Source organism: Saccopteryx leptura, chromosome 8, assembly GCF_036850995.1.
Source record: "Saccopteryx leptura isolate mSacLep1 chromosome 8, mSacLep1_pri_phased_curated, whole genome shotgun sequence".
Classification (NCBI taxonomy): Eukaryota; Metazoa; Chordata; class Mammalia; order Chiroptera; family Emballonuridae; genus Saccopteryx; species Saccopteryx leptura.
Window position 1 is genome coordinate 70,641,260 of NC_089510.1, and position 144,179 is coordinate 70,785,438.

Genomic DNA, 144,179 nt, shown 5'->3' on the forward strand with positions numbered 1-144,179 from the left:
TCAGCATCCCATTGGTTGAACAGTGAGGTGGGACTTGTGCTAATGGTCTATTCAGGTGGGGATGCTGTAAGTGATGTATTTGACTATTAGGGGTTCTTGATCCCCTTTTATCAATGTTGATGGGTACACAAAGGGTTTTCATTTTGTCTTCAAGAATCTGGCACAGTAGATGTTTGTCATATTTTAAACCAAACTCCAAATAAAAGAAAATCAACTGGCAGAGAATGACCCTGTGGTTGTAGGAATCAAAGAAAAAGCAGACAGTATAAACTGATAATAGGTGGCATGTAATTTCCCTTGGCTTTGGGTTAAGTCTGAAACCTTGAAGCTCCCCACCCCTCCTCTGTCTCTACCTGATGCTATCCCCCGAGCTGAGGCTGAGGCTTCTCTAACCAATAGAGCTATTTAAGCTGCGCTCACTTGCTTGTTCTCTTTCTACTTATGGTAGATCTGAGGTCTAGGAAATTGACTTTTTTTTTAGTTTATTATTATTTTTTTAATTTTATTTATTTATTTTTAGAGAGAAGAGAGAGACAGGGAGAGAGAGGAGAGAGAGACAGAGAGAGAGAAGGGAGAGGGAGGAGCAGGAAGCATCAACTCCCATATGTGCCTTGACCAGGCAAGCCCAGGGTTTCGAACTGGTGACCTCAGCATTTCCAGGTCGACGCTTTATCCACTGCGCCACCACAGGTCAGGCAGAAATTGATGTTTAAAATGCCATTTGACCTCAATGAGAGAGGTTTACTGGAAAGGGGCAACCTAATTTATTATTACCATTGTTAACAATGCCAGGTAAATTTGAGTAAAGACTCTGCAATTTTTTTTACATGGAGTCCTTCATTTAACCCTCACATCAACCTAAGAGGTAAGTCCTGTTATTATGATCCCTGTTCTTCTACTTAGAAGTAAAGAAATTAAATTTGGAGGATGTTCACAAAGATTTGACAACTTAAACTAGGCTGCAAGGGAACAAAGAGATATTTTTGAAACAGTATTAAAAAAATTCTTTACAATACTTTATTCTCCCAAATAGGAGGTAAGCCGTTCTCTCTATTACATTTCATAACCAACAAACTTCTTTAGCAACCTTGTTCTTCATTGATGGTGAGGACCAGGAGTCCACAGACTATGGCCCCCAGATCAAATCCAGCCCACCACTAAAAGTTGTATGATCTACCAACTAAGAATGACTTTTACATTTTTAAATGATTGGAGGAAAAATAAGAAGAATATTATGTGACACGTGAAAATCATATGCAATTCAAATTCAAGGGTCCATAAATAGAGTTTTCTGGAGCATGACCACCCTTGTTTGTGTAGGTGTCGTCTATGGCTGCTTCAGTGCTACAAGGCAGTGGAGAGGTTGCTGCGAGAACCACAGAGCCTAAAATATTCACCATCTGGCTCTTTACAGGAAAAAAAAAGTTCGCCAGCTCCTCCCATAGAAGAAACTTCAGTTCTATTACCACTTAAATTATACCAAATTCTTAATTTCCAAGTATAAAAAATGCTTTGCTCTAGCTTAAGAGAAAATTTTATATCCTTTAAGAACCTCCTGGAAATCTGACCAGGTGGTGGTGCAGTGGATAGAGCTTCGGACTGGGATGCAGAGGACCCAGGTTTGAAACCTCAAGGTCGCCAGCTTGAGCGCAGGCTCATCTGGTTTGAGCAAGGCTCAGCAGCTTGAGCCCAAGGTCGCTGGCTTGAGCAAGGGGTCACTCGGTCTGCTGTAGCCTCCCCCCCAACCCCCGTCAAGGCACATATGAGAAAGCAATCAATGAACAGCTAAGGTGCCGCAATGAAAAATTGATGCTTCTCAACTCTCTCCCTTCTTGTCTGTCTGTCTGTCCCTCTATCTCTCTCTATCTCTTTCACACACAAAAAAAGAGCCCCCTGTAACATTACTATAACTCTACAGAAAAAGCGGGTACAACTGTCTAGATAAGACTCATTTGATACCTTCAGCATAAACTTCTGGGTGGAGCAAAAGTTGGTTTACAGTTGCGAGTATGTGAAACACAATTTATCCTTTTATTATTATGTATTGTATTATTTTCCATACAAACAGCTATAAACTGACTTTTGCCCCACCCTTATATAAAATATGAAATCTCAAGAAAACTAAACATCCTCTTCCCCTTTTGTTCACGAGTTCACCTAGCAAATGCTTGTGCTTTTATTTATTTATTTATTTATTTATTCATTTTTAGAGAGGAGAGACAGAGAGAGACAGAGAGAGACAGAGAGGAGAGAGAGACAGGCGGGAGGAGCTGGGAGCATCAACTCCCATATGTGCCTTGACCAGGCAAGCCCAGGGTTTCGAACCAGCGATCTCAGCATTTCCAGGTCGATGCTTTATCCACTGCGCCACCACAGGTCAGGCACAAATGCTTGTTCTTTATCATACAAACAGACATCAGCTCAGTCCCAGTCGATGTCTGGTTACTTGTGACTCAGTGAATATGAAAGGAAACCTGGCTCCAAGCTCCAGATCCGGTTCCGTTGCCTCATGAAGATGAGCGCACAGTGAGTGGGAGCATTCTGTCACGTGCTCCAGGAGGCCTCACTGTGGCCAAGCCTGAGAGTGCCGAAGGGGCAGCCCTTCCTATCAGGTCTGGCGTCCTGCGCACGGGACCCGTGCGGTCAGAAGGACCGGTGCTTGCTTTAGTGCTCTGCTGTCACCTTTTGACATTCTCAAATGATTTGTGAACAGGAGAGTCCACATTTTCATCCTGTGGTAGGCCCCACAAATTATGTAGCTGGTCTTGCTTCCAATACAAGGGTGTATATATGTACTGTTTACTTCTCACTGAAATTAGGGGATATTTCAAAATGAATAGGAAGCAATAAAAATATCCCCTAATTTTTGTGAGTAGTGTATATATAGGCAGCTGCATTTCAGGGCATGTGAAAGTTCTTGCACAATGAACTTTTGTCTAGACCCACATTCCAATGGAGGAAAACGCAGGGCAGGAACCTGTAGGCAAGATCTTGCTTTGACCTATAAGCAATGGGAACCAGAGGTAGATGCTTAATGTCTCTGAGCCTCTTTGTTCTCAGCTGTAATACAGGCTAGCAGTGTTTATTTTGTCTTGGGGGGTTGTTCCAAGGATCAAAGGAGGCAATGTAAGTGAAAGATTACACTTAGTAAACTGTGGAACCTTTCTAGAAATAAAAGCCTCCCTTCAGTGTGTGAGGATAGATCAGGGAGGGGCCCCGGGAAAGGGGAGACCCCAGGAGGATTCTCTGGGGCTCAGAGCTGGCCTCATCGCTCTCATCCTGCAGCCCAAGCAATCTCCAAAAACAAACTCCTGCTCACATCACTGTCCTGGTGGAACCTTTCAGTGGCTCCTCTCTGCTGTCAGGATGGATCAGGGGTCTTGTAAGAGTGACTTTGGGCACTGAAGTATGTACTGGTGTCTCTTGTGCTGAAAGGAAACCCAGTAAAAATCTGAATAAACAGTATGTGAGTGCAACCCAAGAAGGAACTGGATGGTCTAAGCACATTGTTCAACTAGCCTTTTTTTTTTTAAGTGAGAGGAGAGGGGAGATAGACAGACTCCCACATGCGCCCCAATCGGGATCCACCTGGCACACCCCATCTGGGGCCAATACTCAAATCAACTGAGCTATCCTCAGGGCCCGGGGTTGATGCTTGAACCAATCGAGCCACTGGCTGCAAGAGGGGAAGAGAGAGAGAAGGGAGAGTGGGAGGGAAGAAAAGCAGATAGTTGCTTCTCATGTGTGCCTTGACCAGGCGATGTGGACCAGGGATGTCCACATGCCAGGCTGACACTTTATCCACCGAGCCAACAGGCCAAGGCCCAACTAGCCTCTGAGACCTGAAACTGTCACCTCGAAGGAAGGAGCCAGGTCTTATTCTTCTCCCCAGATTTAGAGCAATGCCTGGTCTAGAGTAAATGTAAGAGATGTTGGAGTCAGGCAGCTTGTAGTCATATCTTTCTACCACCTATAAGGGCTATGATCTTAGGCAAGCCACTGAACCTTCATTTCCTCTCATAGATGTTGTGAGGATTAACTAAGGCATGGCATAGTAAGTGCCTGCTGCAGTCCCTGGCCCAAGGTAAGAAGTCAGCATGTGGTAGGTGAGTTCAATGAATTAACAGGTGTTGAGATCAATAGCAGTGACCCTCCTAAAACAGTTGTATTTCTGAAATTCTTATATTGCAAAAGGAATTATTTTATCCACAAATAATATATGGGCTAAATATGGTCAAGATTATTATTGTTAAATTTGCTTAATTCCTAGATTTGAAACTTCTAAAAGTAATTCAATTTGAGATTCTGGTTGCTCTGCCACTTTCTGTACCTCTGCTTGTGGGTAGTTTCCTAAAGAGTGTTTCAGAATAACAACACTTCCTGCTCCTCCTCTCTCTCTCTCTCCTCTCTGAAAAATTGAATAAAGTCTTTTAAAAAATTATTAAAAAAATAAACAAAAAATAAACACAATTATGGCTCCTTACCAACATACCCCAAACCCTCATATCAAGGATTTAATAGCAGGAATCCTGACTAAGCATAGTTTGTAGGCCAGAATCATAAACATAAAAAATAAAAACTACTTTAAAAAATAAAAAGTATTTCACCTAACACCTAACTTACCTTTTCATATCTCAGTTCAGTTCCCTTTAATGTTTTATACCCTCAATCTCCCCAGAGGTTATAGGGCTGCTTTGCAGTTTGTTTGTTTGTTTGTTTGTTTGCTTTCCAAAGGACGATCTCTGGGTGAAAGTGGAGCACTGCTTGATATTTCTGAGCACAGCCATGGGGGTCCTCTTGCAGAGAACGCCCAGTGATCTCAGGGTAAACCATTTCTTCCCAGAATCACCCATGTAAACATCTGGAAAACATGAACTCATTAATCTGTTTAAAGTATTTGATACTCTATCCATGAAAATGCAGGCAAAATTTTGCATGCACTATTTTTCCAGGGGGTTTATAGACCCATAAAGCCCACTCATGGTAGCCTCACAGATGAGGAGTCTCCGTTTGAATCCCTACCATGAGATGTTAGTTACAAAAGCTTAGTGTATATTCCTCCAACCCTCCACCTTCAGGATGTATTTACATTTTATAGGGGGAAACTTGGCCCAACTGAAAGAACTTGAATTGTATTGGTAGAATTTTAATTTTAGGCTCTAACAGCAAGTATGTAGTAGAGAAATTTGGGGCCAAGGGAAAGCTATTACTTATTATTTACATATCATGTAGTATATTTACTTTTTTTTTAATTTTAAACACAATTATGGCCTGACCTGTGGTGGCACAGTGGGATAAAGCGTCGATCTGGAACACTGAGGTCGCTGGTTCGAAACCCTGGGCTTGCCTGGTCAAGGCATATATGGGAGTTGATTATTAAAAAAAATAAACAAAAAATAAACACAATTGTGGCTCCATACCATATCAAGGATTTAATAGCTGGAATCCTGACTAAGCATAGTTTGTAGGCCAGAACATAAAAGCAGAGATTACCCAAAGACTAATATGCTGATGTTTTACAGGATGAAAATTCATATTATATCAATGAAGTGGGAGCCTATCTGACTGTCTCAAATCCAGGTAAGAAGCTAGAGAAGGCTGTTCTACCAGCAAGGACACTGCCTGGTTAGCTCATTTCTCGTTCCATTGAATTCTCGAATCTTTGATGCTGCTTTTGAAAAACAGGCTGAGAGAGTAGCCCACAGCATATAGAATTTGGGGGCAGAACTTAGTACATCTTTGTGAATATCAGTTTCTTATCTGCTCGTGAAGGAAGGAGATTGGACACATCACGTCAGAAGTCATTATCAGCAACAGTAAAGAGCGTAGTGACTTTGGACAGACTTGTTGATGGTACAGTTTATTCTATATTCTTGGAATCAAGCACTCGTTCTGTAAAAATGTAGTTAGTGCCTGCTAGGTATCAAACCCTGGAATACACTGGGAAATCCATTATTATCTAAACAGAGAGTCTCTGCTCTCTAGGAACTTACAGTCTAGAAAAAGGAGAGGACCATAAACAGACACATTAAATTATAACACACAGTTAAGCCGTGGTAAATTCTTTGAGCAACACACGAGCATGTTGGATAGTTACTTTAGGTAAGGCCTTAGGGAAGCACGCAGGGAAGGAAGGCCTCTCTGAAGAGGTGAGGTTTGAGCAGAGAGATATGGGGACTTCTGAGCCTGGGGAATGACAGGTGGCAGGAACAGATGCACAGGCCCTATAAGTGAACTTGCTGGTGTGTTCAGGGACCAGCAGGGGCCAGTGAGCAAAGCAGCAGAAGAGGTCTGAGGGACAGCTAGGCCAGAGCATCTAGGGCCTCTGGGCAAGGCAAGGTGAAGACTTTGGAATTTATTCTAAAGTGTAAAAGGATGCCATTGGAAGGTTTGGTGTAGAAAACTGATAAATCAGATTTGCATTTTTTTTTAAAAGAGAGACAAGAAAAGAGAGATGAGAAGCATCAACTCATAGTTGCAGCACTTTTTCTTTTTTAAGTGAGAGGAGAGGAGATAGAGAGACAGACTCCCACATGTGCCCCAACCAGGATCCACATGGCAACCACTGTCTGGGGCCAATGCTCAAATCAACTGAGCTATCCTCAGTGCCTGAAGCTGATGCTCCAATCAAGCCACTGGCTGTGAGAGGGGAACGGGGGAAGGAGGTGGAAAGTGAGGGGGAGAGAAACAGGTAGTCTTTTCTCCTGTGCCCTGACCAGGAATTGAACCTGGGACATCCATATCCAGGCCAACATTCTATCCACTGAGCCAACTAGCCAGTGCCTGCGATTTTTAGTTGTTCCTTAATTGCTTCTCATACATGTCTTGAGTGGGGGGGAACGAGGCTCCAGCCAAGCCAGTGACCTCTTGTTCAAGCCAGTGACCTCGGACTCAAGATAGCAACCATGGGATTATGTCAATGATCCAATGCTCAAGCTGGTGAGCCTGTGCTCAAGCAGTGACCTTGGAGTTTCAAACCTGGGACTTCAGCATTCCTCGTTGACACTCTCTATCCACTGTGCCACCAACAGGCCAGATTTATTTCTAAAGTTTCAGTTTGGTTGCTGTATAGACAGTTGCCCATATTGGGGCAAGTTTGGAGAACTTCTAGAATGTTTGCTTCTAGAAAAGTAAAGCTCCCAATCAAATTGGGGGGGGGGGGTCCCAGAGGTCTCAAATGTCTCTCTGGAAAGCTCAGCTTCTTTTTTTTTAGCAAGAGAGAGACAGACAGACAGATAGGGACAGACAGACAGGAAGGGAGAGAGATGAGAAGCATTAGTTCTTTACTGTGGCACTTTAGTTGTTCATTGATTGCTTTCTCATATGTGCCTTGACCAGGGGATCCACCCAAGCCAGTGACCCCTTGCTCAAGCCAGTAACCTTAGGCTCAAGCCAGCGACTATGAATGAGGTCATGTCTATGATCTCATGCTCAAGTCGGCGACCCATGTTAAACCTGGTGAGCCCGTGCTCAAGCCAGATGAACACTCACTCAAGCTGGAGACCTTGGGGTTTTGAACCTGGGTCCTCAGCATCCCAAGCCAATGTTCTATCCACTGCACCACCACCACCTGGTCAGACTGAAAAGCTCAGATTTAGATAACAACTTATTATTAATCATTTCCTCTGTGCCAGGCACTGCACTGAGATTTTTCATGTCTGTTTTTTCTTTTTCAAAATTCTATCTTTTGATTGGCTTAGACTTATTAAGGAACTTATATCTAAAACCATGCCAAGAAATGAAAAGGTAGAGATATGTCTATTTTAAATATTAGCTATATTGTATTGATACTGTTCAAAAGGACACTGTCAATGATTGTTGGTAAAATGTAAGTAGATGTTATAGTCAACGAATTCCATAGTCATTAACTCAGACAAATATACTCATAGACTGGGGATGAATGTTGTGAATGCTAACATAAATTAGCTAATGTTATCACTAGGCATGGACCAAATTTTAGCCAGGAATAAGGTAGTAATGTCTCAAGAGGCAGAAGAATGGAAAGTAAGGCCAGAAACTAATTTAGAGGCTAATGGAGAAGATACAACAACTCCAGGTTCCAATAACCAAGGTTCAGCAGTAGCAGCAGGAGCTGTACACAGTATGACATCACAGTAATGACAATTCTCATGCAGGTGGTGGTGCAGGTAGTAGTAAGAATAATTAGTTGTAATTACAACGATAATGACCATTGTAATGTTAGTAAGGGTGGTAATAGTAGATTACCCTGGGATATAACATGATTCAGTGGTGTACACAGATAATTTAGTACATCGTGTAAGATATTTGCATTTATAAAAGCAAGAGTCTACAGTAACTCCAAACAGAGCACCAGAAAAAAGTCCCCCAAAAGCAAGAGGTGATATTTCATGAAGAGAAGGCAGGACTCCCAAAAGTCACATGTAAGGGAAGGCCATATATATATATATATATATATATATATATACATATTATTCATTTTAGAGAGGAGAGAGAGAGAGAGAGAAAGGGAGGAGGAGCAGGAAGCATCAACTCCCATATGTGCCTTGACCAGACAAATGCAGGTTTCGAACCGGCGACCCCAGCATTCTATTGAATAGGTCGACACTTTATCCACTGCACCACCACAGGTCAAGCCAGGGAAGGCTATTTAACTTCACGAGGACCACCAAGCAGCAGCTGAAACTCAATAGAGATATGCCAAGATTCTTTTTTTTTTTTTTTGTAATTTTTTATGTGTTGATTTTAGAGAGCAAGTAGAGTGAGAAAGAGAGAAACATCGATTTGTTGTTCCACTTATTTATGCAATCATTGGTTGATTCTATTGCCAAGATTCTTATATGTCTACACTTACCTTTGTGTTTTCAGAAAAAATTTACCAAGGAAAGAAAAGTGCTGTGATGATGTTTGAGACTGTGATTGGGCATTCCTTCAAGTGTGTGAGTGAACAGAGCATCCAGCTGTCAGCCCACCTTCAACTGAAAACAATGAATGTCCAACTTCAAGCCTTTGATTTCGAAGATGACCACTTTGGAAATGGTAAGTTAAGGGTTCATCATGTCACAGACATAAACTTTAGAGATCCATGGGTAGTTTCAAGATTTTTTTTGTTTTGTTTTTTAATTATGTGAGAGGCAGGGAGGCAGAGAGACAGACTCCCACATGTGTCCCTATGGGGACCCACCTGGCAAGCCTACTAGGGGTTGATGCTCTTTCCCTCTGGGCCCGTTACTCCGTTGCTTGGCAACCAAGCTATTTTAGTGCCTGAGGCAAGGCCATAGTGCCATTCTCAGTGCCTGGGACCAACTTGCACGAACCATTCGAGCAATGGGTGTGGGAGGAGGAGAGAGAGAGAGAAGTGAGAGGGACAGAGGTGGAGAAGCAGATGTTGCTTCTCCTGTGTTTCCTGACTGGGAATCAAACCTGGGACTTCCACATGCCAGGCCAATGCTCTACCACTGAGCCAACCAGCCAGGGCCAGTTTCAAGGTTTGTTTTTTGTCTGAACCTGTCAAAGGAACAAGAATCACATGAGCTTCCTAGAACAATATAATTCTACAAAGCTCTTAAGCCCAAATTTCCCTGGCCAACCCTCCTATCATTTCTCTCTGAGTCAACACCAACCTCAAAACCAGACACCTTAACCCACTCACGTCTGCTGCACTCCCACAGCAGAAAACACTCTCCTTGTCTTACAAAAATATATATTCGGAATCATTTAAACACACACACAAACACACATACACACAATCAAAAAGTCAGAAAACACCATCTGCAACCTTTCCTCTTATAGCTGTTGAGTTCTAGTAAACTCAGGTAGATTTGGAGAACACTTTAAAGATCCTGAGTATTAGTGATGTCTAAAATTCAATAGATTCTTTCCCACTTACAGAGGGAAAAGAGAAAAGAATGCCATAATTCAAGATAGAAACGCATTCTGTTGGACTCCCTCTCCCCAAATTACAAACTGTTTCCTGAAAGTTAGTCTTAGTTCTGCTTTGGGTTTTAACCATCACAGAGGGAAATAGGTCCTAGAAGGAAGGCCAGAGGCAGACCCGGAAAACTTTCTGAGAAAACCCCTTTTTCCCTGCAAGGAAAATAGTGTCACAAGAATTTCTACATATGTCCAGAAATTGAACTTTTCTTTCTAAAACATCCCTCTCATAATAACTCAACTGTAAATGCTCAGTCTTGTCAAAGATAATGGTCATCCCAAACAGTAGGCTCCTGACTCCCACCTTCTCAACTCCTCCTCCCTAAAACTCTGGCAAAAGGTTTCTTGGTGTCAGGAGCCCCAGGCTGTCCCATAGTCCCCTTTAGAAGCACAGAGTTTGAATAGAAACTCTGGCCATGTGGTTTGGTGCAGGTCTCTGTTTCCAGAGTTGGGAACCATGGCTCAATGGCTTACCCTAGCTTGATGTCAAAACACAATTCTGCTCCTGACCTTTAGACCAAACTAATGTTTCCTCAAAGTTGGATCAGAATGACCTGGCTCCATCTCCGACCCACTGAACCATAATTTCTTGAGTGAGAGGCCTGGGTATCTATAATTCCATACACCCCTTAAGCTGCCACAGCACCACGCGTTCCACCTCATTGCGCTGACTCTCTCCCTCCTGGTCTGCGCCCATCAGGCATGTCTGAGGCTGCAGTTGGGAGGTGCAGCAGCTCCGTTTTTCCCTCGGTTTCCTTCTGCAAGGTGGAGGCAGGCGGGCAGGGGCAATTCCCAACATTGTGGCCAGCCTGTAACACCTGTTACTCTGACTTCAATTACAGCGGATGAATGCTTCAGTGACAAAAACAGGAGAGAAATCCCTGTGGCTGTGTGCCTGAGTATCGCAGGACTGCTTGTCATTTTGCTAACAGCATGTCTGGTGGCCAGAAAGAGGCCCAGTAGAGGATATGAACGGATGTAAAGCCCCAGCTTCTGCAGAATGTGCAAGGTTAAGGCCTTGGGAATTCTGTCTTCATATTCAGCCTGAAGTGAAGGGATCAACTTTTCTAATTTCCTGTCCTGCCTCCCAATCTGATTAGGAAACCCAGCTTTCACCCCAAGGCCATCCCAAGGCTGGCTGAAAGGTAGCCCTCCCACTTTCTCCTGTTAGTGTGAGGAGGCCTGCCACGTGAGCTTGAATTCTGTCCTCCACAGCCCATCGTACGGGGCTGGCTGTGAGCGTTAGAACAAGAGACAGGGACAACAGGAGGGTGCTTGTGAGGAGGCCCCCAAAGCAAACACCCAACGGCAGAATCGTGGGAAAGACATTTTCAAACTGAACTAATTTTTCTTATACATTGTTAAGAATCTCAATATCCAATATTTTTTATACATATAACAGAAAAACAGAACCCAATCCTTCGAAATACATTCTAAAGTGATTTTAAACTCCTAGATTATGCCCAAATTTTGATTTATTTAAATTACAGATAGTCTTAATAGACTGTTATTTTTAAAAAGACATCGCTTGCACTACTGTAATGTACTATTAATGAAAACTAGAAAACTTCGCAACATTTCATTTTTTTTTATGTAAGGCATGTGCCAAAGATCTTGACAAACAAGGAAGCTGAATAAACGTTAGCTTTCCAGTTCTTCACCTCCATTTGTTGTCTGCCTTCTTCTTTTTTTTTTTTTTAAGATTTTATTTATTCATTTTAGAGAGGGGAGAGAGAGAGAGAGAGAGGCAAGGAGGAGCAGGAAGCATCAACTCCCATATGTGCCTTGACCGGGAAGCCAGGGGCCCGAACTGGTGACCGAGCAGCCCTCCAGGTCTATGCTCCACCCACTGCACCCCCACAGGCCTGTCTGCCTTCTTAACACATTTCTCCTGCTTTGTCTCTATTTTTCTGATTCTAGTCTATCCTTGTAAATTTGTTAATTTGGGCCACAGTGGGAAGGCAGAACGCTAAGCCTCAAAACAATCATAACTGGCGGTGGAAGCGGTAGATCGACCCAGATTACTACCCACTTCCCTTTTTTTAAGGAAACATTTAACAAAAAACACTATTATAAACCAGAAAATCCCCGATTGGGAGTGATTGCTATGTGGAGGAAGAGTTCTATTAAAATAAGGCTCCAAATGTTATTCATGGTTTTCTAGTACACTCTCTGTTTAAATCAGAGAATTTGGATTTTTAGTTCAGAAAAAGGAGAATTATAGACTTCTGGATGTCAACCACTTTTACTAACAGAAACTCGCTTGTTTTTCTCAAATTTCCAAAGGTGCTATTCATTATTTTTTAACAGCAAGTGTATGAAAGTTGGCAACGCCTCTGCAGCCACTGTTTGTCTAGGGCATGTGCCACTTCCTCCCGTGTGCTCAGCTCTCCCACTTTCCAGAAGTGAGGTGGTGGGGAGAGCACGTGGAAGCTTCAAGAAGGTTTCAAGAGCCCCAGACAGTGTCTGGAGTGTCCTACAATTCCTGTTTCCTCTTCGGAACAGGAGCTGTTGTTGTGAAAGCGAGGATGTGAGAACACGGTGTTCCCCAAAGTGACTCAGTTCAGCAGAGAGGGGGTGGCTTTGGAGCGATGCCACCTCTCCCGGGTCCTCTCTGTTGGACTCCCATTTCCAGTTAGTCTTCTTGAGGCCTAACATGAGTTACAGAACACGAGCTGTTTATTCACTCTGCCACTAACCATCCCATAGAATGACTAAAGAAGGGTCATCTTCTGGTGTATTGAAATTTCTCCCACAGCTAGCTGATGGAAAAATAAATGGAATTCAGACCAAAAGGAGAGGGATGATATAGTTCACTTAAATTTAATTTTCTTTTCTACCATCTTCAGTGAGTTATCAACTTGCACCCCTCCCTACCAAAACCAATTATCTTTAAAATTATTTTGAAATAACATTCTAGTAACGAGAATGAACAAAAGTTTCTTTTGAATGACTGGCAGATAACTGCCTGGATGCCTCATTGTGCTGCAGTGCTGCTCGCTGTTGGCAGCGATGTCTGGGGAAGACCCTGGGGCTGAGTGCTGAGACTGAGACTGGGGAGGAACCGTGTCTCGAAGTGGCCTCCTCTGCCCCAGAGGTTCTGCCTGGTCCTCCTCTGCCCCAGAGGTCCTGCCTGGTCCTGGTGCTGCCCGTAGTCTGTCTCTTCTGGCTGCAGAAGCCCTGCTCTGCTCTCTGAGTTGGAGCTGGAAGCTGCTCTATGTGACTCTGGGGAGCTTTGCAGAGGCCTCTTTTGACCTCATCACTTGCCCCTTGCCTTTAGTTCTGCTGCTGGTCCATTCAGCTGTTTTAAACTCAGTTATTCCCTCCTGTTGCGAGTAAGATGTCTTAAATTTACCCTTCTCTCTACAATCCCCTTCAAGAGCATAGAAATCCCCCTAGAGATGATAGGAAGCTTCACTCATGCCTACCTGTTGATAAGCTATTGTATGGCCAGTAGTCGCCTCGGTGGTGGCCATTCACATGCAGGTTCTCATTAGATTCAGGCAGATGGTAAAGAAACAGTAGAACCAAAAAATGGTGAGCCATTCTTTTATTCAAGTCTTGTACCGGCCGATGAGCAAACACACAGGGAAAACACTTCCCTTTCATTCATTCAGAGATCACAAAGCCCTGACACATTCTTCGGCTCCACAACCAGGAGAATCTTCTCCAGTTCCTCCTAGAATCAAAGGCCTCACTAGTTCCAGCGAAGTTCACAAAAGTAGCTCTCCTCCCCATCTGCCAACATAGCTTCTTACTCTGCAAAACTGGCTTCTCTCTTTCCCTGCCATCTTGGCTTCTCTCGCTTTTTTTCTTCTTCTTTTTAAAATTTTTTGGCATGAAAACCCCTCTTCCAGAAAACATTAGCGTAACAATGGCCCTTCCCAAGCAGGAAGGTAATTTGCAATTTCCCAGATCACATACCTGGTGCTGCCCAGCGCCATTTTTAATAATAAAAGTGAGCAAACTCAAAAAACACAAATTTTACAAACTCATTTGCCCACCACCTATCCATTGTTAATTTTGATGTATTTTCATCTCATAAATATTGTTAACATACTGGCAGCATACAGAATACACAATTTGGTATTCTTTTCACCTGTGCATCATAAACTCCGTGCTATTAAAGGTGCAAGTATCATTATCATGACTGCTATCATGAATATGCTATCAACTTTATGCAATGATTTCCTTTACTAGTCTTGTTTTCATTGAGAATTTTTATTGTTTCTAGTTCTTCACAATTAGAATGTTGTGTTTAAAGAATTACATATGAATTGCATACAAAACAACTTTGATTAACAAATGTGCATAATTTATGCCTGAATTTTCTTTTGCCTCATAAAATAAATTAGTTATAACCCATCCCTCAGTACTAATTCTTAATGTTTAAGAAAAAAATAGAAACAAAAAGAATACATGTAGGTGATTTAAAAAATTTTAAAGCATCACAGAAATATGTGAAATAAAAAATTAGAGTTAAAATAGTGACTAGAATTATCCTTTCTCGCTATCTCATAGATTGAGGCATAAGAGGTTTTAAAAAATCACCAGTAGCAGTCGAAAGCTATAACCTAATGTAACACATTGAAAGTGGTGAACCAGCCTGGCCTGTGGTGGCGCAGTGGACAAAGCATCAACCTGGACTGCTGAGGTCACCAGTTCCAAACGCCAGGCTTGCCCGGTCAAGGCACATATGAGAAGCACCTACTATAAATTGATGCTTCCTGCTCTTCCCTTCTTCTATCTCTCCCCTCTCTCTAAAAATAAATAAATAAAATATTTTTTAAAAAAGGACATTATAAAAAACCGGTGACCCAGAAATAAACAAGAGTCAGAGGAGAAAGGAAAGGGGCAGCGGAGGTGCTCTCGCAACCCGCCTCCCCAAACGCGCTGTACGCTGGGAAGGAAATCCTGCGGACACTTCCTGCCGTTCCTGAAACTGGAGAGAAGAAGAGTGGTTAGTTTACCTCTTCAAGACGAGGGGAGTGAAAATGCTTACTTGGAGGACTAGGCAGAGTGAACACAGAAACCAAGGAAGGTGAACCCTGGAGCTGACTCCAAGCCAGAGGAAGCCCCAGGCTGCAGCCACTTCCCGAGGAAGGGCAACAAAAGTAGAACCCAAATCTGTAGCTCAGCAGGAAACATTAACTGACTTCAAACCCAATAAGAAGCCCTAATTTACTCAAATGATATCTTAAGAAATTCAGTGCCTGGATGAGATGCTCAAGCATGAGCAAGATGAAAACAAATTCGGTGATTACTATGCAAATTTACCACAGCACGATAACAACATGAATAATATAACGTTAAATTAAATTAGGTATACCAAGTTTTAATTTTATGATATGAAAAACCTTCTGGAGATGGATGGTGGTGATGTTTACACAACAATGAAAATTACTTAGTGTCACTGAAGTATACACTTAAAAACAGATAAAATGGGCCTTGTCAGTGGTATAGTGGATAGAGCGTGTCCTGGAGTGCAGGGGGTCACTAGCTAGGTCCCGGGGTTGTCACCTCGATCCGAGACCGCCAGTTGGAGTCCCAGTCAGGGCACATATGAAAAGCAATCAATGGTACAACTAAGTGGAACAATGAGTTAATGCTTCTCTCTTTTTCTCCCTTTTAAAAAAATGATTAAATGGTAAATTTTATATTATGTAAATTTTACCATAATTTGAAAAAAATTAAAGGATGGAAGGTTAGAAAAATATATTTTATAAAAATAAGAAAAAAACTTAAGGAACAAGGAGAAATCCCTGACAATTGGTTTATGCTGGGAATTACTTAATAAGAATGTGACCAAGGCCCTGGCCGGTTGGCTCAGTGGTAGAGCGTCGGCCTGGCGTGTAGGAGTTCCGGGTTTGATTCCCGGCCAGGGCACACAGGAGAAGCGCCCATCTGCTTCTCCACCCTTCCCCCTCTCCTTCCTCTCTTTCTCTCTCTTCCCCTCCCGCACCCAAGGCTCCACTGGAGCAAAGTTTGCCCGGGTGCTGAGGATGGCTCTGTGGCCTGTGCTTCAGGCGCTAGAATGGCTCTGATTGCAACAGAGCAACGCCCCAAGATGGGCAGAGCATCGCCCCCTGGTGGGCATGCCGGGTGGATCCCAGTTGGGCGCATGCAGGAGTCTGACTGCCTCCCCGTTACCAGCTTCGGAAAAATACAAAAAAAAAAGAATGTGACCAGAGCTCATAGATGAGACATTATAATAAAAACAAGGTGAGTAGAAGGTTTTACTCCTAAGAGAACAAATTGAGTATCAAAGCAACATACTTTTATAACTAACAGAAGTATTAAGAGGTAGAACACAGCTGAAAACTGAATAATCTTCACAGAAAATGACTGAGATAATCAGTTAATTCAGACAAAATTAAGATGATAACATTATAGAGAAGCTGCTAGGAATGGAAACTGTTCAGACCGTCCAACGTAAGGATAACTGTGCCCTTGAAGTAGAGCACTCAAAAATAGAGTGGAGATATATCTGACAGTTTAAGAGATTTTCCTTAAAATCAGCTGAAGTTGCTGATTGAAAGCACACAATGTATCATCCAAAAAACATTGAGATTTGCCACATTTTTAATGGCTATGTTATATTCTATTGTATGATTGTACCATTTAAAAATTTTTATGACTATTTAAATGTTCCATTTTGCTCTCATAAATGATGCAGATTATTGTAACATATCTTTCTGTACTTATGTGAATACTTTTTTTTTTTTTTTTAGTGAGAGAGAGACAGGAAGGGAGAGAGATGAGAAGCATCAACTCATAGTTGCAGCCCTTTAGTTGTTCATTGATTGCTTTCTCATATGTGCCTTGACTGGGGGGCTCCAGTCGAGCCAGTAACCCCTTGCTTAAGCCAGCGACCTTGGACTCAAGCCAGCAACCGTGGGGTCATGTCTATGACCCCACACTCAAGGCAGTGACCCCGCACTCAAGGTGGTGAGCCTGCACTCCAGCCAGCAACCTTGGTGTTTTGAACCCGAGTCCTCAGTGTCCCAGGCTGATGCTCTATCTGCTGTACCACAGCCTGGTCAGGCTATGTGAATATGTCTTTAGTATAAATTCCTACTGGTGGAATTCCTAGGTCAGTAGGTATGTACTTTATAGTGTGTTTTAACTTTTTTGTATTTTTTTCCAAATCATTTTAACTTCTTAACTGGTCAATGTATTTTTTGTAATCTAAGAAATATATATTTATTTAAAATATATATATATATACACATAACAAAAGTATGATGTACTACAAAAGGGTTTATGAAAAGCAACATTTTCCTGTTCTTCCTCTAAGAGATAAAGCACTTTTAATTTTAACAATTTCTTATGGTAAATATCTCCATAATTCTTTTAAAATATATTTAAAAGCTTCTTTTGCAATTTCTTAATTTATCAACTTTACACTACTTGCTGAGCAGATAAGGATTTAATTCTTTTATACCATCCCTTTTATGGTTATATCTCTATTATTCACACTACAAAGTGTGGCATGCTTACATAAAAGAAATTATGTCACTAGACATAAGTTTGGCAGAATAAATTTTTATAAAACAACTTACTATAGTTAAATCTATCCTTTTATTTATACTTTGGTTGCTCCGCTACCGCCCACCATGAAAGCTGGGATGCCCACTAGTGGGCAGTAGGGACCAAGTTGACTACCACTGACTTAAATGCTACCCAGCTAACAAGTGGCAGAGCCAGAATTAGACTTCCCATTGGTCTCTAAATATTATAATAGCTGGGTGATTCTGGCTTAGATTCTCTCACTGGGTGGTGGTTAAGCTGTTGGCCAGAGCTGCAGTTATCTGAAGGTTCAACTGGGACTGAAGAATCTGCTTCCAAGTTTACACCATGTGGTGTATCCACAGGGAGGTTCATAACATGACAGCTGACTTTTCCCAGAGCAAATGATCCATGAGAAAGACTGCCCATCTAATCACAGGAGTGACATACCATCATTTCTGTTGTATTCTATTGGTCACATAGACCACCCCTGCTACAGTGTTGGAGGGAACTACACAAAGGTGTGAATACCAGGAAAGGCAGAAATCGAGGGGAGCATCGTGGATGCTGACCACCCAGGGTCCATTGTCAAGATACACACTGTGGAATTACTGGCTTACATTTTTGGGAAACTCGGGTAAACAACTTCTAGTATGTACACTAAGACCAACGACTTAATAAGGATTGATGCCTAGAGTAATAAGAGCAGGGCCCTTTCTAGCTTGCTTCCAACTCTGCCCCAAGTGTAGCACCTCCCTGGGCGAGCAGCCTCACAGTCCCTGGTGGTGATAATCCACAGACCAGCCACTTCAGGCTGACTTGAGTTTTCACGAGGATCGTGGAAAAACCTCCCGCTCAGCCATATTATTAATTCAATAAGTTATATATTATAGTTATGTAAATATTTGTCCACTGCCAAATCAAATAGTATGTGACAAGCACAGTTCTTGTCTTGTACAGATTTGGATTTTTTCTGTAGTCTCTAATTACCATTCTCTCTCCCCTGGCCTCTCCTGATTCTTTTTTCTTGGACTTCAGGTGAGAATTGGGTTAATGGTGATCCTTGGTTCATTCCAATATTCGTTCATGCAAAAACCTCACGAATGTATCCAGTGATATATCCATGGATATATCCAGTGAATTCAAATCATTTAACAACCAGTTCTCTGCCCTAATGACCAATTTACGTATAAAAAATGATATATCAAAATGTAGTTTATTATTTCATGCATTTAATACTTAAATAAGAACAATAAAAGAGGTACACAAAACTAGAAAATGTTATAAGAATTGAATTTTTAAATATTAATAAAAAAATAATACCTGACAAAAAACAATAAAACTATTATTTAAGATAGTTTCATATTGCTTTTTGATTGGCATCCTCACTTGCAATTATTTTCTCCTATGAATGGAATGAACATTATTACTACAGGCGCTTAGAATACACTGTTGCACAGATGAACGTTAGAAATGAGTAAGGAATGTAAATTTGTGATTTCCATGTTGGGCAGCTGCCCAGGTGCCCACCATAGAGATAACCCTGATTACAAGTGCCATTTTAACAACCAGTTTACCAAAATCAACAGAAAATTAAGTATTGGTTCTGCTGAACTTGTACAAACCTGCTGAATTACATATACCACTGGATATATTCTCTTATCTATTCTTAAACAAGATATAGTTATTTGTATTCAATCAAGCTCTCTTTTATCCCCAGGGCCCTCCATCTTTCCCCATAGAGACTGATTACATTTTATTTATTTATTTATTTATTTATTTATTTATTTATTTATTTATTTATTTAATTTTTTTACAGAGACAGAGAGAGGGATGGATAGGGACGGAGAGAGATGAGAAGCATCAATCATCAGTTTTTCAATGGGACACCTTAGTTGTTCATTGATTGCTTTCTCATCGTGCCTTGATCGTGGGCCTTCAGCAGGCCAAGTAACCCCTTGCTCAAGCCAGCAACATTGGGTCCAAGCTGGTGAGCTTTGCTCAAACCAGGTGAACCCACGCTCAAGCTGGCGACCTCGGGGTCTTGAACCTGGATCCTCCGCATCCCAGTCCGATGCTCTATCCACTGCGCCACCACCTGGTCAGGCTGATTACATTTTAAATGAACAGAATAAGTACTCTCTAATGGAATAAAGAAAAGTGTTTTGACTAATTTACAAACTTTCACTTTTAAGCTCTAATAAATAACTAGGTCTACTTTCTAATATTTTTAGTTCACTAAAAGCAATAAAAAGGAACTTGAAGTGTGAGAAGAAATGTTTTATAAAGTGGATAAACATATGTTTTCAACAGATTATATGTAGTCTAGTGACATAATTTCTTTTATGTAAGTACTCCACACTTTGTAGAGAGTATACCTGGAAGAGAATGGAGCTAACCTTATTAAATATCTATTGCTGAGAAGATAAGGTTATCTTATTTAATTCTCCAAAAATATTATATGTTATTTGCTTACTTTATACAAAGGTTAAATGACCTGCCTCAGTTCACATGATTAGTTAGTGGTGGAATTAAGTCAAGCCTAAGTTTGATTTCAAAGTTCATATTCTTCGTACTCTAGCCTGCTTTCTGGTCTGTCCTCATCAAAGCTTACCTGCCATATTGTATTTGTTTTTTCTCTTAGTGGATGAATGTTCGTCTGACTACACAATTATGCTTCCGGTGATTGGGGCCATCGTGCTTGGTCTCTGTGCTGTGGGGTTGATTGTCTATGGAGTTCGCCTAAGGCGTGAATCATCCAGATACCAGAGAATCTAATTAGTGCACAGGAGAGAAGGAAATAATGGAGCTTAGAGAATTCTTTCATCATTTCCAGGATATTGGAGACATCTCCTAGAGTGTGGGTCCTTCCAACAATGTAAACCATCTTTCACAAAACCAAGTCATTTCTGATTTAAATTCAAGCAGCACATCAATTTCTGAATTATTTTCATTTTATGGAAGGGTAAATGAGCTGTTTAAGAGTATTTTCTAGTTTTCTTCAAAATATTTTAACCATTTAAAGCCAACATTTGAGATACATTAAATTAACATAATTTATGTAAAGTGGTATAAACCTCCAATTTATAAACCAAAGCATCAAATGTAATTAATACTACCTGTGTTCATATTGAAGATTTTATTTTATCTTTGACTTTTTTTTATTTTAAAGAATTCCCTGCTTTGTCTATAAAAATGAAATTACAATTTTTTACTATTCATGTTTTATATAAACATATGATGGGCAATTTAGTAACTCCTTTCTACATTAAATTCTTTTTAGATCATCATCAAAAAAATAACAGCATTTCACAGATAGCCTAGATTTTTAATCTGACACCAAGAAGAAGAACAAATCAGCTTCTATTTTTATCTGTATTACTCCTGCTCCAGAATCATTTGTTGGCTATGGACAACAGAATTAAATAATAAGCAAGAAACAATAATAATGACCTTTAATTATTGAACATATATGTGCCAGACACTAGGCTAAACAATTTATTTAATTTATGTCATTTACATCATTTAATTCTCAAAACTCATAGATAAGTCAACTCAGACTTAATAAAATTAATCACTTAAATCAAGTAGTCAACCTTTTTACACCTACCGCCCACTTTTGTATCTCTGTTAGTAGTAAAATTTTCTAACCGCCCACCAGTTCCACAGTAATGGTGATTTATAAAGTAGGGAAGTAACTTTACTTTATAAAATTTATAAAGCAGAGTTACAGCAAGTTAAAGCATATAATAATAATTACTTACCAAGTACTTTATGTCGGATTTTCACTAAGTTTGGCAGAATAAATCTTTATAAAACAACTTACTATAGTTAAATCTATCTTTTTATTTATACTTTGGCTGCTCTGCTACCGCCCACCATGAAAGCTGGAATACCCATTAGTGAGCGGTAGGGACCAGGTTGACTACCACTGACTTAAATGCTACCCAGCTAACAAGTGGCAGAGCCAGAATTAGACTTCCCATTGATCTGCCACCAATGTCTCTGCTCTTTGCACTGCAACAAGATGTCTACAAAAACATAGAATACTAAGTGCTTCCCAAAGCCTCGCACTGGCATATACTCCCTTTCTACATAGGAAATAAATTTACCCAAAACAATGACAGATGAGGGTAAAAAGGAGGACTTGACAGGTAATAGAGTAGTCTATCTTTAAGTTCACGCTCCCTTGAAGGAGACGGAGGGGCGCAGTAAAACATTAGTCAGTTTCTTATTTTAATAGGATTGTTTAGCTGTGGCTCTAAAGATGAAGAAATGGAGTAAACTTAAGGTATTTTTTATTTCTTTGGAAACAGCAATTTTCTAACCAGGATAACCAACTCCTCTTTCTTGAGTATAGATCGGCCTCTAGTGGTAAACTTTTTTCTGCACTTTTTTTTTTTTTTTAATATAGGGAGAGAGAGTCAGAGAGAGGGATAGACAAGGACAGACAGACGGGAATGGAGAGATGAGAAGCATCAATCATCAGTTTTTTGTTGCAAGACCTTAGTTGTTCATTGATTGCTTTCTCATATGTGCCTTGACCACGGGCCTTCAGCAGACCGAGTAACCCCTTGCTCGAGCCAGCAACCTTGAGTCCAAGCTGGTGAGCTTTTGCTCAAACCAGATGAGCCCGTGCTCAAACTGGCGACCTCGAGGTCTCGATCCTGGGTCCTCCGCATCCCAGTCCAATGCTCTATCCACTGCACCACCACCTAGTCGGGCTCTTCTGCACTTCTATGGCCACATTTTCTATTCTAGTTCACTTATTCTGTAAAGCAGCCTGCCAAACAATAATTTTCGTGCTTGTTTTTACTGATAAAGGAAGGAACTAAGTCAGGACATTAACGGAAAAGACCACAAGACCCTATCATTCTTTAGTAAAAGAATAATTCAAGTCACTTCAGAATACATACTGCCTTTCCTGACTTATTCTCTCAGGAATCTCTCAGGATTGGCAAGGTCCTGACTTTAGTCTTAATAGAATATTGAGATATATTAAAATTCTTGTAATGAAAACCTATTTTGGAGATCCATTTATTTCTTGTAATTCAGTGTTTCATTTATGTTGTATAAAATTTTCTGTTTACAATCTTAGTGGTCGGGCTTTAAAATGGAGGTTGTCACTTGAATCAATAGGTTAAACCAACTTTTTATAAATAATTTATTTTGTTCTATTTTTTATTGCCACATTATTACCAGGACAGAAGAGCTATTTAAGAGAAACTTAAGTTCTGAAAAGATAAGTCATATTAAAGTTACAAATTAAATTCTCCAACTCTGAGTCCTTACTAACTGATTGTATTATTAGTTTACTTAAGTGCTGTCATGATTCATTCATTCATTCAATCAACATTGATTAAGGACTTTCTATGTGCCAGGCACTCTAGTAGGGGCTGAGATAAATAAGAAGATATCCTGTATTAGCTATCAATAGCTGTGTAACAAATTACCCCAAACTTAGCAGTTTAAAACAGCAAACATTTACCATGTTTCCCCATGCATAAGACACATTTTGGGGAAAAATTTGCAGTCTAAAAACTGGATGCGTCTTATACAGTGGTTGTAGATTTTTTTTTACTTGCATTTACTGCTTTTTTTTTTTTTTTTTCTGTATTTTTCTGAAGCCGGAAATGGGGAGAGACAGTCAGACAGACTCCCGCATGCGCCCGACTGGGATCCACCCGGCACGCCCACCAGGGGGGGCCACTCTGCCCACCAGGGGGCGATGCTCTGCCCCTCCGGGGCGTCGCTCTGTTGCGACCAGAGCCACTCTAGCGCCTGGGGCAGAGGCCAAGGAGCCATCCCCAGCGCCCGGGCCATCTTTGCTCCAGTGGAGCCTCGGCTGCGGGAGGGGAAGAGAGAGACAGAGAGGAAGGAGAGGGGGAGGGGTGGAGAAGCAGATGGGCGCTTCTCCTATGTGCCCTGACCGGGAATCGAACCTGGGACTTCCGCACGCCAGGCCGACGCTCTACCACTGAGCCAACCGGCCAGGGCCTCATTTCCTGCTTTTTTGCATGAATGAGAAGTTGTGTGAATTTCATGATGAATAAAACTTGTGTTCAATAACTTTATGTAACGCATTTTTTTTCAAATTTCGGGCCCCAAAATTAAGGTACATCTTATACATGGGGGTGTCTTATACATGGGGAAATATGGTATTATCTCAGAGTTTCTGAGGGTCAGAAATCTGGAAGGAGCTTAGCTGGGTGATTCTGGCTTAGATTCTCTCACTGGGTGGCGTTAAGCTGTTGGCCGGAGCTGCAGTTATCTGGAGGCTCAACTGGGGCTGAAGAATCTGCTTCCAAGTTTACACCATATGGTGTATCCACAGGGAGGTTCATAACATGACAGCTGACTTCCCAGAGCAAATGATCCAAGAGAGAAAGACTGCCCATCTAATCACAGGAGTGACAGACCATCATTTCTGTTGTATTCTATTGGTCACATAGACCACCCCTGCTACAGTGTCGGAGGGAACTACACAAAGGTGTGAATACCAGGAAAGGCAGAAATCGAGGGGAGCATCGTGGATGCTGACCACCCAGGGTCCATTGTCAAGGTACACACTGGAATTACTGGCTTACATTTTTGGGAAACTCGGTAAACAACTTCTAGTATGTACACTAAGAACAACGACTTAACAAGGATTGATGCATAGAGTAATAAGAGCAGGGCCCTTTCTAGCCTGCTTCCAGCTCTGCCCCGAGTGTAGCACCTCCCTGGGCGAGCAGCCTCACAGTCCCTGGTGGGGATAATCCACAGACCAGCCACTTCAGGCGGACTTGACTTTCCACGAAGGCTGGTTGTTGTCCCATTGCTCTACAATATTCACTTATAGCTTTCCCTCAGGGATGTATTAATTCAGTCTCCCATCATAACATTAATCCAAAGAGCTGTGGACCACACAGACATCCCATGGATCATCACACTGAACAACTACATTGGCCACATCACGTATATTACACAGAATAAATATAAAGCAGTCAGTATACCGGAGACCTTGGTAAGACACATGTTCCGGGATGTAGAAGACAAACCCTGTGACTATTCGGAGATTGACTTCTTCAGGGAAGTTTTTAGTGACCCGGGGATTCTGGGGCATGCCAGAATGTCCTCTTCAAAATAAAATACAGGTGTTTTGCATCTTGCATCCTTTCTACAAAGAAGGCAGCACAGGGGCAGTTAGGCCTCTTTAGGTTCTGGAGGCAACACCTCACAGCTAGGATTCCTCTGGCCTGTTTACGTGGTGACAGAGAAAGCTCTCAGTTTTGAGTGGGGCCAGAGCGGGAAAGGGCAGTAAGCGACTCCAGACCTGCTGTTAGGTGTTGCAACCAGCCCTGCTGCTGGAGCCATCAGGCCGACCTATGGTGTTAGAGGAATCCATGTGGGAAGAGACACAGTATGAAATTTTGGACAAATTTCAGTGGGAGAATCATAACACAGACTCTGAGCATTCTGGAGCCAGACCAAGCCCATGCCATTTGCAGCAGAGAAATAGCTGTGAGCATGTTACTTGACCTCGGGACGCTTAGTGGCCAAATATTCAGAATAGTCTATTTTGAGCGGGATTCTGTCAAATCCACTCAGTAATAAAGTCAGACGGGTCTACCAGTAGTCAGGTATAAGATGGAAATGGTACATCCAGATTCTAGCCCAAGCAAGTCTAGAGGTCTGAATAGGCTTCATGGGCAGGTGGGCCAGATCCCCTTGTCACCCACCAGAGTAGCTCCAGTGCCCTTCCCCTGGCTTGCACCTGTGTGCGTGTGTGGGAGGGGGCTGTGGTTAGTGTCACCAATTGCAAGAGGAGGAAAGCCCAGATCAGTTAGCTTGCTATGTGGGCACAAACCGAATCCGGGCAGTGGCTGCACCCCAGGTGCATTCAGAAGCAAGCCTGGAAGACAGCAAGGAAGGAAAGTCTTCCCAATGGCACAGCCACAAGCAGGACACTAGTCACCTCATTTGTTAATAAGAATCTATGCATAGGGCAATAAGAGCAGGGCCTTTTCTAGGAAAGGTGGCCAAGGGTGAGAAAACACCTGGTTTGCTGGACAGCGCCAGGGTCTGATCATCTGGTTAGGGGCCTGGAGAGAAAACACCGGGCGATCAGAGACAAGGAGCTCGGGAGCTCGGGAGCTCGGGGACAGGGCCGTGTGGATGGGCACACTAGAGAAGGCATAGAGTGTGAAGCTTTTGCTTCCCAATGGCACAGCCACAAGCAGGGCACTGGTCACCTCATTTGTTAATAAGAATCTATGCATAGGGAGATAAGAGCAAGGAGCTCTGGGACAGGGCCGTGTGGATGGGCATACTAGAGAAGGCATAGAGTGTGAAGCTTTGCTTCCCATGTTAATGTCTACCAGGAAGCTTCCACCGTGAGTCACTGAACAACCAAGTTGACAAGATGACTCCGTCAGTGAGGTTAGCTAGCTCCTGTCACAGACCACACAGGATTTGCACAATGGGCACATGGATGAAGTGGGCCTAGTGGCAGAGGCAGAAGCTCTGTATGAACTCAACAGCACAGCTTCCCATTTACCAAGGCCGGTCTAGCTATTGCAAATTCAAACCACAATGAGATACCATTCCACAACCTCCAAATGGCTAAAATGAAAAGATTGGTAATACCAAGTGTTGAAGAGGAATTGCCATTCATTGCTGGTAGGACAATAAAATAATACAACTATTTTAGAAAAACTTTTTGACAATTTCTTATAAACATAACCATGTTACTATGCAGAGCTTGGCAAACTTTTTCTGTAAAAAGCAAGATAGTATTTTAGGTTTTGTGGGCCAGTTTCTATACAATCACACAACTCTGCTACTGTAGCATGATAGCAGCCACAGGCAATACTTGAACAAGTGGGCGTGGCTATATTCCCCTACACGTCCTTTACAAAAACAGGTGCAGGACCACAAGCCATAGTTTGCTATCTATAAATTTGACAATTAGGTGTATATGCATGAAAAATAAGTACACATGTTCGTAGAGAGAGGTGAGAAAAAATACCTATAACAGCTTCAATTAATCACTCAAAACTAGACACAATCTAAAAGTCCATCATTAGGAGACTGGATGAACAAATTGTGCTATTTTCATGTAAAAAAAAAAAGACAACAACATGAATTAAATTTAAAGACATTATGTTGAGGTAAGGAAGTCCACTGCAAAAGTGGACTTGTATCACATTCTGATACAAGTGCATCAGTTCTTACCTTTTGCTGTGTAACAAATTGCTCGAAAACTTAGTCGCTTAAAACAACAACTATTTATCTGGGTAATAATTCTGTAAATCAACAATATGATGTGGGCTTGATGGGACTGTTCTTCTAACCTTGGCCAGGCTCACTTAGGCACCTGTCGTCAACTGTTGAATCAGGTGGCACAGGCAGGTGTAACTATAAATTTACATGATATGCCAAGGGCAGATGGCCATGTTAAAGCATCAAGAGGATGCAATTATCAGAGTCCACTTCAGGAAACTATCGGACAGACAATTGGAATTCTTTTTTTTTAAAAAAGAGGGACAGACAAACAAGGAATTTAAAATTGAAATTGAGAAAATTTTAAGTTAGTGAAATCATCAGAAATGTATCAACCAACTCTAAAGTTTAGGCATTTTTTGGAAGCTGGTTCAAACTAACTACAAAAATTAAATTTTAAAAACTTTTTAAGAAGAAAGAAAATTATAAAACAATCTGGTAGGAAGAGGTGGTGGTGAGTGGCATATGGATAAAAAAAGATAAAACATGAGTTGACAGCTGTTGAAACCAGGTAATCAGAGTAGGGGTTTATTATATAATTATATGTACTTTTGAAAATGTTAAAAAAAATTATATTAAATATCTTTAACTCCTGGCCAGTTAGCTCAGCGGATAAAGCATCAACCCAGCGTGCGGACCGCTCCGGTTCGATCCCCAGTCAGGGCACATAGGAGAAGCGACCATCTATCTGTTTCTCTTCCCATCCTCTCTCCCTTCTCTCTCTTTCCCTCTCACAGCCAGTGGCTCAACTGGTTTGAGCATTAGCCCAGGGCACTGAGGATAGCTCAGTTGGTCTAAATGTCAGCCTCAGGTGCTGAGGATAGCTCAGTTGATTTAAGCATCAGCCCCAAACGGGGGGTTGCCAAATGCATGGGCTAAACATCCTTTCTTTCCTGCATGTGGAACCCGCTGTGATGGCAGGAACCACTGCAGCCTTTTTATGACACACATTGAGAATAGCAGAGCAAGATGGAAAGCACCTGCTGCATCCTTGAGGCTACCTGAGCTGCTGAGTTATCTAGTCTGGAAACAGCCTATATTCTACCTCATCACTGAGATAACAAGGTTTCCTTTGTAGCTGGGCATTCTGTGACTTACAGACAAAAACATCCTAACTAATATGAGGAATAGTAATAAATTTGTAAAACTGACATGATGATAGAGGTTAATTCAAAGTGTTGAGACTGGTGATGAGGAAAAAGTCTGAGTCTTTTTCAGGTGCTAGAAAAGAGGACTGGTATACAGTTGCTTTCATTACTGGGACTTGCTCTATTTCACTAAATGGGTTTCCAGAATACTGGAGACTTAGAGCACTTCTATTTTTAAGAAATATATATTTTTAACTTGGGTAAGCCAAAACAATGTTTCAAAAATTATAGTATATTTTAGCCTGACCTGTGGTGGCGCAATGGGATAAAGCATCAACCTGGAACACTGAGGTTGCTGGTTTGAAACCCTGGGCTTGCCTAGTCAAGGCACATATGGGAGTTGATGCTTTCTGCTTCTCCTTGTTCCCTCTCTCCCCCCCTTCCTCTCTGAAAATTGAATAAAGTGTTTATAAAAAAGTTCTGAGAAACTGTCTAATAGAGAATTTAAAAAAATTATAGTATATTTTAAATGTTTTTTTTTTTTTTTTTTAAACATACAGAGAGAGTCAGAGAGAGGGATAGATAGGGACAGACAGACAGGAACGGAGAGAGATGAGAAGCATCAATTATCAGTTTTTTGTTGCAACACCTTAGTTGTTCATTGATTGCTTTCTCATATGTGCCTTGACCTTGGGCCTTCAGTATTTTAAATGTTTTAAAAACACTTTTAAATAATACTTTTAATATAAAATAACAATGCAAAATTATTTAATTACAAAATATAAATAAAAAATTAATTCCTGGCCCTGGCCGGTTGGCTCAGCGGTAGAGCGTCAGCCTGGCATGTGGGGGACCCAGGTTCGATTCCCGGCCAGGGCACATAGGAGAAGCACCCATTTGCTTCTCCATCCCCCCCCCCCCTTCCTCTCTGTCTCTCTCTTCCCCTCCCGCAGCCAAGGCTCCATTGGAGCAAAGATGGCCCGGGCGCTGGGGATGGCTCCTTGGCCTCTGCCCCAGGCGCTAGAGTGGCTCTGGTTGCAACAGAGCGACACCCCGGAGGGGCAGAGCATTGCCCCCTGGTGGGCAGAGCGTCGCCCCCTGGTGGGCGTGCCGGGTGGATCCCGGTCGGGCGCATGCGGGAGTCTGTCTGACTGTCTCTCCCCGTTTCCAGCTTCAGAAAAATACAAAAAAAAAAAAAAAATTAATTCCTGGTGAACTGTAGGGAATGTGGTCCAGCAGGTTCAGCACTGGGTCACAGATTCAAATTTTTGTCGGTCTGATCACTGTATTGTGTGCCTACATGGATAACTTTATTTAGAGAGGGTCTGAGTTTAAGACCTTTTTTGAATGAGAAGTCTATGTGGACAGCCCTCCTGGATCACCTGTTTTTTCCTGTGGCAAGCCCGAGAGTAACTCACATGTATGAAGCACTTTATAGTTTGCAGAGCTCATTTGACATAACTTATTTAATCTACAACTCCATGAGATAACATACACACAGGGCTGCTGCCTATGCTTCTGCTGGCTGTGCACTGCACTAGGGTTCTTGTCTGAGGGGGTCTGTGGTGGTTGAAATCCAGCAAGCCCCGTATTCCATTCACCATGCTGTGTGTCCTGCCCTGGGACTGCCTCTAACAAGCGGAAGAGGAAACTTCTTCTAATTTTCCCAAACATACGTGGGCGAACAATAGTCTTGACAATAAAAAACATATTAAATCCTTTTTAATGCCATTAAAATATTTCAAAACTTTATAATGCTGTATGGGTCATCAGTTTGTGACCCACTAGTTTCATCCTAGATATACCTAATGAACACCCGAAAGGCTACCCAGCTGCTCTCCCCTTCTACTGGAGCAAAGGAGAGACCAATGAGTCCGTATAATGATTGCCTTCACCCAAGAAATTGGATAATCATGCGTGCTCTAGTACCAATAGGTGGAGTTACAGATAGCACAGCTCACCAACTTCCATCCCTGCACCTCCACTTCTGCTTTCTTTTCTCATATTTGTTTCAGTCAGGTTTGAACATTATTTAAAGTCATGTCTGTTCCCTGTACAATTTTGCAAAGTACAGCCTGACCTGTGGTGGCACAGTGGATAGAGCATCAACCTGGAATGCTGAGGTCACTAGTTCAAAACCCTAGGCTTGCCCAGTCAAGCACATACAACAAGCAAGTAATGAACACTAAAGTGAAGCAACTGAGTTGATACTGCTTGCTTCCCCCACCTCTTCTCTCTGTAAAATCAATAAATAAAATCTTTAAAGTGTGCAATGTGATGATTTGATATATTATATAATCAGGTTAATTAACACATCATCACTTCACAAAGTTACCTTTTTTTTTGTATGTGGTGAGAATACTTATGATCTTCTCTCAGCAAATTTCAAGTGTACATACAACACAGTATTATAAACTATAGCTACCATGCTGTACATTAGATATTTACATTGATGTTCATAAGTAAAATGGGACTACACAGGTATGTGGGGGGGGGATGTACATCCTTTTTTAGATTTTGGTATCAGTGTTATGCTTATTTCATAAAAAGAATTAGGAAGACTGTTTTTTCCTTGTGCTCTGGGACAGAATAAAAGCACTGGACTCAACTGTTCTTTACTTGTGGTGGAATTTCCTTGTGGGACCAGGTGGGCCACTTGCTTTAGGAAAGATGGTTCTTTGATAATAATATGCTCTAGTTCTTCCATGGTAATTGTTTAATTAGATTTTCTGTCTCTTTCCAGGATTTGTTTTGGTAAATTGTATTTTCTTGTAAAATCATCCATTTCATTCAGGTTTTCAAGTTTCTTTTCTTTTCTTTTTTTTTTTAAATTTTATTTATTCATGTTAGAGAGGAGAGACAGAGAGAGAGTGAAAGAGAGAGAGGAAGGGAGGTGCAGAAAACATCAACTCTCATATGTGCCTTGACCAGGCAAGCCCAGGGTTTTAAACCAGTGACCTCAGCATTCCACGTCCACACTTTATCCACTGCACCACCACTAGTTAGGTTCAGGTTTATTTTCTTAAAGTTGAGCAAAGTCTCTGACAAATCTGTAGTTTTCCTAGACCTGAGATTTTCCCCATACTATGTTTAATTGTGGCAAGTGTTCATCCACAGCCCCAACCCCCAGCCTCGGCTTTCTTCTTATTAGTTAACCATTTATTTTATCAGTTTTTCCCCCCAAATCCTTGGCCTTATGATTCCTTTGACATTAGTTTTCTTAATTAATTTATTTCTTCTTTTATTTTTATTAACTTCTCTATTCTTTATGTTTATTTTTGTATTTTTAACCCTTGAATTGGATGTTTCATTTACTTTCACTATAAATTTTCTTTTCTTTCTTTTCTTTTTTATTTTTGAGAGAGAGTGAGAGACAGGAAGGGAAAGAGAGGGTAAGACGCATCAACTCGTAGTTGCATCATTTTAGTTATATATTGATTGCCTCTCATATATGCCTTGACCGGGCAAGCCAGTGTCCGCTTGCTCAAGCCAGCGGCCTTTGGGCTCATGCTGATGAGCTTTAGGGCGGTGTGGACAATTCCCCCACTCAAGCCACCAACTCTATGCTGAGGAGCCTGTGTTCAGAGCCAGCTACCTCCGGGTTTAGAATCAGCAACCTCAGCCTTCAGGGTCAATACTTGATCCACTGCCTCACCCAGGCCACTGTGAGTTTTCTCATGACCCTTGCTTTCGCTATAGGTATATCAAGTAAGCATCTACATGTAGTGTTTCTAGTACAGTACCTTTATTTTCTAGATATTCTGCAATTTTTGTTTTGACTTTCTCTTTTCCCCAATAACCAATCAAAACGTCTTCTTTTTAAATTTTTCCATTGAGACAGAAAGAGAGATGAAGGTAGAGGGAGGAAGAGAGAGAACGTCAACTCATTGTTCCACTAAGTCATTCCAATGTGCACTCATTGATCGTTTCTACACGCCTGGGTTGAACCACCACTTCCGGTACGTCTGCTCCACGCTGTATCCTCTCAGCCACTCGGCCAGCTCCTAAGACATGTTTGCAAAAGCTCAGTAGGTTTTACATTTTTATTTTAGTTATTTATTTTATTTTAGTTTTATTCTTCATTTTTTTTTAGAACACTTGAGAATTTTGAATCCTGTTCTCCACCCCATTTGGCCCATGACTCCGTCTCTGCTACTTCCCCGGGTTTTAATGATAAAGGCCACAAGGAAGGCTCTTCTCCTTCAAGCCCAGCCTAAGAGAAGAACACCCGCGGGCAGTGGGAAGAAGCCGAGAGCCCAAGCTGTGGGTGCCGAGGAGCGGAGAGCAGGTCGACTCCTCCGCCTCCCCGAGCCGCGCCCAACTCAAGGGGCGGGGTGGGCAGGGACCAAACCTCCGAGGGCGCAACCTGATTGGCCAATCGCCGCACTGATTTTTGATTGGTTTTAAGGGAGACGCCCACCACTCTGGAATCCGGCTATTGCTCTGTTTTGCCAGGGACGGTGGCCCGCGGAGGACAAAGGGCTTGTGGAGCGGAGCTAAGGTTCTGTAGTGTGTGGGAGCCATCCTCGGTGCGCCCGGGAGTCGGGGAGCTGCAGGCACATGGCAGCGGCATCTTCCTTGTCGCTACTGCCGGTGGCGGCGAAGAGGAACCGATGGCAGCGTCTCCCGAGCCTGTTGCTGCCTTCGAGGTAACAGCCCCTTTCGGGGGATTCTGCTGTCACTTTGGGTATCGAGAGGGAGAGGTCCCACACCCAGTCCTTCCTTTTCCTTCCGCTCCCTCTAATCATCCACCTTCCAGCGCTCCGTTTGCCCCTATTTTTCCATTTATGAGGAGTGGGGGTGGGGTGGAGCTGGGCCTACCATCTCCTGCTTAATTAGCCCTAGGGCTAGAATAACCCGTCCAGCTCCTCACCGCTTACCCTGTGCTTTCCCTGCATTACCTGTGTGTGGGTGTGTGGCGGGGGGCGGGGGCTAGTAATCCCGGTTTTAGTGAACCCAGAGGACTCTAGGACTTGCCCAAGGTGACACAAGTAATGAGTGGTGGAACCAGGATGCCCTCAAAGCCCCTTTTGGTTCAGCTGTCCCCCAGCAGGTGTCCCGTTCAAAGAGTGCTAGAGTTCTTTCTCGTGTTTGGAACTAATCAAGTTAACAAAAACCAGTTTACCTGAAACAATCTGGAAAGTTGTTTTATCAAAAGTTCAGTATGCGAGTTTAAACAGAGCTATCAGTGATTCACTCAAGCTAAGCTGGCTCCAGATCATTTTCAAACTTTGAGCTTAAGCTTCGGTGACAATAACTTTTGCAGTGAAGACACCTTTGTGGTAAGGTACCAAAGAATTGCAAAAATTTATATTAATATTTTAGGAGGAAAAGTCAGGCTTCTTGCCCGTCCTTTCTTTAGAGAATAGAGGGAGAAGAATGCAGAAGCTTTCTGGCTTGCAAGGACAACTGGGTCATTTAGTTTAACTATAGAATAAATGTTATCTGAAGAACTTCCTTTCCCTTTCAATAAGAGACAAAATTTACATACCCTACACTGATTTTTTTTTTCCCTACACTGATTTTAACTCTCCCTCCCTTCCTGTAATCCTGAGAGTAACATATACCTCTAGACCAGTGGTCCCCAACCTTTTTTGGGTCACAGACCGGTTTAATGTCAGAAAATATTTTCACGGACTGGCCTTTAGGGTGGGACGGATAAATGTATCACATGACCAAGACAAGCGTCAAAAGTGAGTCTTAGACGGATGTAACAGAGGGAATCTGGTCACTTTTTAAAAATAAAACATCGGCCCTGGCCGGTTGGCTCAGCAGTAGAGCGTCGGCCTGGCGTGTGGGGCACCCGAGTTCGATTCCAGCCAGGGCACATAGGAGAAGCGCCCATTTGCTTCTCCACCCCCCCCCTCCTTCCTCTCTGTCTCTCTCTTCCCCTCCTGCAGCCAAGGCTCCATTGGAGCAAGGATGGCCCGGGCGCTGGGGATGGCTCCTTGGCCTCTGCCCCAGGCGCTGGGGTGGCTCTGGTCAAGGCGGAGGGGCAGAGCATCGCCCCTGGTGGGCGTGCCGGGTGGATCCCGGTCAGGCGCATGCGGAAGTTTGACTATCTCTCCCCGTTTCTAGCTTCAGAAAAATACAAAAAAAATAAAATAAAATAAAACATCATTCAGACTTAAATATAAATAAAATGAAAATAATGTAAATTATTTATTTTTTCTCTGCAGACTGGTACCAAATAGCCCACAGACCGGTACCGGTCAGCGGCCCCGGGGGTTGGGGACCACTGCTCTAGACAAAGGAATGGAAGGTAGACACGAAAAGATTTGTGAATGTCTTTGATATGTAAAGCGACATCACTAGTGTGTTACCTTGTAAGTCTTAATATATAGGAATGTTTTTTATAGATCCTATAGACAAATGTTATAAGCTTGTTAATGATTGATTTTTGTGTCATGTTCCCCTAACTTTTTCCCCAACCTGTATGTGATCATGTTTATATAAACGAGCTGCAAGGCTATTTCACGCACGCACGATTTGGGTCAGCTATACCCAGTGTCAGTCATATGCAGCCAGCTTAATAAATCTCCTAAAAATTCTCCTGTATCCTGCCTTGGTGTCTCTACCCACGGAACACTACTTTACAACACCTTCATGCTTCCAGGTAGCAGACTTCTTTATCTTCCTTTGTTCCATTGTCAACATCATCCTCCATCATTCTGGAAAGATAGTATGGCATAGTGCTAAAGGGCACAGACTCAGGAGTCAGGGTCTCGACTTTGCTTCTTATTAGGTGTGTGAACAACCTTAGGCAAGTTACTTAGTATCTCTGTGTTACCCGTGAAATGATGAGACTGATTCTTATCTTGCTAAAGGAAAGAATTCAATCAAGAGACAAAGTGCTGCAAGCAAAGCAAACATTTATTGGCCTTGGAGAATTACAGTCAGAAAGTCTGAGGAGGCAACTCATTTGTGAGAATGAGTGTCTGGATCAGTTACAGAATTTAGGTATTTATGGGCTTTTACTCGGTAAAGCCAGTAGCCACGGCCACCATCTCAGCCACCTGGCCCATGCAGATTCGCATTAAATTCGGACAGACAGTAATGAAACAATGGAGCCAAGAACTGGTGGGCCATTATCTTTAGTTCTAGCTTGCACCTAGTGGGCAAGTAAAAACACACACTGGGCTCCAAAACCCATTCATTCAGTGCTCACAAAGCTACTGACTTATCTGAGTTTCCTAGAATCAAAGGTTTCTAGCTCACCAGCCTTATTCACCTCTGTTTTCCATCTCCTTCTCCCTGCACAAACTCTGCACAAACTGGTTTCTCCTTCAGCACTCTGCTATCTTGGCTGCTTCTTCTGACCTCCTCCACGTGGCCTCTCTCTGCTCTCCTCTCTGCTCTCTCCTCTAATGCTAATCTCAGGAACTGCACGAGCAATCTCCCGGTCTGCCCTACTTTATAGTGCAGAAATCACAACCTTTAATCCAATATACAAAATAGGGAAGTCTCTGATACAAAGTCACTTACCTAAGGCATGATGGGATTGCACCACCCCACATCAAAAAGGGTGGGAAAGGCTTAGTCCTAAAACCAAACCCCAGGCTACAAGGATCCTGCCTGCCCACAGCCCGCCCCCAACACACATTAATATCACCTGGGCAACAGGCTTCCACGTGGGCAGTGTCATCTTTAACAAAGTGAGCATAATATATTTTATCTGCTCAACAATCCACCCCTATGCTCACTTTACTACCCACAATCTACACCACCGGCATCCCTGTGCAAGGAAGTTAGGCACATTACACAAATTACAACAACATGACAAATCATACAATTTCAACAATTACAAAGGTACATTTCACCAGTCTCTGAGCACTTTGCCAAAAGTGCAAAATGTCCTCGGCCTTCTTTCTAGCCGTGGGAAAAGCTTCCCGGGACAAGGGAGTGCTTCCAGCAAAGCCGTCCCCCATTCCCATCAGGGTATTTCACATTGTCCAAAATCCGTAAGTCCATCCAACAAAGGAGCCAGTGCTCACTCCGGTCGTAGTCCAGAAAATCAGTCCACGCACATGGGTTGTCAGCCACCCCCCTCATTCCTGCCGTCCTGGCAGGTCTTACACTGTCCCAAGGAGGAGCACATGGCAATGGCAGTCAGAATTTCCATCTCTGCTCCGGAGAGCATGATGGCATTCACCCCTATGTCCCCAAATTGCAGACTTACCAGGGCCATAGTAAGAACTCCTTGCTGCTGGGCTCTCACCCTCTGGAGACTGCGGATCGCAACTCCAACCTGATTCTCCTCATCCTCCAAAGAGGAACTGAAAACACCAGCTCCCTCTGCTGGGCTCGAGCCCCAGGCCGCAGCGCTTGAGCCCAGGGCCACTACTGCCTTCTGCTCAGCAGGTCTTGCAGCTCCGGCCTCGGCCTCCTGCCGCTGCTGGCTCTTCATGATGTCCAGGGCAAGCTGCAACTCATGAACCTGTGATTCCTTCTCCAGTGGCTGCTCCATTTCCAGGTGAATCTCGTGAACCTGGTCGGCCTCCTCCGGTGCTTGCTCCAGCTCCAGGGTCGGCGTCTCTTTCTCCCACGTTTGCTCCAGCTCCTTCCACTGCTTGGTTTGCAGGTCCCGGGCAGCCTCTTCCACAGAGCTCTTAGTTTCCTCACGCATGGCTGTAAAAGTCAACCAGCCTACGGCCCCCAAAAGGACAGCCATGAGGAACCATAACAGCAGCCAGTCCTCTACTCCACCACTCAAAGGTGGTGGTGGCTCCTTGCCAATCTGTATGGAATCCTGCCACAGACTAGCCAAATGTAGGGCCAGTAGCCATGGCCACCATCTCAGCCGCCTGGCCCATGCAGGTTCGCATTAGATTCAGACAGTCGGTAAAGAAACAACGGAGCCAGGAACTGGTGGACCATTATTAGCTTTAATCCTAGCTTGCACCCGGCAGGCAAGTAAAAACACACACTGGGCTCCTGTTGGTCAAATAAGTTTGTAAATATGATATATGTTTGCTTGCTTATAGTTTGCAATGGATGTGGGGGGACAGGCTGTAAGCAGGCATGATCCTTATAGCTTATGGCTTAGTTTTAAGACTAAGCCTTTCCCACCCTTTTTGATATAGGATTGTGCACTCTTTTGTTTTGTTTTGTTTTGTTTTTTACAGGGACAGAGAGAGAGTCAGAGAGAGGGATAGATAGGAACAGACAGACAGGAATGAAGAGAGATGAGAAACATCAATCATCAGTTTTTCGTTGCGACACCTTAGTTGTTCATTGATTGCTTTCTCATATGTGCCTTGACTGCGGGCCTTCAGCAGACCGAGTAACCCCTTGCTGGAGCCAGCGACCTTGGGTCCAAGCTGGTGAGCTTTTTGCTCAAGCCAGATGAGCCCACGCTCAAGCTGGTGACCTCGGGGTCTCGAACATGGGTCCTTCCACATCCCAGTCCGACACTCTATCCACTGTGCCACTGCCTGGTCAGGCAGGTTGTGCACTCTTATGAGGAATCCCATCATGCCTCAAGTAAGTGACTTTGTATCAGAGACTTCCCTATTTGTATATTGGATTAAAGGTTTTCGTTGCTACACTATAAAGTGGGGCAGACCAGGAGCTTGCTCTCTCTTGGTTCCTGAGATTAGCATTAGAAAGTAGAGAAAGGCCACATGGAGGAGGCCAGAAGAAGCGGCAAAGATGGTGGAGTGTTGAAGGTGAAGCCAGTTTCTACAGAGTTTGTGCAGAGAGAAGATGAGGAACAGAGGTGAATGAGACTGGTGAGGTTAGAAACCTTTGATTCTAGGAAACTCGGATAAGTCAGTGGCTTTGTGAACACTGAATAAGTGGGTTTTGGAGCCTAGTGTGTGTTTTTACTTGCCCACCGAGTCCAAGCTAGGATTAAAGCTAATGACCCACCAGTTCTTGGCTCCATTGTTTCATTACCATCTGTCTGAATCCAATGTGAACCTGCACTGGCCAGGCGGCTGTGATGGTGGCCTTGGATACTGGCTTTACAGCTCCAAAACCCACTCATTCAGTGCTCACAAAGCTACTGACTTATCTGAGTTTCCTAGAATCAAAGGTTTCTAGCTCACCAGCCTTATTCACCTCTGTTCCTCATCTTCTCTCTGCACAAACTGGCTTCTTCTTCAACACTCTGCCATCTTGTCTGCTTCTCCTGACCTCCTCCACGTGGCCTCTCTCTGCTCTCCTCTCCGCTCTTTCCTCTAATGCCAGTCTCAGGAACCGTGCGAGCAAGCTCCCGATCTGCCCCACTTTATAGTGCAGAAATCAAAACCTTTAATCCAATATGCAAAATAGGGAAGTCTCTGATACAAAGTCACTTATCTGAGGCATGATGGGATTGCACCACCCCACATCAAAAAGGGTGGGAAAAGCTTAGTCCTAAAACTAAGCCCCAGGCTATAAGGATCCTGCCTGCCCACAGCCCACCCCCAACACACATTAATATCATCTGGGTATGGGTTCCACGTGGGTAGCTCCATCTTTAACAAAGTGAGCATAATATATTTTATCTGCCCAACATACTCCCTGGACTTCCCCCACACACACACACACATACATACACTTCCAGCTTCTCTCTCTCTATTGTTTTCATTATACTGCTATATGGCTGATACCTTTTGAGGGAACTCTCGATCACTAGTCTGGGTGTGATGAAGACTGTTCTGGCTTAAAGATTCATCAGACCCTGCAGAGGTGCAGGAAATCATGGGGGCAGTTTATCCCTTTCCCCCTTTGGCTGTTCTGGCTCACGTCTACCTAGCTCCCTAACTGAATATCTGTGCTTCAATTTTCTGACCTAGGAGGAGGTGATAAAACTAGTACCTACAGGAGATAATACTAGTACCTTGGATTTTGCGAAATAAATGAATTAATACATGGAAAGAGGCTTACATGGAATCTAGTGCATATGAATTGTTGGAATCCATGCGAGTCCGAAAGACCAGAGTAACAGGCTTTATTGAAAGGAAGAAAGGAACCCTGCCAGGCACTTCTCCTGGGGGAGAAGAGCGCCAGTTACAGAGGTTACAGACTAGGGGCGAGTTATATTAGTGTTTGGGAGAGCCTGAGGGGATACTGAGGCAAAAGTCCTGGTATGTCCGGAGCCTCTCCTTGGGGTGGCTTGTCAGCTTCTTGGAATGCCTCTGTCTCAGGGGCGATAGTCCTGTAAGGGTGACGTCTGACAGATAAGCGGAACATCAAGAGGGCAGTTTGGAATTTACATATCTATCATGAATCAATCAAAATATGTAGCTTTTGCAGACTTAACCATTTAGGTCAAGTTTCTTGTTTGCTTTTATTTTCCTCAAGTTACTGGAGATGCCTTGGATTTGGATTTTCAGTTATTTAATTGTAGGACTCCTCCCAGAGCAAAATAAGACAGTTAGTAAAAACACTGTTAGTGCTCTTTTCTTTTTCCTGAGTTTTATTTTCTTAGATTTCCAGGGCTCTTCATGATACTATACAATTACATATTCTCTCTTCCCTCTCCCTCTTAAACTTCAGCTATTGTGTATAGAATTATTCTCAAGTAGCCGTCACCTGGAAAGTACTAGAGTTGTAACAGCATATAGAATTAAAAACCTTATCAGTATAGAGCAGGGGTGTCAGGAACCTTTTTGGCTGAGAGAGCCATGAACGCCACATATTTTAAAATGTAATTCTGTGAGAGCCATACAACGACCCGTGTACGTTATGCATTATCCAATAAAAATTTCTTGGTGTCCCGGAGGACAGCTGTGATTGGCTCCAGCCACCTGCAACCATGAACATGAGTGGTAGGAAATGAATGGATTGTAATACATGAGAATGTTTTATATTTTTAACATTTTTTTTATTAAAGATTTGTCTGCAAGCCAGATGCAGCCATCAAAAGAGCCACATCTGGCTCGCGAGCCATGGGTTCTTGACCCCTGGGATAGAGGATATTTACATATCATTTTATATCATGATTCTCTAGTAACTCAGAAAAAATATATAGTGGTAGAATTTTAGAAATGAGAATAGAAGTTATCTTGATAGGGTGGAATTATCTCATGGAAACAATTTTTTAAAATTTATTGGGGTGACATTGGTTAATAGGATCATAGAGGTTTTAAGTGTACTTCTCTATGATAAATGATTTCTATATTGCATTGTGTGCCCACCACCCAAAGTCGTATCATCTTCCTTCACCCTATATTTGACCCCCTTTACCCTTTACTACCCCCTCAGCATCCTTCTTTTGGTAACTACCAGACTGTTTGCTGTGTCTATGAGTTTGTTTTATATCCCACACTTCACATGAGTGAAACCATATGGTTCTTAGCTTTTTCTGACTGATTTATTTTACTTAGCATAAGATTCTCAAAGTCTATCCATGTTTTTGCAAATGGCAGTATTTCATCTTTTCTTATGGCTGAGTAGTGTTCTGTTGTATATGTGTACATATTTTTTTTATCCAATCTTCTATTGAAGGACACTTGTGTTGGTCAAATAAGTTTGTAAATATGATATATATGTTTTCTTGCTTATAGTTTACGTTGAGTGTGGGGGACAGGCTGTAAGCAGTCAGGATCCTTACAGCCTAAGGCTTAGTTTTAAAACTACAGATATTGATCAACTTACGACCTATGCAATTTACGACCATTTGACTTTACAACCACAGTTGCTAGCCACGACTGCTTCGCGTCTGGCAGTGCAAGTGTTGCCCAGCTGGGTGTACGACAGTGCAGACCAGCTTCCAGCAGCACTACCATCTCCGCGTGCACCATTTCAACTGTTATACCAGGCTCGGTACAGCAATTTGTGTTTTGTGTCTTGGATATTTTTCATCAAACCCCTCCCAAGATGTCTACCAAGAGGAAATTGTCTTTGTCTACGCCTCAGCTTGCCAAGAAGGAAAGAAAGGCCATCGATCTCGACACGAAAATGAGCGTGGGCTCTTCTGACTTGAGCATGGGTTCACCAGCTTGAGTGCAGGGGCGCTGGCTTGAGCATGGGATCATAGACATGACCCCATGGTCGCTGGTTTGAGCCCAAGGTCACTGGCTTGAGCAAGGGGCCACTCGCTCTGCTGTAACCCCCTGGTCAAGGCACATATGAGAAAGCAATCAATGAACAAGTACAAAGTAGGAAAGAAAGTGAGTGTAATCGCACATGTTTATGAAAAAACCAACTCTGGTAATCCCAACTGCTGCCTCAGATAACAACATCAATGATCTGCAGCCAAGCACCAGTGGCCAATAAAATGTTTCGTACATGTTTATATATTTTGATATGTTTTACAATTGGGAAAATGTTTCTATGATATTTTTTATACCTGTATTTTTGTATGCACCTGTATTTTGTAATTATGTATGTTTTGCAAGTATTAAACCAGTTGTACTGGTAATGCAGTGTTTTACTTAAACCTGACGAATGTAAAAATAAGAAACAAAATGATGTAGAGATGATAAAAATGGCATAAAATGAACAAAGAAAATTATAATATATAACAATAATGAAGGAAAATTATGATAAAATATGACTTAAAGATTTTTATAACATCATTTCACAGTACTGTACATATAGCCTACTCAACTTATGACCAAATCATGTTACAACCGGTCTATCATAACCAATCGTGGTCGTAAGTCGAGCACTAGCTGTAAGCTTTTCCCCACACCCTTGACTGTTGCATGGTGGGGTGGTGCACTCTCATGAGGAATCCCATATGCCTCAGATAAGTGACTTTGTATCAGAGATTTCCTTGTTTATATATTGGATTAAAGGTTTTGACTTCTACACTATAAAATGGGGCAGACCGGGAGCTTGCTCTCTCTCAGTTCCTGAGATTAGCATTAGAGAGGGGAGCAGAGAAAGGCCACATGGAGGAGGCCAGGAGAAGCAGCCAAGATGGCGGAGTGCTGAAAGAGAAGCCAGTTTGTGCAGAGTTTGTGCAGGGAGAAGGAGATGGGGAACAGAGGTGAATAAGGCTGGTGAGCTAGAAACCTTTTATTCTAGGAAACTCGGGTAAGTCAGTGGTTTTGGGAGCCCTGAATGGAAAGGGAAGTGTTTTCCTACTGTGTGTATTTCTTGCCCGCCGGGTGCAAGCTAGAATTAAAGATGATGGCCCATCAGTTCTTGGCTCCGTTGTTCATTACTGTCTGTCTGAATCAAATATGAACCTGCACGGGCCTGGTGGCTGTGATGGTGGCCGCAGCTACTGGCTTTACAACTTGGTTGTCTCCATTTTTTAACCACTGTGAATAGTGCTACAATGAACATAGGGGTGCATATATCTTTGTGAGTTAATGTTTTCATCTTTTTCAGGTAGATACTCAGAAAAGGGATTGCTGGGTTATATGGTCACACTATTGTTAATTTTTTGAGGAGACACCATACTGGTTTCCGTACTGGCTCTACCAGTTTACATTGCCACGAATGTCACTGGTCATATGCCAGTGAATGAGGGTTCTTTTTTCTTCACAGTCTCTCCTACACTTGATATTACCTGATAATGGCCATTCTAACAGGTGTGAGGTGGTATCTCATTGGAGTTTTGATTTACTTTTCACTAATATCTAGTGCAGTTGAGCATCTTTTCATATATCTTAGTTTTGCTTCATACTGTAAACTAAGAAATGGAAATGTTTAATCCCTTAATTTGTGCATAATAGAATTAGTTCTCATGTACTTTTGAAGTTTGGGATTTTTATGATAGTTATTGTAGTGATTATTGAGTCATGATTTTTATTTCTTTTATGTCAAATATCTTGCTATTGAGTCTAAAATATGTAGGGATATATGAAGAACATTTTATATTTATGTTATTTCTGTCCGACTCTCATAGTTGTAAAAAAATGTTCTTGAGAGAGTGAAAAAAATCTTAGGTGTGTTAAAATACAAAATTCCATCTAGCAACCAGAAGCGGCTTCTAGCGACTACACAAAGTGGAAGTTTTTTATAGGAAGAAGGGTTGGGCAACAGAGCTATTAAAGAAAAGAAAGGACTGTTTTTAGACCAGGGCATCTTATTTTGAGGGGAAGGAAACAGCAAGGTTTTTGTTTGTTTGTTTGTTTGTTTGTTTTCCAGAGACAGAGAGAGGGTCAGAGAGAGGGATAGACAGGGACAGACAGACAGGAACGGAGAGATGAGAAGCATCAATCATTAGTTTTTTATTGCGCGTTGCAACACCTTATTTGTTCATTGATTGCTTTCTCATATGTGCCTTGACCGTGGGCCTTCAGCAGACCGAGTAACCCCTTGCTCGAGCGAGAGACCTTGGGCTCAAGCTGGTGAGCTTTTTTGCTCAAACCAGATGAGCCTGCACTCAAGCTGACGACCTCAGGGTCTCGAACCTGGGTCCTCCGCATCCCAGTCTGCCGCTCTATCCACTGCGCCACCGCCTGGTCAGGCAACAGTAAGGTTTTTATTGTGTAGATCGCCTCTTCTTTCTATGGAAGAATGGAGTGGGACTGATGCTGATTGGAAAATTCCAAACTGGTTGATTAAGACTGTATTTCTGGGAGAGGCTGAAGCAGCCGTTAGACCAGGTATTTAAATCTAGGTTTGGTATCATGGGCTTTAGTACAAATGAAGCCATCTTGGAGTGGTGTTTTCTTTTTAACAGATATTACCATGATTTGCAGCAGCCCTTCAAAGCTCAGCCTCACCTACAAAAATCTGTTTTTAGTATTTAAATTTTCTAGAGGGCAATAATGAAAACAAAAGATTGAGAAACACTGATGTAAAGCAACTTACCTGGAATCCCAGTGGCTGGTCAGTGGTGGCTCCCTCAGCAGGTCCCACACTCCTTCTGCTTCCCTTTTTCAGCTCCTTCCTTTTACTTCTCTGGGCCTAATTGTTCAAGCCTGTCTTATCAGAGGGTTGAGTTAGATTGGTATTCTTCAAACTGTATTTTGACCAGTGTATTTTATTTAATAAAATGGAATAGAACAGAATAGAATAGAAACAAAATGCAGGGAAAATCTTCTTTTATGCAACTTCTGTTTTGTATGTGTAACTGGTTGGGAAGCCAAATACATTTTTTACTTTGGGTTCTAGTAAAAAAAAAAAGTTTGAAAAATCTGAACTAGATGATGTTGAAGTACTTTGGCTTTCCAGTCAATTCTCGTTGACTCCGTAGTCATACGCCAGTCTTAGGAGCAAGCAGGTTAAGTGTTTGATTCAAGGACACATACTGCCAGGGAGAATAGCCAGAACTGTACCCCTGTTTTCTAGATTAGTTTTCTTTCCACAAAAAAATGTCTTAGTAAGTCACTTTGTAGGTTTAAGGTTTAACTAAGGTCATATCTGGACTTGGTTTCAAGTATTGAAAAATGTAGATTATTTTGAGAGGACATTGATTGATCTCGCATATCCTGTTTAATTATCACTCCATTTGGACTCATTTTATAGGAGGTGGTCTTGGAAGCAAAGAGCCATGAAGTATTCAACAACCACAGGTATTAACAGTTTTTATTGTACTATTTGGCTTTGCTTCAAACTAAGAAATGGAAATGTTTAATCCCTTAATTTGTGTATAATAGAATTAGTTCTCATATATTTTTCAAGTTTTGGATTTTCATGATAATTTATTAGAAAGTATTGAGTCATGGTTTTTATCTCTTTTATGTCAAATATCTTGCTGTTAAACTTAAAATATGTGGGGAAATATGGAGAACATTTTATATACTGCTCACAAAACTTAGGGAATATTTCAAAATGAATATGAAGCAATAAAAAAAGAAGCATTTGATTTTTTAAAATTAAATAAGAACATCAGAAAAGCAAATGACAAGTCAAAGAGAGTTGTTCACTTATGCAGATGAGATGCAAAACCAACTTTTATTTCATTGGTGAAAATGCACTATAGAAAAGACTGAAAGTACTGGGGTATCTGCACTTTCCCTGATCCCCTAATTTTTGTGAGCAGTATATTTATGTTATTTCTGTCTGACTCTCATAATGTATTGAACTAGAAAAACATAATTGTGATTATTTAAATCAATGCTTTATAACATTCATTTTAAGTAGCAAGACCTTTTTTCTTCTTTTCAAAAAAATGTTTATATGGAATTCCCAACTATAAAAACACTTAAAGCCTAACCAGGCAATGGTGCAGTGGATAGGGTGTCTCAGACTGGAATGTGGAGAACCCAGGTTCGAGACCCCGAGCTCTCCAACTTGAGCATGGGCTCATCTGGTTTGAGCAAGGCTCACCAGCTTGAGCCCAAGGTCATTGGCTCGAGCAAGGGGTCACTTGGTCTGCTGTAGCCCTTGCCCCCGGTCAAGGCATGTATGAGAAATCAATCAATGAACAACTAAGGAACCGCAATGAAGAATTGATGTTTCTCATCTTTCTCACTTCCTGTCTGTCTGTCCCTGTCTGTCCCTCTCTCTAACTCTCCCTGTCTCTGCCACAAAAAAAAAAAATAATTAAATTAAAAAAAAACACCACATTTAAATATCACTTCTGGTTGGTTGGTGTACCTCCTCCCACGTCCACATGCACAGTTCATCCCAGCAGCCCCTGTGAACTGTGACAACTCTTGGGCTCTATCTATCCTTATTGGAAAACATTGTTTTCAATTATATAAAACCTTATTTTTTGAAAAAAATAACTATTATGAACTGTCAGAGAACATTTATTTAATATGTAATAGCAAAAGTAGATTTTGTGTATTACTAAAATATCATGTCATTATAGCACTGAGGACAGTGAACTGGTGCAATATTCATTTATATTGCAAGAGAAACACACATGCCTATGCTCAGAGTGATAGAGGTAGTGGAGCAGAGTGTCTAAGAGCTCAAATTTTATTATGAAGCTAACCTGGGTTTATGTCTTAGACCCACCATTTCTTTAGCTGTATAATTTCCGAAAAGTACAGTGGTACCTTGAGATATGCATTTTTAAAATATGAGCTGCGACTCAGTCTGTATTTTTGTTCGAGATCCGAGCAAAATTCCGAGATACAAGTCGTGATTCGGGAAGCTGCCTCTAGTTGGCGCATTGGCACATGGGTTCAGTATTGGCAGTTTGATATACGAGTTGACTGACTTACAAGCTTGGTTACAGAACGAATTAAATTTGTATCTCAAGGTACCACTGTAATATCTTTTTCAATCTTAATTTCTTCATTTTAAAAATTGAGATAATAACAGTATCTACATATGATTATTGTGAGGGTTTACGTCCAGATAGAGTCTTTTCAGCGCAGGACCTGGAGTACAGAAAGTACTTATTTAAAGATAAGTTATTACAATAACTGAAATGAAGAATACACTGGAAGTACTCAATAGCAGATTATAAAGCAGAGGATCAGATCAGCAATTTAGAAGACAGAAAACATCAATCAAAGCAACAAAAAGAAAAAAAGAATTTAAAAAATGAGAATAGTTTAAGGGACCTCTGTGACAATACCAGTGTAAGAATAGCTATATTATAGGCGCACAAGAAGGATACAGAGAGAGAAAGGGATTGAGAACCTGTTTTAAGAAATAGTGACTGAAAATTTCCCTAACATGGTGAAGGAAAATGACACACAAGTCCAGAAAGCACAAAGAATCCCAAACAAGATGAACCCAAAGAGGATCACACCAAGACACATCATAATTACAATGGCAAAGGTTAACAAGAAAGAGAGAATCTTAAAAACAGCAAAGAAAGACAGTTACCAACAAGGGAGCTCCCGTAAGATTGTCAGCTGACTTCTCAACAGAAATATTTCAGGTCAGAAGGGATTGGCATGAAATATTCAGTCATAAAAAGCAAGGACCTACAACGAAGACTACTCTACACTGCAAGGCTATCATTTAAAATTAAAAGAGATATGAAGAGCTTCCCAGACAAGAAAAAGCTAAAGGAATTTGTTGCCACCAAACCAGTATTATGAGAAATGTTGAAGGGCCTTCTTTAAGGAGGGGGAAAAAAAAGAAGGAACATAAATATGGATAATAAAATGTCAATAATTTTGTACCTATAAATAATCACCAAAACTGTAAATGGATTAACTGCTCCAATCAAAATATATAGAGTAGTTGAATGGATAAGAAAACAAGACCTATATATATGCTATCTAAAGACAAAAGACATACAGATTGAAAGTAAAAGGTTGTAAAAAGATATACCACGCAAATAGAAATAAACAAAAACAAAAAAGCTGGGATAACAATACTTATATCAGGTTACTTATATCAGACCTTAAAACAAAGTCTATAATAAGAGACAAAGAAGGACAAAATAATAAAGGGAGTAATTCAACAAGAAGATATAACCCTTGCAAAACTTTATTTACTGAACATAGGAACACCTAAATATATAAAACAAATAATGATGGACATAAAGGGAGAGATCAATACCAATACAGTCTTAATTAGGGGTCTTTAGCACTCCATTGAAATCAATGGATAGATCCTCCAGACCAAATCAACAAGGAAACAGCAGCCTTAAATGACACATTAGACCAGGTGGATTTAATTGATATCTTCAGAGCATTTCCCTCCAAGGCCACAAAATATATAGTCTTTTCAAGCGCTCATGGAACATTTTCCAGGATAGACCACATGTTGGGCCACAAAAAAGTCTCAATAGATTTAAGAAGATTGAAATCATACCAAATCTCTTCTCTGACCACATTGGTATGGAACTAGAAATCAATTACAAGAAAAAAAGCCCTGAATAACAAACACATGGAGGCTACTAAATAATGAATGGTTACTAAACAATGAGATCAAGGAAGAAATCACAAGATACCTTGAGATAAATGAAAGTGAAAGTACAACAACAAAATGTGTGGAATACTGTGAAATACATAGCAATACTGGTTTACCTCAAAAAACAAGAATAATCTCAAACAATCTAACCTTACACCTAAAGTAACTAGAAAAAGAACAACAAAGCTAATAGTAGAAGGAAAGAAATAATAAAGACCAGAGTAGAAATAAACAAAATAGAGTGCGAAAACAATATAGAAGATCAATGAAACCTAGAGCTGGTTCTTTGAAAAGATAAAGAAGATTGACAAAACTTTAACCAAACTCAAAAAAAAGGGGCCCAAGGACCCAAATAAATAAAATCAGAAATTAAAGAGAACTAACTCCACAGAAATATAAAGTATTTTAAGAAAATATTACAAATAGCTATATGCTAACAAATTGGACAATGTATTGTAGAAGAAATAAATTCCTAGAAGCACACAATTTTTCAAAACTGAATCAATATAAAAAGGTAAACAAGTAATTACTATCAGTGAAATCAAATAAGTAATGAAAAAACTCTCAACAAACAAAAATCCTGGACCAGGTGACTTTACAGTGAATTTTATCAAACATTCAAAAACACTTAACACCTATTCTCAAATTATTACTAAAAATTTAAGAGGAGGGAAGGCTCACAAACTCATTTTACAAGATCAGCATTATCCTGATTCCAAAACCAGATAAGGACATCAACATAAAGAAAACTAGCCCTGGCCTGACCAGGCGGTAGCGCAGTGGATAGAGCGTTGGACTGGGGATGCGGAGGACTGGGATGCGGAGGACCCAGGTTCGAGACCCCAAGGTTGCCAGCTTGAGCGTGGGCTCATCTGGTTTGAGCAAAGCTCACCAGCTTGGGCCCAAGGTTGCTGGCTCGAGCAAGGGGTTACTCGGTCTGCTGAAGGCCCGTGGTCAAGACACATATGAGAAAGCAATCAATGAACAACTAAGGTGTTGCAATGCACAACAAAAAACTAATAATTGATGCTTCTCATCTCTCTGTCTCTGACTCTCTCTCTGACTCTGTAAAAAATAAAAAAGTTCTTGAAGGAAAAAAAAAAAGAAAACTAGCCTTGGCCGGATAGTTCAGTTGGTTAGAGCATTGACCCAAAGCACAGAGTTTGCTGGTTCGATCCTTGGTCATGGCACATACAGGGGCAGATCAGTGTTCCTGTCTCTGTCTCTGACTCTCTCTCTCCCCCTCTCTCTAAAGTCAATAAATTTTTAAAAAATTATTTTAAAGAAAATGACAGGTCAGTATCCCTGCTGAACACAGATGCAAAATCCCTAACAAAATATTAGCAAACCAAATTCAGCAATTCATTAAAAAGATCATAATGATCAAGTGGGATTTATTCCTGGAATGCAAGATTGATTCAAAATCCACAAATCAGTTAATGTGATATACCACATGATCAAAATGAAGGATAAAAACCACATGATTGTATCAATAGATGCAGAAAAGCATCTGACAAATCATAAAAACTTAGCAAAATTAAGATAGAGGGAGCATACCTCAACATAATAAAGGCCATATATTACAAACCTAAGATTAACATCATACTCAATGGGAAAAAACTAAAAGCAATTCTCTTCAGATCAGAAATAAGACGACAGGGTTATCTGCTTTCACCACTCTCATTCAACATAGCACTGGAAGTCCTAGCCATAGCAGTCAGACAAATTGGAAAGGAAGAAATAAAACTGTCATTATTTGCAGATGACATGATACTGTATATAAAGAACCCTAAAGATTCCACCAAAAATCTATTAGGACTGATAAATGAATTCAGTAAAGTAGCAAGGTACAAAATAAATATCTAGAAATTGGTTGCATTTTATACATAAATAATGAGCTATCAGAAAGAGAAATTAAGAAAACAATCCCATTTATAATTGCATCAAAATAATACCTAAGAATAAATTTTACTGAGGAGATATAACACCTTTACTTGGAAAATTAGGAGATATTGAAGAAATTGAAGAAGATAGAAATAAGTGGAAGCATATATACCCTGCTCATAGATAGGAAGAATTAATAATATTAAATTGTCTCTACTTCCCAAAGTAATCTAAATTCAATACAATCTCTGTCCAAATACCAATGACATATTTCACAGAACTAGAACAAATAATCCAAAAATTTATATGGAACCCCAAAAGATCTTGAATAGCGACAGCAATCTTGAGAACAAAGTTGGAGGAATTATGCTACCTGATATCAAGCCAGACTACAAGGCTATAGCAATCAAAACAGCAAGGTACTGGCATGAACACAAACACATAAATCAATGGAACAGAATATAAAGCCCAGAAATAAATCCATGCCTATATGGGCAATTAGTCAATGACAAAAGAAGTAAGAACATACAAATGGGGTACTGACAATATTTAATAAATGGTGTTGGGAAAATTGGGCAGATATGTGCAGTTAAAAAAATAAAAGGAAATTAGACCACGAGCCATAGACCATACACAAGAATAAACTCAAAATGGATTAAAGAAGTAAATGTAAGACTCAAAACCATAGATCTAGAAGAAAACATAGGCAGTAAACTTTGACATTTCTCTTAGCAACATTCTTTCTGACGTATCTCTCTGAGCAAGGGAGACGAAAGAAAAAAGAAAAGAAAAGAAAAGAAAAGAAATGGGACTACATCAAACTAACAAATTTTAGCACAGCAAAGGAAAACCAGCAACAAAACAAAAAGATAACATACTGAATTGGAGAAGATGTTCCTGAATGATATATCCAATAAGGGGTTAATAACCAAAATCTATAAAGAACTCATACAACTCAACATCAGCAAAACAAAAAATCCAGTTAAGAAATGGGCAGAGGACCTGATTAGACACTTCTTCAGAGAGGACATGCAGATGGCTATTAGACATAGGAAAAGATGACCAATGTCATGCATGAATCATCAGAGAAATGCAAATTAAAATGATAATGGGATATTACCTCACACTGTCAAAATGGCTATCATCAGTAAATCCACACACAAGTGTTGGTGATTAGGTGGAGAAAAGGGAATCCTTGTGTACTGTTGGTGGGAATACAAATTGGTGCAGCCACTATGGAAAATAATTGGAAGGTTCTTTAAAAAATTAAAAATAGAATTAAGAAATTCCACTTCTGGGTATATATCCAAAGAAACCCCAAATCCTCATTTGAAAAGATATGTGCACCTCTGTGTTCATTGCAGCATTGTTTACAAATGCCAAAATATGGAAGAAACACAAGTGTCCATCAGTAGACAAGTAGGTAAAGAATTGGTACATATATACAATGGAATATTACTCAGCTATAAAAAAAGATTGAAATCTTACCATTTGCAACAGTATGGATGAACCTAGAGGGTATTATACTAAGTGAAATAAGTCTGACAGAGAAAGACAAATTTCACTTATATGAAGAATCTGAAGAACAAACTTGTCATGAACCAGGTCCAGTCCTGAGTGAGAATGGTAGGGGATTAGGAAATAAACACAAAGAGAAAAAGAATGGGATTGAGAGGTCACCTGGCATGTTGATGGCCAGCCAAAGCAAACCTGTACCCCCAAAAGCTTTATTTTATAGTGCAGAGAGCAAAGTCATTTGCAAAACAAAGAGGTCTCCATACAAAGTCACAGTTCTGAAGTATATCAGTAATTCTCCCAAGAATGCAAAAGCCCCCCACCATGCATAACATCTCACCCAGCAGCTCCACAAACAAAGGGTAAGAGAAAGGGCATGTAGATTGCCTTTAGCTACTTAATCAAACAATCAGAGGCTGTGGGGAGAAGAGCCTAACCTTTGGCTTAATGGTACCCTTAAACTGCAAGAACTTTGTCACCTTGCAGCCTGTGTCCCACACAAAATAAACAAAACAAACTCATAGATGCAGAAGAGAAACTTATGATTGCCAGAGGAGAGGGGGGTTGGAGGGCTTGATGAAAAAGGTAAAGGGATTGAGAGATACAAATGGGTAGTTAGAATTCAGGGGGATGTCAAGTACAACATAGGAAATATAGTCAATAATATTATATATAATAACTGTGGATGCCCTGTGGTACTTGAATTATCAAGGGGCTCACTTTGTAAAGTGTGTAACTGTTTAACCAGTGTGCTTTACACCTGAAATTAATAAAAAAAAATATTGAATGGCAACAGTAATTGAAAAATAAAATTTTAAAAAGATTATTATTAACTATGATGGTTTTTTAAAGCTATTTTTATCTTTAACATGACAAAGCATCTTTAATTTTAAGTTGAAGTGTATGAGCAATTTAAGAGTTAATAAGGTTATCTTGAATTTCAGTGAAAAGAAATACACTAATATTAATTAGAATGGTTATTGTAGGCTCTGTTATGCTGAGTTTGCCAACATAAATGCTTATCATTGTGTTAATAGCATAGAATATTTATTTCACTTCTCATTCCTTGCTCCCCAGTAACATTTGTGTATGATTTTTATGGTGTTTTAGGACGAAACATTACCAAGGTCCTCATTGCCAACAGAGGAGAAATTGCCTGCAGGGTGATGCGAACAGCTAAAAAAATGGGTGTACAATCCGTGGCTGTTTATAGTGAGGCTGACAGGAATTCCATGCATGTAGACATGGTATGTTGTTAAAAACTGGAAGTCAAATTTTGTAAGTGATTGTATTTGTTTAGTGTGTTGATATTTTAGTGCTTTGTATTGACAGTTTTTATTTGCTAGTGTTACAACAGTGTTTGAGTAGGTAAGTTCAATTGCTCTGTAAGAGTTCCTCTTTGGAACATTTTCCAAATATATCAGCAGGTGAACTAAACAGTGTACTTTGTGGAGTAGCTTATTTACAAGCCAGGGCTTATCCATAATGATCAGTTAAAACCATTCTCAGGCTGTAGCTGATGCACAGACCACGCTTTGAATGGCACGTATCCATATCCCTAATGTATGAGGAGAAGGAGCAAGAGTCTAGTCTTAGCAACTACTGCTTACTGGCCAAGAGGCTTAGACAAGTCACTCAGTGTTTCAGAGACTTGGCTTAATGGAAAAATTATAACTAAAAGGGCCCTACTCCCATGAGTTTGTAAATGTTATCAATTATAACTAGCTCTTACCCACCAGACAGAACCCAGACATGGATGAATTCAATTATTGTCCTCTTTTCCACACAAGTCTCCAAGCACAGGCAAATCCGCAGTGACCCACCCACCTGGACTTCCAGCTCTGCACAGCTGGCCCATGCAGCTTTCTAGCCACTTTTCATATTCTGTCTGATTGCTGTTGCTTTCTGTCCTAAGCCACTTTTATTCCACTGTAGTGTGTGATATGTGTACATAAAACTCAAGTTTTGACACATCTTTATGCCAAAAGGTTTCAAAGTGGCTTGTTTTTATAGTAGAGATATGAGCTGGTACTTCTGTATTGTTTTGGGGAAGCCAGCATTTTTATTTATAACAGTATGTCACTGAAGCAGTTCTATATAGAGTACTAGGTCTGCGGTGTTTTGTTTTGTTTTGTTTTTAACATGTACTATTTCTTAAACAGGCAGATGAAGCACATTTTATCGGCCCTGCTCCCTCCCAGCAGAGCTACCTTTCTATGGAGAAAATCATTCAAGTGGCCAAGATCTCTGCTGCACAGGTAAGAGCGATGAAGAGATTTACAAGACAAAAAGGCAAATAATAGCAAGTGTGGGCAAGGGTTTGGAGAAGTTGGAACCCTCGTAAATTTACTGGTGGGAATGTTAACTGGCACAGCCACTTTGGAAGACAGTGTGTCAGTTCCTGAAAGGTCAACCATAGAGTTACCATACGAACCAGTAACTCTACTGCTTAGATATATACTCAAACAAAATGAAAACATACATCCAAACTTATACATGAATATTCATAGCAGCATTATCAATAACTAAGTAGTGTAAATCACCCAATGTCCATCAACTGGTGAATGGATAAATAAAAAATGTATTATATCCATAGAATGGACAATAAAAAGGAATGAAGTACTGATATATGCTAAAAAATGGATGACATTGAAAAGATTGTATTTCGTTAAAGAAGACAGTCAGAAAAGACTTTATGTAGTGTATGATTCTGTTCATATGAAAAGTACAGACTAGTCAAATCTATAGAGAAAAGCAAATGTGTGGGTGCGTAGGGCTGGGGGTATGTGGTGGACATGGCATAACTGCGAAGAGGCATGGGGTTCTTTAGAGGGCCAATGAAAACTTACATTATTAGATCTTGCTCAGTATTTTAGATTATGGTGATAACTGCACAACTGTGATTATACTAAAAATTATTAGATTGGATTAGTTCATAGTATATGAATAATGTATCAATAATATATATATTTAAAAAACACTGTAACACTTGCACCCTCTAGAATAGCTAAAATCAGAAAGACTGATGATTCCACATGTTGGCAGGGATGTGGAGAAACTTAAAACCATCATACATTGCTGGTAGAAATGCAAATAGGACGGCTACTTTAGAAAACTGTTTGGCTGATTTTAAAAAGTTAAACATATAACTGACCATATTTTGACCCAACAGTTGTCCTCCTCAGCATTTACCCAAGAGAAATGAAAAATAGATTTGTATGAATATTCATAACTATATATTATTCATAATGGCCCCAAACTAGAAAAACAATCCAAATGAATGCATAAATTAAATGTGGTATATCCATAGTGGAATCAGTTCTATAAAAGGAAATGAACCACGGATGCATACAACAGGATGAACCTCAATAATTATGAGAAGATAAGTCAGACACATAAGACTGTGCTATATGATTCCTCCATTTCTATGAAAGTTCTTAAAAGGGAGAAACTATAGAGACAGCAGGTCAGTCATTGCTTGGCTCTGGAAGTAGAAATTTAGTTATGCACATGGCCCACGGGAACTTTTTTGACTGATATAAGTGTTCTAAAACTGGTTGTAGTAATAGTTGCATAGTTGTATAAATTTACTAGGTTCATGAAACTATACATGGGTGAATGTTATGTGTTATAAATGATACCTCAAAAAAAGATGTTAAAACACAAGGGAGAACTGAGTGTAGACCTTTTTCACTTTACCTAGCATAAATAACATTTGGCCATTTCATAGAAAATGCCTAAAATTGAACATTGTTTTAAATGAAACAAAATTCCAAACTGACATCAAAATGTGATCTTTAGCAATTTATTCAGTACTTAGCATTTTGTTGTTTGCTGGCCATAAGATGTGGGTTTTTCCATTCATATGGGTTTCCCAGTCATTGGAAGCTTAATTCTTTAATTTTGAAATGCTCTTTGAATGTAACTACTATATTTTGAAATAGGATTGGTGGAGCTTTTTTTTTTTACATTCACTTGGTTATAATTATAATACATACATAATTATTATTTTAGAAGAACAAAAATGCCATGGGGGCCACTGAAGTTGGAGAGTGAGCTGCTTCATCTAAATAATCTAAGCTGCTGTTGCCTTCCCGTTTCTTCCCTCTTTCCTGTCGTATGTTTGCCCTCAGAAATCATGCTGTCCTTAGTCACGGGGTTTCCTTTTCTCTGAGCTAGAAAGCCATATAAATAAATTTGTTAAAGCTAACTTGCAAATAACTAGGCAAAAGTCTGAGGGAGCCTGACCTGTGGTGGTGCAGTGGTTAAAGCCTCGGCCTAGAATGCAGAGGTCGCCAGTTTGAAACCCCAAGCTTGCCTGGTCAAGGCACATGGAGTTGATGCTTCTTGCTCCTCCCCTCTTTTCTCTCTCTCTCTCTCTTCCTTCTCTAAGATGAGTAAGTAAAATTTTTAAAAAAGTCTGAGGGAGTCCTCTTTCACTAAAGTATATACAGACTTTAACATATGACGTTTTGTTTGCTTCTTAGTTTTTTGTTTTGTTTTGAAGAAAGTTAGGATGGCCACATAGTGACCTGAAGATGTATGAGGCATTCTTGTGCTAGGGTGCTCTTTCACCTTTTGGGTACCATAGTTTCAGTTCTAGGGCAGCTTTACAGGAAGGCAGAGGTAAGAAATCCCCATTACCTTTACTCCTACGTTCAAATATTCCTTGACATTCTACCCTAATAGCAGTGTTATTTTAAATTAAAATACAGATTCCTTTTTACTGTATAATCCATCCATTTTAAATTTAAAAGGCTTCAAAGCAGAGACTTAAAGAGGTATGTATACATCAATGTTTATAGCAGCATTTTTTGTAATAGCCAAAAGGTGGGAACAGTTCCCATCCATCAACAGGTAGATGTGGTAAACAAAATGTGGAATGTTTCCATACAGGAGAATGTTATTCAGCCTTAAAAGAAAGGTGAAATTCTGATACATGTTACTCGTGGATGGAGAAACATTATGCTAAGTGAAATTAGTGTTGTACAATTCCACATATATTAGGTTCCCAGAATAAACAAATTCATAGAGGCAGAAAGTAGAATTTATAAGAAAGAAAGTTACCAGGGTTTAATGGGCACAGAGTTTCTGTTGGGGGTGATGAAAACATTCTGGAGATGGTGGTGATGGTTGCACTACGTTGTGAATGCACTTAATGCCACTGAATTGTACATTTAAAAGTGGTTAAAGTGGAGGGTTGTGTTATGTGTATATTACCACAATAACAAGAACCATAGATTCTTCTGGTTCAGGTAGCACTTCGGAACTGGAGTGTGAATGTTTCTTTCGGAAACAGATTTTGGTAGAGACCATAACGCACCTATCGCCAGCAGAGGGCGAGGCATCCCTGAGGAAAACGACATGACCTGCGTCATGGTTTGCCAGTGGGGCACTAGTCCATTTTTTTTTCATGTCTCACTTCTAGGCTATCCACCCAGGATATGGTTTTCTTTCAGAAAATATGGAATTTGCTGAACTGTGTAAGCAAGAAGGAATTATTTTTATAGGTCCTCCTTCATCTGCAATTAGAGACATGGGTATAAAGAGGTATGTGTTTCTATCTGTTAAATACAAGCATAGGAAGGTCAATTGAAATGGTTTGTTTACCTGTAATAGACATGTTAACATATACTTTTGTTGCCATAGGCATAAGTTGTTTACCTGCTACTCCAGTGAGTTACAGAACATAGTCACCTAATTTGTATATCTAGTCAATATGCCAATTCTTTTGGGGGGATAAAAACAACGTAGGATGAACTACCACATAAAAAAGTAGATTGAGGACCCTCGCTCAGTGGATAGAGGGTCAGCCCAGTGTCTAGACATCCCAGGTTTGATTCCCAGTCAGGCCACACAGGAGAAGCGTCCATCTGCTTCTCCCCGTCTCTATCCCTCTCTCCCTCTTTCCCTTCCGCAGCCAGTGGCTCGATTGGTTCGAGCATGGCCCTGGATGCGGAGGATGGCTCTGTTGGAGTGCATTATCCTCAGGCACTAAAAATGCTCTGTATTAGCATTGGCCCCAGATGGGGTTCCTGGATGGATCCTGGTGGGGTGCATACAGGAGTTTGCCTCACTATCTCCCCTCCTTTAAACTTAAAAAAAAGAAAAAGTGGATTGTGGATTAAGGAAAATTAACAGATATTTTTAATATTTGTATTAATATTTTATCTCAGACTGTAGTTTTTTATTAATAGGATGTTTTCTTTAAAATGTTCAATTATATTTTACAGACTGGGCTGTATTTGTTTTTCTTGTATGAAATATTTCATGGAATTTGGGCATCTTAGGTTTTATTTTTTGTGTTTTTTTTTTTTATGTAAAGCACATCCAAATCCATAATGGCTGCTGCTGGGGTGCCTGTTGTGGAAGGTTATCATGGTGAGGACCAAACAGACCGATGCCTGAAAGAGCACGCTGGAAGAATCGGTTATCCCGTCATGATCAAAGCCGTCCGTGGTGGAGGAGGCAAGGTCAGCTTGCGTGTGCCCGTGTTTCCCATTGCAGGCTAGGCGTCTTCTTTGTTTTATTTATGTTGTAGTCATAACTATCTTTTCATCTTAGGGCATGAGGATTGCTAGATCTGAAAAAGAATTTCAAGAACAATTAGAATCAGCACGGAGGGAAGCTAAGAAGTCTTTCAATGATGATGCGATGCTGATTGAGAAGTTTGTGGACACGCCAAGGTGGGTTCAGCTTTTTTTTTCTGACGGATTTTTTAAGTTATAAAAGAAATGCACATATGAGACTCCTGGGCAAGATGGTGGCATAGGTAAACATAGTACCCAGCCTCCTTCCACAATCACTTCAAAGTTACAACGAAACTATAAAAATCCACTATTCAGAACCACCTGAAATCTGGCTGAATGGAAGTCCTACAACTAGGGAATTAAAGAAGAAGCCACATCAAGATTGGTGGGAAGGACAGAGATGCAGCCAGGTTGGTCCCGCTCCCACGTGTGGCAGCTACAGATTGGGAGGGATATCTTGGCTGGGGAGACCCCCCCGAGGAGCAAGGGCCCCAGCCCAACACCAGGCTCCCCAGCCCAGGGTTCCAGTGTCAGAAAGTCCCCAGAGTTTCTGGCTGTAAAAACCGGTAGGGATTGAGGCTAAGGGAGACCGAGGGCTGCTGGAGTCCCAGGCAATTCCTCTTTTTTTTTTTTTTGAGAGGGTGGGGAGAGATGAGAAGCATCAATTCATAGTTGTGGCACTTTAGTCATTCATTGATTGCTTCTCGTATGTGTCGTGACAAGGGTGCTGCAGCCAAGCCAGTGACCCCTTGCTCAACCTAGTGACCTTGGGCTTCAAGCCAGTGACTTTGAGCTTAAGCCAGTGACCATGGGGTCATGTCAGTGATCCCACACTCAAGCCAGAAACCCTATGCTCAAGCTGGTGAGCCTGCCCTCAAGCTGGTGAACTGGTATTCAAACCTGGGTTCTCAGCATCCCAGGTTGATGCTCTAATCACTATGCCACCACCAGTCAAGTCCAGGCAGTTCCTATTAAACGGCCAGCACACTGACTCAGACTTACTCCCTCTGAGCTCCAGGATTGGGGCAGCAGCTTGAAAGATACCAGAGATGTGAGGAAGAGCAGACTTGTCCGGCATTAGGTTGAGCCTGTAGAGACAGCTTTCTCCCAGACAGAAGTGCTGGCAGAGGCCATTGCTCCTATTTGAGCCCTCACCCCATAGGACCAGCAGGTGGACAACGTATCTGAAACTCTATCAACCTGGCTTACACTGTTTGCCCACCTGGTGTCCTGCCCCACCCCCTTCAGGCCCACCCAAGCTGTTTCTATTGGCTTGTCCATACAAATTACCTGTCTTGGTTCATGGTTCAGATTTTCCTAAAATCTCTCAAAGAAGCAGCATCTAGCCTCATCATCCACCATATTTCTTGCTACGTGGCCCTCGGCCCTGCATTAGCGGCAGCTGGCCTTGATTCATAGCATGGACTCGCCTGGGCACCTCCAAGCTTAACACAAGCAACAGCCATCTACAGATCACTATGTAGTTCATGCCAGCTGGCCTCAGGGCAGAACACAGGTGGTGGCTCACCCTGGCCTGCACCTCTCTGTAGGCCCTAGAGCCAGCACACCCAGTGGACAGCATTAGACCACTCAACTGCCTTCACAGTGGACACCATCAAGGGGTGGACTCAGCAGGCACCAGAGCCCTACTGAATTTAGTCCTGCTCTATGGGGTGGACCCCTGCACAGCTGTTCCTCCACAGTGGTCAGAGGTCCGTGATTGGTGGTACAGCCAGTCCTTGCAGCTGATCAGCCTGGAGCGTAAATCTTTCCCATCGACGTACCAACAGAAATCAAGGCTCAACTATAGGAAGAGGTTGTACACAACCCACATGGGGGGAAGAACCTCAAGTGCTCAGCTTGGGTGACCGGGGAGGCTGTGCCACTGGGCCCTACAGAGCACCTGCTACATTAGGCTACTCTACCAAGCCTGCGAAACTTAGAAACAAACATGGGGGGCTGTCAAAATGAAGAGAAAAAGAAAATGTCTCAAAGGAAAGAAAAGAACAAAATTCCAGAAAAAGAACTAAATGAAATAAAGACAAGCAATCTACTAGATACAGAGTTCAAAATTCTGGTTATAAGGATGCTCTGTGAATTTAGTGAGAACCTCGAAAATGTATAAAAGGATCAGTCAGAAATGAAAGATATAGTAACTGAAGACTAATTTACAGGGAATCAACAGTAGAGTAGATGAAGCTAAGAATCAAGTCAGTAATTTAGAATATAAGGAAGGAAAAAAGTCAGAACAGCAAAAAGAATCCAAAAATATGAGGATAGTGTAGCCTCTGGGACAACTTCAGACATACCCAGATTTATATCAGGGGGTGCCAGAAGGAAAACAGAGTAAGGAATTGGAAATCTCTTTGAAAAAATAAAGACAGAAGACTTCCCTAATTCGGTGAAGGAAATAGACATAACAAGTCCAGGAAGCATAGAGAGTCCCAAACAAGATGAACTCAAAGAGGCCCACACCAAGACACATCATAATTAAAATGCAAAAAGTTAAAGACAGAATCTTTTTTTTTTCTTTTCTTTTTTTACATAGGCAGAAATAGAGACAGACAGACAGGAACGGAGGGAGAGATGAGAAGCATCAATCATTAGTTTTTCGTTGTGTGTTGCGACTTCTTAGTTGTTCATTGATTGCTTTCTCATATGTGCCTTGACCGCAGGCCTTCAGCAGACCAAGTAACCCCTTGCTGGAGCCAGCGACCTTGGGTCCAAGCTGCTGAGCTTTTTGCTCAAGCCAGATGAGCCCGCGCTCAAGCTGGCGACCTCGGGGTCTCGAACCTGGGTCCTTCCGCATCCCAGTCGGATGCTCTATCCACTGCGCCACCACCTGGTTGGGCAAAGAAAGAATCTTAAAAGCTGCAAGAGTTAGTTTCTCAACAGAAATTTTATAAGACAGAAGGGATTGGCATGAAATATTCAAAGTTATGAAAAAGACAGACCTACAACCAAGATTACTCAACTCAGCAAAACTATCATTTAGAACTGAAGGACAGCCTGACCAGGTGGTGGCGCGGTGGATAAAGTGTCGGACAGAGACGTGGAAGACCCAGGTTTGAAACCCTGAGGTTGCCAGCTTGAGCACAGACTCATCCGGCTTGAGTGGGGGTTCATCAGCTTGAGCGCAGGGCCGCTGGATTAAGCCCAAGGTCGCTGGCAAGGGGTCACTCACAATGCTGGAGCCCCCGGTCAAGGCACATATGAGAAAGCACTCAATGAACAACTAAGGAGACTAAGGAGCAGCAACAAAGAATTGATGCTTCTCATCTCTTTCCCTTCCTGCCTGTCTGTCCCTATCTGTCCTTCTCTCTGTCTGTCTGTCATACACACTCAAAAAATTGAAGGACAGATAAAGTGCTTCCCAGACAAAAAAAAGCAAAAGGAGTTCATCACCACCAAACCAGTGTTATATGAAATGTTGAAGGGTCTTCTTTAAGAAGAAGAAAAAAAGATAAAAAATATGAAAAATAAAATGGCAATAAACACAAATCGATTAAAAACTGAACAAAAAAAATAAACAAGCAGAGGCCCTGGCCGGTTGGCTCAGTGGTAGAGCGTCGGCCTGGCGTGCGGGAGTCCCGGGTTCGATTCCCAGCCAGGGCACACAGGAGAAGCACCCATCTGCTTCTCCACCCCTCCCCCTCTCCTTCCTCTCTGTCTCTCTCTTCCCCTCCTGTAGCCGAGGCTCCATTGGAGCAAAGATGGCCCGGGCGCTGAGGATGGCTCTGTGGCCTCTGCCTCAGGCACTAGAATGGCTCTGGATGCAACAGAGCGACGCCCCAGAGGGGCAGAGCATCGCCCCCTGGTGGGCATGCCGGGTGGATCCCGGTCGGGCGCATGCGGGAGTCTGTCTGACTGCGTCCCCGTTTCCAGCTTTGGAAAAATGAAAAAATAAAAAATAAAAAAAATAAACAAGCAGAACAGAAATACCCATAGATGCGGAGAAAATTTTAATGTCTGTCAGATTGGAGGGGGTTGGGAGGATGGGTGAAAAGATGAAGGGATTAAGAAGTACAAATTGGTAGTTACAGAATAGTCATGAGATGTACAGTACAACATAGGGAATATATATAGTTGATAATATTCTAGTAATTATATATGCTGTCAGATGGAGGCAAGATTTATCAGGATGATCACTTAGTTATGTAAAGTCTAATCACTGGGGCATACACCTGAAACTAATATAATAGTGTTTTGTAATTGAAAAAAATTATTTTTAAATGAAAAAAATTAAATAAATACATAATTTTAAAAAAAGGCATGCACATTATATAAAATACAAAGTTCTCATTGGATTTAAGTACATAAGTTACCCAATCCCACCCCCTACTGTACCCACTTTCATGATATGGCATGCATACTTCTAGGCATCTTGTATGTATATGGAAACATATATACATATACAAACATAATACAACATGCATACAGAAGAACAGTGAATAAAATCTTATGTAAGATTACATGCTAATATTAAATCAAACATCTTTCTATGTCAGTAATATAGGCCAACCTCACTTTTTACTAAGATTAATGGTTCCATGATATTGATATGCCATTAAGTCATTGAATCCATTACTTTTTTTTAAATGAGAGGAAGAGAGATAGAGAGACAGACTCCCACATGCATCCGAACCAGGTTCCACCTGGCAGCCCCCATCTGGGGTTGATGCTTGAATCAACTGAGCTATCCTCAGCACTTGAGGTTGATGCTCAGACCAGCTGAAATATCCTCAGCTCCCAGGCCAATGTGCGAACCAATAAAGCCACTGGCTGCAAGAAGGGAAGAGAGAGAGAAGGGGGAAGGAAGGGAAGAAAAGCAGTTGGTCACTTCTCATGTGTGCTCTGACCAGGGATTGAACCCAGAACATCTGCATGCCAGGCTAATGCTCTATTCCCTGAGCCAACTGGCCAGGGCCAAATCCATTACTTTTTTGATGAAATTTAGAATCTTTTTAAAATAAAAAATTCTTTTAAGAAATTTAAGCTGTATTTTACCAAACTTCATAAGCATTGATTGAAGAAATGCTCAGAAAATGGAAATAGTTACCCAAATTGAATTGTAATTGTAAATGATGTTAGTAAATAATACTAACAGCTCACACTTCTAGTGCACTTGCCATGTGCCAGATTCTAAGTATTTTACATATACTAACTAATCTTGCTGTCCTGATTCTAACCTAATTCTTGCAAGAACCCCTTTAGATGGCTACTATTCCCGTTTTGCAGCTGAGGATACTGAGCAACAGTGTAGTCACGTAACTTGCCTAAGGTCTCCGAGCTGAGAAATAGTGACACTTGGATTTCAACCAAGGCAGTTTGACTCCACAATTCACACTCTAAGCTGCTCCCCTAAACTGCTTCTCCGGGTACCACAGCAACAAATGCTATTTAAGTTTCTAATTGTTTTCACTTTCTGGAATTTTATTTTTATGTCCATTGCTTAAAATAAGGTACTGATTATAAAATCTTCCTGTTTCATAGACTTTTTGGTAATTCATATAGCTATAAATATGTAGATATAGATATCCTGTATGTCAAGTGACTTTCTACTGAATAATTCATTTAGGAACCATGACCAGAGAGGGATTTACCTTGAAGGTAATGAAGTGAAGCTGCAGGCCTTTCCCTTGCATGACCCTCTCCCAAATTCCTGTACCTAATTTTGTATTCTTTTAAATTTTGTATTCTTTTTTTTTTTTTTTTCTGAAGCTGGAAACGGGGAGAGACAGTCAGACAGACTCCCGCATGCGCCCGACCGGGATCCACCTGGCACGCCCACCAGGGGCGAAGCTCTGCCCACCAGGGGGCGATGCTCTGCCCCTCTGGGGTGTCGCCCTGTTGCGACCAGAGCCACTCCAGCGCCTGGGCAGAGGCCAAGGAGCCATCCCCAGCGCCCGGGCCATCTTTGCTCCAATGGAGCCTCAGCTGCGGGAGGGGAAGAGAGAGACAGAGAGGAAGGAGAGGGGGAGGGGTGGAGAAGTAGATGGGCACTTCTCCTGTGTGCCCTGGCCGGGAATCGAACCTGGGACTTATGCACGCCAGGCTGACGCTCTACCGCTGAGCCAACCGGCCAGGGCTAAATTTTGTATTCTTTTTAAAGAGGACCCCCAAATTGTTTTTGTTTCAGTTACTACAGAGCTTAGAACTGTCCCTGAGCATCACATGATAAATTAAATACATTCGAAGTTCATTTGTAAAAGAAAAAAGTCAACTTCAAAATAGGCCAGTTGAGCACATTAGCCACCTATTGTTGGAAAGTAATAAAAAGACAGTCAATTCTAAGGTAAATTAGGACTTCTTCCTACAATATCTTTCAAAAAGAATAGGCTGACTATCCAAATTGACGTACTCTTGAGTTAAAATTGTTTTGGAGACATCAGCTAGCTATTTTGGTGACGTACTCTATGCCTACAACATTTTTTGAAGCTTTTAATTTTTTCCTTATGAAATGTTAGTTATATATTATCTCACATTGTAATTTATTACCCCAGATAGCCAGGAAGCTCGTGGGAATCAAAGACCTGCTAGTATATATTTTTTTAATTTTCCCCTATATATTATTATCTGGTATATGCCCTTTTTAATGATAGGCATCAATAATATTTTTTGAGTACAGAACTAATATAAATAAATACATTACAAATTTTTGGAAAATACAAGAGTTGGAAAACAAAGTCACTCATAATCTCATTTTCTAAGTATTAGAATTTCTATATATTTCTGGGCTGTATTTTTTAGTAATAATATTTTAATATTATAATTTTACTGTATATACTATGTTATATCCTGCTAGTTACCTGTTGAATTAATGGAGTGCCAAAAAATTGTCAAGATGGTGCTGATAACCGAGAGAAGAAGATACCAAGATGTGTTACAGATCTGATCAGCTACTGTGTTTATCTGAAAGACTGGGATAGAAAACAGTCTTCAGAGTTTACTATTTTGAGGGTAACTAAAGAAACCAGATACTATTTTCACTTCATATTTAATATATATTCTAGATAGCTTTAAAATGTAAACAGGAAAATAAAATTTTTAGAACTTTTAGAAAATATCAATGCATTTCTAATAGAATCCAGACCAGCTGTATCTACCTGTCTAGCCAGACTCCAACATTACTGTTGGGCAAATAAGCTTGTAAAATTTGTGTTATTTGGTTTTGCTCACTTTTATTGTTAAAAATGGCACTGCCAACATGAATGGCCGTCGCTCAGGTGATATAGTTAATTACCTTCCTGCTGGGGAGGGGACTTGGTTATGCTAACGTACTGGAGGAGGGATTGTCATGTGGAAAAGTTTTAAAAGGAGGAGCTAGGAGGCCATTTTGGAAGAGGCCATGTGGTGGCAGAGGAGGCAGGCAGCCAAGATGGAGGCATGCAGATGGGGTAAAGGAGGTGGCTGAGACTAGTGGTGCCTTTGATTCTAGGAAGAACCAGAAAGAGTCTCCTGGTTGTGGAACCAGAGACATGTGAATGGGTTTTGGTGCCTATGCGTTTGTTTTTACTCGTTGGCTGGTACGAGTCTAGAATAAAGGTAATGGCCCACCATTTCTTGGCTCCGCAGTTTCATTACCGTCTATCCAAATTAAATGGGAACCTGCATGGGCCAGGCAGCTGTGATGGCCATGGCTACTGTCCTCACAATGGCTGATTGGAGTGGCTAGGATTTGGTGTACCTCGGTTTCTCAGACATCTAAGTTAGGTCAAGCAAGAATAGATTGGCCAGCAAAAGAAAAATAACACAAGTGATTTGATGACTACAGAATCAAAACAGAAAACACAGATTCTCAGTGATCTTCCTTTGTAAACAGCGAAAGGAAAAAATGCTTCAAACTTTTGAGATCTCAGAATAAAAACTATGTTCCACTCTTGGTGTGGCCCCCACATGTTCTTTTCAGAACCTGGAGTCCCTGCTATAGTGTCTTCTTCCCTGGAACAGTGTAGGGCTGTTAGCCACGGCCACCATCACAGCTGCCTAGCCAATGCAGGTTCGCATTTAATCTGGACAGATTGTAAAGAAACTGCAGAGCCAAGAACTGGTGGACCATTTTCCTTTATTCTAGACTCTTACCGGCCAACAAGTAAAAAACAAACACATAGGGTGCCAAAACCCACTCACCTGTTCCTCCGGTTCCACAACCAGGAGAATCTTTCCAGTTTTCCTAGAATCAAAAGCCCCACCTCTGTTCACCTCTGTTCTCATCTCCTTCTCCTACACAAACTGGCTTCTCCTTCAGCACTCCACCGTTTTTGGCTGCCTCCTCTCCTCCACGTGGCCTCCCTGCCCTGGAACAACATGGTTTCCTCCTCTCTCCACAGAACATGGTTTCTCTCTCCCAAAATGGCCTCCTAGTTCCTCCTTTTAAAATTTTGGTGCGAAAGTCCTCCCCCAACACACATTAGCATAACAAGCCCCTTCCCAAGCATGAAAGGCAATTAGCTATCTCAGTGAGAGCATCACCACATGAGAGCAGTGGCCATCTTTAATAATAAGAGTGAGCATAAAACAACTTATCTGCCCAACAAACAGCTAAAAGATAAGGGAGAATCAGTAGAAATGGTAGAGTTTTATCATTGGAATTTGAAAAACAAACCATTCAGCTCCAACAGATAAAAGAGCTTGGAAGTTGCCACATCTGAAAAGCAAGTGAAAAGCTGAACAGAATGAAAGTCAGTGGCTTTTAATCCCATAAGAGAATTGAGGCCACAGGGCAGGCCACTTCCCTGAAATCTGGGCAGGACTGTGAGCATAGCCAAGATCAGCTTAACGGACAGAAGCTGCTGGAGCCGTAAACTGGTGGAAACACTTAAATGGAAATTTTTCCACATTACTGGAGGCTAATTGTAAACTAGCTTGATAGTGAGAAACTCCTTGGACCTCACTGTTAGGGAAACTCCCCAAATTTTCATTAGTTTTTTTTGCCAGGAACCCCACCAGGTTTCCATGAAAATCTAACTAAAATTTTCTAAAATTTTGGGGTAGGGGAAGTAGAAAAGCTTTTGAAACAAGCTCAGAGCAGTCTATTTTCAAGAACAAAGGCCAGCACTCCAAGGGAAACTTTGCCAGAACCTTTTCTGTCCTGGGTGAAGGTCAATTAGCCAAATCTAATCTCAAACCTGCCTGTTTTGCCTAAGAGTGAAAAAAATGTAAGAAACTTCTGAAGCACAGAGTCACGCCCACTAAAACACCCTGATTTAATCATAAGATTATAGAATGTTTTCCCTCCCCTCCACCCAATCCTGCCACCGGGGTTCCTGTGTGGTAACAGTGGGTTACAACTGAAACAGCTGTAAGACACAAAACTGTTTAGGAAGCAGTTCTTGGGGAAGCCTAAAGGCAGCGGGAGAAAGCAAAAGTAAAACAAGGACACTAGAGGAAAGTGGAGCCTCGGGCACCTACAGCTACTGCAGACATTAAACAGCATGCCTCCAAGCAGATTAACATAAAACATTAAAGGTCAGCATAGCTCAGTTCCTGGTATGTGATGCATCACATCTGGCTTTTAAGAAAAAAAATTACAAATCATACTGAAAGGCAGGAAAAAGCACAGCTTGAAGGGACAAAGCAAGTCTCAGAACTAGACTGAGATGTGGCACAAATTTTGGGATTGATTACAAAATTTTTTTTTTTTTTTAAGTTTTTTTTTTTTTTTTTTTCATTTTTTTTAATTTAATTTTTTTTTTTAGTTTATTCATTTTTAGAGAGAAGAGAGAGAGGAGAGAGAGAGAATGGGGGGAGGAGCTGGAAGCATCAACTCCCATATGTGCCTTGACCAGGCAAGCCCATGGTTTCGAACCGGCAACCTCAGCATTTCCAGGTCGATGCTTTATCCACTGCGCCACCACAGGTCAGGCAGATTACAAAATTTAAAGTAACTGGTTAATGTGTTAAGGGCTGTAATGGAGCAAGTTGAAAACATGGAAGAACAGATGGGTAATGTTAGCAGAGAGATGGAAATTTTAAGGAAAAAAAAACAACAAAGAAAATGCTAGAAATCAGAAACATTTTTATTTATTTATTTTTTTTACAGGGACAGAGAGAGAGTCAGAGAGAGGGATAGATAGGGACAGACAGACAGGAATGGAGAGAGATGAGAAGCATCAATCATCAGTTTTTTGTTGGGACTCCTTAGTTGTTCATCGATTGCTTTCTCATATGTGCCTTGACCGCAGGCCTTCAGCAGACCAAGTAACCCCTTGCTCGAGCCAGCGACCTTGGGTCCAAGCTGGTGAGCTTTTTTTTTTTTTTTTTTTTTTTGGCTCAAACCAGATGAGCCTGCACTCAAGCTGGCAACCTCGGGGTCTTGAACCTGGGTCCTTCCGCATCCCAGTCCAACGCTCTATTCACTGCGCCACCACCTGGTCAGGCAATCAGAAACATTTTAATAGAAGAGTGCATTTGATGGACTCATCAGTGAACTGGACACAGCTGAAGAAAGAATCAGTCACCTTGACCAAATGTCAATGGAAACCTCCTGAACAAAAACAAAGAAAAATAAGTGAAAACAAATACAATCTAACTGAACTACCCATGCACTGTGAGACAGTATAAAAAGGTGTGATATGTGTCTATTTGAATACAAGAAGAAAAAGAAAAGAATGGAGAACTATTTTGAGTAATAATGGCCAAAATTTTTCCAAAATTAATGACAGGCACCAAACTACAGAACCAGGAAGCTCAGAGGATAGCAACAGAATAAATATCAAAGAAATTTTAAAATTTTATCCAAACTTCAGGAAAACAAAGACAAATAGAAAATCTTGGAAAAAAGCCAGAGGGAAAACACCTTCCTATAGTACATCAGACTTACAGAAAACATGCAAGTAAGAATCAAATGGAGTGAAATATATATGAAGTGTTGAGAGAAAAAAAGCATAAACCTAGAATTCTATATGCAATGAAATTATCCTTCAGACATGAAGGAGTGTATGGCCAGTAGCCACGGCCACCATCACTGCCTGGCCTTTGTAGGTTCACATTTGGTTCGGACAGACGGTAATGAAACAACAGAGCCAAGAACTGGTGGGCCATTAGCTTTAATCCTAGCTTGCACCCAGCGAGCAAGAAGCACACAGTGAGAAAACACTTCCTTTTCCATTCAGGGCTCCCAAAGCCACTGACTTATCCTAGTTTCCTAGAATCAAAGGTTCCTATGTCACCAGCCTTACTCACCTCTGTTCCCCATGTCCTCTCTGCACAAACTCTGCACAAACTGGCTTCTCCTTCAGCACTCTGCCATCTTGGCTGCTTCTCCTCTCCTCCACGTGGCCTTTCTCTGCTCTCCTCTAGCATGGACTCCTCTGCCCCATTTTATAGTGTAGAAATCAAAACCTTTAATCTAATATACAAACAAGGAAGTCTCTGATACAAAGTCACTTATCTGAGGCATAATGGGATTCCTCATGAGAGTACACTACCCCCTATCATGCAACAGTCAAGGGTGTGGGGAAAAGCTTAGTCTTAAAACTAAGCCTTAGGCTATAACGACCCTGCCTGCTTACAGCCTGTCCCCCACACCCAATGCAAACTATAAGTGAGCAAACATATATATCATATTTACAAACTTATTTGACCAACAAGAAGAAATAAAGATGTCTTCAGGCAACAAAAATGGAATTTGTCCCCAATAGACTTGCCTTGCAAGAAATGATAACAGAAGTTCTTCAAAAAGAAGGAAATGCTACAGGTTGGAAACTCAGATCTAACAGAGAAAGAAAGAACATTGGAGAAGGAATAAGTGAAGGTAAAATAAAACCTTATTATTCTTATTTGATGTCACAGTTAACAGTTTGTTCAAAATAATAATAAGAATATATTTGATGATGATAGCTTAAGGATAAGTAAAAAGAGGAAAGGTCAAGAAGGCAAATCCAAAAGGAAGAAATCAACTCCTGATGTGTTGAACAGGTGGCAAAATTTTCAAATGGAACATCCAGTAGAAATGATATATCGAGAAAGTGTATTATTGCAAGTGGTTTAATAAAGAACTTCATGGGATGAACAGAGAGGAACAGCTCCGAGCCACTGTGCTGAATAGCATATTTACAAGACTTCCTGGGTTTTTTAAATATTTCTTCTGTGTTTGACAATTTTTGTTTTAAAAAATCACAGGGAAAACATGTGCTGATCACTTCTCTCTATGTTATGGTAGAAAATCTGTGAGATAAACTACAGTGTAAACATATCAAAATAAGCTTGGAGAAAAATGCTTTGTGAGTTCACCAGATGGTCTCTGTCAGCCTTGTTTTCATGTGTTATCCACGTTTACTCTTACTATGGTTTCTCGCAATTTTACTATTTTATACTCAAATATGAAAAAGTGCCTTTTTAATTTTTTTATGGTTTAATGTTAATGTAAAAACTAATGAACTATATTAAATTATTTCTTAAAATTTATGGATGAGCCATTTTAATATTCAATCTGCTATAGTTTATAAAATCTGATGATAAGAGTTGATTTTTTTTTTAAATCTCCTGATCATAAAAAAGTTTTCATTGGCTTTTTGAGGATATATGAAATAAGACTATAATTTAAAGTTTTTAAATAGTCAGATTTATCAGTATTTCCCTTAACAGCTTGTACTTTTTGTACTTTGCCTCTACTCTAGGTCATAAATATAGTCTCCTATGTTTTCTGTCTTATTTCCGTCATTTTATAGGTATTTTTCTTTAGTGTTCATTTAATAAATGAAAAGTTTTTCACTGAGTGTTAATAAGTTTTACTATAGTTCTGCTTCTAAATTTATATCCTCCATTTGAGGGCAAACTATCCTATCTTAAAATAAAAATAAAGGAATCCTGGTCACCTTGGTCAGTAGTTTTGCTTATTGAATGTAATATTAGTCATCCTTAATAAAGTATATTAACATGTGCGTTTGCTTTTATATAGGCATGTAGAAGTCCAGGTGTTTGGCGATCACCATGGCAATGCTGTGTACTTATTTGAAAGAGACTGTAGTGTACAGAGGAGGCATCAGAAGATCATTGAGGAAGCCCCGGGGGTAAGAAACTTGTAAAGAAGTTGGTAAGCTTCTCTATAATGGAAGCCCCAGTCACTCTGATTTTCATATTAGGAATCTGTGAAGCTTGTGTCTCCCCCGAAGTCCTGCTGGACAACCACTTCCTGGTAGTAATATAAGGGTAAGGTCCCTCCACAGTGCTGGGGGTGAGGAAGGGGTTGATGTTCTGGACTAACATACAGAGGACACAGTGGGGCTATGTTCCATCTGGATAGTTTCTTAGTAACGTCTCCTCTGAGCCAAGGCTCTGACTTATAGTGAGCAGCCATATAGTGTTTCCATGTACATTTTAAATTGTAATCAATCAAAATGTTTAAGGAATGGAATGATCTGTTTAATTGAATGTATTTCCTATAAAGATGACTTCTTTTAACTGCTGTTTAAGGTGTTCCTAAAATATATTAGTCATCTTCCTGTTGTATTGTGGCGGAGAGAGATTTGCTCTTATGTGACAAATTTTGCCCCTCAGAATTGTTTGTATTTCTTCCAGCCTACCTTTTGATTGGTGTAGGTTGTTGTCTGGGTCAAGCCCTCCTCCTAGGATTACTTACGTTTGGATTTATGTTTCTTTGGAGACTGATACTGCCATAGGCTTCTTTCTTGTTCAATTATATACAGTACTCCCCATCCCATGTATACTTTGAGTTACCCATCGTCAGTTGTGGTCCAAAACTCTTAAATCAAAAATTCTAAAAATAATATGAAATAACATTTCAGAAACTTCATAAAATTTAAATTGCACACTTCTGAGTAGTGTGATGAAATCTCATCCATCTCAGCTGAGATGTGAATCACCCCTTTGTCCAGAATATCCATGCCGTCTAGGTGACCTGCCTGTTAGTCTCCTGGTAGTTGTCTTAGTTATCAGATCAACTGTCACATTCCTTGTGTTCAAGCCATCCTTATTTTACTTAATAATGGCAGCAAAGTGCAGGAGGAATGAGGCTAGAAATTTGGATATGCCCAAGAGAAGCTGCAAACTGCTTCCTGTTAGTGAAAAAGCATGTAATAGGGAGAACGCACACAGGGTTTGGCACTCGGTGGCTCCAGGCGTCCACTGGAGATCTTAGGGCTCCCTTCGTTGGTAAAGGATGCTGCCGCACATGTTTTATCAGTGTGCAGTTCTAGCAGGTCAGGGATCTCAGGTTTCTGGTTAGTCAGTTTGTTAGTCTCATTAAAATTTCCATTTCTGTTGCAGAGTATATTATACCATTTGAAGTAAATGTCAACAATAATTTCAGTAAAGCCTTATTTTCAAACAGTGACTGCTTAAATATATATCTGTAGAGTACAGATTTAAAAATGTTAAAAAGCTTTGCCTATTTATTGACATATATTTCTTTTTTTTTTTTTTGAATCTTTCCTATTAACTTGGTATCTCAAGATTTACCATATTCCAGGATAATTATTGGCCTATAACCCAGTTTGCTTCACCATCTTAAAATAGGGATCGTTCATAGTTTTCATATTGATACATATAGTTTTAAGTAGACCTAGAGTTCTAAAAGTTGTTATGTAGGTATAAGGGACAAAGATATGTCACTGTGCTGAGGAATATCTGCAATCACTAGCAGATACAGAATATAGACATTACTAGCAGAACCATTAAAATTTGGTATGAAAGTTAGCTTTTTATCTTTATTAGTATCTCGTTAATGCAATATTTGATATGCAGAGATGTAATAAGGGATCTTAATGAAAATTTTTAGTGGGACAAGGTACTAATGGAAATTTATTTAAATATTTTTTCATAGCCTGGTATTAAACCTGAAGTAAGAAGAAAGCTTGGAGAAGCTGCAGTCAGAGCTGCTAAAGCTGTAAATTATGTTGGGGCAGGTATGTTAAGATTTGTTTCTAAAAGAGGAGAAGAAGCAATTATTTATTTATGTTCAGAGGCAAAAGAAACATAGCTTTTATATCAGTATTTTCCAAACTTTTTTGACCAGACACACACACACACACACTTTTTTTATTGAGACCTTATATATACACGTTTGTATTTATATTCATATATATTTGAAAAAAAGCTTTTACTAAATAATATTTATTTTAATATGTATAACGCTCTTCAAAAATAGTTTATTCATTTATTTTTACAGAAGTTTTCGGTTTATAGCAAAATTGAGAAAGTACAGCGGTTTTCCCACATACCGCCTGTCCACACAGGCACTGCCTCCCCCACCGACAACCTTCCACCTCAGAGTGGTTCCTTTGTTACACAATCAGTAAACTTACACGGACACCTTAGTATCACTCAGAGAACAGATTTCACATTAGAGTTTCTTTTTTTTTTGTATTTTTTTCTGAAGCTAGAAACGGGAAGAGACAGTCAGACAGACTCCCGCATGCACCCGACCGGGATCCACCCGGCACGCCCACCAGAGGGCGATGCTCTGCCCACCAGGGGGCGATGCTCTGCCCCTCCGGGGCATCGCTCTGTTGCGACCAGAGCCACTCTAGCGCCTGGGGCAGAGACCAAGGAGCCATCCCCAGCGCCCGGGCCATCTTTGCTACAATGGAGCCTCGGCTGTGGGAGAGGAAGAGAGAGACAGAGAGGAAGGAGAGGGGGAGGGGTGGAGAAGCAGATGGGCGCTTCTCCTGTGTGCCCTGGCCGGGAATTGAACCCAGGACTTCTGCACGCCAGGCTGACGCTCTACCACTGAGCCAACTGGCCAGGGCCTAGAGTTTCTTTTTGATGCTATACATTGTGAGTTTAGACAAATATCTAGATAGATGTGCATCCACCATTGTAGTACCATAGGTAGTATAGTTTCTCTTCTCTAAAAACCTCTGTGTTCTGCTCTTCATCCTTCCCTACCTCCAATCCCTGACAACCACTGATCTCTTTGTTACCTCTGTGGAGACCATAAAAAGGCAATTGTCTTTTTCAGAATGTTATATATTTGGAATCATACAATACACAGCCTTTTAAGACTGACTTATTTTACTTGCTAATAAGAATATATGTTTCTTCCATGTTTCTTCATGACTCAATAGCTCACTTCCTTTTAGCGCTGAAGAACATTCCGTTGTCTTTATGTTTAATTATCTTCTAACCTCTTGAAGGATATCTTGATTGCTTCCAAAATTTTGGCAGTTATAAAAAAGCTGCTATAAACATCCATGTGCAGATTTATATGTGGATATAAGTTTCAGTTCGTTTGGTTAAATATCAAGAGGCATGATTGCTGGATCATACAATAAGATTATGTTTAGTTATGTAAAAAACAGCCAAAATGTCTTTCAAAATAGCTGTACCATTTTGCATTCTCAGCAGCAATGGATGAGAGTTCCAGTTGCTCCACATCCTTATCATGATTTGGCATTCAGTGTTCCAGATTTTGCCCATTCTCATAGGTGCATAGTGGTATCTGTTGTTGTTTTAATTTGCATTTCCCTGTTGACATGATGTGGAGCATCTTCTCATATTCTTTCTTGCCACCTGTTTACCAATTAATTCTTCCATGGATTGTGCCTTTTTTGTTGTATTTAAAAAAGCATTACCATATTCAAGGTTATCTAGGCTTTCTCCTGTGCTATCTAGGTTTATGATGCCATAATTATGAGTTGATGCTTCTCATCATTCTCTCCCTTCCTGTCTGTCTGTCTGTCTGTCTGTCTCTCTCTCTCTCTCTCTCTCTCTCACACACACACACACACACACACACACACACACACATAAAATAACTTCCTGGTCAGGCTGGTTTTCTCATCATTAAGTATGATGTAAGTGAAAGTTTTCTATAAATATTTATTGAGAAAATTCTCCTCATACTTGGTTGAGAATTTTTATTATAATTGGATATTGGATTTTATCAAATGCTTCTTCTGCATCTGTGGATATGATCATGTGATTCCTTAGCTTGCTGATGTGATGGATTACTTTAATTGATTTTCAAATATTGAAACAGCCTTGCATACCTGGGAATAATCCTACTTGGTTGCAGTATATTGTTCTTTTTATATATTGTTGGATTTGATTTACTAATATTTTGTTGAGGGTTTTTGCATCCTTGTTGATGAGAGATACTGGTTTGTAGATATCTTTTCTTATAATATCTTTGTCTGGTTAGAGAACTAATATAATTTCTTTCTTAAATTTTTGTTAGAATTTACCAGTGAATCCATCTGAACCTGCTGCTTTCTGTTCTAGAAGGTTATTAATGATTGATTCAATTTCTTTAATGATTTAGCCTTATTTGGATTTCTCTTTCTTCTTATGTGAGTTTTGGCACATTGTGTCTTTCAAGGAATTCATCCATTTCATCTAAATTATGAATTTGTAGCTATAGAGTTATACATAATATTCCTTTATTATCCCTTTAATCTCCATGGGATTAGTAATTTTTGTCTTCTCTTTGTTTTTCTTAGCCTAGTAGAAGCTTATCAATTTTATTTGCTCTTTTCAAAGAACCAACTTTTGGTTTTGTTGCTTTTCTCTATTTCCTGTTTTTATTTATTTATTTTTTATTTTTGTATTTTTCTGAAATTGGGAACGGGGAGGCAGTCAGACAGACTCCCGCATGCGCCCGACCGGGATCCACCAGGCACGCCCACCAGGGGGTGATGCTCTGCCCATCTGGGGCATTGCTCTGTTGCAACCAGAGCCATTCTAGCGCCTGAGGCAGAGGCCACAGAGCCATCCTCAGCGCCCGGGTCAACTTTGCGCCAATGGAGCCTTGGCTGCGGGAGGGGAAGAGAGAGACAGAGAGGAAGGAGGGGGGAGGGGTGGAGAATCAGATGGGCGCTTCTCCTGTGTGCCCTGGCCGGAAATTGAACCCGGGACTCCTGCACGCCAGGCCGACGCTCTACCACTCAGCCAACCAGCCAGGGCCTCTATTTCCTGTTTTTAATTTTAAAGATTACTACTGTAATTTTTATATTTCCTTTTCTTCTGTGTGCTTGGAAATTAAATTGCTTTTTTTTCTAGTTTCCTAAAATGGAAGCTTAGATTATTTATTTTAGATCTTTTTTTCTTTCTTTTTTTTTCTTAAATATATGAATTCAGTGCTATACATTTCCTTCTAAGTTCTGTTTTTGGTATACCCCCAAAGTATTGATAAATTGTATTTTCATTTAATTTTTCTTGAGAGTTTATTTTTTTTTATTTTTTTTTTTATTTTTCTGAAGCTAGAAACGGGGAGAGACAGTCAGACAGACTCCCTCATGCGCCTGACCGGGATCCACCCGGCACGCCCACCAGGGGGCGATGCTCTGCCCCTCCAGGGTGTCGCTCTGTTGCGACCAAAGCCACTCTAGTGCCTAGGGCAGAAGCCAAGGAGCCATCCCCAGCGCCCGGGCCATCTTTGCTCCAATGGAGCCTTGACTGTGGGAGAGGAAGAGAAAGACAGAGAGGAAGGAGAGGGGGAGGGGTGGAGAAGCAGATGGGCACTTCTCCTGTGTGCCCTGGCCGGGAATCGAACCCGGGACTTCTGCATGCCAGGCCAACGCTCTACCACTGAGCCAACCGGCCAGGGCTCTTGAGAGTTTTTTGACCGATGTGTAAACATTGTGTTGTTTCATCTATGAATATTTTGAGATATTTTTCAGTTATCTTTTTGTTAATGTTTTTAGTTCAATTTACTGATTTTTAGTTTAATCACAATCTGAGAGCAGACACTGTATGGTACTTATTCTTTTAACTATGTTAAAGTTTTTTTATGGCCCTGAATGTGGTCTATCTTGGTGAATATTCTGTATAAGCTAGAAAATGTATAATATACTGTTGCTGGATGAAGTCATCTGTAGATGTCAATTATATCTGGTTTATTGATGGTGCTGTAGAGTTCAGCTATGTCCTTACTAATTTTCTGCCTGCTGGATTTGTCTATTTCTGGTAGAGTGGTGTTAGCCTCCAACTGTATTAGTGGTTTCAACTACTTTTCTTTGCAGTCCCCAGTTTTTGCCTCATATATTTCAGCACACTGTTACACATTAAGGATTGTTATGTGTTCTTGGAGCATTGAACCTATATCATTTGACTTCTCACTGAAGGACTTTTTTTTTTTTATCATTTATTGCAAGGCCAATAAGTTCTCTCAATTTTTGTTGATCTGAGACCATCTTTATTTCTTTTTTACTTTGAAGGATAACTTTACAGCGTACAGAATTCTAGGTTGGTGAATTCCTCCTCTTAATATTTGAAATAATACAGGGGAGGGGGATGCAATCGGGGCAACACTAGACTCTTTGTAAACACAATAAATTAAATTTAAAAAAATTAAAAGAAAAAAATATAAATACTTCACTCATGTTCTTGCTTGCATGTTTTTTTTTAATTTAATTTAATTTTTTATTTTTTATAGTGACAGAGAGAGAGTCAGAGAGAGGGATAGATAGGGACAGACAGACAGGAACGGAGAGAGATGAGAAGCATCAATCATTAGTTTTTCGTTGCGACACCTTAGTTGTTAATTGATTGCTTTCTCCTATGTGCCTTGACCATGGGCCCTCAGCAGACCGAGTAACCCCTTGCTTGAGCCAGCGACCTTGGGTCCAAGCTGATGAGCTTTTTTGCTCAAGCCAGATGAGCCCGCGCTCAAGCTGGCGACCTCGGGGTCTCGAACCTGGGTCCTCCGCATCCCAATCCAATGCTCTATTCACTGCGCCACCGCCTGGTCAGGCCTTGCATGGTTTTTGAGAAGTCAGATGTAATACATATTACTAACATTAGACATCAAAAATAAAAAGATAACTTAAAAATTCATATTTATTTACAGGTATAACAATTATTGCATTAATAACAAAGAGGCAGCAATATGGTTGCTTTATGGGAACCTAGTATAATTGATATGATTGATATATATATTTATATAGCCTAGCTTGTAAACAAATGAATGAATCATAGCATTTTTATGGCATACTGTATTATAATCATAGTTACAATATAGTTGGAAACATTGCTACATTTTTTAAAAACCACTTATCTGTGATAATAGGCTAATACAGTTTTTCCAATTAAGAGAGGTATACTGTATAGTAATGTAATTTTTTGAAAGTAAAGTTATAAATTATATTCAATATTACTGACCTATACCTATGTATGTATAGGCTATCCACTTCAATACAAATCTTGCAGGTCCAGGCTGGGTTGCTCAGTGGATAGAGCGTTGTCCCGGCATACCGAAGTCATGAGTTCAGTCCCGGTCAGGGCACATATGAGAAGCAGCCAGTGAGAGCACAGCTAAGTGGAACAACACGTTGATGTGTCTCTCTCTCTCTCTTTGTCTCTTCCTTCCCCTCTTCCTTTCTCTCAAGTCAATGGAAAAATTAAAAAACAAACAGAAAACAATACAAGTCTTGCACATGATATTCTACATGATGACTACTTACACAAAAATGTCATAGTTCTTGCTGTCCATTCAGTTATTAGATTTTCAAAGGAAGACACATACACAGCAGATAAGTTTATTAACTGTTCAGCATGATGATCATTTCCTATTCGTTAAATTGACGTAGATCATCATAAAAGTCTTCGTCCTTGTCATCCTCACGTTGAGTAGGCTGCAGAGGAAGAGGAAGGGTTGGTCATGCTGCCTTAGGACGAGGAGGCAGGAGAAGCAGGCGTACTCAGCATAACTTGATGAAAAGACATTATAAGTTCTGCCTGACACTTTTGCTTTTCTATTTCTCTAAAACTGTTTCTAGATGGTAGCAATATCTTTCTTTATTGTTCGCTTTAGTTTCAGTGCCCATATCACAGAAGGTCCATGTTATAAAAGAAGTCAGAAGCAGTCTTGAAACATCAGAACCCTCTGCCTGACTGTCTAATGTCAATGTTTTGTGGCGTTGTTTCTCCTGCGTCTCCTTCCTTGTTGCGTGGCCCGGGCTCAGGAGCACTCGGCTCCATCAACTCATCTTCTGTTAACTCCTCTGGCGTGGTATCCATTAGCTCTTGAATTCTTCCAAGATCCATATCTTGAAACCCTTTATCCCCACTTCTTTTTTTCATATCCACAGTCTCTTTCATGATTTCCTTGATTGCCGCTGTTATAAATCCTGTGAAGTCAGGCATAGCATCTGGACAGTTTTCTCCAGCAGAAACTTCTTTTTTGGGCTTGATTGTTTCACACTTTTTTCTGTAACAACAATGGCATCTCTAGTGATGTAATCCTTTCAGACTTTCATGGTGTTCTCTCTGTTGGGGTTCTCTTCGATAGCATTGATGATCCTGTCCATAGAGTGCTGTGTCTAATGAGCCTGAAGGGTCCTTATAACCCCTGATCTAGAGCCTGAGTTAGAGATACTGCGTTGAGGGCAAGCAGACCACTTTGATTCCTTTGGTGTTAAACTGGAGTTCTGGGTGGTCAGGGTGCTGTCCAATAGCAAAAGAACTTTGAAAGGTAACTGTTTACTGGAAAAGTGCTTTCTGACTTCTGGGATAAAGCATCGGTGGAACCAATCCAGAGAAGGGGTTCTTGTTGTCCAGGCCCTTTATGCCGAAAGCCGGGCAGCTGGTGCTCTGTGTTCCCTCCAAGCTGCAGGTTAGCAGCTTTGTAGATCACGGCACGTAGTCACAGACCAGACCGCATTTGCACAAAACAGTGGAGTTAGCCTGTCCTCTCTTGCCTTAAATCCTGATACTTGCTTCTCTTCCTTATTAAGAAATGTCCTTTGTGGCTATTTTTCCTCAGAATAGAGCACTTCATCTGTAAAACCCTGTTCAGGCAGATATACTTTCTTCTCCATGATTGTCTTAATGGCATCTGGGAACTTCTCTGCTGCCTCTTGTTAGCTGCTTCTCCTGTTATCCTAACAATTAAACCAACCCCGTCCTAAAATTAGCAAACATACTTTCTTGGCGTTAAATTCTCCAGCATTAGATTCTTCACATTTTGATTTTTATGTTGTCATCTAATGAATTCTCTTTTTCTCAAATCATATTAGAATGTATCAGATGCCTTTCTCATAGTAATGCTCCACCCATAGAAAAACTACGTTTTCAGTATGAAATAAAACGGTGTTGTGCAAAAAGTACATGGTTTTTGTGCTGGCTGGCATAGCTATACTGACAGCTTCACAAATTTTTTTATTTTATTTTATTTTACAATTATCCTTACAATGGATCCATTTATCTTGAAATGGTGGGCAGTCTCAGCTTCAGACCTCACTTTATGGTACATATCAAGAAATTCAGCCCGACCAGTGGTGACAGTATAGATAGGGCATTAACCCAGAATGCTGAGGTCCCAGGTTCAAAACCCTAAAGTCGCAGCTTGAGTATGGGTTTACCAGCTTGAGCATGGGGTCAACAGCTTGAATGAAGGATCGTCAACATGATCCCAAGGTCGCCGGCTTGAAGCCTAAGGTTGCTGGTTTGAGCTCACAGTCGATGGCTTGAGCAAGCAGTCACTGACTGGACTTGAGCCCTGCCCCAAACTCCATCCAGGCACACACAAGAAGCAATCAATAAACAACTAAAGTGAAGCGACTATAAGTTGATACTTCTTATTCTCTCTCCTGCCTCTCTGTCTTTATGTCTCTATCTTTCTCTCTCAAAATCATTTTTTTTTAAATTCAACATTTTCTCATGTCATGATTTTTCTCTGCTTCTTGGGAGCACTTCCAGCATGACTAGTGGCACTTTGTGTGGGTTCCATGGTGTTATTCAAGGTTTACAGTATTGCACTAAACACAATGAAAAATATGCAAGAACTGTGAGGAGTCACTTTTTACAGTGATACACAATTTACTAGAGAGACAGCCTGTCACAGGGAGATGTGTTAGCCTCACCTGTTGTTTTAAATGGAAACTTACAACACTTGACCTCACTGTAGTAGCAACAGGTAGTGATGATGAAACTATTACAGAGTATAGGATATACTGCATTAATTTAATACTTCATCTTTAGATTTGTTTACTTTTTGTTTATTTGTGGGGTTTTTTTTTTACAGAGACAGAGAGAGAGTCAGAGAGAGGGATAGATAGGGACAGACAGGAATGGAGAGAGATGAGAAGCATCAATCATCAGTTTCTCGTTGTGACACCTTAGTTGTTCATTGATTGCTTTCTCATATGTGCCTTGACCGTGGGCCTTCAGCAGACTGAGTAACCCCTTGCTCGAGCCAGTGACCTTGGGTCCAAGCTGGTGAGCTTTGCTCAAACCAGATGAGCCCCCGCTCAAGCTGGCGACCTTGGGGTCTCGAACCTCGGTCCTCTGCATCCCAGTCCGACGCTCTATCCACTGCGCCACTGCCTGGTCAGGCTAGATTTGTTTACTTTTCTCTTGACTGTGAATGGCAATATGTATGGTCTATAAGTGTGTGTGTAAGTTTTGATAAATTTTAATTATTTTTAATAGATTTGTATATATTTTATGGTAGTAAATGATAAAATAGACTAGTATCTACATATGTTTTATGACACTCATGACTTACCTAACTTTATCTCCATTTTTTTTATATTGCTAGACTATGCAGTTCACCTGTAAGTTTTTATAAATTATTGCGAATGTCCGAAATTTTTCCAATATATTTATAGAAAACAATCCTTGTGTAAATAGACTTGCACAATTCAAACCAATGTTGTTCAAGGGTTAACTGTATATGGAACTAACCTTAGGTTCTGTGAAAAAAAATCAAACAAAATATTATGTTCTAGAAAAAAATGTAATGACAGAAAGCAGTGATTACCTGGGGCCTGGACCCTGGGCCAGGGAAGGGGCTGTCTGCAAAGGGAACGAGAGAACTTTCTGGGTGATGGAAGTGTCCATATTTTCATTGCGATGGTGGTTATATGAATGGATTCAACTGCCGAAACTCAGCGTACCTATACTTAAAATGGATACATTTTTATACCTTAATAAAGCAGGGGAAGTTTTGTAGTGCTTAATAAAATGCCAATCGATAAGACATTATTAACATAAAGTTTAGTTGCTAAGCTATATTTCAATGGGCCACCAGCAAAAGGACTTTAAAGGAAATTCCCAAGAGCCCATAATCCGGGAAAAAAGATTGTATTTTTCTCCACAGGGTTGGAGTGAGACGGGGTGTCCCAGGGCGCGGTCCTCAGGGATCCCAGGGCATTGAGTCAGTCACTCAGGGCCAGCCGTGTTCTCATTACAACAGCTGGGTCCAGTGTATATCCTGGGCTTTACTGTTTGCTCAAAACCCCAAATATATTTTCCTGTTGCAAAATTTCATGTGGCTCCCTATTTTTGACTGAGAATCCTTTGCTGCTACAACACGTGAGATGTTTTCATGAAATACAAAGTACCACTGAATGACGGCAGTGGTAAAACTAGGATACACCATGGGAGATTTTAATTTGCTACTGATTATTTTCTGTTGAAATATACCCATTGTATTTTATCTCTTAGGAACCGTGGAGTTTATTATGGACTCCAAGCACAATTTCTACTTCATGGAGATGAACACAAGGCTGCAAGTGGAACATCCTGTTACTGAGATGATCACAGGAACTGACTTGGTGGAGTGGCAGCTCAAGGTGGGAACGATTTTCTATTAAGTATTAGTCTTGAGACGTTACTTTCTGGCCTCTGAAAACATGTCATTTTGGATAAGGGTTCAATTCTTGCTGGTTGTGATGAGGACAGGAAAATGGGAGGTTAAAGGTGACATTACATTTGATGCTATGACATTACTGCCACTCTGTGGACACAGATTCCTGATCTGTTCATTGCCATCATTTCCCTTGGGCATGGGGCAGCCAGCAGGTGAGCTGCTGCCACTGAGGATGGCTTGTAACCGTAGTGTACCAAACACCAAAGCCTGTGCTGTCCGTAAGGCCACATCATTCTGGACCAGGCCATCATGAGATTTTTAGAGGCAGGACAGATGCCAGTCTGGATGAAATGAGCTCAGACACAGTTGGGAAGGAAGAGCCAGGGAGTGGCCTAGACCAGTAGAACGGTCCATGTGCAAGCGCTGACTTACAGACTGTGGCTGGCTCATGACGGGGTAAGTGTGGACGTTCACAGGACATTTGCGAAAAGTTATTAAGCAGTTTTGGTATTACTATGACATATCTACTGGTTTGGCAGAAGCTTAAGGCCACAACTGTTCCTTTATTATGGATAGTATGAGAAGCACTGGCCTAAACCAGAATTCCACAAAGCATATTATTTCAAATATTATTAATAATAGTTCAGTGTGTTTTTCTCTTTATTGAAAATAATGGATTGTCTCAGCCTTCCATTTTTAAATATAAAAAAAATTAAAAATTAAGTCATATGAATAGTCTTGATCTCTGTGGGATTCTTGGTTCTTTATGTATGCTGAATTTAAATTTTTTTTTATGTTGTGATGCTAAACTCTTGATTATTTTGATAATTTTGTCTTTTCAGAACTTCTGTGGACAATAATATGATGTTTTTTTTGCTATTTCCTTGGGGATGATTGGTGGTTTTAATTGAGCCAAAAGATTCTCCTGGGTCCCTATAGCCTCGGGGGCTAATGAAAACCAGGCACATCAGAAAAGCTGCAGTGGATGTAGAAACTTCTGGAAAAAGAGCTTATATTTCCAGAATTCGAGGAAAAGGAAGATTTTATTTTCTGAAGCAGGAACCCAGGAGAGTTCAGAATTGTGAAATCATGAAGGATAAAAGGTTTCTAAGGAATGTGGCTGCGGAATCTGTGGTTTGAAACACCATGCCATAAAGGCGTTCGGTTCAGCCAGTTTTCCTTTTATTCCTAACTGCTGCGGTTCCTTATTTTTCTTATTTACACATTTAAAGAGATGAAACCTTCGCTTCTGTTTTATGCTTACTGGTTAGTTCACTGTGATGCTGAGTTACTTAGAGTTTTTTTCCCTGAGTCTTTTGCTTTCTCAGGTAGTTATTTTATTATCTTGGAAGAAAACTTAAGGGGAGCGTGTGACAGCAAGTCCTCCAATAGCCTTTCCAGATTATCGTAGTTGGAGAGAAAGATATGTTGTATTTACATAATGGCCAAAATAGTAATAATTATAGTGATGATGCCTGACCAGGTGGTGGCGCAGTGGATAGAGCGTCGGACTGGGATGTGGAGGACCCGGTTCAAAACCCCAAAGTCGCCGGCTTGAGCGCAGGCTCACCAGCTTGAGTGCAGGGGCGCTGACTTGAGCCTGGGATCATAGACATGACCCCATGGTCACTGGCTTGAAGCCCAAGGTTGCTGGCTCGAGCCCAAGATCACTGGCTGCAAGGGGTCACTTGGTCTGCTGTAGTCCCCTGGTCAAGGCACATATGAGAAAGCAATCAATGAACAACTAAGAGACTAAGGAGCTGCAACAAAGAATTGATACTTCTCATCTGTCTCCCTTCCTGTCTGTCTGTCCCTATCTGTCCCTCTCTTTGTCTCTCTCTCTCTCTGTCTCTGTCAAAAAAATAATAATAATAATTATAAATAATGATAAAAATGATCACCCTGTTTATAATCTGATGCCATGCAGTATACATAAACATAATAAAATTGAGAAACCATTATGTTCCCCTTTCTGTTTGCTCTATCACTCACTTGCTGATTAAAATTACAAAGTCTAATATCATACTTTACTCATAGCTGTGAATATAGTCCTAATCACCAGCTAATTTACTATTTACAAAAAAGATTGATTCAATAACTAAGTGCTAATGTTTTATATGGAAACTGAGACTATAGTGGCAGAAGAAATCTTTGCTTCAATTGTATTGAGGAAAACACTGATTTTTATAACTTAGCAGTTTACCTTTCTCTAGTTTTAAACTCTAGAAGTCCATTGTAATTAATACTTTATTTTCAAGTTGCACCTGGTTCTAAATCTCTTTTTGCTTTTGCTCAACACTTGAGGGGGGGGTGAATAAAATAATTTTTATTTGACTTTACTGTAAAGTCCAGATATACATTTTACGTATACATTTTATGTAAAAAGGGCAAGACCACCAACTCACTAGTCTCAGAGCTGCTTTACGGTGGGTTTTTCTTTTCTTTTTTTTTTTTTTTTCTGAAGGTGGAAACGGGGAGAGACAGACAGACTCCGGCATGCGCCCGACCGGGATCCACCTGGCACGCCCACCAGGGGGCGTCGCTCTGTCGTGACCAGAGCCACTCTAGCGCCCGGGGCAGAGGCCAAGGAGCCATCCCCAGCGCCTGGGCCATCTTTGCTCCAATGGAGCCTCGCTGCGGGAGGGGAAGAGAGAGACAGAGAGGAAGGAGAGGTGGAGGGGTGGAGAAGCAGATGGGCGCTTCTCTTGTGTGCCCTGGCCGGGAATCAACCTGGGACCCCTGCACGCCAGGCCGACGCTCTACCACTGAGCTAACCGGCCAGGGCCGGGTTTTTCTAAGAAATACACTCTGTTCTATTACCAGATTGCAGCAGGAGAGAAGATTCCTTTGAGCCAGGAAGAAATAACTCTGCAGGGCCACGCATTTGAGGCTAGAATCTATGCAGAAGACCCATACAACGACTTCCTGCCAGGGGCTGGGCCGCTGGTGCATCTCTCCACCCCACCCGCAGACCTTTCCACCAGGATTGAGACTGGGGTGCGGCAAGGTAAACGGAAATAAAACAAAAGCCTTCTTGAATTTTTAGTGCATTTATTGTTTTCGAACAGGATCTTTTCCCTGTGTCTTGCAGAATGTAGTATGTTTTAAAATAGAGGTTATGGTTGATTTCTCAGTAATCTTTCTTTTTCCTTCTGGAATAGTTATTTTTAAAGAATGACTAGTAATGCCTGACCTGTGGTGGCACAGTGGATAAAGCGTCGACCTGGAATGCTGAGGTCGCCTGTTTAAAACCCTGCACTTGACTGCTCAAGGCACATATGGGAGTTGATGTTTCCTGCTCCTTCCCCCCTTATCTCTCTCTCTCTCTCTCTCTCTCTCTCTCTCTCTCTCTTTCCCCTCTAAAATGAATAAATAAATGAAAATAATTTTTTAAAAAAAGAATGACTAGTAATTTTAATCAATAAGCTCTTTTTTTGAAATGTAGCAGTACTTGGTCAAACCCAAGCAACAAATGTTTTGTGTGTATTATTTTGTATTTTTACTCTGCCTGATTTTTAAAATGATTTAAGGTGACTGCTAATTCACTAAGCTTAAGGCACTCTGCCTTCAAGTCAAGCTGGAGAATTAGTATATAAATTAGTGCAAGCTAACAATACTAAAAGAAATTTAAGAGCAAAGAAATAACAGCGTAAGAGTTGTCACATATGATTAGTTCAGTATGTGATTAGTAACAATGGTCATAACTAACAATTATTTAGCTCTTTTATGCAGGTGCTATTATAGGGATTTTTCTATATAGGCTCCTTTAACCACGAGAACTACCCTTTGAGGAGGAATTGTTATTGCCCCCATTTTCTGGATGAGGAAACCAGGGCACAGAGAAGTTAACTGACTTGCCCGAGATCACCTTTGCAGCCAAGATTCAGACCCAGGCAGTCTGGCTCCTGAGTCCACCTTAACTTGAGTTGTGGAGAAGTTATAGCAATTCTCAGGACTAGGAGACAATGTTAAGACACTTTTTTTTTTGGTATTTTTCCGAAGTTAGAAGCGGGGAGGCAGACAGACTCCCACATGCGCCCTACCAGGATCCACCCGGCATGCCCACCAGGGGGCGATGCTCTGCCCATCTGGGGCATTGCTCCGTTCTAGCATTTGAGGTGAAAGCTATAGAGCCATCCCCAGCGCCCGGGCCATCTTTGCTCCAATGGAGCCTCAGCTGTGGGAGGGGAAGAGAGAGACAGAGAGGAAGGAGAGGGGGAGGGGTGGAGAAGCAGACGGGCGCTTCTCTTGTGTGCCTTGACCCGGAATCGAACCCAGGACTTCCATACGCCGGACCAACGCTCTACCACTGAGCCAATCGGCCAGGGCCAAATGTTAGACATTTTTTAAAGAGGAAGTCTAGAGTGGATTTGAATAGGCATATTGATAACATAAAGAGAAGTAGAGAAAAGAGAAGTTAACTAAAGGTGTGTTTGAAGAACTATAAGAAACTGCGTGGCTGGGAAGTGGTTTAGGACGGTAAGTAATTGGAGATGCGGCTGGACACATAAATTGAGAGCAGATCATATAGGGTCCTGAAAACCAAAATGAGGAATTAGGGCTTCTTGATGACAAACTGGGAACATTTTGATAGCTCTTGGCTAAGCCACAGTGAGATTTGGTAGTAAAATTTTTAACTTAACAGCAGAACATCTTGGAAAGAAAAGAAGTCCCTGGCAACAGGAAAGAAAACACCTGTGAGACAAGCAGAGCTTGCAGTCTGAGCTACTCGAGGTGCTCAAAGGATAGCAGGTGCAGTTCTGAGAAGGACTCCCAGGCTCACATCTTTTTTTTTTTTTTTTTTTTTTTTTACAGAGACAGAGAGAGAGAGTCAGAGAGAGGGATAGATAGGGACAGACAGGAACGGAGAGAGATGAGAAACATCAATCATCAGTTTTTCATTACGACACCTTAGTTGTTCATTGATTGCTTTCTCATACGTGCCTTGACTGCAGGCCTTAAGCAGAATGAGTAACCCCTTGCTCGAGCCAGCAACCTTGGGTTCAAGCTGGTGAGCTTTTTGCTCAAGCCAGATGAGCCCGCGCTCAAGCTGGTGACCTCCGGGTCTTGAACCTGGGTCCTTCCACATCCCAGTCCAATGCTCTATCCACTGCGCCACCACCTGGTCGGGCCAGGCTCACATCTTGACACTGGGAAGGATAATCTAGTCCAGGAAGCTTCTCTCAACATTTCTCTTCTGTGTTTCCTGAGCCCCTTGTGCAATCCTCAGTCATTGCCCTGATTATATTATCTTATGGTAGTCTATTCCTTGTCTAGGTTCCCCATCAGATTGTAAGATTCTTTTCTTTTTAAAGGTTTTATGTATTGATTTGAGAGAGAGAGAGAGAGAGAGAGAGAGAGAGAGAAAGGGTGTCAGGGTGCAGGAAGCATCAACTCATAGTAATTGCTTCTCGTATGTGCCTTGACTGGGCAAGCCCAGGGTTTCAAATTGGCGACCTCAGTATTCCAGGTCAATGCCTTATCCACTGCACCACCACAGGTCAAGCAGATTGTAAGATTCTTTTTTTTTGTTGTATTTTTCTGAAGTGAGAAGCAGGGAGGCAGAGAGACAGACTCCCATGTGAACCCAACCAGGATCCACCCAGCAAGCCCACTACAGGGTGATGCGCTGTTATAGCTGGAGCCATTCTAGCACCTGAGGCAGGTACCATGGAGCTGTCCTCAGTGCCTGGGCCAACTTTGCTCGAATGGAGCCTTGGTTGCGGGAGGGAAAGAGAGAGATAACGAGAAAGGAAAGGGGAGGGGTGGTGAAGCAGATGGGCCCTTCTCTTGTGTGCCCTGTCTGGGAATCGAACCTGGGACTTCCACATGCTGGGCTAATGCTCTACCACTGAGCCAACCGGCCAGGGCCCAGATTGTAAGATTCTTAAGGGAGGGACTGTCTTCCACGTTATATTTGCAGCCATATAGTTGTTCAAGCCTAGGTCTAGGTGTTCAATATGTGTTGGTGAATGGGTGGGTAGTTGGGTGGATGATGGTTGGATGGATGGATGGATGGATGGATGGATGGATGAATGGAGAGATGAACAAGGGAATGTAATCCAACTCCTCATTTTATATATGAAGACCCTAGGTTTCAGAGGGGTTAGATGATCTGAAATCACAACAAGGCTCTAGAACAGTAGTTGTTGCATGATACCGCATCCTTTTGCCAGAACTGTTTTCTGACCACGGATTCAGATTCTTGTTCTCTGTCATGGTAATGATAGCTGCTTTGTTCATCAGTCAGCCAGTACTTGGCACTTTATGGTCAATCCTTCCAATAGCTACAGGATAGAGGAATTATTGTCCTTATTTATCTGGTGAGTAAAATGTGGTGGAGGAAGGGAATGCTAAGGGCAGAAGTGACTGTGATAGGAGAGGTAGAGGGAGTTTGAGCCAGCTTCCAAGAAGAAGGTAGGATGTGTCATTGAGTCACTGTTTTGGGGCCTGGTGCTCTTGGATGGCCACACCCTCCTCAGACATTTGATGAGTTTTAAACTAGTGTGAGCTTCAGTTCCTCATAAATAAAATGGTGGTAAGAATCTCTGTCATGCAGTGGTTTGTGAGACTTGCATGCGAAGTGTAAAGTCCCAGAAGACTGTCTTTTTTTTTTTTTTTTTTAATTTTTGCTTCAGTTTTTATTTCCCCTCTGCCCTCCCACCCACCCTTGGTGATGGCTGTAACCATTTGAGCATTTCTGATCACAAGACCATAAGTAAGTCTTAAAACAGGAGCAGAATTCTCGTCTAAACAGTAACAGAAGGGGATTCGCTGCGAGGATAGCATAGCTGGTGTGCAGTAGCGGAGGCTGCCCAGATCTTCTTGGTGGACAGTGCATAGAAGACTTAGAATTATGGAACATCTGTCCCCCCAACCACCCTTTTCCAGCATAGACCCCCAAAACCCCCACTCCCTCCCCCATTTATAGTGTTAACAAAAGCTTAATATTCTAGTTCTAAAGTGCAAATGACTTGGGTATGATTGCTGTTGCAATAGGTCTGAACAGAAAAAAAAAAAAATGAAGTCCTCTGTCTATGCGATGTTTTCCAGAATATAAAAGATGAGTTCCATGACGATGGGGCCCTCACTGAGCTGGCAGGCCCCTCCATGGACCACCGGCACCAAAGCGCTGTCCAGATCGTTCATGTACTGCGAGGGAAGGGGCTGGCCATTGCTCCCTGCTTGATAGCCAACCTGATCTGAGTCAAGTGTCACACGCAGTCCCAGTTTAGTCATTCCATCTTCCTTCAGAAGCTTCAGGTGGGGACAGAGAGCAAGACAAAAAGCCTTGGCAATGTGCTCAGTCAGTCGGCTATGATCTGCAGGGTCACTCAGGCAACTGTGCTGTCATCATTTTCTAGGAAAAACACCTCTGTCCATCTGATGACCTTTCCATTTGCTTTATACTCTGATCCATGGAATATCTTCACACTTGTTATAGACTCCATGGACTTCCCATCTATAGGACTCATGACACCCTTGTCGACGTTCTTGTCATCGTCCACCCACTGGGTATGGATTTGCTCCTGGGGATCTTCAGCGTCAGTCAGCCTTGCCACAGGTGATGGTGAAGTCCTTCATCTCTCGCAGTGCCTGCCTCAAGGCATCCATGTTCTCTGCAGTAATCTGGACCATAACACCATCTTCCACAATACTGGACTTGGCAAGATAGCCTGAAGAGGATTTCAGAGCGCCACTGAACACAAAGAAACTGGCACCGGTGACCTTTCTGGGCTGATTGTGAATACTGATGGCCTGAGACTGATAGTTTCCATCACCATTCTGCACACACACGAGATGAGAATCTGCCTTCTCATTGAAGCAGGCCCCTCCTGCTAGGACATGCTCATTAGACTTGTTCATGGCTTTCATCATCTCATTGTATCTGTTACTGGGAATTTTGATGCTGGTTTTCCGAACTTCCATATCAACCACCAAACCCTGAACCACTGGCAATGTGTACTGGTAATTTCTGAAGTCTGCAAGAAGATTCATGATGGTATGCCCCGTCTCACCAAACTATGGCTTCCGAAATCTGACGCTGAACAGTGGGCATGGATAAAGTCGATATTCAGCTCCAAGTCTCAACATTAGTCAGATGGGAAACACTTTAGCCCAAGGAGTTTCCCATTTCTGAATAAGAATCCCAAACAAGTAAGGTGGAGTTGGGAGTACAAGGTCTTGTAGTGACTGGTAAGTAGATGTCCCATATAAGAACCCACCATGTTCTTTACTGCCAAGGAAAGTTTGACTGAAGAAGGAATGTCCCAAGTTGCCCACAACATTCCCTGCCAGAGCATCCCGATAAAGCTGCACAAAATGATTAAAGATATCCTTTGGCAAACACTTTTCATCTGGCAGACATTGCAGAAGAATGACTATCTCGGACTGACCCACCGCATGCATTCCCTTGGTTGTGAAACACCAACACCAGCACTTCCTGTTCACATAATTTACAATTTTAACCATTGACAACAAATTTGCATTTAAAACAAATACAAGTGGGTCAGGGCCACCATCCTCCAACTGCTGCATTACTGAAATCTGTGATGGTTTCTCTTCCACAGCATAGTCTCCTTTTACACCAGTGGAGATGAGAATGGGAGGAAGGCCATCTTCAGGAATAAGGTTCATTGCACTCCCAACAAGACTTCCAACCTGAGTTATACTCCCCGAGAACAGAGAAATATCAGTCTCTGCTGGTAGTGGACTGGTAGTTACTGGCTTGACTGGGTCATGTGATACAGCCAAGGTTCCGGCAGAGGAAGTTCCATTCATTGTTAATTTGGCTGCATCAGCAACTTCTCCATTAGGCAAGATCCCATCAGCAAACCAAACTCGTCTCTGCTCTCTGGGCTGAGCCACTTCTGCTCCAGGGTGCTTTTAAAACTCCCACAGGTACCATCACAGAGGGAGGTGGAGAGCTCAGGGCTCCTGAGGCCTGAGCTTGCTGCAAGGGAGGGATAGTAGAACAGTATTCAGCAGGATTGTTAGGGTTAGGGCTCTGGCTTGAGGCACTCATCATGTTCTCCCAGGCTTGAGCATTCATTAGCACTGAGTGGCAGATTACACACACTCCAGCTTCCTTTCTATCCGTATATAACAGTTTACATTTCAGGCTACAGCAAGAAGCACAGAAAACCTTCCCACATGCTCTGCAATGATGCCTCCTTTTGGTGAAAGTAAATCTGGCTTCACATTTCATGCAATTTGGAGCCTGATAATCTGGTACCCATACCGGAGCCACCTCACCCAGAGTGGTAAATGGCTTTCTGGCAGAAATTCCAAACTGACCAGCTCTGAGATCATTATCTGGGCTATCTGGAGCTAATAAAAGGCACGGTCTACTAGATATCCCAGACTCATAATTTTCTAAATGTTCCCCATTTGTATCAGCAATAGAAATGTTTCCCAAAGAGGCGTTGCATACATTGGTTGCTGAGTTTTCCCCTATTTTTGTTTTCCCAAGAACATCATTTTTGTTTTTAATATTATTTCTATTGTTTGCAAGAAGGTCATTTTGTAAATGATCTGATAATGGCTTTGGAATCTGAAGTTTAAGATTAGAAGGTTGCTTGGGTCTTGCACCACCAAAAGGAACACTGATGGATTGCAGGTTTGCTACTGTCTTGGGTGAAGATTGCCCAAGCACTGATGGAACTTGGCTAGAAAAATTGTGTAAATAATTTTTCTTCATTAGGTCACCGGTGCTGTTTAAAAGTAGTCCACTCCCTTCTGTGACTTCATTTCCTCTCTGTTCATAAATATTTGAATAGCATTCTGACTTGCTCTCCTCTATTTCCTTTTCTTCTGTTACTGAATCTTCTTTGGAGGGTAAAGCCTTTGGAACAAAACAAACACCTGGGCTCTGCATTCCATAGGAGTCACAACAATTAGATGAAGTATCTGCTGCTGGTGTATCCAAAACATTAGATGAGGTATCTGCTGCTGGCATATCCATAACAGTGGAGAAATCACATCCTTCACTTTCATTCATGAAAGTTCCGTTTAAATCTAGGCCTGTTTCTCCTTCACTATCATTGTAAGTATCTTCAGGCTGATTCCTCTGCAGAATCTTCTCTTTTTCTTTATTTACTTGGCTGTCATTCAACTCATTTAGTTTAGTCAATTTCCAATTAGTCATCTCCTGAGATTCAGAGAAATGCTCTGTCATATTAAGTATTTCTGTAGTGCCAAGAATTTCTTCATGCTCACAGTCTTCGTCTTCATCAGGCCTAACTTCATTGGGCACAAGGCAATCTGAAAACTGTTCGCAGTTTTCATCCTTTCCAGATGCATTACCTATGTCTGGTTTGAGAAGCAAAGGTAAACTAGACGGGATGGATTCTTCAGTTGTTAACTTCTCTGCTGGCTCTTTTTTCATCAAAATCCCCTCACTCAAATGGGAAAAGGAGTTTAGACTCCCTAGATCTGTCCTAGAAGAGCTGGTTTTGTCAGTGAGAAACTCATCTGGTATACAGTTCTCTTGGTTTTTAACAGCAGAACCTCATCTGTTCCCTTGGATGAGCTTACTCAATTGATTGTTAAACTTGGAATCACAGCATGGAGTCTCTACCTATATTTTCATCATTCTTTAATTGTGAAGGAGAACAGACACTGGCTAGATTATCAGATGAAGTAGTATATATATGTTTAACAGAATCCCCCTCTGTATTTGGTCTATTCAACAGATCCATTTGTTTCTCTGAGTTCATATCATTTTCAGCAGACCCGTTTATATTGAAATTAAATTGATCAGTTTGTCTGTTTTCATCATCCAGTGAACAACTAAAAGCATCCATGAGGGACTGACTATTATAATTATTACAATCCTGCAAATCACTTTGTAATGTCCTTTTATCACAGTTATGCATGACAGCTACAACAAGAACATTCTTTTCATCTGGCAGACAGGCTAGGTTTCCACAGTTGTTTTCTCCCACTTCAACAGTGCTGCACTGATCATCTTGATTACAGTTTCTCTTAATTAACTCATCTTCTGCAACAGCATTTTCATCGATCCACATTGTGTTGATCTCTGGATTCACAGTACAGCCCTGCCCATTAGCACAATGGTCCTCCCTCTGTGGTCAGAGGCGTCGAATGAGCCAGGGAGAACACTCGCAGTGGTGGCTGTGACTCATTAGAAACTGCAGGTTCATTCACACTGGCCAATGCAGGGTTAAATGACAGTCGGTGAGAAGGGGGATCTAGAATCTTATTCCACTTTGTATCCAATGAAATAGGTGAAACTGTTTCATCTTTATTTTGTTCAAATTCATCTAAAAGCTTGTCCAGGTTGTAAGCTTCTGCTTGGAAGTAATTCTCCATCGGTGAGGAAACACCACTTATGAGACTTGTTTAAACCTTTTTCTCCTTACACATGTGATAAGAAACGGACCTCTCTGTGCTTACTCATGATGCTTGCTGCACTACCAGCCAGTCCTGCTGATTCAGTATGCTGTGTTTGATCCTCGAGCAGCGGCCGGCGTCGCCCGAGCATGGCCCGGGGGAGGGGGGGGTCGTCCCCGAGCCGACAGCCTCCTCCGGAGGACACCCGCGCAGCCCCAAGCGCCGCCGCGAAGCTCCCACTCCTGAAGGGGCTGTGGTCGCCGCTGCTGCTGAGGCCCAGCACCCGCCGAGCCGAATCGAGCTCCTGGGCCGCCGAACCCTCGCGGATCCCTGACGAGCGCCGCTGAACCGGGCCGGGGTCGCAAGGCTGCGGCGGGACCACCGACGTGCCGCAGGCGGGGATCCTCAGCCAGACTGGCTTGTTTGTCATCTTTTATCCCCTTGGTTTTGACTATGAGTGGTTATTATGGTTTTCCAATTTCAGGAGATGAAGTGTCGGTGCACTATGACCCCATGATTGCGAAGCTGGTCGTGTGGGCAGCAGATCGCCAGGCAGCCTTGACCAAACTGAGGTACAGCCTTCGTCAGTACCATGTGAGTGACCTGGGGCCGTGTTGGTGACCCCGAGGCTCCCTGTATCTCTACAGCCAAGCATGTCTGTCATGATTAGTCAGCCTTTGTCCTTGTCAACGTACTGCAACCAACTACTCATATGTCACAAACAAAATAATTTTACTTGAGAGAATTTCCCATGGGTTTGAGGACTGCTTGATTTCAGCTAGAAAGGAAAGATTACAGGACTGAAACTCTTAGTGTCAGTGTCACACTTCAGTGACATCCGGTAGGAAATTCCTGTTCATCCTGTAGACAAGGCCATTTACACAAGCGTGGCCTACAGTTTGATATTATTTTCTCGAAAGGAAAATAATTATGTTCAGTTTTATCCATTTGATAGTTTGTTGCTTTTCTGTAGCACATTAATTTTCTTGGTGCAAGTAAGTCCCATACCAGCTGATTTAGCTTCATAGAAGGATTTCTTATTAACCCATGATGTTCTAATTGTTGTATGTCATGACTTTGATCAAACCTCTGATCTCTCTGGCTCCAGCCACGCTGGCCTCCACACGCAGCATGGAGCCGTGGGCTCCTGTTTTCTCTTCCAGAATGTTCTTCCCCCACAGGATCCCGGGACTCCCTCCCACTGCCCTCAGCCACTGCTCACCCCCTCAGAGCCTTTTAAGGCTGCTCCATTGAAAATAGGACCCTGTGCTATTCCCTGTCCCCTCAGCCAGGCTTCTTCTTCTTCATGTAACCTGACATTATAGTAGAATTTTATTTCTAGATGCTGTTAATGATCTGTTCCTGGAATGTAAGCTCTGTGAGAACAAACCGTTGTGTGTTTTGTTCTCACTGTGTCCCCAGTATCTCGATCTGGGCCTGGCTCCTACAAGGTGCTCAGGATATGGTGAATGAATGAGCGGACGAACAAATAAACTCAAGGCTCAGCCAGCTGGTTTTACTCTTGATTCCATTTATTGGGTTAAGTTTTATACCTTTTAATTTTTATATCAGTTGTGTGAAATTTGGCTTTACTGTTGGAAGGAAACTCTTTTGAAGGTCATATAATCCCATCCCCTCCCAAGTATAATAATCCTGTCCTCTGTGTGTGAGTGTTCTGAGTGGCATGTCTTCAATATCTTGCAAATAAATGTCATTTAAGTTTCTTAACACTTATCACTTTCCTCACCTGATTCCATTAAATGTATTCTTCACAAAACACCATTTCCTGTGGCCACTTTATCATAGTAAAATGTAGTTTTAAGTGTTAAGTCCAGATCTATAGTGATGGTGAACTGGGGTGTTTTTGTTTGTTTTGTTTGAGAGGAGAAGAGGTAGAGAGACATGCACCCCTGCTAGGATCCACCTGACAGCCCCTTTCTGGGACCATGCTCTCAACTGAGCTATTTTTAGCACCTGAGGTAGAGGCTGCACAGAGCCATCCTCAGCACCCAGGGCCAATGCGCTCAAACCAGTCGAGCCATGGCTGCAGGAGGGGAACAGAATGAGAGAGAAGGAGGAAGAGGAGGGGTGGAGAAGCAGATAGTCGCTTCTCCTATGTGCCCTGACTGGGCCTTGAACTCTGGACATCCACATGCCCAGCTGACACTTGACCACTGAGCCAACTGGCCAGGGCCGAAGTGTAGTTTTTTTGTTTGTTTTGTTTTCCTGAGAGTGGTCCATAGTCTAAAATACTTAGCAAAAGGAGCAGAAGCCATACAAGTGTTTTTCTGAATATGTTGTTTGCCTCACTCACTGAGGATGTCGGCTTTATTCTCTTTCTTTCTAGATTGTTGGATTGCACACCAACATTGACTTCCTCCTCAGCCTGTCTGGCCACCCAGAGTTTGAAGCTGGCCACGTGCACACTGATTTCATCCCTCAGCACCGTGAAGAACTATTACCCAGACGGAAGGCTGCCGCCAAAGAGTTTCTATGCCAGGCAGCTCTGGGTCTCATCCTCAAGGAGAAAGCTATGTCTGATGTTTTCAAAATTCAAACACAAGGTACGGAATGCATTTCTGTTTCCTGTGCTTGTCAGGATATTCTGAATAAGTATTGAACATGCTTTTCTTTCTTTAGGCCACTCTTGCCTCCCTTTTTTTTCTGTTAGTGTTTGATGCCATCCTCTGCTAACATAGTTTTTAGGATGAAGTAGAGCTCTTTACATATTTGAGATACACCCCATAAACACTTTTTAACCCTTTTTCTATAATGTAGTTACCTAGCAATGTAGAGATGGATCTCTTTTCAACCAGCACACCAGGCCTTGCTGCAGCCCGTGCCGATCCCTTCCGACTTCTTGTATTCCCCACTCCTGTGGCCTACTTTGTTGTAGAGTCTGTACTTGCAGCAAGTTCCGGGTCCTGGAGACTGAAGGCAGGGCACTGGAGCCTCTCAGATTTCCCTGGGTGACCTATGATTTCCTGTTGGGTTGTTTCCTACTCTCTCTTCATTCTGTGATCAGATTTCTGACTAACTGGAGACCTAGGTCCTTGCCGTGTCATAGACTCTGAGCCTGGGGCACCCTGGGCAGAGTCGCCCTGACCGCCATCCTGGGTCGTCCTCCTTAAGTTGTTGCCCCACCTTCCAACACCTCCGGAAGCAGAATTCATGATGAAAGTTCATTCACCCAGTACAGTTCAGTCAGTTCTCCTTTAAAAAGTTTTCCCCCATAAATTGAGCAAAATTTGAGCTTTCCCAAACTTACTCCATAATGTTTACTTAAGCTAACTCTCTGACCTTTGGAGAAAATAAGGGGAAAAAGTTGAATCCATTTATTTCTTCATTGCTGTTAGGATTATTACACTATTATAGGATCTTGTTATTAGAATCATTAATTTCTAGATTCATTCAAGAAATTTATATTGAAAGCTTAAAATTACATCTGTAGGAGACTTGTGCTCTATCCTCATTTTGTGCCGTTCCATTAAATGAAATGCATCTAAATGTGCCCCATATGGTATTCCTAAGCTTGGATTTAGTGTTTTTAGAATAAAGTCCTCTTATCTTCCTTTTTTAAAAAATTTATAGCCAGCACAGATATGAACTTCAAAATAAATTGCTTCAGTTTAGCTATGCCATAGCTTCTGGATATTGTCCAGCAGAGGATGTACACTCAAAAACTTCTAGGCTGGACCGGTAAGACAAATGAAATAAAAATAGTGAGTGGGGCCCTGGCCTGTTGGCTCAGCGGTGGAGTGTTGGGCCTGGCGTTTGGAAGTCCCGGGTTCACTTCCTGGCCAGGGCACACAGGAGAGGCACCCACCTGCTTCTGCACCCTTCCTCCTTTCCTTTCTCTCTCTCTTCCCCTCTCACAGCCAAGGCTCCATTGGAGCAAAGTTGGCCCAGGCACTGAGGATGGCTCCATGGCCTCTGCCTCAGGCACTAGAATGGCTGCGATTGCAGTGGAGCAATGCCCCAGATGGGCAGAGCATCGCCCCCTGGTGGGCATGCCAGGTGGATCCTGGACGGGTGCATGCGGGAGTCTGTCTGCCTCCCCCCCCCACTTCTTACTTTGGAAAAATACAAAAAAAAAAAAATAGTGAGTGGTAGAGATTTTGGTAATCTGGAATGGATTAGCCCCATCACAAGGGATGACCATGCCTGACCAGTGGTAGCAGAGTAGATAGAGCATCGACCCAGAATACTGAAGTACCTGGTTGGAAACCCCAAGGTCACCAGCTTAGGCGCGGATTCATGGGCTTGAGCGTGAGGTCACCAGCTTCAGTGTGGGATGATAGACATGACCCCATGGTCTCTGGCTTAAGCCCAAAGGTCACTGACTTGAAGCCCAATGTTGCTAGCTTGAAGACCAACGTCACTGACTTGAGCAAGGGGTCACTGGCTCAGCTGCAGCCCCTCGGTCAAAGGCACATATGAGAAAACAATCAATAAACAACTGAGGAGTTGCAACTGCAAGTTGATGCTTTACATCTCTCTCCTCCCCACCTCTCTCTCTGTCTCTCTCTCTCAAAAAATAAAGGAGGAGATGACCATTGTGCAGCCTATATCACCAGAGGATGAGAGTTTAGGCTACAAATATTCTCATTTTTTAAAAGAAGCTATAATTTTTCATATGAAATTTCTGAGATATAAATCAAAATATCTAATTTAAATCTAAAGCAATGAGAAGAACAAAGAAAACATCTTTGGGCTGCCAGTGTAGGAGCTATGTTTTCTGTTTTCTTTTGTAAGGTATAAATTTATTAGACTTAATGTTCATAAACTTGTTGAATTTCTTTCCAGATCAATATTCTCCTTTTGCATTCAGCAATGGAAGAAGACTGAATATCTCTTACACCAGAAACATGACTCTCAAGGATGGTGAAAACAGTAAGTAATGTTTTATTAGAAGAGAAATACGCTTTATAGAAATATGTTACTTTTACCTGAAAAAATGAATTCAGCCTGGCCCAGTCAGTCTGTTACATTTTTAAAAGACCTCTGGACTAAACATTGGAAGGAGGTGTGGCTCTGGCTGGTGGAGTTAATGATTTTTATTTATTTTTATTACACTTTTTCTGTATTTTGTAAATAGTCTTAAAACATGTCATAGCAGAATGACTGAAATGAAATTTGCCAGAATATAGTGAAGTAACCACTGGGTGATGGGATGTGAGGCGATTTTTCTCCATCTTTCTTTGTACTTTCTTTGCTTTGTAATTTTTCTTCAGTGGTAATATATTACTTTTATTTATTTATTTATTTATTTATTTTACCCTTATTCCCGTCCCGAGAATGTATTCCTTCTAAATCAGAAAAACAATATCCAAACTACTCCAGGGAGGGAAGACTGCCCAGTGCTCAGGCAGTGTGTCAGGTGGAAATGGGTTACCAAGGAGCTGTAATTTATTAGGTGCCTCATCACATATAAATTTTATCTTTACAATTAAGAAGGGGGAGTCACTGTTGTTCCCACGTGTGGGTGATGAAACAGAGGCACAGAATTTGCGATAATTCACTCAAGACTAGTAAGTGGCAGAGCCATGATTGACACCTAGTCTTTCTGACCCTGATTCCTGTACTATTTCTACCACTTTCCCATGGCAAATTGATCGCAAACTAATCTTAGTAGGCTCAGGGGGGAGGTGACTTATACTAAGGTTAGGAGAGGCTGACACCTAAGCCAGAGGAGTTTATAAATTTTTGGCTGGAACAGTGTACCTGAGGGACCAGAATTATATGAGAGCTGGTCGTTGTATCCTTTCTACTGTGGTACAGTTTGCATGGGAAACCAGAGCGGGACAGTCAGAGCTCAGAGGGCCAGGTAACGCAGAGGGCGAGTTGTCACTGAGCTGTGACAGCTCCACTATAAAAACGTGCCTGTCAGGTAGAACAGCCTTCCTGCCAGCTCATCACACACCCTCCCCTTTACCTCGAATCTGTGTAGACACCCACTCACTTCTTAACAGATTCTTTGTTCACACAAGTTGATTCGGTTATAGCTTTTCAGATACGTTTACAGCCTGAGCCTAGATCGTCATCCCCGTTAAGTGCATGGAGTACTTGGAAAGAAAGTTTGCAGGCATCCCGTGTAGAGTAGCATTCTGCAAATGGTTAAGCTCTCCATTTTATGCTGGCATATTTATTCATTTCATCCTTAAAACAAAAAAGCAAACAAAAACAACAACCTCTAAAATGTATAGGCTGAAAATACTGAATATTAGTATCAGCAGCAATATAATTTAGTGGCCTCTTCCATCTAAATGAAAAGAAAAATCACACGTGCGATTATAATTCAGATGAGCCAACTGTGTTATTTGGCATGATGTTCACTTTGGCACTGAGCAGTGTTTTGAATTACATTGTATTTCTTGGATTTTTTTTTTAATTAAAAAAATAAATATATAATTGAAAAGCAAACATAATTGCTGTTCACCACTTCCTTTCAGCGGTATTTTTCAATAGTAATCCAGGTCTGAATGTAACAGCTTTCAGAATTGTTATGCTAATCAGCAGTTACTATGGTTGAATGAGAGAGGACACTAAACAAAACGTCTGAGGGCCCAGAAGAATTTCTGAATCTAATGTAGAACTAATTTAGTGATCTCAGTGAGAATGGCCAAGTATATTAAATAATCCAGGCTTGAAAGATATTCTCACTTTGCTACTAGTGGCCATGTTTCACAGAATCCTACCCTGCCCTGAGTAATAATAATAACAATATTAATAATAATAGCTAAGATTTATTGTTTGACACTGTTAAGTGCTTTCCATGAATTATTTCTTTTGTATTTTCAGAACAGGGTGATGAAATCGGTGTTATTATTAGTGTCAACTTTATAAAATTAACTTATAAAACTTTTATACAAGGTTTAAAGAGAATTATAATTTCCTTAAAATCACACCAAAAGTAATTGGTAGAGTTTGAACCCACACTTCAGGGTACATGTGCTTACCTACTATTGCATCATGCCAAATTTTCATACGTTCTTAAATAGTATATAGGAGGATAGATAAGATCTTTCTGTGGGGGTCAAGAGAGAGCGAGGGGAGGGGGAACGAACTGAGTTACACTATAATATATAAAAGAATTTAGACTTTTTCTGGGGATGTCTTTACTATGGTTCTATTGGCATTCATGTCATTTAAATACTTTTCATGTTTTATAAATGGAAAGAAAACTGATTTGGGGTAATTGGATGCATTTTCTTTTAAAAGGGGCTAAAAATATTGACAGGATACAGAGTGGAGAAGTTCCATTCATTCATACATTCAGTACAATGTTTTTGAAAAAAGTAGATATTCTGAACAATATGGAGAAAAAAGATGTGGAACTTACCACTTGGCAAAAGAGAAATGTGTGTGTTGGGAAGATGGTGGCGTACTGGTTCATAGTGCAGTCCCTGGAGCTAGACAGCATGGGTTTGAATTCTGGCTCCCTTGTTGTCTGTGACTTTTGGGCACTCATGTACCTTATGTAAGCGTCAAGTGTCTTCAGCTGTACATGAGGTAGTTGTGGTAATTACTTCCTTGTGTTGTTGTAGATATTAAATGAAATGATACATGTAAGGCACTTAGCTCATTGTACGACATAAAGCAAGCAGTCAACAAATATTAGCTGCCATCATCATAATCATCATCATTATTGAACTATCCCCTTGCTACTATAGAAAAAACAAAGTAGAGATGCATGTCACATATTAAACTCAAAGTTGGTTGCAGAGCAGTATGTGTAATGATGTCCTATTTTTATAAAAGAAAAATATAAACTTGAATGTGTATTTTGAAAGATTTTCAAGGATTCACATATTCAAGTGTTTAATAGTACTTACAACTGGGTAATAGAGAGGATTTTCAAGCCTTGTGAACATTTTTATTTTTGCAAATTTTTAAAACAACTGATAAAAAAATCACTATCATAACATGGGTGAGGGGAGAGTTATAATGGTGATTCTGTGCAGAAGTCTATCTGCAGAGCAGGGAGGGCACCATATGCACGAGGGGTGGTTTTCAGGAGGGGCAGGAGCGAAGAGGCAGGCACAGTGAGGACAGAGACGCATCTGGAGAATTTCAATGGCCCGTTTCCCCTTTGGTTTGACATAGGGCTACGTGGAAGAATAGTGGGAAATAAGACAGCTTGGTGCTCTCAGTACAGAGCAAAGCATTTTGAATGGCAGAGACAGGCTAGGAAGCATCTGGAATGGTTGAGATGGGAAGCAGAAAGTGTTGGGAGGCCATCTGTCCGAATCAGGACAGGGTGAGAGAAATGGAAATGAAGAAGTGGGTAGGACAGGTATTCAAAGGGAAGAATTTGGCAGCTTTGTGGTGTGTACTGGAGGTAGAAAGCAAAGAAGAGGAAAAGGCAGAACAACAGGCGTTAATCCTGGATGAGAAGGAGAACAACATTGCCAGTCAGGGAGCTCACAGGGCAGGAGGGAAAGCAGCTGGAGGTAGCAGGTGATGTGTTGGACCCACTGTGTTCATTTTAAAGTGCCGATGGAGCATCTAGCCAGGAATAACTAATTTGAGTTTTGGAGAAGGAAGGTCTGGGCTGGAAACAGATTTGAGGTGGAAACATCAAAATGATGGTTGAAGTGTCAGAACCAGATGAAAAGACTGATCTGTACCCCACAAAATTTTGATTTCCATCTCCCAGGATACTCTTAACCAACTGTATAGTAACATAATAATAAGAACATATTGTATATTATATATATAATCTGTTACAGTTTATAAAGTACTTTCACACTGATGTAGTCATTGTTATACAGGTATCTCATATCCACTTAATAGATCAAATGGATCAGAAAATTAAGACTCAGATTTTTAAATGACTTTGTCAATATCACAAAGGTGATCATGCCACAGATAGCAGATTTGGGTCTTAAACTAGAAATTCTTTTTCCCAATTAATTACATTTCTACTACAACCCTGTAACCTTTCTTATAGAGAAAAAAATATCTAAAATAGCCTATAACCTTAAAAAGCTAAAACTCCACTTCTAAAAAAGAAAAGCTTGAAATTCACCTTTATCGAAACCTGCCTGATAAGTTCTTCTTACTTCTTCTTCTTCTTCTTTTTTTTTAAAAAATATATATATTGCTAGGGAGTTAATAGATGTTGATATCCCTAACAGCTAGTTATCTTTACGTTGAAAGTCAGATTTTTGGAAACTCCGTTCCGGATAAATGGTCTTTTAATTGTGTTTACTTTCTTCCCTGAAGATGTAGCCATAGCTGTAACATATAACCATGACGGGTCCTACAGCCTGCAGGTAAGCCTTCCTGCTTCTGTTCTACAGTTCACTGCTAAATTGGATCTCTCTCATACGGAGTATGGTCTTTTTACACTCTCCTGTTTCCCTTACGCCATTGCTGGTTACATCTATAGTCAGGATAATGTCATGTGCTTTTTTTTTTTTAATTTTATTTATTTATTTATTTATTATAGAGACAGAGAGTGAGTCAGAAAGAGGGATAGGGATAGACAGGGACAGAGAGAAATGAGAAGCATCAATCATTAGTTTTTCGTTGCGCATTGCAACAACTTAGTTGTTCATTGATTGCTTTCTCATATGTGCCTTGACCGCAGGCCTTCAGCAGACCGAGTAACCCCTTGCTGGACCCAGCGACTTTGGGTTCAAGCTGGTAGGCTTTTGCTCAAACCAGATGAGCCCGCGCTCAAGCTGGCGACCTCGGGGTCTCGAACCTGGGTCCTCTGCATCCCAGTCCGACGCTCTATCCACTGCGCCACCGCCTGGTCAGGCTGTCATGTGCTTTTATTTCAGACCAATTTGAGGAAATTACTCCCCTATTTAGTTTAATTGTTTATTCAGTTTGGCTGTGATTCACAACGTGGCAAAAAATAATAGCCTTGAATCAGATCCCTATCAAGTCCCAAAAGTGTGTGGATGTATTTGTTTTTGTTTTTATTTATTGATTTTTATAGAGAGGAGAGAGAAAGAGAGGAAAAGCAGGAAGCATCAACTCACAGTAGTTGCTTCCTGTATCTGCCTTGACCAGGCAAGCCCAGGGTTTCTAACTGGCAACCTCAGCGTTCCAGGTTGACGCTTTATCCACTGCGTCACCACAGGTCAGGCCATGTGGATGTATTTGTATCTAAAGGAGCAGTTCTCAAACTTTTTGGTCTCTGGTTCCCTGTACGTTCTTACAAATTATTGGGACTCCTTGAAGAGCTTTTATTTGTTAGTTACATTCGTTCATGTTTACTGTTCAGATAATTAAACTGCAAACATTTTTATTTTTTTATAATTATATTTTTAAATATAAGTAACATAAAATTTACCATTTTAACCATTTTTTAAATTATTTTTATTTATTCATTTTAGAGAAGATATATATATATATAGAGAGAGAGAGAGAGAGAGAGAAAGAGAGAGAGAGAGAGAGGAGGGGGGAGGAGCAGGAAGCATCAACTCCCATATGTGCCTTGACTGAGCAAGCCGAGGGTTTTGAACTGACAACCTCAGCGTTTCAGGTTGACGCTTGATCCACTGCGCCACCACAGCTCAGGCCATTTTAACCATTTTTAAGTGTACAGTTCAGTGGCATTACATTCACATTGTTGTGCAGCCATCACCAGCATCTGTCGGCAGAACTGTTTTCCTCTTGCAAACTGAAATGCGGTGCCCATTAAACAGCAGCACACACTGCTCCCTGCCCTGGCTGCTGGCAGCCACCATTCCACTTCGTGCCTCTATGAGTTTGATGGCTGGCTGCCTTATATAAGTGAAATCTTTCAGCAGTTGGCCTTTTATGACCAGCTTATTTCCCTTAGCATAGCGCCCTCACATGTTATATCATGTGTCCAACTTTCCTTCCTTTTTAAGGCTGACTAACATTTTATTGAATGTATATACCACACTTTGTTTATTCATTCGTCTATTGGTGGATACTTAGATTGCTTCCACCTTTTAGCTATTGTGAATAATGCTACTATGAACATAAGTATACAAATATCTCTTCGAGACTCTATTTACAATTCTTTCAGGCATATACCCACAATAGAATTGCTGGTCATAAATCTGGTAGTTCTATTTTTAGCTTTTTGAGGAAGTAACATACTGTTTTCCATAGCGGCTGCACAATTTAACATTCCCACCAACAGAGCACAGGGGTTCCAATTTATCCGCATCCTTGCCAACATTTAGTTTTTTCTTTCCTTTTTTTAAAGCCTCCTAATGGGAGTAGTGTTTCATTATGGGTATTTTTTTTGTGTGTGTATTTTTCCGAAGTTAGAGGTGGGGAGGCAGTCAGACAGACTCCGCATGTGCCTGGGATCCACCCAGCATGTCCACCAGGGGGCGATGCTCTGCCCATCTGGAGCATTGCTCTGTTGCAACTGGAGCCATTTTAGTGCCTGAGGTGGAGGCCATGGAGCCATCCCCAGCACCCGGGCTAACTTTGCTCCAATGGAGCCTTGGCCACAGGAGGGGAAGAGAAAGATAGAGAGAAAGGAGAGGGGGAAGGATGGAGAAGCAGATGGTGCTTCTTTTGTGTGCCTTGGCCGGGAATTGAACTCGGGACTTCCATACACCAGGCCAATGCTCTACCTCTGAGCCAACTGGCCAGGGCCTCTCATTATGGTTTTTTGTTTTTTTGTTTTGTTTTTTTTACAGAGACAGAGAGAGTCAGAGAGAGGGATAGAGAGGGACAGACAGAAATGGAGAGAGATGAAAAGCATCAATTTTTTGTTGTGGCACTTTGGTATTTCATATGTGCCTTGACCGTGGGGCTACAGCAGACTGAATAACCCCTTGCTCAAGCCAGTGACCTTGGGTCCAAGCTGGTGAGCTTTGCTCAAACCAGATGAGCCTGCACTCAAGCTGGCAACCTCTGGGTCTCGAACCTGGGTCCTCCGCATCCCAGTCCGACGCTCTATCTACTGTGCCACCGCCTGGTCAGGCTTATTATGGTTTTGATTTGCAGTTCCCTGATGACTTACAATGCTGAGCATCTTTTCATATACTACTTGGCAACTTGTATATCTTCTCTGGAGAAATGTCTATTCAAGTCCTTTGCCCATTTAAAAAAAAATAAGATTGTTTTTTGTTGTTGTTGAGTTTAGGATACATTGAGACAAGTTTAAAACCTAAGATTACCCAAGCGCACATTCTGTTGCTACCAGAGTGATAACATACCATATCTGCTGTCTCCAGAACATTCTACTGTGTACTGGTGAGAGAAAGGGTTGAAAAGGGCAAATACTATTAGTATTATTATGAAATAATTTGATTTTGTGGACCTCTTGAAAGAACCTCAAGGGATCCATAGGTCATACTTTGAGAATCTTTAGTCAAAATTTGTATGCTAGCCCTCCATTACACTGACAAAATGAAATGCTGAAAGGGTCATAAAACAACATGAGAACTCAAACAAATTCCTATAGCAAGGTGCAAATTCACAGAACAGAATAAATCATTTGTAACAGGAGATAGAATATTTCAAATCCTGCAAAATGGATTTAGCAGTGATATGCTAGATCATTCAACACTTTTTTTCTTAAGAGAGAGAAAGGGTTAGGGTGTCCAGACAAGGATAGACAGATGGCAAGTGAGAGAGATGAGAAGCATCAACTTGTAGTTATGTCACTTTAGTTGTTCATTGATTGCTTCTCATACGTGCCTTGACCGGTGTGCTCCAGCTGAGCCAGTGACCCCTTGTTCAAGCCAGCAACCATGGGGTCATGTCTCTGATCCCATGCTCAAACCAGTGACCCCGCACTCAAGCTGGTGAGCCCACGCTCAAGCTGGTGAGCCCGCGCTCAAGCTGGTGACCTTGGGGTTTTAAACCTGAGTCCTCGGCATCCCAGGCCGATGCTTTATCCACTGCCCCACAGCCTGGTCTGGCTAGATCATCCAGCACTTTGAGACACATTGGTTTCTTTCTCTGAGATTCAGAAAAATTATGGAAAGTCTACTTCCTTTAATGTATAAGATTTGTAATTTATATTGGTACCTCTGGTTTGTTTGTTTTTTCTTTTTTCTTTATTTACTTTTTCAATTACACACAATAGTATATGACATACACTATTAAATGAGTTTTAGATATACAACATAGTGATTAGACTTTTATATAACCTGTAATGTGACCACCCAGCCGATAATTCGAGCACCCACCTGACATCATATACTTATTACAGTGTTACTTACTATACTCCCTGTGCTGTGCTGTATATTCCTGTGACTCTTCATTCCCTTTTAGAAAGAACTTCAGGTCCCTAAAGCTATCTGGGGAGCTCTTGTGTCATTCAATATACCAAAATTGAGAATTTTATAAGTATTTTAAATATTATATAATAAATTTTATATAATATTGATTTGGGGACCCTTTTTTGTCCCTTGAGAAATGGTAAATTGACAGACTTATTCTAATCTGCTCATGGGACTACATTCACAAATTTAAAATGTGCTATTGTAAAGCTTTAAACAAAACTGTTCTCAGTCTAACCTTAATGTCCTGAGAATTTTACAGACTTTCAAATGGCTGTTTGAATGAGCTACAAAGCACAGTAAAATGCCTTATTTAATTTAAGATAGATGAACCAATGTATAAATACTGCAGTATGACCTGTTTTACCTTAGTCTACCTAATATATTTGAAAAGAATAGCCACAAGATTTGACACCAACATTCTGGGAATTGAGATAAAAATATAGAGAGAAGAGTTAAATGGATTTTCTGTGTGTGAGGGAAGTTTTGTCTGAGTATGTACATGAGAAAACAGTCTTTAAAACAGGAAGGTTTCATGTCCTTTTGCCAGATGCCTTGAGAGATTAAGTGTGAAGTCTGCTCTTTGGCACTCTCTCTCTTAGAGTTAGAAAATTGTGCTCAATCTCCAGCTAATTTATCTTCTTAAATCATAACTGAAATCCATAAATTGGTTCTACATGCTGCTGAGATAAAAGAAATACTATCTAATTATGTGGTTCTGGCTTTTTTCATTATTGACTTTGGCATAGTAGCTAAACTTGACTTTGGGTACTCAGAAACGAATACAAGCATGTGCTATATATACTCAACCAAATTTTAATAATTTTGCTTAATTTAATTTGTATTTCTGTTTTACATTTATTGCTGTTCTTAGCATGAATTTTTCTGTAACATTATGAGTGCTATGAATATGTTATGTAACCATGTTTTTTTTTTCTTTTAATTATGCCACTACTGTTTCTATTTAGAGTATTTTTTTATGAATCTTAGGGGGAAATTTTCCAAATGACTCTTTTAAAAATGTTTTACTGGCTTGACCTGTGGTGGCACAGTGGGTAAAGTGTCAACCTGGAACTCTGAGGTCACCAGTTTAAAACCCTGGGCTTGCCTAGTCAAGGCACATATGGGAGTTGATGCTTGCCCCTCCTCCCTTCTCTCTCTCTGTCTCTCTCTATCTCTACCATTTCTAAAAATGAATAAATAAAATCATTTTTTAAAATATGTTTTACTTGCTAACTTTTGAAACTATTAATAGATAATTAATTCTGATTTTATTATGTAGGGTTGTTCACTTATTTTTCTTTAATTTTTATTTATTGATTTTAGAGAGAGAGGAAGGGTGAGAAAGAGAAACACAGATCTGTGTTCTACTTATTCAAGCATTCATTGGTTGATTCCTGTATATGCCCTGACTGGGAATTGAACCCACAACCTTGATGTAGCATGACAACATTCTAACCAACTGAGCTACCCAGCCAGGGCTAGGGTTGTTTGTTTATTTTAAGGATCTTACTTTTCTTCTTTTTTCTTTTTTTCAGATTGAAGATAAAACTTTCCAAGTCCTTGGTGATCTTCTTAGTGAGGGAGATTGCACTTACCTGAAATGTTCTATTAATGGAATTTCTAGTAAAACTAAGCTAATCATTCTAGAAAACACAATTTACCTATTTTCTGTGGTAAGGTCTCTTCTTTGTAGTAACACTGCTGGGGTTTGGGAGAACACTGCTTGACCAGAGGCAAAGAGATGAGAGAGATCTGCCTCCTTCGGTCACTGCCATGACCTTTTCTCTGTGTTCCCCCTCCACTCTTTCTTTGCCACATTCCTGCCTCCTCTTATTCTGTTGTTCACACAGATTTTCACTGAAAGACACATATGCATTGTCTTCCTTTCACTCTGAAACATGTCCTTATACCCTTCTTGTCAGAGGGCATCTCCCTGCGCAGTGGGACTGTTCTCTCAGGAGCTGATGTATTCATACTTGCCCCAACCACCATCCCCCTGATACTGAGCATCCTGGAGATTTGGGAGATGATGGCTGGGAAAGGAGGCTGGACCAGATGTTCCTGTGGGCAAGGTGTCCCATAGGAAGGTAGGGTTAGGGGTGTTCTCCTGGCTGATGGTAAAGGCAGGCTTTGAATGGATTTGGTTAAGAGTTTATTAAGAGACTTTAGTGTTCTTCCTGGGCAGAAGAAAGAGAATGGATTTTCACATATACTATGGCAGTGATAGTCAACCTGGTCCCTGCTGCCCACTAGTGGGCATTCCAGCTTTCATGGTGGGCAGTAGCGGAACAACCAAAGTATAAATAAAAAGATAGATTTAACTATAGTAAGTTGCTTTATAAAGATTTATTCTGCCAAACAGTGAAAATCCAACATAAAGTACTTGGTAAGTAATTATTATTATATGCTTTAACTTGCTATAACTCTGCTTTATAAATTTTATAAAGTAAAGTTACTTCCCTACTTTATAAATCACCATTACTGTGGAACCGGTGGCAGTTAGAAAATTTTACTACTAACAGAGATACAGAAGTGGGCGGTAGGTATAAAAAAGTTGACTACCCCTGTACTATGGTCTCTTCAGAGTCTTTTCACATTTGGGAACCAACCATCTTATAGATCACAGTCCTTAGTGATGAAATGTCTTTGTTATTCAAGTAATTATACTACTGTATATCGAGTCAAGGATGATCTCACTTTACCAGGCATTCCTTTCCATAGTCAATATGCTATAACAATATGATGGCAGAGGCAATATGGTGAGTGGCAAAGAGCCCAAGTTGTGGAATATGACCTTGCTTTGATTCAAACTCTGGTCTTACTAGTGAGCAGCAATGTGACCTTGAGCAAGTTAATTCTCTGGGCTTCAGTTCCCCCATCTATGAATAGGAACAATAATAATACCTACCTCATAAGGTTATTGTGATGATTAATGACTATATAAAATATATATAAAATTGTTAAGTACAGTTCTTAACTTAGACTAAACACTTGATAGTGGGGATGCTACTAAAAATGGCTTCAAGGTGGTGGCTTTTACCAACAGTTACATATGTTCATTCCTTTAATCCCCTGGAGGCATGTCTATCGTTGCTCCTATGTAATGGGAAACCAAAACTGAGAGGAGTTTAGTCATTTGCTCAAGGTCACAAAGCTAGATTAGAACCCTCGCATTAAAGATGACTAACATTTAACAGATAGCTTGAAAATAGTCATTACCTCAAGTATATTAGTAACATTACAGGAATAAGATCTTGACTTCGTTTCTGGTTTGCTTCTTATTTATAGGAAGGAACTGTTCAGTTTGACATTCCAGTCCCCAAATACTTGTCTTCACTGCGGTCAGAAGAAACTCAGGGAGGTGCCATAGCTCCCATGGCTGGAACAATTGAGAAGGTACTCACGTGAATATATGTAGAGTAAAGTCCAATAAGGCCCAATAAATGTCTTTGTTGAACTTTGCCGTATATGTTCTTTTTCTTCTCTAAATCTTGCTTATTCATTGGAAAGCTTTTTCATTCAGAAATGAAAAGACTCTATAGTAGATTTGAGTTCTGTATTACAGTCTTCAGTGAAAATACCCATTTACCTAATTTATGGTAAACACTGTTACCATAAATTTTGAAGTGGGAATTTCCATAAAAGTACAAATAATTTAAACTGTCATTTTGTGACTAAAATATAGTATATATTCACCAAGCATTATCCAAAAGGGCTATTTTTTCATGTTAAATTTAACAGCAAATACTTTATCATGAGATAATGATATTTCCTCTCATGCACATAATGGTTTCAGTGTTAAAATTTGAAAGGCTGGTATTGGTGAGGAGCAACATGGTTTGGTGTTGAGTGCAGTGTGTGTGTTCAGAGTTGAGATCCATGCTGATATGCCTTCAAGTGAAGTGGTAGTAGATAAAAGTAGTCTCCTTTTATATACTTCATATTCCATAAGCAGTAGAATCCCTTCAAATGCTTTTAAGTCTTATCTGTACATTCGTGAAAAAACAAAAGGGTCTCAAGGTATGCAAGACTTATTACTCTGATTCAAAGAAAACTTGATGGCTTGGGGGTGGGGTGGGGAGCCGAGTAGCGCCTCCCGCTGGCAGCAGAGCCAGCAACGCGGGACTGGCCCGCCGGCCTCCGATTTGCACATTGTCTTTGGCAGACAAGGCAACCACAGACACACCTCTGCTGTATGCATTTATACATCAGCTCCTGGACCGTGAAGGACCTCTGTGTTTTCAAAGTGTTAACCTGTGGCCTGACCTGTGGTGGCGCAGTGGATAAAGCGTCGACCTGGAAATGCTGAGGTTGCCGGTTCAAAACCCTGGGCTTGCCTGGTCAAGGCACATATGGGAGTTGATGCTTCCAGCTCCTCCTCCCTTCTCTCTCTCTCTCTGTCTCTCTCTCCTCTCTGTCTCTCTGTCTCTCTCTCTCTCTGTCCTCTCTAAAAATGAATAAATAAAATAAAATTTAAAAAATTAAAAAAAAATAAACCTTTTAAAAAAAAAAGAAGTCTACGGCCATACCACCCTGAACGCGCCCGATCTCGTCAAAGTGTTAACCTGTCGCTCTGCATCCCTAGGTGTTTGTAAAAGCTGGAGACAGAGTAAAAGCTGGAGATACTCTCATGGTTATGATCGCCATGAAAATGGAGGTGAGTGCCATCCTGAGCTCAGCTGCCAGGCAGACTGGCCGATAGCAGACCTGGTGGTGGTTTCCCTTTTTCAGTAGGTCTGTGCTACTTTAAATACTAAGCGCCATGGATTGATAAAGCATTAACTGCAGAAAACAAAACAAAACCATTCTTCTCATTTTAATTTTGTGAAATCACATCTGTCATTTGATTCTGAAATTAATGCAAGTATCAATAGCATAGATTCAGGCAGTAACCCAACTGAATATTAGCTATGGGTATTCTCCAAGGCCAGGCCTAGGGTGCCAACTATCAGTATCAAAGTGAAAACTTCAATCCTATTAAATTAGCTGTTTAGGTTTTCAGGTGGTTGGAAATTATAAGCCAGTAGCTCTCAGACTTGGCCACATATTACAGTCACCTGGGAGTTTTTAAAAACTACTTCCCCACACCAGTTGAACTGGGATCTCCAAGAGTGGGGCCCAAAGAGCAGTTGTTTTTCAAAGCTTTCCAGGAGAGATTCTGCTTCCCAGTTAGTGACCTGGAATAGGTTACAGGTGTGTCAGCCCCAAGCGCACCACAAAGTGTTATTTCCTCTGATCGGTGATATGTGAAACGTTGGGAACCACCGATCGACGACAAAACATCAAAACAGCAGGCTTCATTTTTCACTTTGTGTCTGACTTTCTTAACTTGGTTGTGCTTGCTCCTCAGTATTACAGCCGTCGTTTGTCTTGTCTTGTGTCTCTGCAGCACACCATAAAGGCTCCAAAGGATGGCACGATCAAGAGAGTGTTCTACAAAGAAGGTTCTCAGGCCAACAGACACGTTCCTTTAGTCGAGTTCGAGTCAGAGGAATCTGACAAAAGGGAGGCAGAATAAACTCCCATCCAAAAAATGGCCAGTTAAACAGTTTCTCAAAAACAGGATCTCTGTACCAAAAAGGAAGTGCCTTCCTGCTTTTCCTGGGGTCTGATAAACAGCAGTTTTACTAAATGATTGTATGATTATGTTAAAGCCCTTTCATACTTGATTATCATGCCCGTGGGTCACAAATAATTATCTTAAAATATTTCATACTAATAAAATTGAATTATGCTTTTTATTGGAAGTGAATATGGCTTGTTTCTGCCTCAGATTTTATACAATGTGATATCTTCGGAAATTGGGCAGTAACTTTAGCCGAAGAGAATGAGTGGAAGAGAAAAGGTCATTTAACTAAATGAATTATTTCCCAGCTACAATCATGATAAAAATGACAGTAACATATTTCAGAGACAGATGACACAGAGCTAAACTCAACCGAGGTTTGTTCTCACCAGTTTATTAGGGAGTTTATAGACGTGGGTGTTATTTCTTGTCTTTGTGGCTGAAAAGTTTCTGTCTAGACTGCCTGTGCCTTTCTTGCACTTTTTAAGGTTGTACAAATATATATACAGTCTATTGAGTTTAAGAGAGAAAAAGAGAAACACCGATTTGTTGTTCCACTTATCCATGCATGATTCCTTTTTTTTTTTTTTATTTTTTTTTTTTTATTCATTTTAGAGAGGAGAGGGAGAGACAGAGAGAGAGAGAGAGAGAGACAGAGAGAGAGAGAGAGAAGAAGGGGAGGAGCAGGAAGCATCAACTCCCATATGTGCCTTGACCAGGCAAGCCCAGGGTCTTGAACAGGCAACCTCAGCATTTCCAGGTCGACGCTTTATCCACTGCGCCACCACAGGTCAGAACCTTTTTTTTTTGTTTTAATTAAGTGAGAGGTGGGAGGCAGGTAGGCAGAGACAGACTCCTGCATGCACCCCAACCAAGATCTAGCCAGCAAGCCCCCTACCGGGCAATGCTCTGCCCATCTGGGGCCACTGCTCCATTGCTTGGCAACCAAGCTATTTCAGCACCTGATGTGGAGGCCCTGGAGCCATCCTTGGCTCTCAGGGACAAATTGCTTGAACCATTCAAGTCATGGATGTGGAAAGGGAAGAGTGGAGAAGCAGATGGTCACTTCTCCTGTGTGCCCTGACCGGGAATCGAACCCAGGACTTCCACATGCCAACTGGCCAGGGCCTGTTCCTTGATTCTTGTCCATGCCTTAACCAGGAGCAAACCCACAACCTTGATGTATCAGGAGAGCGTTCTAACCAATTAGCTACCAGCCCACGGCTATATACAGTCTCACACCCCTTAATAGATACTGTACTGAATACTATAGGCAATTGTAACACCGTGGTAAATTTTTGTGTATCTAATAATATCTAAACATAGAAAGGTACAGTAAAAATAGGCTTCATTTTTCACTTCATGGCTGACTTTTAAAATCTGAAAGATTTAAAAAAATATACACCTGTCTAGGGCACTGACTGTGAATGGAGCTCGCAGGCCTGGGAGCTGCTCTGGGTGAGGGAGGGAGGGAAGGAGGGAGGGCGTGGTGAGAGAACGTGAAGGCCTAGGATGTCACTGTGCACTATTGTGGACTTCACAAATACTGTATGCTAAATATACTAAATTTTTTTTATATTTTCTTTAATAATAAATTAACCTTAGTTTACTGAAACATTTTTACTTTATAAACTATAATTTAAAAAAAAATTTGTAATAGTTTAAAACACAGGCACATTATATATCTGTACAAAAATATTTCTTGATAGTCTTATTCTATAATTTTTTTCTATTTAAATTATTTTTTTTACTTGTACTGTAAATGTTTTTTGTTCAAAACTAAGACAAACACACACATTAGCCTAGGCCTACACCGGGTCAGGATCATCAATAGCACTGTCTTCCATGACCACATCTTGTCCCACTGGAAGGTCTTCGGGCTAATAATACTCAGGAGCTGTCCCCTCCGATGATGGCAGTGCCTTCTGGAACACCTCCTAAAGGCCCTGCCAAGGCTCTTCCTGGACCGGGTCACTCTTTTCAGAAATAAGTGCCGGGTGGTTTACTTGGTTTGTCTCTTTATTTTATCATAAATTTGTGTATAAGTAGATAAAACATCATGAATGCTTCTCTATTAATGAAATATTTCAGGGTTGGGGTTCCATGTTTTCAAACTTTTTAAGAAGCTTGATGCGGTCTGCAAGATCTTTGGCTAAACCTTTTATGAAGAATTTCCTTGAGGGTTGGGTCTTCTTTTGTCTCCTGCAGTTTCATTTTTCACTTGCCTCTTCTTCCGCAGTGCATTTCTTTTATTTATTTATTTATTTTAGAGGAGAGAGAGAGAGAGAGAGAGAGAGAGAGAAGGGGGGAGGAGCAGGAAGCTTCAACTCCCATATGTGCCTTGACCGGGCAAGTCCAGGGTTTTGAACCGGCGACCTCAGCATTCGCAGTGCATTTCTTATTAGTTAGTTCCTCAGTAACCACCTCACAAGCTCCTCAATGTCATCCTCATCTATGCCCAGCTTCAAGCGGTTTACCCTCACAACCACAGCTTTGTTGATTTTTGCGACCTTTACTCTACGACACTGTGATGGCTGTGATGTCACTAGGGAATAGGAAATTTTCAGCTCCATTATAATCTTATGGGAGCACTGTTGTATGTGTAATCATCCTTGACCAAAATGTCATTATGCAGCACATGACTATTTTTTTAAGAATATAGTTTACTATAGCCTGACTTGTGGTGGGGCAGTGGAAAAAGCATCAACCCAGAATACTGTAGTCGCTGATTCAAAATCCTGAAGGCACCAGCTCTGAGTGCGGGCTCATCAACACGGAATCAGTAGTTTGACCAAGGGAATCATGATCCCAAAAGCTTGCCAGCTTGAGCCCAAAGGTCGCTGGCTTGAACAAAGGGACACTGGCTCAGCCCTAATCAAGGCATGTATGAGAAGCAATCAATACACAACTACAGGTTGATGCTTCTCACCCTTTCCCTCTTTTCCTGTCTCTCACTCTCTCTCAAAAAATATATGTAGTTTACTATATAGTATTTGAAAAGTAGATTATCAAGATACCAGTGGCATATTTCACAGAACTAAAACAAATATTCCAAAAACTTATGTGGAACCACAAAATACCCCAAATAGCAATAGTGATCTTGAGAAAGAACAAAGTTGGAGAAATCAAATGATATTATGAGGCCATAGTAATCAAAACAGAATGGTACTGGCATAAAAACAGACATATAGATCAATGAAACAAACTAGAGATCCCAGAAATAAACCCATGACTTTATGGTCAATATTTAACAAAGGAGGTAAGAACATACAATGCACTAAAGATAATAAATGGTGTTGGGAAAATTAGACACAAAAATATTAAACGACCACCTTACACATACACAAGAATAAACTCAATGGATTAAAGGATTAAATGTTAGATGTGAAAACAAAAAAATTCTAGAAGAAAACATAGGTAGTAAAATCTTGAACATGTCTCATAGCAATATTTTTTCTGGTATCTCTCCTCAGGCAAGGGAAACAAAACAAAAAAAAATAAACAAATGGGACTATAGCAAACAAAAGTTTGCACAGCAAAGGAAACAATCAACAAAATGTAAAGACAACCCACTGAATAGGAAAACATATTTGCTGACACATCTGATAATGGCTTAATATCCAAAATTTACAAGGAACTTATAAAACACAACATCAAAAAAGAACACAAACAATTCAGTTAAGAAATGGGCAAAAGACCTGAATAGTCATTTCTCCAAAGAGAACATACAAATGGCCAATAGACACATGCAAAGATGCTCACTCACAACCATCAGAGAAGTGCACATTAAAACCACTGTAAAATTTCATCTCACACCTGTCAGAATGACTATCATCAATAAGTCAACAAACAGACCTGGCTGGATAGCTCTGTTGGTTAGAGCAACAACCTGAAGCACAGAGGTTGCTGGTTTGATCCCCGGTCAGGGCACATACAAGAACAGATTGATGTTCCTGTCTCTTCCTCTCTTTCCCTTCCTCTCCCTAAAATCAATAAAATAAACGTTAAAAAAAAAAATCACAAACCAAAGATCATTTAAAAACAACAACAAAACAAGTGTTGGCGAGGATGTGGAGAAAAGGGCACCCTCGTGCACTGTTTGTGGGAATGCAGACTGGCAAAGCCACTGTGTAAAGCAGTATGGAAATACCTCAAAAAATTCAAAAATAAAACTGCCATATGACCCAGTGATTCCACTTCTAAGAATATATCCAAAGAAACCCAAAACAATAATTTGAAAGAATATATGCACCCCTATGTTTATTGCAGCACTATTTATAATAGTCAAGACTTGGAAGAGCCCAAGTGCTAAAAACGCTGTGGTACATTTATACAGTGGAATACTACTCAGCCATAGAAAAGGAAATCTTACCTTTTGCGGCAGCATGGATGGACCTGGAGATTATTATGCTAAGTAAAAGAAACCAGCCAGAGAATGGCAAGTACCATATGATTTCAGTCCTATGTGAGACCTAATGAACAAAATAAGCTATCAGACAAAATAGAAACAGAGTCATAGATACAGAGAACAGACTGACAGCTGTCAAAGGGGATGGTGTTGGGGGACTGTATGAAAAAGGTGAAGGGATTAGCAAAGAAAAACTTATAGACAGGCAGCAGTGTGGGGATTGCAGGAGGGGAAGGGGAGTCTGGGGAGGTAGAGGACACACGAGAGATAGATGTGATGGAAGGAGACGACTTGGGGGAGGTGAACACAATATACAGATGGTGTGTTATAGAATTACACACCTAGAACCTGTATAATTTTATTAACCAATGTCTCCTCAATAAATTTTAAAAAGTATAATAAATAAGTCAAAGTTTAAGACACGCATATACTACATTGTTCATTTTGCTGCCTCTGGAAGTCGGTAAAGGTGATACCACACTGTGTCTCCTGGAACGTGTTATTTCACTCATGTTGTAATCCCAAGCTTCATCCATGTTGATGCTCTCAACCTGTTTATTTTGTTGTCACATAGAATTCCAGTGTGTGCTATACCACAGTTACTTAGCCCTTCTCCTGCCGAACAACTCAGATTGCTTCCAAGCGATTGTGGGTAATGTGGCTATAAACATTCTTAGTGCACAGGTGCATCTGTACATTTCTAAAAGGTGGGGCAAGGTCATAAGGTATCCAAATGCTCACCCTTCTGAAATGATGCCAAAGTCTCTCTTTTTTTTTTTTTTTTCCTGAAGCCGGAAAAGGGGAGAGACAGTCAGACAGATTCCGGCATGTGCCCAACCGGGATCCACCCGGCACGCCCACCAGGGGCGACACTCTGCCCACCAGGGGGTGATGCTCTGCCCCTCCGGGGCGTCGCTCTGTCGCGACCAGAGCCACTCTAGCGCCTGGGGCAGAGGCCAAGGAGCCATCCCCAGCGCCTGGGCCATCTTTGCTCCAATGGAGCCTCGGCTGCAGGAGGGGAAGAGAGAGACAGAGAGGAAGGAGAGGGGGAGGGGTGGAGAAGCAGATGGGCGCCTCTCCTGTGTGCCCTGGCGGGGAATCGAACCCGGGATTCTGCACGCCAGGCCGACGCTCTACCACTGAACCAACCGGCCAGGGCCGATGCCAAAGTCTCTTAAAAGGGCCCTAGCAGCCGAACCTTCCTTGCTAAAAAAAAAAATTAGTGAAATAATTCAGTGTAACTACTACTCTCAAGATAAAAGCCAAACCTGCCATTGTATGCCAGTTTCAATCTGGCCCCTACCTAAATTTCATGCCTTTCTCTTAAAGCCCCCTCCAAAAGCACCTCCCACTCCAGCTGGGCAGGTCTGCTCCCAAATACAGAACACACCTTGCTCATTTTTAGTAGTGAATCCCTGCTCCTTCATTTCTAGTCTATGACTCCCACCCCTCATCACTGTCCCTGGGTTCTCCTTCCTTTATAAAACCTACCCTGATCATACTGACCACAGAACTCTGTACCCCAGCTCCTACCCTTACCCACATCTTAGGATATTGACTTTCATGTTGCCTTATCGGAGAAATGAGCATTCTAACCAAACCGTGTAATTAGATTTGAGAACTCAGCATTTCCCATTTTAGCATTTGGTACCTTTCTCCTCACTTTCTTTTTTTTTTTTTTTTTTTTTTTGTATTTTTCTGAAGCTGGAAACGGGGAGAGACAGACAGACTCCCGCATGCGCCCGACCGGGATCCACCCGGCACGCCCACCATGGGGCGACGCTCTGCCCACCAGGGGGCGATGCTCTGCCCATCCTGGGCGTCGCCATTTTGCGACCAGAGTCACTCTAGCGCCTGAGGCAGAGGCCAAGGAGCCATCCCCAGCGCCCGGGCCATCCTTGCTCCAATGGAGCCTTGGCTGCGGGAGGGGAAGAGAGAGACAGAGAGGAAAGCGCGGCGGAGGGGTGGAGAAGCAAATGGGCGCTTCTCCTATGTGCCCTGGCCGGGAATCGAACCCGGGTCCTCCGCACGCTAGGCCGACGCTCCACCGCTGAGCCAACCGGCCAGGGCTCTCCTCACTTTCTTGACAATGGAATTGCTTCCTTGGCAGTCAGGTGAATAATTGATTTTGAACTTGATGTTTCCACATAAATTTTGATGTAATTATGTCTTATTTTTCCAATTAAATCATAGGCATCTTAAAGTAGAGACCATCTTTTATATTTCTTTGTATTCTCCAAAACATATAACAGTCTCATATTTGCAGCAATAACTCATTCAACTAGTATTTAATATTTAAGTGGATATGTGAAAATGCACAGGGCTGCATATATATTAGTAATAGCAACAGTCTAGACAAAAAAAGAAGAAATAATATCGAAAGCTTCCTTTTTCCTAACAAAAGTGTATAAAAGGTATTCAGCAGAGTGAATACCTTATACACACTTTATGCAAAGTTACCTTTTTCAGATTTATCCAAGTCATTATTAACAAATAATATATTCTAGCATATGTATATAATCATACAACTGTAAACTATATATATATAAGTATGTATATGTGTATACATACACATATGTATATGTAGTAACACACAACAGAATGACATTTCCGTCAACAGACCACAGACACAATGGTGGCCCCAAAAGATTAGAACAGCACTGAAAAATCCCTGTCACCTAGCTGTCATAACATCCATGCATTACTTGTGTGTTTGTGGTGATACTGGTGTAAACACACTGTGCTGCCAGGTGTATAAGTGTAGAACGTACAGGCCCTGGCCCATTGGCTCAGTGGTAAAGTGTTGGCCCGGAGAATAGATGTCCCGGGTTTGATTCCCAGTCAGGGCACAAAGGAGAAGTGCCCATCTGTTTTTCCACTCCTCCTCCTCTCACTTCTTCCCCCCTACCCCCACCATCTCTCTCTCGTTAATCCTCCCCTCCTGCAGCCATGGCTCGATTGGAGTGAGTTGGCCCTGGGCGCTGAGGACAGCTCCATGGCCTCTGCCTTAGGTGCTAAAAAATGGCTTCAGTTGCAATGGAGCAGCAGCCTCAGATGGGGAGAGCATTGACCCCTAGTGGGCTTGCCAAGTGGATACCAGTCAGGGGGCATGTGGGAGTCTGTTTCTGCCCCCCCCTCACTAAATAAAAAAATAATAATAAAAATAAAATAAAATAAAAAAGTAGAACAGACAGTTATATACAGGTCATAATACTTGATAATAATAAGTGATTATGTTACTGGTTAATGTATTTACTATACTTTTATTGTTATTTTAGAGTGTACTCTTTCTACTTATAAAAATTGCTTTGTTATCAAACAGTGTTCTGTGTTACACCATACGCAGCCTCACACATCTTGTGTTCACTGAGTCTCTTGATTGCATCATTTTTTCGTGGGCTTGATGTAATCTCTTGATGTTTTGTGCAGTAACGTGCTCTACTAGGTGTGTAGTAGGCTGTACCATCTAGGCTTGTGTAAGTGCACTCTATGATATTCGCACAATGACAAAATCATCTAATGACTGTATTTTTCAGAATTGATTTCCTTTGTTAAGTAATGCATGACTATGAAATAAAAAATTAAAGACAGTGATTAGGGCCAGGTATTAGGCACATTGTTGAGATAGGTGAGTTATATACAGGTAGGTGTAAACTGTTATTAATGTTCTAGTTGTACAACTGGATGGTTGTTATATCTATTATACAATTATATTTTTTAGCCAGAGAGACAGAAAGAAAGAGACAGAAAGAGGGAAAAATAAGGATAGACAGACAGGAAGGGAGAGAGATAAGAAGCATCAATTCTTTTTTTTTTTTTTAATTAAATGAGAGGCCAGGAGGCAGTGAGACAGACTCCTGCATGCATCCCAACCAGGATCCGCCCAGTAAGCCCCCTACGGAGGGATACTCTGCCCATCTGGGGCTGTTGCTCCATTGCTTGGCAACCGAGCTATTTTTGCACCTGAGGTGAGGCCTTGGTACTGTCCTCAGCACCCAGGGCCAACTTGTTTGAACCATTTGAGGCATGGCTGCAGGAGTAGGAGGAAGAAAGAGTGAGAGAGAGAGGAGGGGAAGCAGATGTGTGCTTCTCCTGTGTGTCCTGACTGGGAATCAAACCTGGGACTTCCACATGCCGGCCTGATGCTCTACCACTGAGCCACCAGCCAGCACTGAGAAACATCAATTCTTCATTGCGGCACCTTGTTCATTGATTGCTTTCTCATGTGTGCTTTGGCTGGGGGAGAGGGGGAGCTAGAGCCAAACCAGTGACCCCTTGCTCAAACCAGCAACCTTGGGCTCGAGCCAGCAACCTTGGGCTTCAAGTCAGTGACCTTTGTGCTCAAGCCAGCAACTGTGGGGTCATGTCTAGGGTCATGTCTATGATCCCACGCTCAAGCCAGTGACCCTGTGCTCAAGCTGCATCCCAGGCTGACACTCTGTCCACTGCGCCACCGCCTGGTCAGGCTATACAATTACATTTTGTAATTAACATGCTATCTTTAAACTTTTATAATTCAAATATGCAATATGTAAGTTGGTTGGAGGAAGAAAAGACTAGAGGCTGGAAAACCAGTTAGGAAGAAGTTCTGACAGATATTTAGGCATGAGGAAATAAAGGACTAGGCCATTCAAACCAGTGTATTTTAGACTATATTTTTAGTAACAGGCTTTCCGCCCTGTCCAAACAAAACTTTATTCACAGAAAAGAAAAGAAAAGTGCTCTGGTAGAAATGTTGGTTTGCTTTTTGCCCTCTCATATCCTTTAGTGGAATAAGGTAGAGTTCTTCTTTACTTCATTGTTAAGTGACTGCGTTGATCACAGGTGATGATGTGTATAGAGGGAGTTTGAAGCAGCTAGCCCAATTACCCACATATTGACAGAGTTCTTTAAGATCACCACCAGTTGTGGCGCTGTGTGAGCAGTTCTTTTGTATGTGACTTCATCTGTTTCTTCTAATGACAGAGCACTTACTGTCTACCATGGCCCTGGAAACAAAGATGGTGAGAAATAGTTTGTGCCCTTACCCTAATTAATGGGAAACAGAATCCAGCTGTATAGGAAAAGGTAGTATAATTGATTGGTATTAATATATCTGTGCACCAGGTGCCCTGGTGGACCAGGTGAGTGGAGTAATGAATTCTACTTGGGCTCAGGAAGCTGATAAAGTGATGCTGGAACTGGGCTTTGCAGCACAGCCATTTGCCAGATAAAGAAAGGAGGTAAGACAAGGCCATTACAGGGAGAGAGACTAGCAAGGGCTAATAACTGAGGCACAAAAGTGCACACTGTGTCCAGGCACAAAGCGAGCCAGCATGGGCTGGGCCACAGGGAGCATGGCAGAGAAGGGCTGGGGCGTGGCTGCCCAGCAGGGAAAGGATTTTCTCTGCCATTGGGAGCCCTGGAAATTCTCAAATGAACATGTTTTTCAAAGTTATTTCGGCCCAGTCTGGAGTATAGATTGGAAAGTAGAGAGAAACTGAAGACGGTGAATCCAAAAGAGCCACCAAATATGGAAGCCTGGGCCGGGTGGGGCTGGGAGGGAAGACAGACCTCGGTACATATTCTGCTTGACTTAAAAGTAGCTCTTCTTTTGGATAAGATCCATTTGTAGGTATGGATCAAAACCAGACTCATATAGTTGGAAGAAAGCAATTTGCTACCTTATCTTTGACAATAGCATTCTGAATGCAATGTGTTCAGGTCTATAATAAATAAGCAAGAAAATGACAAAATTTAAGAGCCCTGATGGTTGCTTTTTAATTATTGGGGAGGGCACATAGCATTTTAATCAGACAGCTTTGAAGTTAAAATTTTTGCATTCAGATCCTAGCTATGCTACTTAGAATACTGTCTTGGGCAAGTAATTAACCTCTCTGAGCTTTATCTGTAAAATGGGCTGGCAGCACCACCTCAGTAAGGTTGTTTGGAGAATAAATAAAAAAATCTTGAGGTCACCTTTAGCACTGTGCTTGGAACATCATTTCTATTCACCTGGTAGCTATTCATAATTCAATCCAACTGGTTTCTCTTCTCACCAAAACTCCCAGGTCCCACAGGGGTGGGAAACCTTTGCAGGACATGCATCACCCTGTCCCTCTCTTCGCCCCCTCCCTGAGCCCTAGCCTACTCCAGTGTCACCCAGGCATCTGGCTAGTGGTGTCAGGAGAAGTTACCATCCCCTCTTCTGTGACACTGGACTTGCAGGTGGGCGTGGGCTAGGCCCTGTGTACTAATAGGACAGCCGCACACCCAGAAGCAGCTCGCCTCTTGCATGAAGACTGGGTAGGTATCACAACTTCTGCTAGGCCCAGAGTAGGGAGGTCTTGTACTTAAGCTGAACTCACTACTTTCTTTTCTCCAGAGTGGCTTTTCACTCTGCCACTCTTGAATTCTTAAACCTTAAATTGTTCTCTTAGGAATATGAGAAGTTGAATTATGCATCTATATTCAGCCTACCCATAGCACTTCTGCTCTTGTCGTTAAAATATTTACAGTGTTAACAGCAATATTTTGCACTTCTGTTGCACCTTTCATCAGAGAATCTCAAAAAGTACTTCTAGATATTCACACTGAACTTCAAGATACCAGAAAGAAGAAAAAGTGATTTAACCTGTGTGTTGAAAGAGGACGAAATGGGTCACCCAAAAGCTTTGCTCTGTGCCCAGAGCAGGGAGCCTTGTGTCATTAATTTTTTCTTACTAATGACTCGCTGCTCCCTAAGAACTGACCCCAGGGCCTGACCAGGTGGTGGCACAGTGGATAGAGCATTGGACTGGGATGCGGAGGACCCAGGTTCGAGACCCCGAGGTCGCCAGCTTGAGTGCGGGTTCATCTGGTTTGAGCAAAGCTCACCAGCTTGGACCCAAGGTCGCTGGCTTGAGCAAGAGGTTACTCGGTCTGCTGTAGCCCTACAGTCAAGGCACATATGAGAAAGCAATCAATGAAAACTAAAGTGTCACAACGAAAAATTGATGTTTCTCATCTCTCTCCCTTCCTGTCTGTCTGTCCCTCTCTCTCTGACTCTATCTCTGTAAAAAAAGAAAAAAGAAAAAAAAAAAAAGAAAAAGAACTGACTGCAGGGAGCTATAGCCTTGGGGTCAGTAGTATTTCCCCACCAGACTCTGAGTTTAGTGCATCCCAAGAGATCCCACCCACAGCTCTCAAAGTCACAGGCTGGGTGGGAGCAGTCTTGCCTATCTGCTCCCACCCCCAGTGAATAATCATAGGGACACCATTTCCTCTGGACCAGGGTGCCTGGGCCATTACTGGATCATAGCCCTGATGTCAGTGATTACCCTTTGCCCTCATATGTGTCTCCCGTCTTCTGGATCCCAGGAGTAAGAATGCCTTTGGTGCCTCTCACTGGCTCAGTCTCCCTCAGTGAGTGGCAAGTACAGTGAACACCCTCCCCTTAAACCTCCAAGCCACAGCCCTGGTGTACCTCCCTCGTAGGATGGCTAACCTCATTCTTCACACATACAACCCTATGATTAGATTAGAAAGAATTCTCATTCCAAATCCATCCCCCAACAAAAATCCCAGTAAAAACAACAAAGAGATAACTTGGGACTTCTCTCAATTATTCTTATTCCTTTATCATTGCTGCCTATATCATAAGATCTTGGTGGTTTCTTCAATTACTAAAAGAAGGCTTCATGGTCACTGTAACTCAAACTGGCATTCCGCCTAAGTTTGTTTGTTCCCGTAGTGCCCATCTAACCCCGCTTGGAAGTTCCATTTTTTAAAAATTATTTTTATTTATTCATTTTAGAGATGAGAGGAAGAGAGAGAGAGAGAGAGAGAGAAGGTGGGGAGGAGCAGGAAGCATCAACTCCCATATGTGCCTTGACCAGGCAAGCCCAGGGTTTCCAACCAGCGACCTCAGCGTTCTAGGTCAAGGCTTTATCCACTGCGTCACCACAGGTCAGGCAGAAGTGCCACTTTTGATGTGCCAGTCTAAGCAGGCTGCCTCATTCATGACGGCAGCACTGGCCCTTGACCTTCCCTACTCCTCTCCTAGGCCTGACCCATTACACACCTTAACCTGGGAGTCATTTCACATTACTGCAAAGCATCAAATAATTATTGAAGATTTATAATGTACAAGATAAGCCATAGGTCTCTAGTTCCTTGGTCATATAAATATTTTTAGTTTCTTCTCAAATAAGTATTAATTTAATATTTCAATAGGCAATACATTCCCATGGTTCAAAAACAAAAATAATATATTAAAAGGTAGGTTACACACACCTCTTCCCATGACCAAACTGGAATTACAACTAAAATATGGAACAATCAACCTGAATAAGCAACAGAAGACTAGCTGAATAGAAGCCTTATAACCAAGGACTTACAGAGGACACAGTGACTGGCAGGAAGGGTGGAGACGCAAAAAGGGCTGGTCCTGCTCCCAGGGGCAGCAGTGAGATTCTGGAGGGATATCTCAGCTGCAAAGGTCTTCCCTAAAGAGCATAGTCTCAACTCCATGCTGGGTTCCCCAGCCCAGAGCACTGGAGCCAGAAAGAGACTCCCACATAACATCTAGCTTTGGAAAAACAGCAGGGATTCTGTCTGCCAGGGAGAGACAAGTGTCTAGTAGAGACACAGGTACATAAAATCTCATTCCGGGCCACTCACCCGGGGCAGAGGGAAAGCAGAGCAGACTAGAGTCACATGAGAAGAGACGGTGGTTTGTGGCTTTGGGGAGAGGGCTGAGGGGACAACCAACAGGACCCCTGTGCTGAGTCACTCTCCCACATTACAGATGCCATCTTCCTTGGGTGGAACTCGTCTGCTCCACCAGAGTCGGCCTGGGGGAAGCAGTAGCCCCACCTTGCGGAGCTCACACCCTGGTGAAGAGTCAGCTGCCTGGGCTGGGGGGTAGAGATCTAGGCAGACTCAGGGGGTGTCAGTGACTGAGTAATGTGGCTTTGGGATGGGGACCATCCCCCCCCCCCCATTTTCCCATGAACCTTATTGGCGCTTCCCGTCAAAGGAGATTCACTAGTACCATTCTCAAGGCTCCCAGAAGCCCCACCCTTTTAACTCCTGGTGTTTCCATCCTGTTAAGGTCTGAACAGAATCCAGGACAGACTGAATTATGTGGCTCTGGAAGGGGAGCTACTCCTCTCATCTTCCCCTAAGCCTGACAACTATCTTCCCCTCATGGAAGATCCACTAGTCCCATCCACCTGACTCTGAGTGGCTCTGCCTTGCTGAAATCAGGCTCCTGGAAGAAACTTAGATAGACTGAATTGTGTGGCTCTAGAACACTGGTCATTTATATTTTTCACACCTTACCTTGCAGAACTCTCCCTTCACATGTTCGAATCTCAGTCTGTTTGGGCCTGATAAAGTCTGCTAGCCTCACCCTGAGATCCGCCTACACTACAAAGGTCTGTGGGCACCTGGTACATGCCAGCAAGACTTAGTATGCCATCAGACCCAACATTGGCACTGAGTTTGAACCTGTATTAATCTGGTGAACACCCTTTGCCTCTACCCGGTGACTTACTGAGAAACTTACCTAAAGCAACTTGAGTACTGCCAGAGGCTCGTTCAGTGACTGCGCCTATCAGGCAGCCGGCAGGCAGAGGCAGGCAGAGGTGGATCTCAGGGTTTCTTGGGACATTTGCTGACTTGTCTCTGAGACTGGTGCTCTCTTGGACCTTCCTGTGCATACCCAGGCCCAGCAGAGGCAGCCACAAACTATGGATCACTTTGTAGCTCTAAATAGGTGGCCCAGGGCCAGTCACAGGCAGTATCTGACATTGGCCTACATCAGAGCCCCTCCCAAGTGGCCTCAGAACCACTAACACAAACAGTGGCCAGCTTCAGACAACATTAGAGCAGGATCCAATGGATTCACAAGTGATATATTCAAAGGGTGCTAGCTAGCCTGCTGAAGCAAATTCTGCTTTATGTGGTCAGCACCTGCACAGCAACCCATGCACTGTAGTCAGGGTCTATCCTCACTGTCAGCCTGAAGGTCAGCCTCACACACAAACTAGCCAATAGCAGTCAAGACTCAATAACAGGAGGAGGGCACACATAACCCACAAAAGGGATATTCCTGGAGCACACAGCTCAGATGAACAAGGAGACTGTATTACTGGGTCCCACAGGACACCTACTACTATTGCCACCCTACCAAGACTGAGACTTGTAGCAGAGTCACCCAATACACAGAAACAAACACCAAGAAGTAGTCAAAATGTGGAAACAAAGAAACATGCCCCAAAGGAAAGAACAGGGAGAAATCTCCAGAAAAAGAGCTAAATGAAATGAAGGCAAATAATTCATCAGATACAAAGTTTAAAAAAAAAATATGTATAAGAATGTACAAAAAAATTAGTGAGAACTACAGGAAAGAAAAATCATTTCAAAAAGGACACAGAAAATGTAAAAAAGAACCAGACAGCCTAACCTGCAGTGGCACAGTGGGTAAAGCGTCGACCTGGAGTGCTGAGGTTGCCAGTTTGAAACCCCGGGCTTTCCTAGTCAAGGCACAGATGGGATTTGATGCTTCCTCCCCCCTTCTCTCTTGCTGTCTCTGTGTGTATGTGTGTGTGTCCCCTCTCTCTAAAATAAATAAATTAAATCTAAAATAAATAACGTTTAAAATTAATTTTAATGGGGTGACATTGATAAATCAGGGTACATATATATGTTCAGAGAAAACATCTCTAGGTTATTTTGACATTTGATTATGCTGCATTCCCATCACCCAAAGTCCAATTGTCTTGCGTCTCCTTCTAACTGGTTTTCTTTGTACCTCTCCCCTCCCCCAACCTTCTCAATCTCCTCCCTCCCTACCCCATAACCCCCACACTCTTGTCCATGTCTCTGAGTCTCATTTTTATGTCCCACCTCTGTATGGAATCATACAGTTCTTAGTATTTTCTGATTTACTTATTTTGCTCAGTATAATGTTATCAAGGTCCATCCATGTTGTAAATGATCCGATGTCATCATTTCTTATGACTCAGTAGTATTCCATAGTATATATATACCAAAGCTTTTTAATCCACTCGTCCACTGACGGACACTTGGGCTGTTTCCAGATCTTCGCTATTGTGAACAATGCTGCCATAAACATGGGGGTGCATATCTTCTTTTCAAACAGTGCTATGGTGTTCTTGGGGTATATTCCTAAAAGTGGGATAGCTGGGTCAAAAGGCAGTTCGATTTTTAATTTCTTGAGGAATCTCCATACTGTTTTCCACAGTGGCTGCACCAGTCTGCATTCCCACCAGCAGTGCAGGAGGGTTCCCTTTTCTCCACATCCTCGCCAGCACTTACTCTGTGTTGTTTTGTTGATGAGCGCCATTCTAACTGGCGTGAGGTGATATCTCATTGTGGTTTTAATTTGCATTTCTCTAATGATTAGTGATGTTGAGCATTTTTTCATATGCCTATTGGCCATCTGTATGTCCTCTTTGGAGAAGTGTCTATTCATTTCTTTTGCCCATTTTTTTATTGGATTGTTCGTCTTCCTGGTATTGAGTTTTACAAGTTCTTTATAAATTTTGGTTATTAACCCCTTATCAGATGTATTGTCAAATATATTCTCCCATTGTATAGTTTGTCTTTTTATTCTGTTCTTATTGTCTTTAGCTGTGCAGAAGCTTTTTAATTTGATATAGCCCCATTTGTTTATCCTGTCTTTTATTTCACTTGCCCGTGGAGATAAATCGGCAAATATATTGCTCCGAGAGATGTCAGAGAGCTTACTGCCTATGTTTTCTTCTAAGATGCTTTTGGTTTCACGGCTTACATTTAAGTCTTTTATCCATTTTGAGTTTATTTTTATGAATGGTGTAAGTTGGTGGTCTAGTTTAATTTTTTGCAGGTAGCTGTCCAATTTTCCCAACACCATTTATTAAAGAGGCTGTCTTTACTCCATTGTATGCTCTTACCTCCTTTATCAAATATCAGTTGTCCATAGAGCTGTGGGTTTATTTCTGGGTTCTCTGTTCTGTTCCATTGATCTCTCTGCCTGTTCTTATGCCAGTACCAGGCTGTTTTGAGTACAATGGCCTTGTAGTATAACTTGATATCCAGAAGTGTGATACCTCCCACTTTCTTCTTCCTTTTCAAGATTGCTGAGGCTATTCGTGTTCTCTTTTGGTTCCATATAAAGTTTTGGAATATGTGTTCTATATCTTTAAAGTAAGTCATTGGTATTTTAATCAGTATTGCATTGAATTTATAAATTGCTTTTGGTAATATAGACATTTTAATGATGTTTATTCTTCCTAACCATGAGCACAGTATATGCTTCCACTTGTTTGTATCTTCCCTGATTTCTTTTATCAATGTTTTATAATTTTCCGAGTACAAGTCTTTAATCTCCCTGGTTAAATTTATTCCTAGGTACTTTATTTTTTTGGTTGCAATGGTAAAGGGGATTGCTTCCTTAATTTCTCTTTCTGACAGTTCATTGTTAGTGTTTAAAAATGCCTCTGATTTCTGAGTATTAATTTTATAACATGCACCTTGCTGAATTCATTTATCAGGTCTAATAGTTTTTTGACTGAGACTTTAGGGTTTTCTATATACAATATCATATCATCTGCAAATAATAATAGTTTTACTTCTTCTTTTCCAATTTGTATGCCCTTTATTTCTTTTTCTTGTCTGATTGCTGTGGCTAGGACTTCCAGAACTATGTTGAATAAGAGTGGTGAAAGGGGGAACCCCTGCCTTGTTCCTGATCTTAAGGGATTGCTTTTAATTTTTGCCCATTGAGTATGATGTTGGCTGTGGGTTTGTCATAGATGGCCTTTATCATGTTGAGGTATGTTCCCTGTATTCCCACTTTGCTGAGAGTTTTGATCATGAATGGGTGCTGGATTTTATCAAATGCTTTTTCTGCATCTATTGAAATTATCATGTGGTTTTTCTCCTTCCTTTTGTTTATGTGATGAATCACAATGATTAATTTGCAAATATTGTACCAGCCTTGCCTCCCAAGAATAAATCCCACTTGATCATGGTGTATGATTTTTTTTCATATATTGCTGGATCCGGTTTGCTAATATTTTGTTGAGGATTTTAGTATCTAAATTCATCAGGGATATTGGCCTATAATTTTCTTTCTTTGTGTTGTCTTTGCCTGGTTTTGGAATCAGAATTATACTCGCCTCATAAAAGAAGCTTGGAAGTCTTCCTTCCTCTTGAATTTTTTGAAATAGCTTGAGAAGGACAGGAATTAATTCTTCTTTGGATATTTGGTAGAATTCACTTGTGAAGCCATCAGGCCCAGGACGTTTCTTTTTTGGGAGTTTTTTGATAACTGTTTCAATCTCATTTGTTGTAATTGGTCTGTTAAGGTTTTCTGATTCTTCCAGATTAATGTTTGGAAGATTATATGTTTCAAGGAATTTCTCCAATTCGTCTAGGTTGTCTAGTTTTTTGATGTACAGTTCTTCATAGTATTTTCTTACAATATTTTGTATTTCTGTTGTGTCAGTTGTTATTTCTCCATTCTCGTTTCTAATTTTATTTATTTGAGTCCTCTCTCTTTTTTTCTTGGTGAGTCTGGTTAAAGGTTCATTGATCTTGTTTACCTTTTCAAAGAACCAGCTCCTGGTTTCATTGATCCTCTGTGTTGTTTCTTTAGCCTCTATGTCATTTATTTCTGCTCTGATCTTTATTATTTTCTTCCTTCTACTAGCTCTGGGATTTACTTGCTGTTATTTTTCTAGTTCTTTTAAATGCAGGGTCAAGTGCCTGACCTGTGGTGGTGCAGCGGATAAAGCATTGACCTGGAATGCTGAGGTCGCCGGTTCAAAACCCTGGGCTTGCCTGGTTAAGGCACATATGGGAGTTGATGCTTCCTGCTCCTCCCTTCTCTCTCTCTCTCTCTCTCTCTCCCCCCCCCTAAAATGAATAAATAAAGTCTTTAAAAAAAAACTGAGTTAAATGCAGGGTCAAGTTGTTTATTTGAGCTTTTTCTAGCTTCTTGAAGTATGCCTGTAATGCTATGAACTTCCCTCTCAGGACTGCTTTTGCTGTGTCCCATAAATTTTGAGTTGATGTATACTCATTATCATTTGTTTCTAGGAATTTTTTAAATTTCTTCTTTGATCTCATTGTTTACCCATTTGTTATTTAATAATATGCTATTTAGTTTCCAAGTGTTTGAGTATTTTTCACTTTTTCAGTTGTGGTTGATTTCTAGTTTCATGCCATTGTGATCAGAGAAAGTGCTCGATATGATTTCAATCTTCTTAAATTTGTTGAGGCCGCTTTTGTGCCCTAACATGTGGTCTATTCTAGAGGATGTACCATGAGCACGTGTAAAGAATGTATATTCTGCTGCTTTAGGGTGAAAGGTTCTGAAGATATCTATTAAATTGAGTTAATATAGTATGTCCTTTAAGTCAGCTGTTTCTTTGTTAATTTTCTTTCTTGAGGATCTATCTAGTGATGTTAGTGGGGTATTGAAATCCCCTACTATTATAGTATTGCTATTGATCTCACCCTTTAAATCCATCAAAGTCTGCTTTATATATTTAGGTGCTCCTATATTAGGTGCATAGATATTTATAATGGTTATATCTTCTTGTTGGATTGCTCCCTTTATCATTATGTAGTGACCTTCTTTACCTCTTACTATAGTCTTGTTTTAAAGTCCATTTTGTCTGATATAAGTATTGCTACCCCAGCATTTTTTTCATTTCCATTTGCTTGAAATATTTTTTTCCATCCTTTTATCTTCAGTCTATGTGCATCTTTTGTTTTAAGGTCTGTCTCTTGTAGACAGCATATTATGGATCCTGTTTTCTTATCCACGCAGCTACCCTATGTCTTTTGATCAGATCATTTAATCCATTTACATTTAAGGTTATTATTGATATGTAATTGTTTACTGCCATTTTATTCTTTTTTTTTATTCAGTTTTAGAGAGGAGAGAGAGAGACAGAGAAGAGAGAGATAGAGAGAGAGAAGTGGGGAGGAGCTGGAAGCATCAACTTCCATATGTGCCTTGACCAGGCAAGCCCAGGGTTTCGAACCGGCAACCTCAGCATTTCCGGGTTGACGCTTTATCCACTGCGCCACCACAGGTCAGCATTTTATTCTTTAAAACTGTATTCCTCTTTTGCTATATTCTTTTTCTCCTTTGATCTGTTTACAACAGGCCCCTTAGCATTTCTTGCAGCCTTGGTTTGGTTGTAGTGAATTACTTGAGGTTTTTTTTTGGTCTGGAAAGCTTTTTATTTCTCCTTCAATTTTATTTTTTTTTAATTCATTTTAGAAAGGAGAGAGAGAGAAGAGAGAGAGAAGGGGGGAGGATCAGGAAGCATTAACTCCCACATGTGCCTTGACCAGGCAAGCCCAGGGTTTTGAACCAGCGACCTCAGCATTTCCAGGTTGACGCTTTACCCACTGCACCACCACAGGTCAGGCTTCTCCTTCAATTTTAAATGATAACCTTGCTGGACAAAGAAGTCTTGGTTGTAGGCTCTTGTTTTGCATTACTTTGAATATTTCTTGCCATTTCCTTCTGGCCTCAAGTGTTTCTGTTGAGAAGTCGGAAATCATCCTTATGGGGACTCCTTTGTAGGTGATAGTCTTTTTTTCTCTAGCAGCTTTTAATATAAATATTTTCTCTTTATCACTTAGCTTTGGTATTTTAATTATGATGTGTCTTGGTGTAGATTTCTTTGGGTTTCTCTTTAATGGAGTTTTCTGTGCTTCTTGAACTTGTGAGATGTTTTCCTGCCTTAATTGAGGGAAGTTTTCAGCTATGATATGTTTAAACAAAATCTCTATCCCTTGTTCTTTCTCTTCTTCTTCAGGAACCCCTATAATACAGATGTTATTTCTCTTCATGTTGTCACAGAGCTCTCTTAGAGTTTCCTCAGACTTTTTGAGTCTCTTTTCTTTTATTCTGCTATGCTTCCATGCCTTTATTTATCTTGTCCTCTAACTTGCTGATTCAATTCTCAGCTTCATCCATTCTGCTTTTAATTCCTTCCATTGTGTTCTTCATTTCTGATATTGTATTTGTCATTTCTGACTGATTCTTTTTATTATTTCAATGTCCTCTTTTATATTTGCTATCTCTTTATTTAAGTGTTCGTAATGACCATCTATTGTTGTTCTAATATCTTTGAGCATCCTAACAATCATTATTTTAAACTCTGCATCTGGTAAATTTATTATATCTGATTCATTCGGGTCATTTTCTGGGGATTTCTCTTGATTCATTTGTGTTGCATTTCTCTGCTTTCTCATTTTGTCTGTGTAAAAGAAGGTTTTGGCCACTGGAGTCCACTGGGTGTGGTCTCTGTGTTCCCTAGGTGTGGTCTGTCTGCAAGCCCTCCACCCCCTCTGCTGTTGCTGCCCAGGGCATTCAGGTATAGGCGTTGCTGGTGCCTGCCCACTGGGGCTGTTGCTGTGGTTTCTGCCTCTCCTTCATGGGAGTGGCTGTGATCATGTGCTCAGGTGGCCTTGGCCTTCCCCCTGCCCCCGTGGGTGTCATTATGCTTGGCCCTGAGGGCAGGGGTGAGCACCTTTGCTCAGCTGCGGGTCTCTGCCTGCTTCTGGGCTTTTGCCCCGCCCTTGCAGGAGGAGCCTGCTCATGGGATGTCTGCAAGCCCTGGTTCCACAGGCCGGGCAGAACTGCGTGCCCATGCTCAGTAGCGGGACTCTGCCTGTTCTGGGTTTTTGGCTCCCAAATCAGGCCACAAGCCTCGGTTCTGTGGGCGGGGCAGGGCTGTGCTCCTGCGCCCTTGCTCAAGGGCAGGTCTCCACCCCTTCTAGGGTTCCCACCCTTCCCCTGCAGGCTGGATTGCAGGCTGCCCACAGCTGGGCTTGACTACTTTTGCACGTCCCCTCCTCCCCAGCCGGGCAAGACTGAGCTCACACCTGGGCCCAGTGGTGGCCAACCAGCTTCTGCCCTTGCAGACAGAACTGCACTTCCGCATCCCACCGCCATCTTCCCTCAGGTGAGCCCTCAGCCGTGTGGGTGGGGGCGCTGCAGCTCAGACCCTAACACTCACTACTGTAGTCCAGGAAGCTCCCTCCTTCTAAACGACTCTGCTCTGAGTGCCATGGGAGAGCTTGTTTGGCTGGTTTCCTGCTTCCCTTTGCTGGTATTGCTGTTTCCAGGGGCAATATTCACTTCAGATTTGGGGAATGACTCGTCCCAGAGGTTAGGGTGGCTGTCTCTCAAAATGTTTTTCCCTGTGCCTCCTAGATTACACTCTCTTCCTGCTACTCTGGTCCTCTCCTCTCTCCCTGACCCCTGGAGCCCTGGCTGTGTGGTTGTGAGAGAGGTGTTCTGCGCGGTCCCTTTTAGAAGAATCCTGGGTCTGAGAAATCAGTCTCTTTCTCACAAACAGTATCCTGACTTGTTTCCAGCTAAATATTATCCATATACCTCTTCTAGGCTCTGGGGCTGCAGGCTGGGGCTTTGTTCCTGGGACTCAGGACCCTCCCCTCTCTGCTAAACTCACTTCCCGCCACGTGAGTCTCTCCTGGCTGCCGTTTGCTCCAGGGAGCTGGGCAGCCCTCTCCGCATTTCTGGTTTTTCTTCCAGTCTCGGTGTGGCTTCTTCAGTGTTCCTTGGTTGAAGAGTCCTCTTAGTTTAATCCAAAGTTGGTTTTTCCAGATGGTGGTTCTTAAAATTAGTTTGTAATCCACTTTGGTTCTGGGATGTGGAAGTTGGTACGTCCGCCTACTCCATCGCCATCTTGAGAACCTAAAATAAATAAATTTAAAATATAAAGAACCAGACAGAAATAAAAAATACACTAAAAGGAATAAACACTATGTTAGATGAAGCAGAGGATCCAATCAGCGATTTGGAAAACAAGAAAGCATAAAACACCCAATCAGAGCAGCAAAATGAAAAAAAGTATTTTTTTTTAATGAGAATAGTTTAATGGACCTTTGGGAAAACATGAAGCATAATAACATCTACATCTTAAGGGTCCCAAAAGGAGAAGGAGAGGAAGGCCTCAAGAACCTATTTGAAGAAATAATGACTGAAAATTTCCCTAACCTAGTGAAGGAAAAAGACACACGAGTCCCAGATAGTCCCAAACCAGATGAACCCAAAAAGGCTCACATCAAGACACGTCACAGTTAAAATGGCAAAAGTTAAAGACAAAGACAAAATACTAAAAGCAGCAAAAGAAAAACAGTTACCGATAAAGACGTTGCCATAAGACTGTCAACTGATTATTCAACAGAAACATTTCAGGCCAGAAAGGATTGTATTAGATATTCAGTGATAAAAAGCAAGGACCTACAACCAAGTCTACTTTACCCAGAAAAGCTATCATTTAAAATTGAAGGAGAAATAAAGAGCCTCCCAAACAAGGAAAAGCTAAAGGAGTTTCTTACCACCAAACCAGTGTTACAAGAAATGTTAAAGGGCCTTCTTGAAGAAAAAGGAGGAGAAGGAGGAGGAGCAGTAGAAGGAGGAGGGAGAGGGAGAGGAGGGAGAAACAGAGAAGAAGAAGAAGAAGAAGAAGAAGAAGAAGAAGAAGAAGAAGAAGAAGAAGAAGAAGAATGAGAATGAGAAAGAGGAGGAGGAGGAGAAGGAGGAAAAGGAGAAGGAGAAGAAGAATTAGAGTAGGAGGAGGAGAAGGGAGGAACATACTTAAAAAAATAAAATGGCGGCCCTGGCCAGTTGGCTCAGTGGTAGAGCGTTGGCCTGGCGTGCAGAAGTCCTGGATTCAATTCGTGGCCAGGGCACACAGGAGAAGCGCCCATCTGCTTCTCCGCTCCTCCTCCTCTCCTTCCTCTCTCTCTCTCTCTTCCCCTCCTGCAGCCAAGGCTCCATTGGAGCAAAGATGGCCTGGGCGCTGGGGATGGCTCCTTGGCCTCTACCCCAGGCGCTAGAGTGGCTCTGGTCGTGACAGAGCAATGCCCAGGAGGGGCAGAGCATCGCCCCCTGGTGGGCGTGCCGGGTGGATCCCGGTTGGGCGCATGCGGGAGTCTGTCTGACTGTCTCTCCCCATTTCTAGCTTCAGAAAAAAAATAAAAAATAAAAAATAAATAAATAAAATGGCAATAAATATGTACCTATCAATAATCCTTTAAATGTAAATAGCTTAAGTGTTCCAATAAAAAGACATAGAGTAGCCTGACCAGGTGGTGGCACAGTGGATAGAGCATGGGCCTGGGATGCTAAGGTCCCAGGTTCAAAACCCCAAGGTCGCCAGCTTGAGTGTGGGCTCACCAGCTTGAGTGCAGGGTTGCCAGCTTGAGTGTGGGCTCATCGGCACTAGCTTGAGCCCAGAGTTTGCTGGCTTGAAGCCCAATGTCACTGGCTTGAGCAAGGAGTAATTGGCTCAGCTGGAGCCCCCGCCAAGGCACATATGAGAAAGCAATCAATGAACAACTAAGATACTATAACTACAAGTTGATGTTTCTCATCTCTTTCCCTTCCTGTCTGTCTGTCTCTCTCTCTTGCAAAACAAACAAAAAACCTCCCACAAAAAACAAACAAAAAAATAGATGTAGAGAAGCTGAATAAAAAATAAAATATAGCCATACATATGCTGTGTACAAGAGACCCACCTCAGAATGAAAGATATATACAGATTAAAAGTAAAGAGATGGAAAAAGATATTTCATGCAAATGGAAAGGAATAAAAAGCTAGGGTAGCAATACTTATATATGATAAAGTAAACTTTCAAACAAATGCTATAGTGAGAGACAAAGAAGGTTATTATATAATGATAAAGGGAGCAATCCAACAAGAGGATATAACCATTGTAAACATTTATGTATCCAACATAGGAGCATCTAAATATATAAAGCAAATAGTGATGGATATAAAAGGAGAGATCAACAGTAACACAGTCACAGTAAGGGATTTTATTGCTCCACTGACATCAATAGATAGATATTCCAACAGATCAACAAGGAAACAGCAGCCCAAATGACACACTAGATCAGGTGGATTTAATTGATATCTTCAGAGCATTTCACGCCAAAGCATCAGAATATACATTTTTTTCAAGTACACATGAAATATTCTTTAGGATAGACCACATATAAGTATACAAACAAGTCTCTATAAATTTAAGAAAGTTGTATCAAGCATCTCCTTTGACCATAAAGATATGAAACTAGAAATCAACCACAAGAAAAGAACTGAAAAACAAAAGACATAGAAGCTAAATTGCATGTTAGTAAACAATTAAACAACAACTGGATTAACAATGAGATCAAGTAAAAAATCAAAAGATACCTCAAAATAAATGAAAATGAGAACACAGCAACCCCAAATCAATGGGACACAACAAAAGCAGTCCTAAGAGGGACATAGCATTATAGGCCTACCTCAAAAACAATAAACAATCTAACTTTACATGTGAAGGAACTAGAAAAAGAGAAACAAGCAAAGCCTAAAGTGAGTAGAAGAAACACATAATAAAGATCAGAGCAGAAATGAACAGAATAGAGCCTAAAAAATTAAAAAAGACCAATGAAACCAAAAACTGGTTCTTTGAAAAGATAAACAAGATCGACAAACCTTTAACCAGAATCATCAAGGAAGAAAGACCTAAATAAATAAAATCAGCAATGAAAGAGAAGAGCAACAACTGACACCAAAGAAATACAAGGTATTGTAAGAAAATATTACCAAAAAATGTATAAATTCCTAGAAACATACAATCTTCCAAAACTAAATCAGGAAGAATCAGAAAATCTGATTAGACAAACTACAACTAATAAAATTGTAGTAATAATCAAAAACTTTCCAATAAACAAAAGACCAGTAACTGGATGGCTTTACAGGTGAATTTTACCAAACATTCAAAAAACTAACACCTATCCTCAATCTATTCCAAAAACATTAAGAGGAGGGAAGACTCCCAAGATCATTTTATGAGGCATCATCATTTTCCTAATTCCAAAACCAGGCAAGGACACTATAAAAAAAGAAAAAGTATAGGCCAATATCCCCAGTGAACATAGATGCTGAAATCCTCAACAAACTATTAGTAAGCTGGATCAAGCAATACATTAAGAAGATCATACACCATGATAAAGTTGGCTTTATTTTAGTGATGCAAGGTTGGTACAATATCCACAAATCAGTAAGCATGATATACCACATATACAAAATAAAGCATAAAAAAATCACATGATTTTATCATTTATTAGAAACTTTTAACAAGGTGGGAATAGAGGGAGCATATCTCAACATAATACAGGCCATATATGATAAACCCACAGCCAACATCATATTCAATGGGCAAAAACTAAAAGCACTTCCCTTACATTCAGAAACAAGACAGGGCTGTCAGCTTTCAACACTCTTGCCCAACATAGTACTGGAAGTCCTAGCCATAGCAATCAGCAAGAAGAAATAAAAAACACCCAAATTGGAAATGAAGAAGTCAAATTGCCATTATTTGCAGATGACATGATAGTACATATAGAGAACCCTAAGGATTCCACCCAAAAGCAATTAGAACTGATAAATGAATTCAGTAAAGTAGCAGGATACAAAATAAACGTCCAGGAATTAGTTACATTTCTATAACCAATAATTAACTATCAGAAAGGGAAACTAACAAAACAATCCCATTTACAATTGTATCCAAACACACACACACACACACACACACACACACACACACACACACACACACACACACTCCTAGGAATAAATTTAACCAAGGATGTAAAAGACCTGGACTCAGAAAATTATTAGACACTGAAGAAAGAAATTAAAGAAGATACAAATAAGTGGAAGTATGTGTCATGTTCATGGAATAACATCACTAAAATATCCATACTACTAAAAACAATCTATAGATTTAATACAATTTCTATCAAAATACCCATGGCATATTTCACAGAACTAGAACAAATATTCCAAAACTTTACATGGGACCACAAAAGACCCCAAATAGCAACAGCAAGCCTGAGAAAGAAAAACAAAGCTGGGCCTGACCTGTGGTGGCGCAGTGGATAAAGTGTTGACCTGGAATGCTGAGGTCACCACTTCGAAACCCTGGGCTTGCCTGGTCAAGGCACATAGGGCAGTTGATGCTTCCTGCTCCTTCCCCCCTCTCTCTTCTTCTCTCTCATTCTCTCTCCTCTCTATATAAAATAAATGAATAAATTAAAATAAAATAAAATTGTGTCACATTAAAAAAAAAGAAAAAACAAAGCTGGAGGTATCATACTTGATATCAAACAATACTACAGGGCCATAGTAATCAAAAGAGCATGGTACTGGCATAAAAACAGGCATATAGGTTAATGGAACAGAACAGAGAGCCCAGAAATAAACCCATGCCATTATAGTCAATCAATATTTGACAAAAGAGGCAAAAACATAAGATGGGGTAAAGATAGTCTAGTCAATAAGTGGTATCAGAAAAACTGGACAGATACATGCCCCAAAAATGAAACTGGTTGTCCTTGTTACACTATACACAAGAATGAACTCAAAATGGATTAACAAATTACACATAAAACTTGAAACTATAAAAATTTTAGAAAATATAGACAGTAAAATCTTGGACATTGCTTGTACTAATATTTTTTCTGATATATCACCTTGGGTAAGGGAGACAAAAGAAAAAATAAACAATCTAATAGGACTGCATCAAACTAAATAGGTTTTGCACAGCAAAGAAAACAATCAACAAATGTGAAGACAACCCACTGAATGGGAGAACGTATTCACCAACAATACATCTGATAAGGTCTTAGTACCCAAAATATGTAAAGAACTTATAAAACTCAACACCCAAAACACCCCAAACAATCCAATTTAAAAATGCTCAAAGGATCTGAATAGAGACTTCACCAAAGAAGACATACAGATGGCCAACAGAAGTATGAAAAGATGCTCAAGCCTGACCAGGCAGTGGCACAGTGGATAGAGCATTGGACTGGGATGCAGAAGGACCCAGGTTCAAGACCCTGAGGTCACCAGCTTGAGCGCGGGCTCATCTGGCTTGAGAAAAAACTCACCAGCTTGGACTCAAGGTCACTGGCTTGAGCAAGGGGTTACTTGGTCTGCTGTAGCCCCATGGTCAAGGCACATATGAGAAAGCAATCAATGAACAGCTAAGGTGTTGCAACAAAAAACTGATGATTGATGCTTCTCATCTCTCTCCGTTTCTGTCTGTCTGTCCCTATCTATCCCTCTATAAATAAATAAATAAATAAATAAATAAATAAATAAATAAATATTAAAAAAAAGAAAAGAAAAGATGCTCAATGTCACTAATCATCAGAGAAACACAAATTAAAACCACAATGAGCCTGACCAGGTGGTGGCGCAGTGGATAGAGCGTCGGACTGGGATGCAGAAGACCCAGGTTCGAGATCTCGAGGTCACCAGCTTGAGCGCAGGCTTATCTGGTTTGAGCAAAAGCTCACTAGTTTGGATCCAAGGTCACTGGCTCGAGCAAGGAGTTACTCGGTCTGCTAAAGGCTCACGGTCAATCAGAGACATGAACAAGAATGTGATGGCAACAGGGGTGGGGGGTGGGGGGAGGGGGGATGGGGTGAAGAAGGAGAGGGGTTGAGGGGGAGGGGCACAAAGAAAACCAGATAGAAGGTGACAGAAGACAATTTAACTTTGGGGGAGGGGTATACAGCACAATCAAATGTCAAAATAATCTAGAGATGTTTTCTCTCAACATATGTACCCTGATTTATCAATGTCACTGCATTAAATTTAATAAAAAAAAAAAAGGCTCACGGTCAAGGCACATATGAGAAAGCAATCAATGAACAACTAAGATGTTGCAACGCACAACGAAAAACTAATGATTGATGCTTCTCATCTCTCTGTTCCTGTCTGTCTGTCCCTGTGTATCCCTCTCTCTGACTCTCTCTCTCTCTGTCTCTGTAAAGAAAAAAAAAAAAAGACACATATGAGAAAGCAATCAATGAACAACTAAGGTGCCACAAGGAAAAACTGGTGATTGATGCTTCTCATCTCTCTCTGTTCCTGTCTGTCTATCCCTCTGTCTCTGTAAAAAAACAAACAAACAAACAACAACAAAAAAAAAAACCCACAATGAGATATCACCTCATACCTGTCAGAATGGCTATCATCAATAAATCAACAAACAATAAATGTTGGCAAGGATGCGGAGAAAAGGTAATCCTCATGCACTGTTGTTGGGAATGTGTAGACTGGTGCTGTCACTGTGGAAAAGAATATGGAATTTCCTCAATAAATTAAAAATGAAACTATCTTATAACCCAGCAAATTCACTTCTGAGAACATATCTGAAGAAACTGAAAACACTAATTCGAAAGAATACATGCACCCTATGTTCATTGCAGCATTACCTACAATAGCCAAGATTTGGAAGCAGCCCAAATGTCCAACAGTGGATAAGTAAGTAAAAAAATCTGTGGTACATTTACATAATGAAATACTACTCAGCTGTAAAAAAACAAGGAAATTTTACCTTTTGCAATAGCATGGATGGAACTGGAGAGTATTATGCTAAATGAAATAAGCCAGTCAGAGAAAGACATATACCATATGCTTTCACTTTTAGGTGGAATCTAATGAACAAGATAAACAAAATAGAAGCAGACTCTTAGATACAGAACACAGACAGCTGTTAGAGGGGCGGGGGCTTGGGGAGCTGGGTGAAAATGTGATTAAGAAAAGAAACCTCATAGACGGACAACAGTATGGTTGGTGATTACCAGAGAGAAGGGGAGTGGGGGGAGGTGAAGAAGGTAAAGGGGGACAAATGGTGACAGAAGGAGACTTAACTTGGGGTGGTGAACACACAATATAATATACTGATGGTGTATTATAGAATCGTACACCTGAAACCTATATAATTTTATTTAACCAATGTCACCCAATAAACTCAATAAAAATTAAAAATATAAATAAGTATATTAAATGGTATACAATGATAGTTTCCTCCTATCCGCACAGTCCCCTCACCCTGACAACACTTAACCACAATTGTTTGTTGTATATCTTTCCAGTGTTTCCTTTACTCAAAAGCAAGTATAACTGTATAGTCTGGTTCCCTCCTGACAGTAAAAGTCAAGTTCTGCACTTTGCTTTATTTTTGTAATAATGTGTCTTAGAGATCTCCCATAACAATACAGTTTCTTTATTCTGTTTCACAGCTGCATGGTATTTCATTTATTCCACTGATGGATATATTATTTATTCAAACAAACCCTCATTGGTAGACATTTAGGTAATGTTACTATTACCAAAAAATTCTGCAGTGAATAACTTGATAGTATCTCATTTTCTTTTCTTTTTTTTTTTTAAGTTCTTAATTTTTATTTATTTATTTATTTTTTTACAGAGACAGAGAGAGAGTCAGAGGGATAGACAGACAGGAATGGAGACAGATGAGAAGCATCAATCATTAGTTTTTCGTTGCGCATTGCGACTTCTTAGTTGTTCATTGATTGCTTTCTCATATGTGCCTTGACCGCGGGCCTTCAGCAGACTGAGTAACCCCTTGCTGGAGCCAGCAACCCTGGATCCAAGCTGGTGAGCTTTTTACTCAAGCCAGATGAGCCCGCGCTCAAGCTGGCGACCTTGGGGTCTCGAACCTGGGTCCTTCCACATCCCAGTCCAATGCTCTATCCACTGCGCCACCGCCTGGTCAGGCAGTATCTCATTTTCATGTACACAATTATACCTGTTTGGATAAATTCCTAGGAGTAAGTTGCTGGGTCAAAGGCTATCTAATAATGAATTATTGAAAATTTAAACTAAAACACCTATATCTGAAGATATTAATATTGTACCCACAGTAACAACTCACCTTTATAAAGCAGTTTATGATGTATTGACATTTTATCACCAATCTACTTATATACCAAGTGAGGTACCACCAGTATCATCCTCATTAAAATTTGAAGGAACCAAGATTATGAGACTAACACTCATACAACCATACTTTTCACAGTTGTTGGGACCAAAATTGAAACCAATACTTTTTATTCTAAAATTCTCTGCTTTCTACCTATGTAATGCTGCCCCTAGAGTAGCCCATCAAGGAGAGAAAGGAAAGGCAATTTTGTTCATTCAGAACTTATGTTCGTGCTTACCCATTTTCAGAAAAAGTGCCCTTCTTGGTTGAGTACCTTCTTGGTCTTTCAGATCTCCCACTGGAGAAATTCATGGTACCGTGGCCCCCACGCTTGCTTGACTAGACTAGCCACCTTTAAAAACTCAGTACGACTTAACATGAAATTGAAACCTTGGAAATAAAAATTGTTCTACTCAGAATGGGGTTAGCATTAAAACATCCTCCAGAGACACTGATCCTCTGATCCCTTCATTTCTAGAATAAAACTTTTTCACTTGAAACCTTAATAAAAATACCATGTTTCAACATTGACAAGGAGTTTATTAATCTCTCAGAGGAAAATGTGGGGTTGGGTTGTAGATGGACAGGGGAGCAGGCAATGAGTCCCACTCTCAGAGATTTTTTTATTTTTTATTTCTTTATTTTATTTTTTTACTGTGTGTATTTTCTTTTTTTTTTTAATTTTATTTTTTTAATGGGGTGACATCAATAAATCAGGATACATATATTTAAAGATAACAAGTCCAGGTTATCTTGTCATTCAATTATGTTGCATACCCATCACCCAAAGTCAGATTGTCCTCTGTCACCTTCTATCTTGTTTTCTTTGTGCCCCTCCCCCTCCCCCTTTCCCTCTCCTATTCCCCCCTCCCCCCCGTAACCACCACACTCTTATCAATGTCTCTTAGTTTCACTTTTATGTCCCACCTACGTATGGAATAATGCAGTTCCTGGTTTTTTCTGATTTACTTATTTCACTTCGTATCATGTTATCAAGATCCCACCATTTTGCTGTAAATGTTCCGATGTCATCATTTCTTATGGCTGAGTAGTATTCCATAGTGTATATGTGCCACATCTTCTTTATCCAGTCATCTATTGACGGGCTTTTTGGTTGTTTCCATGTCCTGGCCACTGTGAACAATGCTGCAATAAACATGGGGCTGCATGTGTCTTTACGTATCAATGTTTCTGAGTTTTTGGGGTATATACCCAGTAGAGGGATTGCTGGGTCATAAGGTAGTTCTATTTTCAGTTTTTTGAGGAACCACCATACTTTCTTCCATAATGGTTGTACTACTTTACATTCCCACCAACAGTGTATGAGGGTTCCTTTTTCTCCACAGCCTCTCCAACATTTGTTATTACCTGTCTTGCTAATAATAGCTAATCGAACAGGTGTGAGGTGGTATCTCATTGCCGTTTTGATTTGAATTTCTCTAATAGCTAAAGAAGATGAGCATCTTTTCATATATCTGTTGGCCATTTGTATTTCTTCCTGGGAGAAGTGTCTGTTCATATCCTCTTCCCATTTTTTTATTGGATTGTTTGTTTGTTTGTTGTTGAGTTTTATGAGTTCTTTGTATATTTTGGATATTAGGCCCTTATCTGAGCTGTTGTTTGAAAATATCATTTCCCATTTAGTTGGCTTTCTGTTTATTTTGCTATCAGTTTCTCTTGCTGAGCAAAAACTTCTTAGTCTGATGTAGTCCCATTCATTAATTTTTGCCTTCACTTCTCTTGCCTGTGGAGTCAAATTCATAAAATGCTCTTTAAAACCCAGGTCCATGAGTTGAGTACCTATGTCTTCTTCTATGTACTTAATTGTTTCAGGTCTTATGTTTAGATCTTTGATCCATTTTGAGTTAATTTTTGTACAGGGGGAGAGACTGTAGTCCAGTTTCATTCTTTTGCATGTGGCTTTCCAGTTTTCCCAGCAC

General features: G+C 41.2%; 2 protein-coding genes and 1 pseudogene across 2 annotated transcripts in view; 2 read left to right on the forward strand and 1 right to left on the reverse strand.

Annotated features, from left to right (window-relative positions):
- LAMP3 (lysosomal associated membrane protein 3) overlaps window positions 1–10,986 on the forward strand; it is a 28,512-nt gene extending 17,526 nt beyond the window's left edge. The window contains exons 4-6 of the mRNA XM_066347286.1: window positions 5,523–5,580; window positions 8,848–9,018; window positions 10,755–10,986. Coding sequence (XP_066203383.1) covers window positions 5,523–5,580; window positions 8,848–9,018; window positions 10,755–10,894 — 369 coding nt within the window. The 3' untranslated portion in view covers window positions 10,895–10,986. The remainder of the gene's footprint in view (window positions 1–5,522; window positions 5,581–8,847; window positions 9,019–10,754) is intronic.
- Window positions 10,987–32,211: 21,225 nt separating this feature from the next.
- On the forward strand, window positions 32,212–112,188 carry MCCC1 (methylcrotonyl-CoA carboxylase subunit 1). The gene is made up of 19 exons (XM_066347285.1): window positions 32,212–32,422; window positions 44,133–44,179; window positions 51,942–52,078; window positions 52,994–53,089; window positions 56,260–56,381; window positions 57,157–57,304; window positions 57,396–57,517; window positions 70,263–70,374; window positions 72,147–72,228; window positions 81,710–81,837; window positions 84,678–84,861; window positions 93,694–93,803; window positions 95,557–95,773; window positions 98,016–98,102; window positions 102,438–102,487; window positions 107,983–108,120; window positions 109,736–109,843; window positions 111,033–111,104; window positions 111,837–112,188. The coding sequence occupies exons 1-19, from the start codon at window positions 32,334–32,336 to the stop codon at window positions 111,963–111,965; spliced, it is 2,178 nt and encodes a 725-aa protein (XP_066203382.1). The 5' UTR covers window positions 32,212–32,333; the 3' UTR covers window positions 111,966–112,188.
- Window positions 88,816–93,588, reverse strand: LOC136379881 (zinc finger FYVE domain-containing protein 9 pseudogene; annotated as a pseudogene).
- Window positions 112,189–144,179: the final 31,991 nt, after the last annotated feature.

What these genes read in the sequence shown, in the direction of transcription:
- MCCC1 (XM_066347285.1), top strand. Translation starts at nt 32,334, where the DNA reads ATGGCAGCGGCATCTTCCTTGTCGCTACTGCCGGTGGCGGCGAAGAGG. An exon ending in AGCCTGTTGCTGCCTTCGAG is followed by an intron (nt 32,423 to 44,132) that starts GTAACAGCCCCT and finishes CTCATTTTATAG; the next exon opens with GAGGTGGTCTTGGAAGCAAA. An exon ending in GAAGTATTCAACAACCACAG is followed by an intron (nt 44,180 to 51,941) that starts GTATTAACAGTT and finishes ATGGTGTTTTAG; the next exon opens with GACGAAACATTACCAAGGTC.